This window comes from Oryctolagus cuniculus, chromosome 7, assembly GCF_964237555.1.
Source record: "Oryctolagus cuniculus chromosome 7, mOryCun1.1, whole genome shotgun sequence".
NCBI classification, from domain to species: domain Eukaryota; kingdom Metazoa; phylum Chordata; class Mammalia; order Lagomorpha; family Leporidae; genus Oryctolagus; species Oryctolagus cuniculus.
In genome coordinates, this window is record NC_091438.1 from 23,713,888 (window position 1) to 23,845,045 (window position 131,158).

The 131,158-nt window shown below is 54.8% G+C and overlaps 3 protein-coding genes across 8 annotated transcripts; 1 reads left to right on the forward strand and 2 right to left on the reverse strand.

The window, feature by feature from the left end:
• Window positions 1-879: 879 nt before the first annotated feature.
• ZNF862 (zinc finger protein 862) lies at window positions 880-34,023 on the reverse strand. Of its 4 annotated transcripts, XR_515406.4 has the most exons (9): window positions 33,780-34,023; window positions 28,551-28,662; window positions 26,285-26,389; window positions 23,370-24,067; window positions 20,038-20,215; window positions 9,576-9,680; window positions 6,298-8,382; window positions 3,655-3,954; window positions 880-1,563 (listed from the first exon to the last, which is right to left on the reverse strand). XR_515406.4 is itself a non-coding variant. In XM_008250091.4 (8 exons), exons 1-8 carry the CDS (start codon window positions 33,801-33,803, stop codon window positions 3,779-3,781), a joined length of 3,483 nt encoding a protein of 1,160 aa, XP_008248313.2. In that variant the 5' UTR covers window positions 33,804-34,023; the 3' UTR covers window positions 880-3,778. The 4 variants fall into 4 exon arrangements, 3 of the variants coding, with proteins under 3 accessions (XP_008248313.2, XP_051692937.2, XP_008248314.2); XM_008250091.4 differs by having other exon boundaries at window positions 880-3,954; XM_051836977.2 differs by lacking the exon at window positions 26,285-26,389 and having other exon boundaries at window positions 880-3,954.
• Window positions 34,024-43,767: 9,744 nt separating this feature from the next.
• SSPOP (SCO-spondin) lies at window positions 43,768-94,722 on the reverse strand. Its single transcript, XM_070076852.1, has 102 exons — window positions 94,173-94,722; window positions 93,675-93,757; window positions 93,307-93,486; window positions 92,879-93,123; window positions 92,691-92,790; window positions 91,955-92,113; window positions 91,785-91,864; window positions 91,224-91,376; window positions 90,764-90,935; window positions 90,399-90,639; window positions 89,977-90,121; window positions 89,143-89,260; window positions 88,449-88,624; window positions 88,137-88,364; window positions 87,775-87,940; window positions 87,360-87,594; window positions 86,610-86,799; window positions 86,371-86,465; window positions 85,865-86,121; window positions 85,466-85,600; window positions 84,433-84,629; window positions 84,198-84,325; window positions 84,005-84,114; window positions 83,568-83,717; window positions 83,342-83,435; window positions 83,101-83,270; window positions 82,638-82,871; window positions 82,242-82,463; window positions 81,588-81,824; window positions 80,764-80,855; window positions 80,438-80,669; window positions 80,173-80,325; window positions 79,916-80,056; window positions 79,663-79,845; window positions 79,419-79,569; window positions 78,751-78,904; window positions 78,618-78,672; window positions 77,665-77,769; window positions 76,897-77,070; window positions 76,646-76,773; window positions 75,874-76,030; window positions 75,638-75,788; window positions 75,190-75,262; window positions 74,428-74,485; window positions 72,886-73,044; window positions 72,493-72,636; window positions 71,492-71,662; window positions 71,240-71,404; window positions 70,392-70,571; window positions 70,177-70,299; window positions 69,914-70,043; window positions 69,691-69,816; window positions 69,469-69,560; window positions 68,664-68,837; window positions 68,194-68,358; window positions 67,374-67,647; window positions 66,274-66,320; window positions 65,941-66,111; window positions 65,421-65,552; window positions 65,103-65,248; window positions 64,005-64,099; window positions 63,514-63,566; window positions 63,125-63,331; window positions 62,880-63,050; window positions 62,700-62,779; window positions 61,463-61,632; window positions 61,010-61,056; window positions 60,724-60,906; window positions 60,459-60,629; window positions 60,050-60,250; window positions 59,695-59,791; window positions 59,416-59,615; window positions 58,950-59,116; window positions 58,102-58,262; window positions 57,702-57,925; window positions 57,062-57,103; window positions 56,758-56,913; window positions 56,176-56,388; window positions 55,795-55,962; window positions 54,630-54,761; window positions 54,293-54,539; window positions 53,874-54,026; window positions 53,747-53,796; window positions 53,222-53,566; window positions 52,701-52,868; window positions 52,013-52,143; window positions 51,641-51,765; window positions 50,961-51,007; window positions 50,488-50,766; window positions 49,751-49,909; window positions 49,496-49,612; window positions 48,958-49,096; window positions 48,624-48,826; window positions 48,369-48,496; window positions 48,134-48,276; window positions 47,965-48,011; window positions 46,945-47,162; window positions 46,502-46,597; window positions 46,318-46,378; window positions 45,946-46,064; window positions 44,230-44,380; window positions 43,768-43,932 (listed from the first exon to the last, which is right to left on the reverse strand). The coding sequence occupies exons 1-102, from the start codon at window positions 94,430-94,432 to the stop codon at window positions 43,910-43,912; spliced, it is 15,453 nt and encodes a 5,150-aa protein (XP_069932953.1). The 5' UTR covers window positions 94,433-94,722; the 3' UTR covers window positions 43,768-43,909.
• A 2,098-nt stretch (window positions 94,723-96,820) lies between these two features.
• On the forward strand, window positions 96,821-107,196 carry ZNF467 (zinc finger protein 467). Of its 3 annotated transcripts, none has more exons than XM_051836969.2 (5): window positions 96,821-97,427; window positions 99,281-99,356; window positions 99,821-99,937; window positions 100,701-100,814; window positions 102,997-107,196. In XM_051836969.2, the coding sequence occupies exons 2-5, from the start codon at window positions 99,323-99,325 to the stop codon at window positions 104,520-104,522; spliced, it is 1,791 nt and encodes a 596-aa protein (XP_051692929.2). In that variant the 5' UTR covers window positions 96,821-97,427; window positions 99,281-99,322; the 3' UTR covers window positions 104,523-107,196. The 3 variants fall into 3 exon arrangements, with proteins under 3 accessions (XP_051692929.2, XP_051692928.2, XP_051692926.2); XM_051836968.2 differs by having other exon boundaries at window positions 96,822-97,338; XM_051836966.2 differs by lacking the exon at window positions 96,821-97,427 and adding an exon at window positions 98,673-98,978.
• Window positions 107,197-131,158: the final 23,962 nt, after the last annotated feature.

Here is a 131,158-nt window from a genome sequence, read left to right on the forward strand (position 1 = left end):
AGGGCGATGGAAGAGGCTCCTTGCTGCCAGGAGCCGCCTTCCCTGGAAGCCTGTCCCGCTAAGAGAACTGCCCAACCTGAACGTGGAGCCTGCCCTGGCATCCCATGTCCCAGCAGGAGGTCTATGTGGCAAGGGGAAGCCCTGGGAAGCTGGTAAAGGAGACTGTCCCGCCCCACTCTGGGAGAACTTCTTGGCCGGGTGGGAGCCAGTTCAAGCAGTTCTGACTGCTGTGACTTGAGTCTAAGAGCATCCCTACCTATGCTTTGGCTTCAGTTGGTCATTTTAACGTCCTTTTGAAAACACACACACACACACACACACACACACAAATAACACTGGGTGTCTTCAGCCGCAAAGAGTTGACTGTACCCCAGCCTCTGTAAACCTTTGCTCAGGTCCCAGTGGCAAGGCCAGCCTGACGCTGGCTCCAGAAGGGATCCTGCGAGCCCTCTGTCACATGGCAGGTCTGGTAGAGCCGCTCTCACTACTGGTGGAAATAGAGGGGTTTTCCTTGGAAGTCTGGCTCTTTTATTCCTCGTAGACCCGAGGAGATTATGCGCGTGAAAGCACTGGGTAGACTACAAGGTGCTAAATAAATGTACGGCAGCAGCCCCGCACCTGCTTAAAACTGCCTCAGCATCTCATCTCTGCCTTGCAACTCTCGCTGGGCTCACTTGCAAGGGCAGCAGAGGAATGAAATCAAAACTCACTAGAAAAGTACGCATGCACACACACACACACACACACACACTCGCACTCGCACGCTTCCTCTGCCCATCTCTGCCCCTGGCCCTGTCCTCGCCTGGAAGGAGGAGATCCAGCTAGCTTTGATCAGCTTCTCTCTCCTTCTTGTTTAGGGACTTACCGGATAAACACGTGTCGAAATAAACTCTGCTTTATTCAGATAGCAAAGGGTTAAAAAAAATAAAACTTTTTTACTTTTTTTTTTTTTTTTGAAAACCTCATTTGCAAAACTAGAGGTGAGAATGCCCAAGGCCAGTCACTCTTGTTCTTGGTGTCCCTGGCAACACAGATGCTTACGTGAGGGAACTGGCCCACCTTCACCTTGTCTGTACTTAGCACCCCAGGTGCTTGCCCCATGCAGGACACAAAAGCAAGGGGCCAGGGAAGGTTAGGCTAATGCACCTGGCCAAGAAAAGGGCCCAGCTCCTCATTCCCACCTGGCGTCTCTGTGGCTATGAAATCAAAGTGTCAGGTATAAAGCTGGTTACTTGGAATGGCAGCCCCGGTGGGCATCGGTCTTCAGGGACAGGGAGGGAGAAAAGCCAGGACATATATGTGGAGGCACTGTCAGGATCATGGGTGGGAAGGAGGTGGGGTCGAGAGCCAAGGGAGAGGGCCTGCTCCTTCCACTCCTGGTGCCCTTCTGCTGGCTTTCTGGAGAAGCACAGACAGGAAGCTTCCGGAAGCAGGGTCAGCCTGGGCTGGACTTCAGTGAGGGCGCTCACCACACCCCTTCCCTGGGTAGAACATCGGTCCTCTTCTTTCTTCTTTGCCTGCAGCTGGCAAAGACACCCTGGGAACCTTGGGTTGTGCAAAGACCTAGGATAAATCACATTTTCAGTCGCCCTGCTCCAAGCAGACCGGCTTTCTCGCCATCCTCAGAGTCTGCTGGTGTAGAGGGGGTGGGGCCTTCCCCACCTGCTTCCCCATGTTCTAGAATTGCTCTCAAAGACACCCACACCTGCTGGCTCCCTGGAGCAGTCCCCTTTCTCAGAGGGACCCTTACAGGATGGAAGATGCAAAGGGAAGAGTGCTGCTTGCTGGAACAGCTCCTCAGTCTGAAATCCCTGTGGAAGGGGTGGGAACTACGACATGCTTGAAAAAGTCCCCCTTTCTTTTCCATCCCATCAGGTCCATAGCACTTGGCCCAGGCAAAAGCGTGAACTCCCATGGCAACTCACACAGAGGGAAGACTGTGCTCCATCTTGGCCACACAGGTAGTGGCGCCTGCCAGAGCTCTAGCTCCAAAGGCCTGTGGTACCCCTCAGAACTCAAGGCCCACAGGGCTGGAAGCAAGCCACCGCCACCAGTGCCATTGGTTAAAGGCAGAACATGAGAAAGGAATTCCTGACCTGAGCCCACAAAAACAGGGAAGCAATGGCCAAGTGCTAAGGGCAGGGTGATGGGAAGGGAGGGGATAACCAGCAGTGCTGTGACAGCGATGAGGTGCTTGGATGCCAGTATCTCAGGGGCTTCCAGCACCTTCTGGCAAAGGCCAGACTGCTGGCGAAGAGGCCCAACCAGAGGGCTTGGAGCACAGAGCAGGAACCCACTGGAGACAGGCGGCATGCATGGTGTGGAAAGAATACTACTTTCTGCCTATCTGAAACGAGCGTGCGGCAGGGCCAGAGACGCCCCTCCCTCAAACGTCCCGTATTACCCAACCACTGTTAAGGATGGTGGGACCCGGACAAAATCGTCCTCATCCAGGTGAGCAGCCGCCTGAGCCTGCCAAGACAAAGCTGCCCCGGAAGGGAAAGTGCTTTTCTTTGGGCTAAAAGGGAAGAGAAGGCACGGACGATTGGGGATCTGGAGTGCCGCAGGCCCTTCTGTGCCTTCAGGACACTGGTTCCTAAGCTGGAGCAAGCCCATGAAGCAAGTTACAAACCCCCAGCACTGAGCTCCACTTAGGGGGACTTGATTCTGCACATCTGGGTTGGGCATGTTCAACAGGCGGCCCTGGCGATTCTGCACAGTCCCCGGGGCAGCCTGTGGAAGAGTGGGGCAGGCTGTCCAGCCGCTGGTTCATCTGGAGGGTACCCCTCCCTACAAGAAAGGCTGGTGGCGAAATGCATACCTGTCCCACTAAGACGAGGGCAGCGGCTGAGGCATCTAAGTCTATACCGCAGGCCGGAGGTCTTTCTCTCAAGAAGCTCCAGGTTCTCTCACTCACTAACCCCATGGCAGATGGGAGCTAGCAGGCATTTGGATTTTCTGCTGCACTTCAAGGATAGGGAAACTGAGGCACAGAAAAGAAGGATGAGTCATGGCCAAACCACTGCCTGCAGCAGAGCCAGGGCTGGATTCCAAACTTTCCAGCTCCAAACTTGGCCCAGCCTGATACGGGTCAAGTCCAAGTGCTCAACTGGTGGGCACTCAGGCTCCCTTCCAGGGAAAGCACCTGTCCTCCCTGTCCAGGAGCTATGAGTGCTCTGTGCAAAGTTTTGTGTCATCCTAAAGGCAGGCCCCAGGAGGGCGAGACATTCTGTGATGCGTGTTTCCCACCTGATTCACCACAGAAGCCAGGGGGCCAGACCCCACCACAATGACACACACGAGTGCTTGAGGGCAGGCCAGCCGTCCCTAGAGCATGGTCCTCGTCACTCCCAACAGTGACCTTCTCCCTGTCACTAAGGCTGTGGCAGCCTCTCTGGAACGCTCCCTAGGAGTGTGTCTGGAGGGCTGGGGCACTTTGTTAGGCCCCTCCCTCCAACAGTCTCTCCCGCTTCAGGGAAGTCCACTTGCCACCAGAACATGAGGTGAAATCTTCCATGATTACTTCCTGGTGCACCTCAGAAAGGGACTTGAGATAAGAGCCTTTTAAGTATATTTGTGTGCTGAGGGCACTGCTGTGCTTGGTGGTGGGGGTGTGTGTGGCCTTGGGCAACAGGTGGTGTACCTCCTAATTACCTTGCCTTTCAGTGATGCAGGCTTCAGCCATCTTTAGAGAGCAACCCCACTGAAGGAAAACACTAGGGCAGTCTGGATTCTGCAGAGGGCCTCTCCTCGTTTGCACAGTTCTGATGCCCCTCCCTCAAGACAGCTCAGGGGCCCCCTGGCTGGCGTGGGGGTACAGAAGTCTCTCGGTAGGCTCTGTGATGCAGTCCTTCAGCACCTCCTCTGACTCCCCGGAGGGTGTGATGGGCTGCTTCTGGGTCAGAGACCCCCTTGTATGGAGTGCGCCCACCTCCTGTTTCCTGAGCCCTGCACCTGTGTAGGAGGAAAGAGCACGACAATGAGAAAAACACACAGCGATCCCTGCACACATCCAGGTTGGCCCCCATGGCTGCCTGGTGAAGAGAGCACCCAGGCCAGATGGAGGCCACGGCCAGGATTGGGCTTTGCGGCCCTCACCGATGCCCTGGTACAGGAGTCTCAGCCTCTGCCTCCTGCCCCAGGCATACTTGGCAATGTCTAAAGACACTTCTGATGGTCTAACTAGGCAGGGCAAGGAGCTGTTGCTGGCATCCTGTGTGTATCCAATGAGTAGGGGCCAGGAATGCTGCTAAAGCCCAGGAAGGGTCCCCACACCAAAGAATTATCCATCCACAAACATCCTCAGTGTCTGCCAGGGAAGGAGGTGTCAGCACACCCGGTCTGAGTGTTCTCTGTTTCCTTGGGTGTGCCTGGTCTGCCACCCTGTGGAAGAATAACTTGCTCAAGGGCACACCTGATATCGTCTTTTCCTCCTTCACCCCCACGGGATTGAACACTGCAAACAGCACACCCAACAGGTGCCTGAGGGATGGAGCCACTGAGGTGCATCCTCTAGTCTTCTTGTCTCATAGGGGGAGGGGTCTCTTTTCCATACTCCCCAGTAGCTGCTCCAGGGCCGCCCTGTTTCCAGCAGAGCCTCTGTCAACCCTGAGACCCAGTCCTACTGCTGATGACCACAGACTCAGAAGAGTGGAATCAGTAGGAAGACGACAGTTAGATGAAAGCAGAAACTACTACTGGGGCCAGCATCGTGATACAGCAGGTTAAGCTGTTGCTTGTGATACTAGCAGTAGATACTGGAGCACCGGTTCAAGTCTAGCTGCTTTGCTTCTGATCCAACTCCCTGCTAATGTGCCTGGGAAAACAGCATTAAACAGCCCCAGTGCTTGGGCCCCTGCCACCCATGTGGGAGACCAGGATGGAGTTCCTGGGTCCTGGCTTTGGTCTGATCCAGACCTGGCTGTTGTAGCCATTTGGGGAGTGACCCAGCAGATGGAAGATCTCGGACTCTCTCTATCTCTCCATCTCTCTCTGTTACTTTCCTTTCAAATAAATAAGTAGATAAATAAATCTGCCTGTCAAAAAAAAAATAAAAAATAAAAAAAATAAAAAAAAGGGTCTGGTGGTGTGTTGTAATGGGTAAAGCTGCTGCCTGCAGTGCCGGCATCCCATGTGGATGTGGATTCGAGTCCTGGCTGCTTCACTTCTGATCTGCTAATGGCCTTGGAAAGGCAGAAGTTGGCTCAAGTGCCTGGGCCCTGGCCACTCATGTGGGAGAACTTGATGAACCTCCTGGCTTTGGTCTGGCTCAGCCCTGACTGGTGTAGCCATCTGGGAATGAACCAGCAGGTGGAAGATCTCTGTCTTTTCTTCTCTCTGTAATGGACTTTCAAATAAATAAATCTTGGGCCGGCGCCACGGCTCACTAGGCTAATCCTCCGCCTTGCGGCGCCGGCACACCGGGTTCTAGTCCCGGTCGGGGCGCCGGATTCTGTCCCGCTTGCCCCTCTTCCAGGCCAGCTCTCTGCTGTGGCCTGGGAGTGCAGTGGAGGATGGCCCAAGTGCTTAGGCCCTGCACCCCATGGGAGACCAGGATAAGTACCTGGCTCCTGCCATTGGATCAGCATGGTGCGCCGGCCGCAGCGCGCAAGCCGCGGCGGCCATTGGAGGGTGAACCAACGGCAAAGGAAGACCTTTCTCTCTGTTTCTCTCTCTCACTGTCCACTCTGCCTGTCAAAAAAAAAACAAAAAAACAAAAAAAAAAAAACAAAAAAAAAAACACCATTGCCCTGTCCCTATTTAAGCAAACACAAATCACCTGCAGAGCCCCAGAAGTGAATGTGTTTTCTTTGGGATTGAGTGCCTGCGTGGGAAGAGGAGAATTTGGTGACTACTTTTAGTGGCTTGGCTTCCCTTCTACCCTAACCCCCTCAAGCCTGGTCCCTGCACAAGAACCACAGTCCAGCAAGGCTGCTTGGTGCTCCCCATGCTCCCTAACCAACAGACAGGTTAAAAAAAACAAAGCACAAAGAGACTGACTTGCTGCAAAACTAGTTAGACGGCAGCAGAGCAGGAACTGGAACCTGGGCAGACAACCTCCAGAAGTTCCTGCACACAGCACTGTGCCCTGTGTCTAGTCTTTCCAGATGGATCATAAGCTCCCTGAGGGTAGGTGTCACATCTCCAGTACCCATTGGCCTAGCATAAGGCTGGACACACTACAGAAACTTCACAACCCCTGTGGGCCTAGACGATCTTGTAGCTCAGGATAGGACTGGGCAAGGTACCATTCTCTGGCTGTTTCTGTCCACATACATGCATTCTGCCTGTACTTACTTGCATAGACGTGGCTGAAGCGCCGGCCCGAGGAAGTTAGGTACCAGTGTTGGATGGCGGGCTGGGGGTCGTACTCTGTGACTGCTACGCCATTCACTGCCGTCATCATGAGCGTGTTGAGCACCTCATTGGACAGCTTGGTCCTCTCATCAGTCCTGATCCGGTTCATGGCCTTGAACCCACGCGCACAGCAGGGGGTGGAGATGGGCACACAGACGACCACAGCCATGAGCTTGCTCAGCAAGGGGAAGCGGTGCTGCTGGGCCAGGGCATTCTTACATAGCATGGAGAACGGGAGGTTTTGGGCAATGGCTTTCAGGCCCAGCCACTCCTCCAGTAGTGCCTTCTCGCTGTACGCTGTGGGCAGGGAGAGCTCAAAATACCTGGCGAGGGTGAGAATATCGTCATTCCCAAAACTGGCCAGCTCGAGCCCAGTTGGCCAGGCCATGGTGTCAAACACCTCCATGTTCTTGAGCTGTGGGGGCCGGTCTGTGTCAAACCTTTGCTGCAGGTACTCAACCCCGGTCAGGATCATTCTCTCCCGGTCTGCCTGGAACCGCTGTTCTGCCATCTCCATTCTGTCCAGGAAGATGCCATGGAGCTGGCCATCCTTGAAACTGGCATTGAACTCTTCCTCTTTGGGCCCTGCCTGGTGACGGAGGGTCTCCAGCGCCACATAGGCCTGTCCCAGCGTGGAGTTCACCTCAGTAATTAGCACGACCTCTTTCTGGCACACCTCAGACAAAGGCCTGTAGATGCTCAGGAAGTCCAAAAGAAAGTGACAGAACTTGATGAAATGGAAGCCCTTCATCAGCTTCAGCATGCCCTTGGCCCTGTGTCCAATCTGGCCCCCCGCCTCTGCCACGCTCTGGAGGTGGCTTGCCAGGGCAGGCCAGCCGGAAATGAGCGCACTCAGCGTGCGCCTCTTGCTGGCCACCCACCTGATGGCGTTCAAGTCCTTCAGGCGGATGATTTCCCGCTCCAGGGGAGCCGCACCCGCCTGCAGCTCATTCAGCCTTTTGTTTGATGACTGATAAAACTTGAAGATAGTTCGGATATGCCGGTCACACTTCTTCACCAGATCGATGCTGCCACAAGCATCTACCACAGACAGGTGCAGCCGGTGGGCCACGCAATGCACAGGCAGCAGCTGGGGGATGATCTCCTGGAACTTTTCCACAAGGCCTCCTTTGCAGCTCAGCATGGTGGAGCCATCGGTTCCCAGACCCACCACCCAGCCAGGCTTCCGGAAAGGGATGTCCAGCTCATCCAGGGCAGAAACGATGGTCTCGAAGTATCCGTCCACCGTCTCGCTGTGCACAGGGGCCAGAGTGATGTAGGACTCTTTCACCTCCATCTGCTTAAAGTAGCGGAGGTAAATGCCGACGCAGGCCTGGTCGGAGGCGTCCGTGGAGCTGTCCAGCAGCATGCTCACACAGGGGGAGTTCCGGATGTCGTGGAGAATCTCCTTCTTCAGAGTCTCTGAGATGTATTTGATGAACTGAGTGCAGGCCGTGCGATTTCGGTACTTGCCTAAAATCACGGTCCCGGTGCTTTGGAGAAGTTGTAGAATCTTCTCAAAGTCATTCAGGGGCCGTGAGTGGTATGCAATGGAGTAGGCAGCGTGGAAAAAGTGCTCCATGTTGGCCATGAGGTCGCTGGAGATCTCTGGAACCAGGGTGGCCTGTGGGACGTCGTCTCTGATTTCAACAGTATTGATGCAGAGCTTGTGTGCTTTGCTGACTTCGTGGTATTTTAAAGTCTCCACTTTAAAAGGCCCGGTGTAACCTCTGACTAACCGAGATGATTTGTCATGGAGAGTGGGTTTTTCTCTGCAGGCTGAGCAGAAGAGCTTGGCCTCTTTGGGGTCAATTACTAACCAGGGGAACTGCCCAAACCATGACCTCTGAATGGAACGGGGTCGGTAAGTCCTCTTGATCTTCCTAGGTGCATCTCTGTCTCCTTCATGGATGCTGGAACTGCAGTAGGAGGGACACGTCTCCACAGAAGGAGCTGGAAGCGACACAGATTCTACACACGAGGCTTGTGTGTCTACCTCTCTTACTGCCACCATCTTCTTTTTCCCTTTGGAGAAAATGAAAATGCAGTTGATTTTGCTGCCTAGAACTCTGTGGTCTTCTATGAACTAAGACAACTCCAAATTTAGCAAGTGCCCCTCACACAAACCAGAAAAGATGCATGTGATCTAGCTCTCGAGTGGCTTCTGTTCATAGTTAAGCCTTTCCACACACCCACCTATGAAAGCCCACCTGGTAACCCCAAGAGTTGCTGCTAAGCCTTGTGAGTTCTTTTGCCAGCCTCCCAGTCTATCCAGACAGCCACCCCGGGATCATGGGACACCAGATGCTAATGAGCTTAATTTAAGTTTAACTTGGCTCTAGACACATTGGAGGAACAAGTGGCTCTAATCCTCTTGTGAGGATTTAGAAGAAATGAGGCTAAACATTTGTGGGTCTCCTCATGAGCCTTAGACAAAGGGCTGGTGCAGAAGTATACCAGTGCCAGCCAGTAAATAATTCTCACAGGCTCACAGTGCTGTCACAGAACACCCAGGGAGAATGGAGAAGGGAGGAGGAGAGGAGGGGAGGAGGGGAGGAGGGAAGGAGAGGCTCACAGACCTACAAGCCAACGGGTCCCTCATGCACGTCCCGTATGTGTCTCCTCCCATTAGCTCTGCCACAGCTCCAATCAGCATGTCTGCTCATGTCTTCTGCACTGTCTCAGTAAGTATCCCAAACTGTTCTACACTCTGAAGTCAGGGTGAAGCCCTTATTCTCTTTATCTACCCAGGGTCTGACACAGGGCCTGGTGCACAGCCAGTACAGGATAAGCATGGCAGAACTAACATCATGTGACTTGCTATAACTACATAGATCCCTCTACTTGCCCTTTGGAACCTGGTGGGTCTGGGGCTGGTGTTGTGGCATAGTGGATAAAGCTGGCAGTGCTGGCTTCACATATGGGCACCAGTTCAAGTCCTGGCTGCTCCACTTTCGATCAAGCTCTCTGCTATGGCCTGGGAAAGCAGTAGAAGATGGCCCAAGTCCTTGGGCCCCTACACATATGTGGGAGACCTGGAAGAAGCTTCTGGCTCCTGGCTTCGAATCAGCACAGTTCCGCCCATCGCAGCCATCTGGGGAGCAAACCATCAGATGGAAGACCTCTCTCTTTCTCTTTCTGCCTCTGCCTCTCTGTAACTCTGCCTTTCAAATAAATCTTTAGAAAAAAAAAAAAGAACCTGGTGGGTCTACACTCACCTGGAGGGCAGCCTTTCCCCAACTTTGGTCCATTCGGGTCCTTGATCCAGGGTGCAGTTCTCCGTTCCAGTTTGGAGATCAGGTCTGGTTTGGCAGCAGCAGGCCCTGTTGCAGGGATGAAGAGTGACAGCGCTGTCACCACTAGGGGCCATCGGGTGGAGTAGCCCACTCAAGCTAGATGTGGCCTGCGTGCTATGCTTCCCATAGCGCCTTTGCAGCAGGCTGTGTGCAAACCCATGCAGAGTAACCCTCAGCTAGCATGGATCACTTCTTCAGCTCCAGGGCCCAGCCAGGGAGCCATGAGCCAGCAAAAACGCATCCAGGTGCTGGGGGAGGGTGAAAACAGGAAGACATGAAGGACAGCCCAGAGGCAGAGAGGAGGCAGGGCCACACAAGAAGCGGAAGGTACCACCCACAACTGCCCCCTGCCAGTGCCCCTGAGCACACCCACAGCTAGCCAATGACACAGGTTATTTGAAGGAGCACTTGGATGGTCCCTTGAAAATATCTACTGGGGCTGGTGCTGTGGTGTAGCAGGTAAAGCTGCCGCCTGCAGTGCCGGCATCCCATATGGGCGCTGGTTCAAGTCCTGGCTGCTCTACTTCCGATCATGCTCTCTGCAATGGCCTGGGAAAGCAGTATAAGACAGTTCAAGTCCTTGGGCCCCTGCACTTGCGTGGGAGACTGGGAAGAAGCTCCTGGCTCCTGGCTTCGGATTGGTGCAGCTCTGGCCATTGCAGCCAATTGGGGAGTGAACCAGCAGATGGAAGACCTCTCTCTGCCTAATCTCTCTCTGTGGAACTCTGACTTTCAAATAAATAAATCTTTAAAAATATATCTACCACCATCAATAAAACCTGAAATCTGACTAAAGGAGACTGTGTCTTTTACTTAAAATATGAGTTTTACAGGGATAGGCAAAGACACTCCTTCCTTCATTTAAAATAAAACACATTACTCTCTATTTACAAGCCTTTGTATATGTCTAGGTGAACAAGTATTAAAGTTTGGAAGGACAGTGCAACTGGTAACTTGGGTGCTTCTGGGGAGGAAGTGAAGGCATGGTAAAAGGGAGACGTTTTTACCATTCATCTTTTGGATCACTTGAAAATATTTGTATTTATTATTGGCATATGCATCGGTCCACACACTACATACGTACATAAGTAAACTGTTAAAACGTAGTAGACTGAATATGTTTCTTTCTTAAAACATTTCTAAAATGACAGCAAAGGAGTAACAATAATGAAAGAAAGCACAAGTCCAAGAGAAATGCTGGACTAGAAACGCTAATACATTTTTGGAAGAAGAAAAGGAGATAAAAAGAGAACAGAGCTGAACATCAGATGCTGCTGCAGAGGTGGGGTCACAAGGAGAGGCAACTTGGTCTGCACCACAGAACCCCAGAACCATTCAGAAAGAGGAAGCCAAAACAGTGAAGGAAGGAGGTGGGTAAGGAATAGGTGGACAGGGCACAGGCTCAACTTTTGCAGAGACCTGCTCACCCCAGGCCCTCTTGCCCGCTGCAGGAAAGCAGGAAACATTGCCCCCATATCTGGGGAAGGGAACAGGGACTGTGTACACAGGAAAACCACCAGATAGACTCCAGACCTAGGATACTGCCTACAGGGAGAGGTGAAGGAGAAACGTGGTGTGAACACAGAGAACTGAAGCAAGTCTGCAGGTGGAAAGGCGCAGTGCCCGGCACCGAGAATGCTGGCTCAGTGCAGACCTTCCAGGCGGGGAGAGACTTCTCTGAAGAAGTGGACCTGCCCTTCACTGTAAACCCGGATGGCTCACGCAGAGCCTGCAGAGGGTTCATAGTGAGATACACCTTGTGAAAGCCTGGCCACGCACAGCTTCTGGTCGGTGTTTGGAGGTTTTACTCTTTACTGAGAATGAAAATAGAGATAATCATTTAAGAAGCACCTCTACCATGACAGGGAGTGACCAACACCAGTCGAAAAAAGGACTGGAAGAACAAGAGCGACAGCAGGGCCCAAAACAAAAAGAACTACTGGCCCCAGAGAAAAGGGTCATCATGATGGTCATTCAAGATGGGAGCAGTAAGAGTGCTTAGAAGCAGAAAAACTCAGTGAGATAAAAAGGAAATAGACAGATCATTAGAAAACAAAATTGAAGGGGCCAGCATTGTGGCACAGTAGGTTAAGCAGCCACTTGTAATGCCAGCATCCCACGATGGAGTGCTGGCTCAAGTCCTGGCTATTCTGCTTCCAGTCAGCTTCCTTCTAATGTGCTTGGCAAGCCAGCTTCTCCCAATCTCTCTGTCACTCTGCCTTTCAAATAAATACTTAGAGTGATAAATAAATAAAAATAAAATTGAGGAAATCTCTGGGAAAGTAGTATTAAGATGACAGAAGTTGAAAAGGAGAAAAACAAAACAAAAAACCAGAGGCTCAAAGGTCAGTAGCTAACTAATAGGAGTTTCTGGAAGAAAGAAAAGAGAAAATAGATAAGAAGAAATTATAGAAGAAATAACACAAGAAAATTTTCCTAAACTGAAAAGTAAGTTTCCACAGGAAAGCATCAAGTACTTAGAACAAAAGATCTTAAAAACACCCACATCAAGGCCTATCATTAAAAATTTCAGAAAACTAGAATAGATTTTAAGAGCTTCTGGCATAGGAAGAAATGGGTCATGTTCAACTATTTAGGGCTAAAAATGGCATTATTCTTCTTAAAGCATCAGTAAAACCTAGAGGAGCAACGCTTTCAAAATGCTGAGGAAAATTGTTTCCAACCTAGAACACTAGGCCTAACAAAGTTATCAGTTGTGAGATAGAGGAAGGGCATTTGCAGATATGCAGCCTTCAAAAAAAAAAAGAAAGAAAAGAAAAGAAAAAGAAAGAAAGAAAAAGCAAAGTCCTTTCCTACATTCTACATCCTTTTTTAAAGTGAGTTAATGGAAGATGTGCACCAACCAAATGAAGCTATAAATCATGAAGCCATGAAAGAAGAGCTAGATCAGGAAGCAGGGAAATCCAAGGCCCCCCTGCGCAGCAGGCCTGGAGAGGAACAGATTCAGATGGAGAAAGGGGAGAGAAGGCCTGATAAGGAGCTTCCAGAAAAACAATGAAATCCAGAGGTCACAGGATGTTAGACCATTCAGAAAAGACCCCCCGCAGAGTTTTATAATTCCCCTGGATAACGTGGGAAGAGCTGCTCAGAGGACAGAAAGTTGGCAAAAATGACATTTGAGAAAAAAAAATGCCAATCCCAAAGAAAGTATTCTTACAAAGAAGGAAATACCATAACATACCACTTTGTTCAGCTGTAAATAATACACAACAATTACGCAAATAATTTACATTGATTAAACCAAAAAGTGTGCTATACCTGTTCTGAGAGGATGGAAGGAAGAGAAGTGGGGCCAGGGGTGATGTAAGAGGTCATATCTTCATTTTCCACAGTAGGAATCAATAGATAATATCTAAAATCAATAAACCAGGAAGAGCAATGAGCGCATGCAGCAGGGTATTTAAGTGTGATGCTGTCTGCCTGTTTGGGCTGATGACCCCAAAAGTAGATGCCAACTACCCCTATTCCAAAGCTAGATCATGGAAAGAGGATGCCTGAAAACCTAGTGCTGTGACCCTGCCCCTACCTACAAAGAGGGACTCAAAGGGCTGAAACAGAAGAAGACAGGGAGCTGGGTGTTAGAGATGTTTCTGAGAGTTATCACCAGTGTTGGGAGCCCCTCCCCCTCCCCTGGGGGCAAGTGGGATGGGTTCTTTAGCCTTAAGCTTAATAAAGGAACTGCATCCTGAATGGCATCACTAGGATCTGTCATGATTCCAGGTCTGGACAAAACTAAAGGCAGAAACTGACCGATGGGTGCCTTTTGGGTGGCCATGTTGGAAATAGCCTCCATTTCTAGCAGTTTTCAGAGCAAAGGGCATGTACATGTTTTCCATGATGCAGATGTGGGCCTTGCAGGCACAGAGAAGAGGCCTGGACTCACCCTGAAGGAGCTCTCTCTGTGATAGCAGTCTACAGGTGTGACGCTGCCTTGTGAGGGAGCCCATAGGGGGCAGATTGCCTTGGGGCTGGCAAGTGAGACTCCCCAGTGACTAGGAGTGTGTGGCTCTGTAGAACCCACAAACACACCAGAAGAATCAGCCTTAAACTATGAGCACAGCTATGAGTAGCCAGTATCAGATAACACGGCTGCCAGGTAAAACCTTCCCTGTATGTCTCGTACGCCATCCACTCACCACCCTGTTCCCTCGGAGGATGCATCAGAAATCCTGAAACAAGCAATGGGTAGGAGGAGAAGAACCCCTTTCTTCCTACCACGTGACTCCCTATTCTAGATCTGAAGCAGGTTGATGTGGAAAAGGCAAGACACCTTTCTAGAGTTAAACGAAACCAAGATTGTTTTATTGCTACACAAGGACTGGCCTTTTGTCTTCTTTTTAATACATTTTACACAAGATAGGGCATCTAGGGTGGTATGATGGCTGACATCTTTTTGATATATTTCAAAAATATAATCTCAAGCCTACAGAATAGTTTCAACAGCACTACAAGGATGGCCAACCATTTACACTTGGTCCCCTTAGCCTTATCACACTTCAGAGCTCACATGCCAGCCTCCTTCTGTGTGTATGTATGAGATGCATACACATATACATTCCTGAACCACTTGAGAGTAAATTGTTTTCATACTCCTTTATCCGTGAAGATTCCCATGTGTATTACCCAAAAAGGGCATTCTTTTTTAAAAGATTTTTTAGAGATTTATTTTTTATTTACTTGAAAGAGTTACAGAGAGAGAGAGAGAGAGAGAGAGAGAGAGAGAGAGAAAGAAAGAAATCTTCCATCTGCTGGTTCGCTCCCCAAATGGTCACAACAGCTGGGGCTGGTCCAAGCCAAAGCCAGAAGCCAGGAGCTTCCTCCAGGTTTCCCACATGATTTCAGGGGTCCAAGCACTTGGGCCATCTTCTGCTGTTTTCCTAGGCCATTAGCAGGGAGCTGGACCAGCAGTGGAGCAATCAGGATAAGAATCAGTGCTCATAAGGAATGCCGTTGTCACAGGCGGAGGCTTAACCTGCTACACCACAAAGCCAGCCCTAAAAAGGACATTCTCATAGGTGGTGGGCAGAATTTCAACAAGGCCTCTAGTGGCACTCACCCTTGCCTAATCTCTCCCTTCTGAGTGAGGGTGGAATCTGTGAAAATGATGACACATCATTCCTGTGAGCATGTTGCATGCAATGGCAAGGGGAGATCATCTGGGTGGTGGACCTGCCCCAATCACACCACCCTTTAAAAGCAGAGTGCTCCTGGCTGGCAGGAGGCAGGGAAGTCAGGGCTTCAAAGCGTGAGATGACTCCATGCACTGCTGCTCACCTGAGGATGGACATGAGAACAGCGCCCAGGACCTGAGAGTGATCCATGGCCAACAGCCAGCAACAAACAGGGCTCTCAGTTCCACTTTCTATACCTTAGAAATGGGAAAAGTTCTGAAGGCACACACATACACAGTTCACAAAAGTCCATAAAACAGTTTAGGGCCCAGTGCTTGGCTCAGTGGATCAAAGCTGAGGCCTACAGTGCCAGCATCCTATGTGGGTTCAAGTGTCGGCTGCTCCACTTCTGATGCAGCTTCCTGCTAACGTGCCTGGTAAAACAGTGAAGGAGAGCCCAAGTACTTGGGTCCCTGTACCCACGCAGGAGACCCTGAAGAAGCTCCTGGCTCCAGGCTTCAGCCTGGCTCAAGTAGTGCCTTTTGCAGCCATTTGGGAAGTGAACCAGCAGATAGAAGATCTTTGTCTCTCCTTTACTCTGTGATTCTGCCTTTCAAATAAATAAATAAATAATTCTGAAAGAAAAAAGCACAGCCTGCGCTAACTTGATCCCCAGGCCTGCAGGTCCTATACCATCAATCAGTTCTAAAAACGCCACACTGGCCCCTGGCCTTGTTCATCTCTCTCTAGCACCTGGCTTCCCCTACTTGGAGGCTATTATCATGTGACCCACTGCTATGGTTTAGGTATAGCACGGTATCCCCCAAGGGTCTGTTGGGAGCTTGATACACAGGGTGGCATGTGGGAAGTACTGTGTTACCTTTAAGAAGTGGGGCCTAGTGGGAAGTCCTAAGGGACATGGAGGCTCTGCACTCCAAAGGATTAAGGTATTCTTTGTGTGACCCACTGATGGTTTTGGGAGAGGGCCATTATAAAATGAACAAGCCTGGGGCTCATGTTGTGGTGTAGCCTTTAAGCCTATTGAGTTCAGGCTGCTCTGGTTCCAATCTAGCTCCCTGTTAATGCACCTGAGAAGGCAGCAGAAGATGGTCCAAGTGCCTGGGCTCCTGCCATCCACATGGGAGACCTGGATGGAGTTCCAAGCTCCTGGCTTCATTCTGGCCCAGCCCTGGCTGTTGTGGCCATTTGGGGACTGAACCAGCAGACTGAAGACCTCTGTTACTCCAACTCTCAAATAAATAAATAAATAAATAAATAAATAAATAAATCTTTCAAAAGAAAAGAACAAGCCTGGCCCCTCCTTCCTCTCTCTGACTGTCTGGCAATGTGACCACTTGGTCACTTAACACATTTCCACTATGATGTGATACCATCAGCTGTCAGGTCCTGACCAGAGGCCAAATCAACAGGGCTGCCCAGAACTGTGAGCTAAATAAACCTTTTTACTTCACAAGTAGCCTGCGTCCGGTATTTCATTGTAATGTTAAGAAGTTGACTGCTACACTGGCCATGGAGAAGCTGGCCCCCTGGACATCATCTGAGAGATTCTAACTCTCCTCATCTCCTTAAAGGCTCTCCCACTCAGTTTTGGTTTCCATTTGGTGACACAACTTCTTGCCCCAGCTACATGAGGTCTGGCTGAAGTTAAGGACCTCCTCTTCCCACCTGAAATAAGTAACTTGGCCACTCAGCAGACAAGGACACCTTTACTAATGAAAACAAAAGCCACCCACACTGTCCCTTTGCTGACATGTCTGTTTCTGCTACTGGCAAATATTAGTGTCTCACAGTGGACTGTAACTGCAATTTCCAGATACTTTTTGGGGGGAGCAAAAGACTACATCGAATATGATCAAAGTCTGAAACCAGAATTTTGAAGTATGGAAATAAAAGTCAGAAATTCTACAGAGAGATAAATAAATAGTTTTAAATGAGCAAGTACACAAAAGGAAAGGCTGAAATAGGAAAAGATTAAAACTAAAACCAAGCCATCTTCCCTTTTGCATAATCAAAACTATCCTCTCTGATTTCAGCCCTGTTGGTAAGGCACCTGGCAAGGCCAAGGCAAATGTACTAGATAAGTGGATACAGCTCAGAAACACACATATGTTGAAAATATGTCTATGAAATGTAACTATCAGAAATTAATAGCAAATCTTTCTGCTTTTTAAAAATAAGTCTTTTTAAATATACTGTCTTTTAAAAAATAAGTCCAAGAACTATAAAGTCTAAAAGGACAGATTTTTTTTTTTTCAGATTGTAATTCTGTCTTTTCAGTTTTAAACTCTGATAAGAAGCAATGGCAGGATTAGTTGGATTTCTTCAAATGATCAGAGCAAAAGGAAATCTACTGCATGAACACATGAAATGCAGAACGGTGACCAGAGAACCACCAAGATCCACAGCCCACACTGAGCTTAAGTCGACAAAACCTGACCAGCCCTGGACAGTCAATCCCTGTTCTCCACCCAGCTCTTACTGAGATACAGAGCTAACAGTGACCTACATAACAGAGGAGGCCTGAAAGAGCCAGGCCAAACTACTAACCATCTTGAAGAGGGACTGCAGAGTAAGAGGGACATGAATTAAGACCCACTGCTTTTTTATTTGTATACTATTTGAACTTTCAAATAATCTTATACTTGATGCTATTATTATTTTAATATCAGCCACATGATCGGCACAAATCTTGAAACAAAAAGAAAGGGAGCCCAATTAGTAATTATCATTTAGAAAGCAAGAATTTTACCCAAGTCCAACACATAGAATAGTAAGAGTAAGTAATAGTAATAGTAAGAGTCGGTGTAGCCATTTACTAGCCAACTGGGACTTGGCAAGGAGGCACTATTTTTCTCATCTGAAAAACAATACTACTACCCACTTACAGGACAGTTTAAGAGATGGGACAGAAGACAGGTGAGGCGTTCAACACAGAACCAGTACTTGACAGATGCTCATCAACAGCCAACGCCACTGTGCCTTTTTCAAACAAAGGAACTTACCAAAAGGCAAACAGACAGGATTCCAATAACATCTCATATAGGCAGATTACAGCATTTCAAGACAAACTACAAGAAATATTTAAGAAATGGATGGAAAAAATTTTAAAGGCTTTTCTTGGATGTAAAAAAATTATAACTGAAGTTCTCTTTTTCACACATTGAGTACAGTCTAAGGAGTTCTATTTGTGTTCTACTGACAAAAATAAATAAAATACAGAATAATATTTGGTTTTCAACTCTTAAAACATTATCACAGGGGGTAGAAATGTGAGAGGTTAAAAAAACTTGCAAGAGCAAAAATAATGATTAGAGAATTTCTGCTGTTTTAACACCATTTTATAACCCAATTATGGACTTAATCCCTTTCAAAGGGTCACTTTTAAACACACATGTTTAACTGGTTATCACATTAACATGGTCACTTATGCCAGGCCCTGGTTAGTAGCCTCTAGGCTCCTTTAAATGATTTTATAACCCAAACCTGAAAAACAATTTAAACAGGAGGAAAATTAAAAGCCAACGGCTGGTAACCTAATCAAAGGATCTCAAAGCAATCACACACATGGAACTCAGTTGCCAGATTCCTGCACCCATTTTGATTCCACAGACAACTGACCAAGAAAAGCTCATCCTCTACAAAGCCTTCCTGATCCCTGCCTCTGATATGCAAACAATAGTAGCCCCCCTTCTTCTGATTCTATTATTTGTTCAACAACAACAAATTTAAAAAAAAACTTACCTAAGACTGGACTGTATCTTAATTTCCTCTAGTTGGCTAAGGTTTCTCATTGTTCCTCATGTATGTAAATTAAAATGATAAAATGCTTAGATCATTCTCTGTCAAACACAAATTCAGGTTGTGCAATTCCAGTCGGCTCCTGCTGCATGGCAGGAGCAGCCCGCTGGACTGACAATGTTCTTTTCACCACAATCGTCCACAATGGCTCCGGAGTGCAAACCACGCAGTACTGAGGATTACTTCAGCTTTCTGTAGCCAGGAGTGGACTTTCACAAATGAGTGTCCCCTGGTTTTTGCTGCCTTTCAGCACAACAGCGGCTGCAGTGCTCTGGGGAGATCCACTGTGTTCAAGGGTCCTGGACCCAGGGTGTGATTACAGAGCCTGTCACTGCAAATTTAATACTTAAGTCATTTCTGAATGGTTGGGAAGCCACTGAAGAATTATGAACAAGGAGAAAAACAAGTTTATAGACTGATAATGCTTAGGAAATAATCCTGACCTTATCTGCACCCAAAGGGGCAGTGTAAACAAGAAGATTATACATTGATGATGTCATCAATGATGTCATCAATACTCGTACTTCTAAGAAGTCATGATCCGGGTCGCTCCAGGGATCCTAAGGTAGGTAAGGCAGCTCGTTGCACAGCCTTCTGTCATAACACGTGTTTGTGAAATAAAGAGGAGAAACGTGAGCGTTAGAAGATGAAAAGTTGTGTTTCCATTTGGATGTTGCAGAGGAACTCATGTGTTGTCCAGAAAGCAGCAGAGAAGAAAAAGAACAGATGCAGAAAAGAACATATTTCTGAGAAAGTAATAACCACAACTACCTTCAAAATTCTCCAAGGTCCAAACCTAGGGACACTGACGCCAGCAGGGGCTGGCACCTGGGTGAGAGGGAGGGCCTCAGCGCTGAGCTACACGGACAGGGAGGGTGCAGTCCCCTGGGAAGCCCTCTGGTCTCTGGGCCTCTGCCCATGGTGTCCCATCCCTCCGTCATGTCTAGGTGCCCTTCCTCCATCTGGTCCACTTGGTTTGACTCTCATTCAAACAGCTCACACGCAGTACAGACAAGGAACTGATCCCTTCCTCCAACACTCAGCAAACTGAAATCACTCTTCTTCAGCAGCCCAGGGCACTCTCCCCGAAGCTCTTTCAGAGAGAGGTTGCATTATTTTCTACTTTTCATTCAAATACCTGTCTCTCCCACAAACCTGATGGCCCCTTAAAAGTAGAGACCTTAGTTCACTCATGTTCATCTGACATAAAGTAGGTACACAGTCAATGTTTGATAGAGGATGGGTGGATGGACAGGTGGGTGAAGATACTGAAAACGAAATCCCAGAACAGGGAGACCTCTGAGGTATCAAAGATCTGATCACGCTACCTATGCACAGGGAGAGGGCAGAACTGGAAAGAGCACCACAAGCCACAGCCGCTCTGTGGGTTTCCCAAGTGGCGGCAGCATGTAAAAGTCTACACGAATCTTTACCCAGGGATGCCAAGAGCTCATAATTCATCCGCATCACGTCTCTGTACAGCTCCTTCTGCCGCTTGTCTAGCATGCCCCACTCTTCCCGGGTGAAATACACTGCCACATCCTCAAACACCACCGGAAGTGCCTCAAAGACCACAGGAACCTCCTCCAACAGCCCCTCTTCCGGAGGATCCTGCAACAAAGAGCAGCAATCACTCAGCACGCCCTCGGAGATAGACGCTTGGGTGACATTTTGGGGGTCTTAAGACCCCTTTCTCATGGGAAACTCACCAAGAGGCCCAGATGCAGTCTGAGGAAGGAATGTATCCACGGAAAGTCAAACAATCAAATTCGCAAGGCCTAGAATTAGCAGATCAGAACCAAATGAGCCCCAGTCAGATCCCAGGCTCTCCTGGGAGGAAACACATGCACCTGGGAAGAACAGGTAGCACCTCTGACCACATCTGTCTTTCAGAGTCCTAAGTACGGTGCCATCCGCTCAGCTGCTTCAAGAAGGGCCTGCTGTTTTCCCAGTGGGATGGGAAGGAAGAAAAAGTAGCAAGAAAGATGCACAGATGCTCAAGAACTAGACTTCCACATGCTTTGCTGCTAGAGGAATTCAGATTATCAAAGGTTAGATCTGTTTAGTAGCTTCTAATACTAAAAAGTACTCGGAAGGGCCAGTGCTGTGCCATAGCAAGCAAAGCTGCCACCCGCACTGCTGGCAACCCATATGGGCGCCAGCTCAAGTTCCGACTCCACTTCTGATCTAGCTCTCTGCTGTGGCCTCGGAAAGCAGTAGATGATGGCCCAAGTCCTTGGGCCCCTGCACCCGCAAGGGAGACTCAGAAGGTCCTGGTTTCAGATTGGCCCAGCTCTGGCCATTGCAGCCATTTGGTGACTGAACCAGCAGATGGAAGACTCTCTCTCTCTCTCTACTATTCTGTAACTCTGCCTTTCAAATAAATCTCTTTTAAAGAAAGTATTTGGATGGCCCAGCACTGTGGCACAGTGTGTTAAGCCACTGTCTATCAATGCCAGCATCCCATTTGGGCACTTGTTCGAGTTCCAGATGCTCTACTCCCAGTTCAGCTCCCTGCTAATATGCCTGAGAAAGCAGAAGAAAATGGCCCAAGTACTTGGGCCCCTGTATCCACATGGCAGAAGCTCCTGACTCCTAGCTTCAGCCTGGCCCAGCCCTGGCCACTGCAACCATTTGGAGAATGAACCAATGGATAGAAGATCTCTCTGTCTCTCCTTCTCTCTCTCTCTTTAACTCTGCCTTTCAAATAAATAAATAAAAATATTTTTAAAAAAATGTATTTGGAATTAAGAATAGAAATGCGCTTTACTGTTTTTCTAGATTCTACAGCTTTGGTCAGATTCTTTAGCTATAAAGAACATCTAATCTATTCTCATCAGACTCCTGAAGGCAGTACTAAAAATGATTGGTAGTAAAATCCTACTTACATGCAGTATTTGAGAAATGGGTAAGACTTTATTTTTTTTAAAGATTTATTTATCTATTTTAAAGGCAGAATTAGAGAGGCAGAGGCAGAGGCAGAGAGAGAGAGAGAGAGAGAGAGGTCTTCCATCCACTGGTTCACTACCCAAATGGCCTCAATAGCCAGAACTAGCCAATCCAAAGCCAGAGCTTGAAGCTTCTTCCAGATCTCTCACGTGGGTGCAGGAGGAGCCCAAGGACTTGAACCATCTTCTATGGCTTTCCCAGGCCACAGCAGAGAGCTGGGTTGGAAGTGGAGTGGCCGGGACTTGAACCGGCACCCATATGTGATACTTGCACTGCAGGTTGCAATTTTACCTGCTAAGCCACAGCGCCAGCCCCAATACTTTTAACTCACGAAGATCCCAGTTAACTCAGTTTCCTTAGAGGCTGGTATGATTATGGTTTTTCCCTTGCAAAACTCAGGTTGAAATGAGACTGCCATTGTGGTGGTGTCAGGAGGTAGGGCCTTTGAGGCAATTAGGTTGTTAAGAGGCATTAATGATTTGGAAGGGAGTGGGTTAATTCTCATGGTACTGAGTGAGCTTCTGCACTGGTGAGTCATGCTTAGTTACTGCAGGAGTGAGTTGTTACGAAGCAGGGTCTCCCTTGGGTTTGCCTCTTCTACATACGTCTGCGTGCCCTTCCACTCCCCATTATGAGCTGAAGCAGCACGGGGCCCTCACTGGTGCCCTGCTCTTGGACTTCCCAGCCTCCAGAACCACCAGCCAGAAAAAAAAAAAAAAAAAAAAAAAAACAAAACAACTTCCTTCCTCATAAATTGCCCCCATCTCAAGTATTCAACAGAAAATGAACTAAGATAGAAACTGCACAACTTTCCAAAGATTTAGTTAATTATAAAATAAGCCTAAGGTGAGCAATTTAGGTTCCAGCAGGGCTACGGGGAGTAGGAGGAAAGCCCCAGCGAGCAGTCGAGGGCTGTGGGTGGAGTCGGCATTCACCGCAGTAGCTCTTAGATGCCACATGTGTGTCTCCCTCCCTGCTGTCTCCTCAAACAAGGTGAACCAGAGTCTGCCCAGCAGCCTCACAGCAACATTACAAACACTATTCCAGGCCAGCGCCGTGGCTCAATAGGCCAATCCTCCGCCTGCGGTGCCGGCACACCGGGTTCTAGTCCCGGTCAGGGCGCCAGATTCTGTCCCGGTTGCTCCTCTTCCAGGCCAGCTCTCTACTATGGCCTGGGAGTGCAGTGGAGGATGGCCCAAGTCCTTGGGCCCTGAACCCGCATGGGAGACCAGGGGAAGCACCTGGCTCCTGGCTTCAGATCAGTGCAGTGCGCTGGCCACAGCGGCTGTTGAGGGGTGAACCAACGGAAAAGGAAGACCTTTCTCTCTGTCTCTCTCTCTCTCACTGTCCACTCTGCCTGTCAAAAAAAAAAGGGGGGGGGGGGGAGAAACACTATTCCAAGCACAAGTGAGAAAATTTTTCACAGTTTAAAGTTGCCGTGTTACTCCAATGTTAAAGCTAAAATAAAATATAATAAAAACCCTTATCATTTAAGAGCTCTATAGTTGTTTTGTGTTTGTCAATTATTTCTTGAGTTTTCTAATTCTTTGGGGTTCTGGGTAAAGATTATTGTTCCCTTTATATCAGAAAGTAAATGTTCTTGTCCCACTAATTACACTTTGTTAATTGAAAGGAGATGATGATAATAATAGAGTTGTTGCCTGAATTAGGTGAGATGATACATGCAAAGCACTTAAAACAATGTCTAGTACATTAGAAGCATGTTAGCTTATGATTGCATTGTAATTATAGGAATGAGTAGCGCTACCATTCCTTTTTTCATCATCATCTTGCAAGACATGGAATCCTCTATTACCTGACTGCAGAGTTCAACAGCATCATTATATAAAATGTTAACGTTGGAGGAGTTGGTGGTATCATCGGTGCTTTCTTTTGGCCTCGAGTCTGCAATGCAGTTTAAATACAAAGCAGGAATTGCTCCATTCTCCCTGGGGTCCTCCAGTTCTGCTCTTGAGCTTGGCAGGAGCTCGGCCCCACTTTTGGACTCTCCCAGAGGCCCTGAGGGGCAGAACATGGGATAATCTGCACTGAACAGGTGCTCCGGGCTGTCCAGGACATCTCCAGATGAATCTCTGATGCTCCGGAAGCGGGCTGCCCAGATAGGGTCCTTGGCAGCCAAGGCATTGACACAGAACGTGTGAGCTTTGCTCTTGGCATGGTATTTGAGAGTCTCCACCTTAAATGGTCCTGTGTAACCTTCTATTAGCCTTGACCGTTTGTCCCTGACAGACGGGTATTCTCGGCAAGCAGAGCAATACAGAGCCGTCTGCTCCTCATTCATGATCAGCCATGGGAACTGTGCAAACCAGGACTTCTGGATAGATCGGGGCCTCGGGGATTTCTTGCCTCTTCCTGTCCAGTCCCCCTCAATGTTGCGGCTCTCTGGACTGAAGTGGGTAAGGCAGGCTCTCTCCTGGGAAGGCAGGAACTGTCCACTTTCCCTGGCAGGACCCTGCATGTCCATTTCTTCCAGGTAGCCCATCTGTTTTTTTCCTTCAAATAAAAGAAACAAATTGAACTTTCTTTTAAGTCCTATAGTCAGACACCCTGCAGATTCATCAAGTACAAAAGGTAGAAAGTACACATTCAGCCAAAAGGGGCCCCAGCCTCTCTCTGAACTCTTCTTGTAGTCCCCCTGACTCTCAAGGCCCATCTTATCTAATGCAGGAGGGAAAGCAAACAGATGGGCTTTAAATAAACTGTCTCTTTCTCTCTCTCTTTTTACTTTTCTTTCTTTCTTTCTTTCTTTATTTATTTATTTTTACAAATTTAAAGATACATCTGGCCAAAAGGAGCTCTTTGTAATTTGATCCACACAACCTAAGATCAATGTTAAAGGGTTCAAAACTTACTTATGGATAAGAACATGGACCACACAGAGCACAGGGCTGAAAAGATAATTAGAGCCATAGAACATCATCCTTGCTCAGCAGGAACCTTCTGGAGCCAGCCTGACAGAGAGGCATCTGTATTTGCTGAAGCACATCGACGGGAAGACAGCTACCTGTCTCCTGGGCAGTTTTGGTCCTCAGTTCCCTTAAGCTGCTTCCACCTTTCAGTACTTTTCCCCAGTGACCCCAAGCCAGTCTTCAACACAAAGCCAAGCTTAATTCTTCTCTTACACCAAAATCCAAACAGGTAAAATCTTGAGGCCGGCGCTCTGGCGTAGTAGGCTAAGCCTCCCTATGGCACCGGCATCCCATACGGGTGCCGGTTCGTGTCCCAGTTACTCTTCTTCTGATCCAGCTTTCTGCTCGTGGCCTGTGAAGGCAGTGGAAGATGGCCCGAGTGCTTGGGCCCCTGCACTCGTGTGGAAGACTCAGAAGAACCTCCTAGCTCCTGGCTTTGGATTGACTCAGCTCCAGCTGCTAGGGCCATTTGGGGGTGAAACAATAGATGGAAGACCTCTCTTCTTTGTCTCTCCCTCCCTCCATCTGTAAATCTACCTCTCAAATAAACTTTTTTTTAAAAAAGGTAAAAATTCTCATGACCTCACTAAGATTTTTCTTCTTTAAATCGAAGTAAAAATGCATTCATTCCTGAGATAAAATACAACTCATATGCTTTTTTTAAAAGATTTATTTATTTATTTGAAAGTCAGAGTTACACAGAGAGAAAAGGAGAGGCAGAGAGAGAGAGAGAGAGAGAGAGCGAGAGAGGTCTTCTATCCACTGGTTCACTCCCCAATTGGCTGCAACAGCCGAAGCTGTGCTGATCAGAAGCCAGGAGCCAGGAGTTTGTTCCGGGTCTCTCACACGGGTGCAGGGGTCCAAGGTCTTGAGCCATCTTCTACTGCTTTCCCAAGCCATAGCAGAGAGCTAGATTGGAAATGGAGCAGCCGGGACTTGGACTGGTGCCCATATGGGATGGCAGCACTACAGGCGGTGGTTTTACCTGCTACGCCACAGTGCCTGCTACGCCACAGTGCCGCCCCCAAACTCAAATGCTTTTAACTCTCCTGGAGCTATTTCTTGAGCAGTAACATAAGTCCATGTGCCCAGTAGCCAAGGCGTCTAATTTGCTCCAGGCCAGCAGACCGGCTACAAAACTGTAACTAAGTTTAGGAGCACAGGATTTAACACAGAGTTAGTAGGCTCAAAATTAAGTCAACCAAGGAGAAATGAAACAAAGAAATTGGTCTCTATGGTACTTTATTTCACAGAGCCACAGAGCAATCTGGGCTCTTTATAGTACAATCTGAGAAAAATCACAAGAGAGAGAAAACCTTCGTAATTCAATCTTGTTCTCCCCAACCCAAGCCACCCCCAACAGCAGGGGCTGCATTAACACAGTGGTATTATGCAATGAGATGCCATGTGGCCTGGCTCTAGCTCAGCTAGCACTGAGCAGGAAGGCTTACCAAAGGAGGGGACAAAGGATAATCCCTAGAACGAACTCAGCAGCTGTTCATTTGTTCATTGTCTACTGTGCAAATGCCATGTGCCAGGCATTGTTTTAGACACTGGGAATACAGTAGTAAAATAAGATACATGCTCCTAGGGAGAAATAGAGAAAGGGAGATGAGGGGTTGCAGAATGATATGGGGGCGGGGAGCAGGTATGTTCAGATAAGGCGACGCAGCAGAATCGCATCACTGACTGTGTAATTTGGCAGAAAATAGGGAAGGCAGAGGACAAAAATGAGATCTTGGTTCCCAGGTCCTGCTCCATCTCAGCTGAACACTTCCTCCAGGTATAGGGCCACACGCACCTGGGTGATGGTCCAGGAGACTCCTCTGGCCCTGGACATCTCCCAGCCATGGCTCTGGTCCTTGCCCAAACTTATAGAACAGCTCGGGGTTGGCAACAGTTGGTCCTGAGTCAGGAACAGAGAAAAGTTCAGTAAGGCTCGGCTTCAGGTCTGTTTCGAGAAGAGCACTGTCTGAGACCTCCTTTCAGCATTCTAAGATGACAGGTCAAGAAGAAAGCAGGAACCTTGGTAGTTCAGCTACTCAGTTACCCAGGAGACCCCTGGGAGAATGGGGGACAAGGTGAAAGCAATGAGGGGCACAAGCAAAGTTAGGAGGAATGAAAACTACTAGTTCAGACAGGGGACCACAAACTCAAATGCTGACAGAGGACAGCCCAGCAATGCAACTGAGGATACTCAGCCAGGCACAGAGGCTGTGGCAACCTAGAGGACTTAATCCTGTGTATGGGGGACAGCGGCTCCTCAGTTCTATAAAGCTGCCACGCGGAACAAGGGCTCATTGCTGCCACACTTTCCCGTTTGTCAGAAGAGGGAAGAAACCCCTAGTTTTATGAGAAAATTCCCAATGGTTAAATATCGGCACTTTACTTAAATATTTTTAAGAAGTCAAACAAAAAGAGCAAAAGTCAAAAAATAAAGCAAAGCAAAACAAACCAATCTCCAATCTGTGAGCCAAATCTGGCCCTTGAGCTGCTACCCTGCAACTTCTGGTTTAGAAGAACCGGTGATTTTCAAATATTTTATAGCCAGCACCGGAAGAAGCTCCACCCCAGCTGTAATTCCTCCACCCACAGAAATTGAGATTCCTCCACCTGTGCGGGGGTAGGGAACCTTTTTTCTGCTAAGGGCCATTTGGGATACTTATAACATTGTTCGCAGGCCATACAAAATTATCAACTTATAAATTAGCCTGCTATAAATTTATTGAATTTCCAGTCCAGCCTGTGGTTCCCTTGGCAGAGCCAGACCAAATGATTTTACAGGCCTTATATGGCCCGTGGACCACCCCTGCATGACCACAGTGAAATAAGTAAGGTTTGGTAGGTGGTTATCAAATTGCAATCAGCAGGAGCTGGTATTATGGCAAAGTGGGTGACATAGCTGTCTGCTACGCCCTCATCCCACATTGGAGTACAGCCCTGGCTACTCTTACTTAAGATCTATCTCCCTGATAATGCACCTGGGAAGGCAACAGAAGACAGTCTAAGGACTTGGACCCCTGCCACCCATACGGAAAACCTGGATAGAGTTCCTGACTCCTGGCTTCAGCCTGATCCAGACCCAAATGTGTGGCCTTCTTGGGAATGAACCAGCACATGGAAGATCTCTGTATCTCTCCTTGTCACTCTGCCTTTCAAATAAATACATAAATCTTTGAAAAAATGCAATCAGCAAACAGTATATCTGTGTACAGACACAGGCAAGATCCAGCCACCTCTCTCTGTGGTGTAGAAAGTCTACCCACAGAAGCTGAGAACGGGGATCCAGGAAACAAAAGAGATGAAAAAGACCTATTTTAAACAGTTTTATCTCATTAAGGAAACTGAGGCTTAAAAAGGCCACAGGTGGGGACCAATGCTATGCATAGCAGGTTAAACCGCCACCTGAAATGCCAGCATCCCAAATGGGCACCAGTTTGAGTCCTGGATACTCCACTTCCAATCCAGTTCTCTGCTATGGCCTGGGAAAGCAGAAGATGGCCCAAGTCCGTGGGCCCCTGCACCTGCGTAGGAGGAAGCTACTGTCTCCTGGCTTCAAATTGGCCCAGTTCCAGCCATTGTGACCATCTGGGGAATAAACCACCAGATGGAAGACTTCTCTCTGCCTCTGCCTCTCAAATAAATAAATCTTAAAAAAAAAAGAAAAAAGAAAAGAAAAGAAAGAAAGAAAGAAAAGGCCACAGGAACCACAGGAACTCAAGTCTTGAGTGTTAGGGCTGGGATTCAGAGCAGATTTCCACCCTCAAATCTGGTACTCTTACCACGACCCATTGCTGCCTTCAGCGTCCCATGGGCACCACAGACCCATGGACCACATTTCCCATGTAGCATCTTGGGATAATCTGAGGCCCTTAGGTCTGGCCTTGGCATGCCAGATTTCCCCCATTTCACTTGGGTTCAGAAGAGAAAGGGTGGTGTGTGACTTGGCATGCAGTGCTAGGCAAGAACAGTTGGACTACAGAAAACTCCCCAGTAGGTCCTGGTGCAGATAAGGTTGGGGGTACTTATCTAGACCACTGGTGGGGGGCGTGGACAAGAATCCATACCCAGCGGTGCCACCAGCTTGTCAGAACCACAGATCTCCTTCTGCTGCTGACTCAGCAGCATCCATTCCTCCTGGAGCAAGTACACTGTGATGTCATCGAAGGTCACAGGGGCCTGCAAGGGAAAATGACAGCAGCTAAGTACCAGCTTCTTCCTAAGACGCGTCTTCCACATTCATGACCACCTAAAGGCGCCCACTCTGGGAAGGTACCAGCATGGCCTATGCCCCATGTCTCTTACCACCAAGTGCAAATCATAGCAAGAGTGAGGCTCCTTCTTCTAGGAAGCACCATACTGAGACTGACTCAGGAATTGCATCCTTCTTGCCTGCCTTCCCATGTGACCCGAGACCTCCCTGCCAGTGGCTCAGCCACAACTCATGGCACAATCTTTTACAAAATCTTGAACACAGTAAATCTTCTCTTAGGAAGATGCATCTGATTTCTACAAAAGTCACATGCCTCTGAGCAAAACAACGATCAAGACAGACAAAGCTTTAGAGAGAAAAGGGCCCCTGGACAGGCTTTAAAGGAGCTTTGTGGGGTGGGTGAGTTCATAAAACACAGGCATGTCACTCTTACTCTTCCCTGCGAGTTTAAAGGAAGACACTTGCCCCCAAAACAAAACACACTAGGCTGGAGGGCACGATAAAGAAAGAGTAGCAGTACAATTTTGGAAACTGAAAAAGCAGAACAGAGCCAAGAAAGTTGAATTCTCACTGGCAGTGGGCAAAGGGGAGAAACAGCCCACTTTCCACGACTAACTCTTCAAAAGGCTCAGGGTCTGCAAGGACACAAAACCTAGGCCTCCGACTGAAGGCAGGCAGGCTACAGTAACACTCAGGGGAAAGCTGCTCCCTTTAGAAGCCCAACCAGATCCCCTCCAGCAGAGTTCCTTTGACAAGCCCCTCCCTTTCACCTGTGCAGAGGACTCACCTAGACTTCTGGTCTCCCACTGTGAAACATTAACCAGCTGGACTACCAGACACCTACCAAGAGGTTCTAACACAGTCAGTGGAGACCAAAACAGATGAGGGGTGTGGACCAAGGAAAGAGAGGTGAGGCATGGAGAAGAAAACTTAAAAACAAACAAACAAACAAACAAAAAAACCCTAACACCAGAGAGGTAAGATACTGCAGTCAGGAAATGAGGTTATGGAAGAAATAATCAAAAAAGAAAATAGGGTATATTGTTCTGTTTCTGTTTTAAATTTTATACCAAGAAAACTTGTTGCCTCCTTAGAAAAATCAAATATAAATAAGAAAAATTATCAATGCATCTCCACCCTAAAGAAAAATAACATTTTGGGAAACAATAGCATGCCATTTAAAATATGTGAAATAATTATTTTAACTTCAACAATAGACTTTTGAGAAAAACTGTATAGATTGTGTTGCTATTACAAACTCAGAAAAATAGTTCAAATATTTTTCTTATGCATCCATAGATGTTAACTGGAGATAACTTAGACAACAGAAGTAAGCAGAAAAAATGTTTTAAGATCACTCATTTTCCTGTCACTGAAAAAGATTTATAGCTAACATGTATAATTTGTGAACCTTCTAGTCTTTTGTCTGTGAATATGTACAAGTGAACAGTTTTAAAAGCAAAAATGGGAGGCCTGTGTTGTGGCACAGCAGGTAAAGCCACCACCTGCAGTGCTGGCATCCCATAGGAGCACCAGTTTGAGTCCCGGCTGCTCCACTTCTGATCCAGCTCCCTGTTAATAGCCTGGCAAAGCAGTGGAAGATGGCCCAAGTGCTTGGGCCCCTGCATTCATGTGGGAGACCAGGACCGGATCGGCCCGGCTACGACTGTTGCATACATTTGGGGAGTGAACAGGTGGATAGAGGACCTCTCTTCTCTGTGTCTCCCTTTGTCTGTCTGTAACTATGCCTTTCAAAAAATAAATAAATAAATCTTTTTAAAAAATAACTATTTTGCCCAGTCTTCCAAAGCACAATGTCACTATATTCCAAAAACCTACTTGAAAATGGGCTCCATCATAAGAAGCCAGTCAGTCAAACAGAACCAGTGGGTACACACAAGACGTAGCCTAAGCAGATCCAGTGTGGGGAACAAACCTTGACATTACGCTGACGGCAGATCCAAGCATGACTGTTGCTTGGACAGGACAAGGAAGCAACCTGTTCTGGTGGGAGCAAGTTAAAATACTTGTCAGCAAGAACAGGCAGGGCTCTCTTTTCATACCCACCTGTCACCCAGAGTGAACAGGTGAGTATATGAAGGCCAACGGGCCCATCACATAAGCTCCACACTGAGAATGCCTAGGACTGATAAGATAATAAACCAGTATCTTTCCAACATGAGTGATCACATTAACACATGGTAGGTACCTCTCTTTTAAACAATGCTATGGCAACAGCCTTTGGATTCCAGGTGACTGCAATGTAAAGAAAAGAAAAATATGCCTGAATAAGAGGAACTCACTAATGATGTATAATGCAAAGAGTATCTCCGTATATTCTATTTCAGTTGTTCCCATTGTCTACAGGGTAAAGCTCTGACTTCTCAGCCTAGCACCAAAGTCCCCTCACCCTGATCCTCACCTGCCTTAAGCTTACATACATCTTGTCCCTCCTGGAGTCCTTCCTCACTGCAGTCACTCAACCCTTCTTGTACCTTTCCTGTCTCCACACCGGATCCTGTCTGCCCATTTCTGCCCCCACACTGAGATCCTACCTACCCACCAAATTTCTGCTCACATTTCGCCTCTTCCAGGAGGGATTTGCTATCCACCCTCTCCTGGGCAAGGAAGGCTTTCGACCCCTCCTAGAGCCTGGCATCCATGCTGATTGGCTTATTTCATCACCCCCACCCTCCACCAGCACTACTCCTTCTCCCCCCACCACCTTATATAAAAAATATTTCATAGGCTCGTAATTTTTTTTTCATTCGACATTTATTCTTTGAGTGTTTCTACCAGCTGAAGGCATGGTGATCCAGAGATATAAAAGGAGATTAAAATCTATCAAGAGGTAACAAACAACAATACACATGCCAAAACAGAACTGTGTTCAAGAAAAAAATGAGAAGGGAGCAGCAGTTTCTATGGTGAAGGCAGAGAGGGCTAGGAACAAGAGTTGTAAAGGCTATAAACACACACAGAAAGAAGTACATGGACAGTCAGCTGTGCACGCAGAGACTCCCAGGAGGGTACATGAGGCACCAGACTCAGTGTTCTTCCCAGCACCCTACCTTGCACCAACAGCCACGCTATGCTCTGAGCCACTCTCTCAAAAAATACCTCCTGAGAACCTACTAGATACCAGGCACTTCATTGTCCCAGCTGGGGCTACAGGAGAAAGTCAAGTCCACAAACATATAAATGTTGCATCATGATAAAGACTGTGAATAAAATAGGATAGTGGGGTAGAACGTGATGGGGGAAGTCCTCCATGTATTATTCTGCCTAATCCTTACCTAATCCAATGGCTCCAGATTGCTTTTAGTTAATAAATAGCACAAAATAGTATCCAAGGAAGTTCTAGCAACAGACCAAGCCACTACTTCAAGAGGGTTCTGTCTTCCAGCTTTGAGCTAAAAAATGATTACTCGCTGATTCGCAATACAGCTTACACAGCGGTTTTGCAATCACTTATTTCATCTTTGGATAGCATCCTTACTTCCCAGATTAGAAAACAGATGTGCTCGGGAAGGGGATGTTTCTGAGACCCCTTGCAATCATTATAATCGAGAGTGAAATTTCTAGTTGTCAGGATTTTGAAATAGTGGCTGGACTTGAATAGGACATCACATTTGTCCTCTGCCTCCGAAATATTTGCATTTCTCTCTCCTCTCATGAAAAGCTAAGAAAGCCTACTACTGAACAAAATATCCTAGAAATCAACCATAAAGCACCAATGCCACTCTGGATAACAATTTGCTATAACCATTCTTCCTCTTACATTTTTATCTTCTTTACCCAAATTCAAATTCAATCTAAACTAAAGTAATCCAGGGATTTTACCCAGCGGTAAGTGTTATTTCTTTTATAGCTTTGTACGCCCCACAGTGCTTAACATAAAGCAGGCACATAATTCATCTCCGATCTTTCTTTCTACTGTTGAGCTTTATCATTACAGACCACGTATTCTGTGGGCTGTAGTGTCTGGAAAATGCATCACTGTAGCTTGTGGAGGCGAGAGTGAAAGAGACACAGACGCAATGAGTAACTTCATTTATAATTAAGAGTGCTTCCCAGGAGAAGAGAAACTACAGCATCAAAATAAATTCCTTATCCTTATCTTTTGTGTATGGGACCCCCCCCCCCCATCCCAGAAATGCTCCTTGAGAAAAGCGGTCATTTCCTGTTTATCCTTGTTCTTCCAGCATCAATCAATGCAAATCACCAAGCACAAATGTTTATTCAATAAGCAACCGAAGACAATTGTTAAGAGAATTACCTCTGTGTCAAAAAACAAACAACCCTTAAGAACTGTCAGCAAAGAACTTCTAAAAAGATCCGTCCCAGAGAGGCTGCCACGTCGCCAAGTCATCGTGCACACAACCCCGCTGGCTTTTGCTGACACTGCCTGGAGCTCTGGCAACCCTTCAAACCCACCGAACTCTCAACTGGCTTCCCACCTTTTCTTCCAACCCATAGGCATCTGGCCCGACGCCTGAAGCAAATTTATGGAGCGTACGCTTTAAGGCAAGGCTGTTTTACTCCACGAATTAGACAACCTAGGCACACGAAAGAGCCAGAACTACGCCAGATGCCCTCTTTCTTTTCAGCCCTTTTTGGGACGGAGGATCTAGGCCGGGCCAAGCCCCTCACCCCGCCTCTCCATTCCCACCCTTTTTGGCTCACACGGACGTCCAATCCAGCCTCAAGGCCTTCCAACTAGCTGGGCCTCCTCAAACTGCCACCGTAGTGAATGGAAATGAAAGGCACTTCCCCATCATCACGCTTAGCGGGTCGCCCAGCCCCGCTTCACAAAGCCTCCGCTCTGCGAAGAGGGCTTCAGGGTTGGCCGCCGAGGAGAGGAGCCGAGAGGATGCGCGAGACCCGGGGCGGGTGCATCTGCTCCCGCTGCACCAGGCGGCCGCCAAAGTGCAGCGGGAACAAAGCGAGCGGGCGGGCGAGTCCTTCCCTGCAAGCCTGGCTCATCTGTGGGGATTCCGCTGTCCCGCTCCCGCCCCGCCACAGCCCAGAGAAGGGATCCACGAAAGGGGAGTGGGCGACCTCGGGGCCCTTCCAATCCTACCTTCCCCGACTCCCTGCGCTCCATGGCCCCGCTTTCCTGGCCCGTGCTGACCCCGCCACTGCCTCCTGGCCGCCCCCTCCCCCCACAGCCGGGCTAGAGGAGGCAGCCGCGGAGACCGCTTTGAGGACCGGGACACCCGGAGCCAGCGCAGCCCGGGCGGGAACTTCGCTCTCCCACGTCGGGGGGAGGTGGCGCTCGCGGAGCGGGGAAGAATTGCTGAGTTGGGACCAGCGTCGTGGCAAGCGAACAGCTTTACGGCAGCCGGCGGGCTCGAGGCAGCGGGGCATCACGGGAAGCGTAGTCCGGCCTCTGCAAGTGGCTCGCCAAGTTGCTGTTGGCTCCTGGCATGCGGGGTGCTGATTGGACGCCGAATAGATCACTTCCTGCCCTTCCCTCCTCCCTGTGGAAATGGTTACTAGGCAGCGTTCCCTCAGGCACACTCTAGACCCTCCACAAAGGACAAAGCTGACTGGGCTGAGATTCTGCCCCCTTAACATTCCTGGGGCCAATGTCAACCTTGAAGGTGCCAGGTTTTGCTTAATCAAAGAGGGCAATACTTTCTCTTGCATTCGGTCAAAAAGCATGACTGATTGCCTACCCCGTACCAGCTACTGTGCTAGGTTTCAGGGTACACAGTAGAATGAAACAAAGCCTTTGCCTTCCAGGAACTTACAGTCTATTGAGGAAACAGCTAGAAACAGATAATTGCAAAATAAAGACATGAATGCAATTAAAGCGGTAAGCACCAGACACAATTAAAACACATTTTGTCACCTTAGAGAGAGAGAGATGGTGAGAGGATATGGGTTGCTAGTCCAAAATCTTTATTATCTCAGGTATTTTGTTATAGATCAAACTCCATAAATACACTTGTTCTCTTCTCTCATCTTCTTTAAAAGACAAAAATTATATAAAATAGTTGTGACAATACACTTAATTTGTATTGTGCATATATGTAACATCTATAATAATAGCACAAATAACCAAGAGTAAGTGTGTAACTCAATGTATCTTACATAGCAGTCTTACCATGTAACTATCACACAGACCAGATACATGCAGTCTTGTTTATCACTCCCTCTGGCTCTCCCAGTAGATATAACCATACCTTGGCCAGCGCCCTGGCTCACTTGGCTATTCTTCGGCCTGTGGCGCCGGCACACCAGGTTCTAGTCCTAATCGGGGCGCTGGATTCTGTCCTGGCCGCTCCTCTTCCAGTCCAGCTCTCTGCTGTGGCCCTGGAGTACAGTGGAGGATGGCCCAGGTCCTTGGGCCCTGCACCCGCATGGGAGACCAGGAGGAAGCACCCGGCTCCTGGCTTCGGATAGGAGCAGCACCAGCCAACGGAAGGAAGACCTTTCTCTCTGTCTCTCTCTCACTGTCTATAACTCTACCTGTCAAATAAAAATGAAAAAAAAAAAAAAAAAGATATAGCCATACCTCTAGATTTGGTGAAGCGTGGCTCCAGGAACACTCTCAGAAATTAAATTCTGAGGTCCTTTATGTAGAATGGCAGAATATCTGCAATCCTCCTGTACTCTTCAAAGAATCTCTGGATTATTTATCATCAATGTATACACCTCACTTCATTCATGTGGATTCAGTGTAGTAGTTGGCATGCAGCAAATTCAAGTTTTGCCTTTGGGACTTTTTTTTTTTCAAATATTTTTGATCTGCAATTAGTTGAAATTTATGGATTCCACCCATGAATATAGGGGGCTGACTGCACACATAGATGTAAAAGCTATAGAAAATGAGGAAGTGATTACTATGAAGGACTCGATAAAATTAACTTTAGGGTATTGTTAGGAAGAGACATATGGGAAGCTTCTGGGTTGAGAGGTGTTCTACTCCTAAGCCTGATGGTGGTTACCTGGATGATTGTTTTACAATTATTCCCGAAATGGTATGCTTATGTTTTGTGCACTTCCATGGATATTTATCTTTAGTCACAACTCAAAGTTTTAAATAAAAATAAAGGAAATAGTTTATATTTCAATAATTATTTATTTGAAAAATACCCACAACAGTTGAGGTTGGGCCAGGCCAAAGAGAGGAGCCTGAAACTTGTGGGGCTCCATGGGATGCGCAGCCATGGAGCTCCCATGTCAAGGTCAGTCTTATAGTTGTTGCTGTGTTTTATCACAAGGCGGATATTTCTAGTTTCAGTTAGGGCAATGCTTTCCAATGGTCGGGACTTTCCAGAGGAACTGAGCCTGTCTCGTAAACAACAAGATGGCGCTGAGGACTATGCAGTGAGCCTGCCTGCTGCGTGACACTTCATCTGATTGGCCCGAGGACGCGTGCACACTGCATGAACAAGCAGCTGATTGGAGTGTTCTGTGCATGGACTTGAGCTTGCTTGTAATTGGCTAGATTTTGTATATAAGCTGTGTGCTGAGGAAGGAGGGGGCTTTTTTTCCATCTCGTCTCTTCCTCCCTCTATTCTTTCTCTGTCGCTGTTATTTTCTCATTAAAAGTCTACTGAAGACCGATAAGCTGTGAGCAACGTTGTTCCTTTGCGGGCAAGGGAGCGACAAAACTGAGTCCAGGTCTCCATGTGGTCAGAGACCCAAATACTTTAGCTGTCACCTACTGCCTTCCAGGGTGTGCCTCAGCAGAAAGGTGCAATCAGCAATGGAGCCAGGTTACAGGGGCAGAGGGGAGGCAGCTGAGATAGCCAGTACAGAGAATTCATTAGGCAAGTTTCTCCCTGAAAGACTTCCCCTTTTTTCCAGAAAAACAGGGCAGTATGTAGAGAGAATTTGGGGTTCAAGGCAATGGGACTAGGATATTAGACACAGATCACGTTTCTATGCTGATAGAAAGGAAACTGATGATTCAGCAAAGATGGGATGATACAAGAACTTGAGTCCCTGAGAAGACAAAAGAGAATAGAACCAGAGTACAAAGGGGGTAGGAGCAGAGACACTTGTAGATTGTTAGAAGGAAAGAAAGAGGAGAGGAGCAGATGAAAGTTTGTTTGTATGTTTATTGAGAGAATTTCCATCTGATGACATCTCTGTGAGACAAGATCATCTCATGAAAATGATGAGGTAAAGAAGAAAAGGTATGCACAAATAACTCAGAGAATGGGAAATAGAACTTACTGGAGAAACATGAGAGAATGACCAAACTGAGTTGTGATTGATGATCACAAATTTAAGCTAAAAATAGGTTGGTTGCAAAATTCTGTTTAGAAGCACAAACTGGAGCAGATATTGGGGTTCATGCTGAACTGGAGAACTGATAGGTGGAGTTTTCTTTAAATCTGAGGAGGAGGTGGAAAGAGAGATAGATAGAGAGGGAGAGAGAGAGAGAGAACACTACCACTCACTGGGTCACTCTCCAAATATCCACAACAGCTGGTACTGGACTGGGGAGGAAGGTAGTACTAAATTAGGGTCTCCCACATGGGAAGCAGAAGATCAATTGGGCCATCCTCATTGCCTCCCAGGATCTGCATGAGCAGGAAGCAGGAATTAGGAGCTAGATCTGGGTGTTGAATCTAGGTACTCCAATGTGGGACAAAGATACTTAACCACTAGGCTAACTGCCCACCTAAGATGGGTGTGAATGAGGCAATATAAAATTGAGGGAATTGGCCGGCGCCGCGGCTCACTAGGCTAATCCTCCACCTAGCGGCGCCGGCACACCGGGTTCTAGTCCTGGTTGGGGCGCCGGATTCTGTCCCCATTGCCCCTCTTCCAGGCCAGCTCTCTGCTGTGGCCAGGGAGTGCAGTGGAGGATGGCCCAGGTGCTTGGGCCCTGCACCCCATGGGAGACCAGGAAAAGCACCTGGCTCCTGGCTCCTGCCATCAGATCAGCGCGGTGTGCCGGCCGCAACGCGCCGGCTGCGGCGGCCATTGGAGGGTGAACCAACGGCAAAAGGAAGACCTTTCTCTCTGTCTCTCTCTCTCACTGTCCACTCTGCCTGTCAAAAAAAAAAAAAATACAAAAAAGAAAATTGAGGGAATTAATGATATTTGCATTGGTGTGAATGTGTTGGTAGAAAAGTGATTCTTGATGCTGAATGCACATTAGAATCACTCTGGAGCTTCCAAAAACCCCAACTTAATAGGTCTGAAGGCATCTCAGTGCTTCTAATGTGCAACTGGCATTGAGAATCACTCTGTCAACCATGAATCTAAGTTGAGACATGAGGGAAAATAGGGGGAGGCTGGTGAAAGTAAGGAAGGGGTGGGGGTCAATGAATGTGAGATCACCACACCATCAATAAATGATAGGAGTGGAGTACTATTAGCAAGTATGCTAGAACGGTAGCAAGTCATGATTGGTAAGTTAATATTTAAAGATGGCCTAGGTGGGGCTGGCACTGTGGCATTTGCGGGTAAAGCCACCGCCTGCAGTGCCAGCATTCTATATGGGCACCGGTTCGGATCCCAGCTGCTCCACTTCCGATCCAGCTCTCTGTTATGGCTTGGGAAGGCACTGGAAGATGGCCCGTAGTCCTTGGGCCCCTGCACCCACATGGGAGACCCGGAAAAAGCCTCAGGCTCCTGGCTTCAGATAGGTCCAGCTCCAACTGTTGAGGCCATTTGGGGAGTGAACCAGCGAATGGAAGACCTTTCTCTCTCTTTCCTCTCTCTCTCTGCCTTTCAAATGAATGAATTTTTTTTTTTTTACAGGCAGAGTAAGACAGTGAGAGAGAGAGACAGAGAGAAAGGTCTTCCTTTTGCCGTTGGTTCACCCTCCAATGGCCGCCGCAGCTGGCGTGCTGGGGCCAGCGCACCATGCCGATTCGAAGGCAGGAGCCAGGTGCTTCTCCTGGTCTCCCATGGGGTGCAGGGCCCAAGCACCTGGGCCATCCTCCACTGCACTCCCTGGCCACAGCAGAGAGCTGGCCTGGAAGAGGGGCAATGGGGACAGAATCCGGCACCCCGACAGGGACTAGAACCCGTTGTGCCGGCGCCGCTAGGTGGAGGATTAGCCTATTGAGCCGCAGCGCTGCCCCCCACCCCCTTTTTAATAAAAAGATGGTCTAGTGTGGGAATAGACTCTCAAGGTGGAATGAAGGAGGTCATTTCATTGTAGGTGGGGAAGTAAAAAGTAGGAGACCAGTTTTGAATAGTTTATCTGCATGGACACTGGAAATATGTGGGAAAGAGTACTGAACATGAGCTGAATTCTACGGATGATGGGGAGTGACGGGGGCAGTTGGGAGGAGAGGAGGGCAGTGTAGCTATAGGGTAACACAGACGTCACTGGAAAAGGGACAACAGCCTTGAAGGAACAGTGACCATGAATATCAGAGAAGACACATGTCTCTCTCTCTGACCCTGAAGTGAGATGTGAAAGAAATAACAGAGTTGGGGTCATGACTTCAAGGTTTAGGCAATCTAGTGTCAGTCATGACATGGAAGAAACCGTGAGAGCTGTTGACAATACAGCAGAAGCTACCAAAGCCAAACCAGGAGTTTCAGAGGGCACAGCTGGGGGCTTGGGAGGAGAGGTGGTAAGGCGGATTGGGTCAGACCGGGGAGTGTTTAGTGCAGGCTGTTCATGGGATGTGATTCTGAGGGGTGAGCTGAGAGGCTTGGTCTTCTGGAGATACATGAAATCAACAGGCACGTGTGATGGGATGGACCTAGTTTCTCGGAGCACAGTGGCCCTCTTCTTTTGACTGTTGTCCCAAATACTTAGCTCAGAAGTTGACCTCTGGCCAGCTGCTTTCCACAGAGTGGAGCAGGACTGGGGTGGATCAAACAAGGAGCATGTTTGAGGGTTGGGCTGGAGTGGTGGGAAGAGGAGAAGTACAAGTGATACCCAGACTGGTAGTCCAGCCAGCTGTTGAATACACAAGCATGTACCAAGTGCCATTTGTCTGTGAGGACAGATGTCATGTGGCTAGTCAAATTACAATGGCTGCTGGCTCTCAAGGATGTCTGTTTTCTTGTCTGTTTTCCTCTAATAATCCACCCCCAGAGAGTCATATGTGAGCACTTGTTGGTCACTGTTGCCACCTGGCAGGAAGGAGGGACTCATGCCAGGACTTGGGGGCCTGAGACAGCTGACTTGCCATGCAGGCCTGCTGTGGAAGGAAGACCTATAATGGGCCCTAAGATGTCCCCAAACGATCCCCAGGACATGCAGATTTAATGACATTCCACACTCATGATCGTGTTGTATTACATGGCACAACTGCCCTTAAAATAGGGAAGTCATCCTTGCTATGTGCCCAGTGTAATCACACACGAGCCCTTCAAAACGCAGTGCTTTCTCTGTCGTGGAGCAGAAAAGAAGTCAGAGACTCAAGAAGATGCAAAGAGCTTTTGCTGGATTAAAGATGGGGGAAGAGGCAGCGGAAAATTATGCAAAGAACTGGGATGGTGGACAGTCAGCTAGGAAATGGAAACTCAGTGCTACAACTGCCAGGAGTCAAAGTCAGTTACAAACCCAAATGAGTCAGGAAGTGGATTCTTCTCCAGAGCCTCCAAATAAGAATCCAGTTAGGCTTAATCTTGTGAGACCTCAACTGAGCTAGCTATGTGGGACTCCTGACCTACAAAACTGTGAGATCATGAGTGGGGTTGATCTGAGCTCATTGGAACAACCACAGAAGCACTGCTTTGGCTAGGGCTCATCTCACTGTTGCCTTTCATTTTGTGTTAATGCTCTGTCACCATTTTTTTAAATCACAGTTGGCCTTGTGCACCCAGATACCTGCAGGGGTTATCACTGACATGGACAGAACACTGAATTCCCAGTATGCGAAGCCCTTTCCAACATCACATGCAGGTATAAGTAGAAAAGTTAGATGTCGGTATTGACTGAGGATTTAGACTCTCTAGGAGTTGGGAGAAGGAACTGAAGGTGCTCATCCTTTCTGGGAAGAAAAGAGAGGAGCAGATGAGAGGGAGGGAAGGAGGCAAGGGGGGAAGAAGGAAGGAAGGGAAGGGCATTTGCCACAGTGGTTAGGACACCACTTGGGACATATGCATCCCATATTGCAGTGCCTGATTTTTAATCCTAGCTGTGCTTCCAATTCTACCTTCCTGCTAATGCACACCCTGGAGAGTAGCTGGCAAAGGCTCAAGGACTTGGGTTTATTCCACCATATGGGAGATCTGGATTGAGACCTGACTTGTCATGACCTGGCCCAGCCTTGCCTGTTCCAGGCATTTGGAGAAGGAACCAGCAGATGGTCTCTTGGTCTCTCTCTTTCTTTCTTTGCTTTCTCTCTCTTTTAAATAAAATAAATAAATAGAAGGAGGAGGAGGATGAGAAGTAGAAGAAGGAGTTGACCGGTATAGAAAATGGAAGAACCCGGGTGCTTGAGGACCACAGTGAAGAGGCACAGGATGAGGGTGTTGGTGACCATATGGAAGCTGGAAGGGTAGGAAAATGAAGTCAGAGGATGAGAAAGGATTTGCAGGAAAGAACATTTTCTAGGAAGCACATAGAATGTGTGTATGCTCCATGGTAGCCCCTTGCAGAAATCCCATTGACTTGGCATAGCAGGGCCCCTGCTTCATAATCCAGGTTCTCACTGTTCACCCAAGAGTCTTTTGCATCACTCCCAGGCCCTCTCCCCTTTGCCAATTACTGTAGCTGGATAGGACTGTCATGTGTGCAGCTGTCTGAAGAGTGTTAGTAAGATAAGGCATCACCAAGTACTGGAGCAGGGCTCTCTAGCCTGATTTCCATCCTCTCGACCACATTCTGGACGTGTAGCCTGAGACAAGGATGTGGTCCTGGAAACAGATCCCACAAGGCAGGGCTGTGGGACTTGGGAAAGGAGAACAAGGAAGAGGAAAAACTGATGGGCTAAGCCTCCACTTGCAGCACCACCATCCCAGATGGGTGCCGGTTCCAGTCCTGGCTGCTCCACTTCCAATCCAGCTCTCTGCTATGGCCTGGGAAAGCAGTAGAAGATGGCCCAAGTCCTCAGGCCCCTGCACCCACATGGGAGACCTGGAAGAAGTTCCTGGATCCTGGCTTCAGAGCAGCCCAGCTCCCGCCGTTGCGTCCATTTGGGGAATGAACCAGGAGATGGAAGATCTTTCTCTCAGTCGATCCCTCTCTCTGTCTGTAATTCTACCTCTCAAATAAATAAAATCTTAAAAAAAGAAAAGATGATACAAATGTACATTGTAGTGATCACGTCCCTAGGCATTAAGGACTTGATGCTGCTTCTGAAATCGCCACATTCATCTGCCCCTCTCATCCTCAGCAGGAGGGATCGCTTTAACTACATCCTATCCCTGCGCTTGTGCTTCCAGCTGTTCTCATGTACAGGCCAAGTGTATAGAACAGAAGAAGCTTGAAAAGAAGATGTACTATGGCAAATAAGCCCACCGGAAAAAATGCTCAGCATCTTTAGTCATCAAGGAAATGCAATCCAAAGCTGCATCAAGATGCTACTTCACACCCACTGAATGTGTTTTTTATTTTTAAAAGACTGATACCAACAAGTGTTGGAGAGGATGTGGAGAAAAAAATTCTCATATATTGCCAGTGGGAATGCAAAATGCTACAGGTGCTTTGGAAAATAGTTTGCCAGTTTCTTTAAAAATTAAACATAAATGGGGAAGGCATTTGTATCCCACTTGGGACACTCACATTCCCTACAAGAGTGCCTGGGTTTCAGTGTTGATTCCAGCTTCCTGCTAATGTGCCTCCTGGCTCAAGAAATTGGGTTCCTGTTGCCCACATAAGACAGTTAGGTTGAGTTCCTGGCTCCTGACTTTGTGTGGTCCAGCCCTGGCCAGTGGAAGGGATCTCTCTCTCTCTCATTCTCTCTCTCTCTCTCTCTCTCTCTCTCTAATTAATTAACAGAAGAAAAACTACACCTAAATTTACCATATGACCCAGCAATTCCACTGGTAAGTATAGTATACCCAAGAGAACTTAAAACATATGTTCACAAAAAGACCTGTACAGGAATGTTAGTAACAACTTTATTCATAACAAAGAAAGGAGGGAAGAAAGGACTCAAGTGTCCATTGACTGAAAAAAACAGACCAAGTGTCACATGTCCATACAATGGAAAATTCAGCAATAAAATGGAATGAGCTATTGATACGTGCTGTATTATAATAGGGGCAGACCTTGAAATCATCATGCTAATTGGAAGAACTGCGACATTTATATGAAGTATCGGGAAAAGACAAATCTACTGGGAGAGAAAACAGTTTAATGGTTGCCTGTGCTGGAAGTGAGGTGGACTGACTGCAAATGAGTGTGAAATGATGGAAATGTTTAAAACTTAATGTAACTTAAAAGTCATTGACGTACACCTATAAACTTCACATTTGGGGCCAGCATTGTAGCATAGTGGGTAAAGCTGTCGCCTGCAACGCTAGCATCCTATATGGGTGCCAGTTCAAGTGCCAGCTGTTCCACTTCCGATCCAGCTCCCTACTAATGGCCTAGGAAAGTGGTGGAATATGGCCCAAGCACTTGGGCCCCTGCACCCACATTGGAGACCCGGAAGAAGCTCGTGGTTCCTGGCTTCAGATTGGCTCAGCTCTGGCCATTTGGTGAGTGAACCAGCAGATGGAAGACCTCTCTCTCTCTCTCTCTCTCTTTCTCTCTCTCTCTCTCTGCCTCTCTGTAACTCTGCCTTTCAAATAAATAAATCTGAAGAAGAAGAAGAGAGGAGGAGGAGGAGGAGGACACAGGGGAAGCACATGTCAGAGCCTGCGTGGAGCTCTGCCACACTGCAGCTGAAATCACATCAAGGTGAGGGATATGATCTAGGACACTGGCTACATCCAATGCGAGAGGTCTTCAGACTTTTATTCTACCCTGTCCTGCTGCAGATGAGGAAGCAGGCTCAGATACAGGAAGTGACTTGCCCAAGGTCACCAACCACTGTGAGTGCCATGGTGAATCTGTTCACAGAGGACCCCAGGAGACACCTCTTTGCCCAAGCCCAGGGCAGGTCTCAGAGCCCCTCTTCCACTTTCTCCCTGCTGGGCCCCAAGACAGAAACGCCACACACAGCCATGCTGTCAGTCAGCCATGCTGTCAGTGTCACTTTATTTAGGGTCTGCTAGTGCATGGATCCTTGGTCAGGGGTAGGTGGGCAGGCCGGGGAGGAGGTGGCCAGGGCATCAGAATCCAAAGAGGACAACAGCGGCAGTAGACTCATTGAGTGGGGCCTGTCAGCGCTTTGAGAAGTCACCTCCTGGGGACAAGCAAGGGAGAGAGGGGACAGCAACAGAGACAGAGTGGTCAGGGCAGGAGGGCGGGAGGCAGGTCAGGGGAGGGAAACAGCCCAGAGCAAACACCAGCCCTGGCACTGTGCTCCTCCCAGGATTGATTACTCCACACACGGACACTACTGTGTAATAGGAGAAGAAATGAACTGGAGTAAGGAGAAGAGGGGCAAGGGTCGGACTAGAAGCACTCAAGGAAGAACGAGGTGAGGGGCTGGCTCACAGCTCCCGGCTCCGCCCCCACCCGGAACCCCGCGCAGACCCACCCTGGCAGGCGCTGCACTGGCAGCCGTGGATGACTGGAAGCACCACCGGCTCAGAGCGGCCTCCGGGACAGTGCAGGTTCAGGATCCGCACCGGGCTCTCAGGGTCCAGGCGGTAGCTACAGCAGTCGCACTGGCTCTGCAGGTAGGGCTCCTGGGCGAGACAGGGGGCAGAATGGAGCTCCCTCCCTTTCCTGGCCCTGTCCCATCCAAGGGAGGTGGGGCAGTGTCACCCCCAAGTCTCCGTTCCCCAGGAAGCCCACCTCCTTCACGCCAACCTCCACTCCAATCTGAACCTCAACTTCTACAGGTTCAAAGACTGCCTTCTGACAGCAGGGGAAAGCCACAGCTTCTACCCCGAGGGGCTTACAGTGTAGTAGGAAAGACAGACCAATAAGATAAGGAACTGCAAACAATTAAGCCCTAACTGTTCAAGTCCTAAATGCAAGCTACCTCCAAAGCACACTCCTCTTGCTCCATGAGTATAGGGTTCCTCTGAGCATGTGATTTAATTGTGCCTATAATTGTATTTCTAACTGTGCTTTGAAATTGGTAATACATTCACACAATACCAAGTTCAAAAACTATAAAAGCTTGTTGGGTGAAAAAGAATCTACCTCCAATTTTTATCCCACGATCATTCAATTTCCTTTCCCAGGGGTGGAGGAGGGAAGGAATCTCTTAATGACTTTCTTTCTTTAAAAATCCCCAAAGTGAGGGCTGGCGTTGTGGCATAGCAAGTAAGGTTGTTGCCTGTGACACTGGCATCCCAAATGGGTGCTGGTTTGTGTCCCAGCTGCTCCACTTTTTATCCAGCTCCCTGTTAATGGCCTGAGAAAAGCAGCAGAAGATGGCCCAAGTGTTTGGGCCCCTGCCACCTACTTGGGAGACCTGGATGATGCTCCTGGTTCCTGGCTTTGGTCTGGCCCAGTACTGGCTATTACACCATCTGGGGAGTGAACCAGCGGGTAGAAGATCTCTCTCTCTCTCTCTCTCTCTCTTTCTCTCCTCTGTCTGTAACTCTGACTTTCAAAATAAATAAATCTTTAAAAACAAATTCCCAAGGTGACTAGGGAACGCATTCCCAGGACAGGGAGTGCCCCTAGCGGGCAGCTTTGTCTTTCTTCCAGGACGACATGACCCAGGTGGGCCCAGCAGGGAGGAAGGGCCACAGAGGAGGGGTCGGGCTGTTTCATTCAGAGATGGCCAGGCCCTGGCTGTGCGGATCTTGAGCAGCAGCTCCCCAGGCTCAGGGTTAGCGGGCTATGTGAAGGGGTGGGCACAGAGTCCCTAGGAAGATCCTAACAACAAGCAGGGCTGGGCTTCTGGGTCCAGGGAGAGCGAGTGCAGAGCAGAGCCACTGCAAGTCTCTCGGGACCTGCCCTATACAGCGCCCTGCTGGGAAATGAATATGGCAGCCGTCTCCTAGGAGCTCTTACTCTGTATGCTGGGCCCAGGTATTAGAGTCTATCTTGGCTCCTCGTGTCCCTGGAGGGGGCACCGTGGGGTGGGCAAAGGAGCCTGTGGGGGCTGCAGCAAGTGTAGAGCTCCCCGGGAAGAGGCAGATCGCTGGCGTAGACAGTGCCTCGGTGCAAGGCCCTGGCCATCTGTCTGTCCTGCCTGCCTATCAGAGCTGTGAGAATGGAGAATGCCCTTGGTGCCCTCCAGGCTGTGCCCAGTGACCAGGCCCCTGGGCCAGTACAGCAGTCCCTGGCTCACCTCAGGCATGACATTGGTGCTGGATGGGCAGTGCCCACTGCAGTAGCTCACTTCTACCTGATCCAGGTGGCAGGGGCCCTTGCTGAGGTTTCGAAGCTCCGTGAGGTGCCGGCAGGGTGCTGTAGGGGAGGAGCAGGCGAATATGGCAGGAGGAGGGGCAGGGGGAGGGGGACTCTGCAGTGCAGAGGGGCAGAGCCTGTGACTGAGGGGAGCCTGTGGGGCGGGGATGGCCAGGCATGGGAGTCGTCACTGCTCAGACCCCCTGGAGCAGGCACATGCTAGGCCGAAAATGCCAGTTGTAGGGGGTGGTTGGGAAGAAGGAACCAGGCCAGAGAGAGGCAGTGCAGGAGGTACCCCAGGTCCCCTCCATACCCAGAGCCTCCAGGCGGCACGTGGGACAACAGTTCCCCGGCTCCTGCACCTTCACCTCGCCCTGTAGAGGGAGCCGTCCCAGATCCACTCAGTAGGTGGTGCTGATAGCCCAAGCCCCTGGGACCAGCCTTGGACAAGGAGCCCAGGGAGCCACCTCCAGAGGGTAGTAGGGCTGCAGGGTTACCTGAGCACAGGTGAGGAGGGGACAGTGCCGGGCGCAGACACTCCTGCCATTAAGGCAGTGGCAGCTCTCACAGTCCTCCTGCCATTCAGATCCGGGCTGGGGAGAGGGAGGGCAGATTTTCCCTTTGGTCTCCCTGGCTGGTGCCCTTCTTTTTGATATCACCCCAGATCCCCAAACCCAGCCTGGGAGCGCACAGCCGGGCAGTGGACTTGGACCAGAGTAGGGGCAAGAAGAGTCTCAGGATGGAGATGGACCGCTGGGGCCAGAGCAAGAGGACCCAGTCCCAGAGAGAGCCAGCCAAGCCCTGTGTGCTGCTGCAGGGCTGCAGAGTGGCTGGGCGGGGCAGGGCTATGGCCAGAGTGGGGTAGGGCTACAGATCAAATTCACTGGGTGGGGAGGCTGGGTTCAGGATGGGGGCAGCGGCCGAAGGCATGGTGTCTCACCAAGTGGGGATGCCCATGGTGCCAGCACTCGCAGAGGTCTGCAGGGACGCAGGGGCCCGCCAGGCTGCGGAAGTGCCCTCGCTGGCACACGCAGCCGGGGTCCTGTGAGGCACTGCAGTTGCTCAGAGCCTCTGTGGTGTTTGTCTCCTGGCATGTCTGCTCGCAGGGCCCAAGCTCCCCGGTGGCCACCTGCTGCCATATTTCCCCTGGGGGGCACACTGCCCGGAAGACCATGCACCCCATCTCAGCCTGGATCCAGCCTGCATCTTCCCTCCACAACTCCTGCCCACACCACCACCTCGCTGGGCAGCCCTCCCGTCCCTCCTCCCTTCCCAGGGGCTCCTACCCACACCTCTTGCTCTAATCCACCCACCCAAACACTAGCTGGGCTCAGGTCAGGTCTCACCTCCTTCAGGAAGCCCCCCCAACCAATCTTGTCTACCCTGACCTCTGCATTCTCAACAATGACGTCACATCCTGTGGTGCTGCCTTCTTCTCAGAGACCCAGAGACTGTCTCCTGCTGCACCTGTTCTGCTGGGTCATCCACCCTTACCAGCCAGGCTGAGGCTGCACCCAGCCACACATTATTCTGAATCCAGAGCCCAGTAGGGCAGAGCTGGGCACACAGTGCTGGGCCCTTAGTCTTGATCAGCTGGGGCCATGCTGCACAGACCACACACACCTGGGCCTGGGGACTGCCAGGCCAGGCCCCTTGCTTCTGCTCAAGCCTCTGCACCTCTGCACCTCAGCTTTCTCATTGGCAAGAACCTTTACTCCCTGGCATCACCCACAGCCCTGACTTGGCGCACACAGTACATTGGTGATTGCTGCTGTGAGCAAGAGGCAACACGCTCAGTGCCCAGGGAGTGATGGGTCTCAGGTCAGGGAGGCATCAGTGGGGACAGATTGGAAGGGGCTTCCTGAAGGAGGTAGCTTGGCCTGGGCTTGGGGGCAGGGCACTCCTCTCCTCCTCAGCCTTGGCTTTGAGGGCCAGCAGGGCAGGGACAGCCACATCTCACCCTGACAGTCGGTGAGGGAGCAGCTGAAGGCGCCACCTTGGCAGACACTGGGAAGACAGAAGTACAGGCTCAGATGTCTCCCGCTCCCTTCTCCCCACCCCCACTTTTGCCCTGATCCCCCCAGACCCCTCCTCTACCCCCACCCACCACTGGGCTCGCATGTCCTCACCAGCGGGTGCAGTTCTGGGTGAGCATGGTCCCTGGGGGCAGCTCCTGGGCCTGCTCTTCAAGGGTCAAGTTGAGGCCCCAGGGCAGAGTGAGCTGAGGGCAGGGGCAGGCAGCGGGCGGCACACACGTGCCGTTGTGCAGCAGCTGAAGCGGGCAGGCTCAGTTACACTTGGACCACCTCCTCTTCCCTCCCCATAGCCTACTTCCCCCACGCAGGAGTCAGGACCCGTACCCACCTGCCCACTAGGGCAGCCACAGCCAGGCTGGCAGGGTTCCTGCACACAGACGGTGCCGGGCTGCAGGTGGGAGCAGAGGTGTGGACACAAGGTGGCACAGGACGTGAGCACCTGGCCAGGGGGGCACTCTGCGGAGGGTGCACAGGCAGTGAGGAGAGTGAACCTGGGGACAGGCTACCTCAGACATCCCTCCCCACAGCTGGGACAGGGCTGCGGCAGAGGGAAGAACAGGTACCCACCACCCAGGACACTCACCAGGGCAAGGCTGCAGGCTGCACGCCTGCCATTGCTCTGTGTCCTGGGCCTGGCATGGTGCCCCTCCAGGGTGCTCCTGGCAGCTCCGATGGCGCTTCATTGTACCCCCACCACAGGGAGCTGAGCACGTGCTCCAGGCTGACCAAGGCCCCAGCACTGGACACATTTGGTGTGGGCACACCAGGGACCCATTGACACAGGTGCTGTGGACAAAGTGTACGAAGCAGGCTTAAGCCTGAGTCAGAGTTAGTAGCACCCATAAGCCCTGACCTGTTGCGAGTCTCCACCTGAGCCCCCTGCCCCGGCTCTTGGCCTGGCCACCAAAGCGGCATACCAGTTCTGGCAGTCCAGCTGCACCACCTCGGCTGGGACCAGCTCCCTTGAGGCGTTGGCACTGGGAAGGCCACAGCGGCAAGAGGAGATGGGCACGCAGTGCCCATCCTGCACCAGCTGACCAGGGGGACAGCGGCAGCCTGGGGATGGGGGTGGGGAGGACAGACAGGATTCACTGGTCAGGCCAGGCTGTGCTGGTGGAGCCTCTGGCAGCCAGATGGAGTCCCAAGCTTGGTCTCCACAATCTCCCTGGCTCCCTGGGCACAGGAGGGGCTGCTATAGATCATCCCACAGGTGGCCACCACCTCACAGCCCTCAGGCCCCTGAGAGCACCCGCCTGGGCTCAGCTGAGCCTCACTTTATACAGGGCTTGCTGTCAGTTGCCGAAGGTGACTCCAAGATCCAGGGTCCTGCCCTATATAATTCATGATCCCCTAGTCTGAACCTCCCTCTGCCCTATCCCTCCCCAGACCACACACCCTTTGGGAGCAGGGGGCAGGCTCTGGCAGAACTCCCTGGCAGGGCCACGGCCAAGGTACCTGGGCGGCAGGGTCCCTGCAGGCACTGCACACGGTCCCACAGATCGATACAGCTGCGAGGGCACCGGTTGGCACAGTCAAGGGTGGCCACAGTGTTCCGGGCCTCACAGCTCTCCCCTGGGAACCGGGAGATTAGGCTGTGCTGGGGATGCTGCTGGATCCCAGGGCAGCACCCTCCTCTCCACTGCACTGACCTCCTCAGTTGCCATCTCTGATGTTCTAGCCTCGCCCCCTCCATGCTGGGATGGGAGTTACCTGGGCAAGACCCCACGTTGCAGCTCTCAGTCTGAGCCCATGGCCCCTGACAGCCTCCTCCAAGGGGGCCCCCTGCGTCTCTCCAGCGCAGTCGGAATCCCCCACTGCAGGGCACCTGGCAAGGGCTCCAGGGCCCCCACGGACCCCACTGGCAGGAATCTGGGAAGACAAAATAGAAGTTCCCAGGCACCACCTTTCTCCCTGCCTCCTGCTGCCACCTGAGGCCTTGGGCTCCACCCCAGCAAATACTGGGCCTGCTAGGCTCTCTTCTCAAAGCCTCTTTTTTTTTTTTTTTTTTTTTTTGACAGGCAGAGCGGACAGTGAGAGAGACAGAAAGGTCTTCCTTTTCTGTTGGTTCACCCCCCAATGGCCGCTGTGACCGGCGCACCCCGCTGATCCGAAGCCAGGAGCCAGGTGCTTCTCCTGGTCTCCCATGCGGGTACAGGGCCCAAGGACTTGGGCCATCCTCCACTGCACTCCCGGGCCACAGCAGAGAGCTGGACTGGAAGAGTAGCGACCGGGACTAGAACCCGGTGTACCGGCGACACAGGCGGAGGATTAGCCTAGTGAGCCACGGCGCTGGCCTCAAAGCCTCTTTCTTGCCACTGCTTGGCCCCCAGCCAGCTTCAAATCCACCAGGGTTAGCAGGTGGGCTAACTCTTGTCTACCGGAATGGACGCATGGCTGGGCCCCCTGTCCAGCTCACCCCACCTACATTCCAGACCCCTCCCCATTACCACGGCAGACCGCAGGGTCAGGGCAGAGGCGGTGCTGGCTGAGGGGGGCAGTGCAGAGGTCCGGGGCTCCAGCCCAGGGTCTCCCTGTCTCAGGGTCCAGACAGAGGCGGTGGCGGTGCTGCTCCGAAGCCAGCATGGGAGCCGAGGCTGGGGAGAGACTGGCTGGGTCCAGCGCCCAGTGCCCCTCCAGGGTGGTTCTAGAGGAGGGGGCCAGGATGCTGGAAGGCAGGCAGGGCCCACAGGGCGACCACTCCGACCAGCCGCTCAGAGGCAGAAGACCTAGAAAGGGCAGTACGTGGGTGCCTTTCCCAGAGGCCCCTTGGCCCAGCAGAGGCAAGAGAGGTGGGAAACAGGTAAGGTTGGGGGGTGTGGGGTGCAGGGAAGGCGACCCATCCTCCCGGTTCCTTGGGAACTGCCCCCGCCCTGCCCAGTCCTAGGCTACGTGGACCGCTGTCTCCCAAGGCCAGGGTTACCTTGACAGCCCTGGCTGCTGCACTGAAGCGCTCCATGCTGGCATTCACTGTGGGGGAGGGGTCAGTCAGGGTGAGCTGGGGGTGGGGTGGGACCCAGCCCAGAGCTGGGAGGGGAAAATGGAGGGGTGCATATGGGGCTGGATGAGGGAGCTGTAAGCTTGGGCATCTTAGAGCCTCCTGGCCAGAGGCTGGACTAGGCTCTCGGGCTCATCTTAGCTTTCTTTTTTTTCTTTTTCTTTTTTTTTTTTTTTTATTTTTTGACAGGCAGAGTGGACAGTGAGAGAGAGAAAGAGACAGAGAGAAAGGTCTTCCTTTTGCCGTTGGTTCACCCTCCAATGGCCGCTGCGCCGGCACGCTGCGGCCGGCACACCGTGCTGATCCGATGGCAGGAGCCAGGTACTTATCCTGGTCTCCCATGGGGTGCAGGGCCCAAGTACTTGGGCCATCCTCCACTGTACTCCCTGGCCACAGCAGAGAGCTGGCCTGGAAGAGGGGCAATCGGGACAGAATCTGGCGCCCCGACCGGGACTAGAACCCGGTGTGCCGGCGCTGCAAGGCAGAGGATTAGCCTAGTGAGCCGCGGCGCCGGCCTCATCTTGGCTTTCTTTGCCTGGGTCAGGCTGTCCGCCCACTCTCTGGCCCCAGGCCTCTCGTGCTCCCTGCCTTTCCTTGTCACTCACCACTCCTTACAGCCCAGTCGCAGGTGGTCCCCGGGGGCCAGGGTCAACCCGGCTCCCTCTTCTGAGGTGTGCTGGCAGTTACACTCCTCTGGGGGGATGCAGCCCCCCGCTTGCTCCAGCAGCCCCTGTGTGGCAGGAGGGACAGAGGAAGCAATGTTTGGTGATCACTTTGTCACCGGATACCAGCACAGGCCTGCAGCAGGTGCACATGAGCATTGTTGAGCACATGGGCAGGAAAATGAACACGAACTGGGAAGAGGCTCCAGGGACTGAGGTGTTTGGAGAGAGTGGGGTCACCACGGGCATCGCAGAGAAGAAGAGGGAGTGTGGGCCTCCTTCCACTCGGGAGTCTCCCCCAGTCCCAGCCCTCACCTTGGGGCAGTAGCAGCCAGGCTGGCAGGGCGGCAAGTCCTGGCAGAGATGATGGCTCAGGTGTGTGGCACAGAGCCCAGCACAGGGGGAGCCGCAGGGCTGGAACTCAAAGGGAGGTGTGCAGCTGTCCTCTGAGTGAGGGGGAGAGAGACCGATGGGAGAACAGCCCAGAGACACCCTCCCCAACTCTGGACGCCCAGAGCCGGATTGCAAGTTCCCACGGAGGCCCCTCGGGGTCACCTGGTGAGAGGACAAGACTGCGCCCTGCTGCATGTCACGACAGACCCATGTCCCCAGGGAAGGCTCATAGAGTCTGGGCCTCAGAGAGCCAGGAAGCTGCATGGAGGAGGGGGCTGCGGAGTTACAGGCCAGGCACATACTCCAGGGATTGGCACACGAGAAACAGGGGCAGAGATGAGGTGGACATGGTACACTCTCCTAGGGGCCACTTTAAGGGGCAACCGACAGTTGGGCCAGCAGCTGGTGGTGAGGGCTTGGGGAGAGCTGCTAGGAAGAGAGAGTAGCTGAGGCCAGGGGAGGAACCGGGGGCAGGGGCAGTGCAGGTGCAGGCAACCGCTCTGAAGTCCTGGGGCACTGGGTCTGCCCTGAGAAGAGCTGGGAGTGCAGGAGAGCGCTTGGAAGCTACTGCTCTGACTCAGCTGCCTGGCTTCCCGCCGATGGGCCTCACCTGAGCAGTTGCTGGTGAGACAAGGCCGGAAGTGGCCATCCAGACGTGTGCAGGTGGCCCCTGCCCCAGCATCTCCAGAGGTGGGGCTCTGGTGTCGGTAGCGCTGCTGCACCAGTACCTGGCATGAGCAGCGTGTCCAGCTGCTCCAGCTGCTCCACATGCACTGCTCTAGGGACCAGAGTGGGGGACATCAGGCTCGGGCCTCCTGGGGCCCTGCAGATTCTCCCGTGCCTGTCCTCCCCTCTCATCCAGCTCTAGCCAGGACCCTGGCACAGCAGAAGGCCAGGAGGGAACCAGAGGCCCCTCAGACTGGCCTCCCGCTCACCCAGCAGGGAGCTACATTACAGAAGGCTCTGAAGGGAAGCAATGGAAAAAAGGGGAAAAGAAGTGGGCAAAAGATTGGGGGGTAAACAAAGACATGTTTCTGGGTGATGGTCCGGGGGTTAGGAAACACGCATTAATCCCCGACTTCTCCAAGGCAGGAAAACAGGGCAGCAGGCCTGCCTCCCAAGCACACTCACCCAGGCAGGGCCCCAGGTAGCAGGCTCGGGTGTCCAGGTGGGCAAAGGTGCCATTGCAGGTGGGGTCTGCCTCAGCCAGCAGGCAGGGGCAGGACCCAGGGCGGGAGGCCAGGCCTGAGCCACAGCTTTGGGAACAGGGCCCCCACGGGCCCCAGGAGCAGGCCTCCAGCAGGTCCAGGCAAGGCTGCTGCCCGCAGTGTTGTGTCTGGGTGTTGGGGCCATGGCACGGGGTTCCCCCGGGGCTGGGGGTCGGGCCCGTACAAGATCGGCTGCGAACCTGGTTTCCACCTCCACAGGAGACGGGGCAGTCGGACCAGGGGGACCACATGGTCCAGGTCCCAGGCACTGCGGGAGGGCACAATGAGGTTGGGAGAGTAGAGGCTGAGGCAGGGGCAGGGGAGGGGACCTTTTGTGGCACAGGGGGTGGGCAGTTGGGTGGAGGGAAATAGGGGACACAGAGCAGACAGCAGGCAGGGCATGAGGGCAGTGGGGTGGGCTGAAGTGGCAGTGGGATGCAGCCCAGACCTGCACACTTGGTGTCTTCTTTGCAGACCACACCCTCCGGGGTGCAGGAGCTGGGGGAGAAACTCAGATTCAGGGGCCCTGCTGTGCAGCAGGAGGGTCCCAGGCAACCTTCCCCATCTGCACTCACCACTGCTGGCACTCGCCCTGCAGCCAGCTGTCCCCTAGGGCTCGGGGGCGGGTGCCATGCAGGCACAGAGGTGGGCATGGGGCCTGAGGGCAGGGCTGGCTCTGTGATTGCTCCTCCTGACACTCTGGGGCCCAGGAACCTGATGTGGAGGACCTGAGCAGGGCCCAGGCAGAGAAGGTGAGGAGACAGCTCAGGCCCTTACCACCCACCCTTCTGCTTCCTGGGGAGATACCCTCAGCAGAGACTCTAGGGTGGCACAGAAGACAGCTAAGGAGACCAGGGACAGAGCTGACCCAGCACAGGAGACATGCAGTTGGCAGAGACAGTAGGACCAAGGAACACCATGTCACCAAGTAGGAGCACCGGGAAGAGGGAAGCCCTGGTAGGACAGGGGACACTAGCGTCCCCTCACCCCATACCGGAAGCGGCTCTGCTGCCCGTGAGGCCCACAAGAGTGGCTGCAGGGACTCCAGGCTGACCAGCGGCTCCAGGCACAGTGAGTGGGAGGCGGGCAGGGCTGCGCCGTGCAGGAGAGGCGGCCGGCCCAGCAGGAGCAGTTGTTGCAGGCCTCCTGGTGCTGGCTCCCCGGGGCCCAGCTGTGGCCCTGTGCATCTGTGCACTCGCAGTGCCCGATTGGCACGCAGCCGCCATCCTGCTCCAGGGACCCTGCAGGGAGGCTGGTGCTGCCACCCTGGCCCCACCACCCCTTCCCACTGCGCCATCCCCAAATGCATCTGAAGAGACTTCAGCACCTACCCTCGGAGCAACGGCAGCCCGGCTGGCACGCCTGGTCTCCCTGACACACAACTCCATCCTGGAGGTCCGAGCAGCGGCGGGGACAGCGGTTGGCGCAGGTGACCAGCTCCATGCCCGCTGGGCAGCCTTCCTCTGAGTGGCGAGGAAGCCCAGAGTGAGGAAAGTGCTGAGCCCTAGGGCGCCAGCAGGGGCCTTTCCTCCTCCCTGGCTTCTCCCCTCCCATGCAGGTGCCCACGGAAATGAGAGGTACTTGTGGAGGCCCTGGGGTTGGGACAGTCTTCAGCAGAAAATGATTTGTTGTCATCCGCCATTAAGTTCTCCCACCTGGCGGAATAGGGCTGGATTTGTGTGCTCATCCCCAGGGGCCTGGGTGGGGGTGCAGTGTGGGTGCCGAGTGCCTCCCTGAGAGCCTGGCACCACAGAGGAGCCAGGGCTCACAGGGCTGGGAGAGTCAGTTAAAGAAGGAGTAGCCAGGGTGAGTGGCGTTGTGGCAGAATGGGTTAAGCCATTGCCTGTGAGGCTAGTGTCCCATATAGAGCAAGGTTCAAGTCCTCTCTGCTACGCTCCTGATGCAGCTCCCTGCTAATGTGCCTGGGGAAGCAGTGGAGGATGGCCTGAGTGCTTGGGCCCCTGCACCCAATGTGGGAGACCCAGATGAAGCTTCTGGCTCCTGGCTCCCAGCCCTGGCCATTGTGGCTGCTTGGGGAGTAAACCAGCAGATGGAAGCTCTCTCTCTCTCTGCACCTTTCAAATATATATATATATATATATATATATATATATATATATATATATATAAATAGGGGAGCGGAGGGTCCAGAGCTCAATTCCAGCCCAGCTGGCTCAGCCCATACCCCACAGGGACTAGGCACACTCCTGACTGTGTCACTGGCAAACCCCTCAAAATCTTGACAGGATCAGGTGGTTTTTCAGGAGCTGGAGATGGGGGAAGATGGCAGGAGGGTGTGGTGGGCAGGGGGTGGGCTCCTGCAGCTCATCTCTGGGCCAGGGTGCAGGTGACAGACACACCCCCCTGGAGGGTGGGGTGGCAGCCCATCTCCCTGTGTGTCACATGGGCACTGATGGGAAGCATTTGAGGTGGCAGGGGACAGAGTCGGCAGAGGAAGCCCGACAGGGTTGGGAGTGGCTGTCACCATTGCCATACCACAGGGCATGGGGTTGCAGAGCCGGACATGGTGCCTCTCCCCAGCACAGGGGGCACCCCCATTCTTGGGTGGGGGGCTCGAGCAGCTGCGGCTCCTCAGGGACTGGCCTCCTCCACAGCTCCGGTCACACCAGGACCAGGGGCTCCAGCGTGACCAGCCCCCGGGCACTGTGTGCACAAGAAGACAGCTTCATGAGGGGTCTGCTCCAGCAGTGAGGCCGCACACATCCCACAAACCTGGGCCAGGGTCAGGGTGAGGCAAGGACAAGGCTGGCTAAGGCCAGCTTGGGGCCTGGGAGGGACACTTGCACGGGGGCCTCCCTGGGGACAGCCACGGAGGGGCCTGGTGCAGGCCCTGGTCTCTCCCAGCCTGGCTCTCACCTGGGCAGGCACGCAGGTTGCAGAAGCGGCGCTCCTGGTAAGCGGTAAGGATGTCTGGGCACCAGTGGCCGCCAGGCCCAGGAGGATGGTACGCCCGCAGGCGGCGCTGCTGGCCCACCCCACAGCTGCGTGAGCAAGGTGCCCAGGGGCCCCAGGCCGCCCAGGAGCAGTTCCCAGGCACACAGCCAGGACCGGAGCACAGGGGCAGCAGCTCTGCAGGTCCAAGTGGAGCTGGAGTCAGCAGACCCTGCCTCGCCCTCTCCGCACCTGCCTCGCTCAGCTGGAGACCTCCTCTGTGAGGGAAGCCTCGACCTCTTCCAGAGTGCAAGGCTCCCATTCAGGATTGGACTCTCACTGGGCAATAAACCCAGACTGATGGGGCTGCTGTGGGATAGGACCAAGGAATCTCCTGGAAATTGGCAGGTTCCCCAACAGCTGGTGGGGTTGGCAAAGAGACCTAGGTCTGGAGTTGGACTGACTTGTGGCTGGATGTCAGCAGCACAAATGGGTCATTGCTCGGGCCATTAGGTGTGGGGGGTTGGGGGTCGTGCTGGGGTTGGAGATCACAGCCGGCGGGCGCACCTGTGCATGAAGGCATGTTGCAGGGGCGCTCCTGCGTGGGGTCCCCCACAGTGCAGTTAGCAAGGCAGAGGCGGCTGCGGCTGCGCCACGCAGGGTGAGTGGGGTCTGTGCAGCTGCGGGAGCATGGGGACCACGGGGACCACGGGCCCCAGCCACCTGCGAGGAGCGGGAGGGAGGGGCAGCTCCAGCTGAGTCAGCCTGGCCTCCAGCCCCTCCTGGAAGCAGGGCTGCAGAGGGAAAGGGGCCCGCATTTCTCTTCCCAAAGGGAGACCACGTGGGAGACGTGCAGGGAGTCTGGGGCTACCTGGAAGGCCCGTCACTGGCTCCACTGTGGACCCTTCAGCCCCTGTGTCAAAAGAAACCCTGCTCAGCACACCCTGTCCACACTGGCAGGGCGCCACCACCCCGAGCTGTCACAATTTGGCCCAGCCTTCCCTCTCCTGTGGACATTCCAGGCTCAGTGTTTTCTCACAGGATCCAGCCTTTGCTTAAACCTTTCCTGCTGCCTGGCATTCCTTCCCTTCTAATGCTTGTCAAGGTTCTCACCATTCCTCAAAACTCTCGGAAACTGCCTCCTCCAGGAAGCCCTCCTGGACTGCTCGTCTAGGGGAATCTTTTTCTCCCTGACTTTCCACAGCACTGTGCACCTTCAAATAGAGCTCACCACATGTTGAAATCGGGCACTGGACTCCACGGCCAGGGCCCATCCTCACCCCCACCCCCATCTACATACAGCATGGTGCCTCTGCCAAGAGCTCCGAAGTGCAAGCTGAATATGCCCCAGTGAACATCTAGAACCAGCAGGTGGGAGGAAGGAAGATCCAGACACAGCAACAGGGACACACACGCAGCAGAGGACGAGGGGCAGATGGAAGCGGATTCGGCCGCTACTCACCCAGCCCTAGCAGCCCTGGTGCTGCCCACCACTTTCCCCCTTCCCTTACCAGGGCAGTCCGGGCTGGGGCAGTACTCCAGGTCCTGATGGCGCCCAAGGCAGCCCTGGCCACCAGGAGGGTGCAGGGGGCGCACACACTGGCGGCTGCGTGTACGGGTGCCCAGCCCGCCACAGGAGCGCGAGCACGGGCCCCAGAGGCTCCAGGGGCCAAAACCACCATGGGCCTCAGGGCAGTCCTCCATGGAGCAGGACAGCTTCCCATGTGCACAGGAGCTGGGGAGAAAGCCAGGGGTGAGGCACAGGGAGGGTGGACGGGGAGAAGGGTGTGGGCCCCAAAGGACAAAGAGATGGAGCCAGGGTTAGCTCAGGACCAGAGAGCAGACCAGACCCCCTCCCTAGACCTCAAATCTCCCCCAGGCTGCCCAGTCCAGCCCCCACAGTCCCCTCACCAGTTGCCGCAGCCTATCCGAAGCATCTGGCCTGAGCCCAGCTCATCCCCAGGCCCAAGGGGCTGAGCCTCCTCTCCCAGAAAGGGCAGGTAGTCCCCAGGATGGGTGCTTGTGGCTCCCAGCTCCTGCAGCAGCCACGCTGTCAGCACGCAGGGGCACTCCTGAGTGGGCGGGCAGAAGATACAGTGCCTTTGCACATCCTCCAAGGAGACCGGGGAAGGGGGCAGTGTGAGCACCTGGAGGAGGCTCTGGGGGCAGGGGCACTGTTGCCTTGCGTCAGGGGTGTGAATGATTGTGAGAGGTGCGTGGCCCATGGGCTAAGCCCGAGGGATCAGCTGCTTCCCCACATGTGTGGAGCACTAAAGCAGGACACAGCAGGTATGAACAGAGGCCTTTAGAGGACAGGGCTTGGCAACAGGCAGAAAGAGCCCCATCCAGGAAACGGAGGAATTGGACGACTGAGTCAATTCTGCAGCTGACTGCACGGCTCTGATGTGCCCCTTTCCCTGGGCCCCCGTGTCATTTGTCTCTAAAGTCAGGCAGGTGGGACCGGCTGGCTGCTCAGGTCTGTGGCAATGGTTAAGGAACTGGGCTAGGAGAGGGGGCGGAGGCCACTGGAGAGCCAGTTTCAGGACTGGGAGAGGAATCCCGGTGTGCCAGCCGGGCTCCACAGAGCTGAAGCAGCACCGCTGAGCCCTGCACCTGCCTGCCAGAGTGAAGGGCGAGGAGGTAAAAGAGGGGCAGTGAGGACCCCCACCCCCTGCACAGGAGGGCAGGGATGAGGCTGGGCCAGTGGGGTATGGACGCACAGTGGCAGAGGCCCCCTTCCTGGCCAGCTGGGTGCTGACCTGCACGCAGGCCAGCTGGTGCTGGAAGGCACCCTGGGGGCAGTGGCAGCCTTCCTCGCAGCTGTCGGCGAAGCAGTCCACTTGCCCCGTGATGTGGGCACAGGAGAAGGGGCAGCCCTCACCGGGCTGGCACTCGCGGTACAGGCGGCCGGCCGGGCAGCCTGCCTCTGGAGAAACACCTGTGTCAGAGCCCAGCTCCTGTCCACTGCTCAGGCTGCTTCCCTCGGGGCTCGCCCTGTCTGCGGCCTACCTTTGGCCCTCCCCCCAGCACCCATGCCCCCGCCCTGGGCAGTGCCCCTTCCCACAGGCTCCCCTCACCTGGCTGCCTCCTCCTTCACTTGCAGGGGAAGGGACAGGCGAGGGGACAGGGAGGGGGAGCTCAAAAGGTGCCCGTGAGGTTAGCCAAGAGGCCAGATGAGACCCAGCTGGGTGGGAGTGTCCAGGGCGGAGGCTGGCTGGGGCTCACCTCTGCACACCTGGGTGTGGCAAGTACGGCTCTGGCGGGCGTTCCCCGGGCAGGGGGGTCGGGGACAGTGCCGGGAGCGCAGCTGCTCTCCTCCGCCGCAGGAGACACTGCAATCCTCCCAGGGACCCCAGGAGTCCCACACTCCCAGGCCAGGGCAGCTGGGCACCTCCTGGCACTGCAGGATGCCTGCCACGCAGGTGCTGCAGATACGAGAGGGCATCCAATGCGGGGCCTGGCCAGCTGCCCTGCTCCCTGGGGGCCCCCCTTCTCTGGGCTTACCAGTTGTCACATGGCCCGGTCACCACTTCTCCAGGCTCCAGGCTTTCCCAAGAACTGAGCCTGGACCCTGCTGAACGACTCCGGTTCTCAGGAATCCCTGAAGGGCATGAGAATGGGGTGGGACCCAAGCCTAGCACTCCCCTGTAACTCCCTCCTCCTGCCCCCTGCTTTTTACTCCCCTCCCTATCAGCCTCCACCTCATGGCACCCTGGGATATCCTGGGATGCGGGGTGGGGACGGGTCGGGGGAGATGCAGGGGACCATGTTGGGGGAGGGGAGAGGCACAGGGGCCAGGCAGGGTGGCCTTGCAGTACTCGAGGGCTCTGGGCCAGGCACGGGCAAGGGTGGCACTGACCCATGGCTCCAGGCTGGTACTGGCAGCGGCAGTGGGCTGGGTACACGCAGAGCCCATCCTGGAAGAGCTGGCCCGGGGGGCACCCGCAGTTGGGCTGGCAGCCGGTTGAGCCTGGCTGGCACACACTCCCAGGGGACAGGTCCTGGCAGGAGCGGGGGCAGGGCCGCCCACAGGGGAGCAGAGCCAGGCCACCCCCACAGTCTAGGGCAGGAGGGAAGCAGATAGGGTAGGTGCTGAGGGACTATTCTGACAGGTGAGACCCTGCCTGCCATGCCCACTACCTGCTGGGACTGGTCATCTTGCTCCAACCCACAGGTGAGTGACCTGAGGGCTGTCCCTGGCAGTGACATGGATATCGGGTCAGAGGTCAGAGGCAGCAGCAGCTCCCAGCCTGTGCCCGAGTCCTCACCTGTGCACTGTGTGGCATTGTCCTGACAAGGGCGACTCTGTATGTGGGCCCCCAGGCAGGGCCTGCCTCCCTCAGAGGTGGGTGGCCGGCTGCAGGCCCGGCTCCGGTGGGACAGTCCCAGGCATGTGTCGCAGGGAGACCACGGCTCCCACGGACTCCAGGCTCCATCCACTATGTGGGCAGACAGAAGCACCCACCTCAGGAGCGCCCAGGTTATCCTGGGTGCAGAGATGTTTTGCGGGCCTGGGGGAAGGGGGCATCGCACCTGGGCAGGTGGCAGGGCTGGGACAGGCCTCCCTCTGATGCTCAGCCTCAGCCTCCCCGGGGCACGAGGCGCCCCCGTGCTGAGGCGCAGGGCAGGTGCAGGCCCGGGAACGGGTTCTCTTCTCGCCCCTGCAGGGCTGGGAGCAGGCTGTCCACTCTGACCATGGGCACCAGGCTCCAGGCACTGCCAAAACAGAGGGCTCTGGGATGTAGTCCAGCTCTTCCTGCAGCTCAGGCCCCATGTGGCCCAGGGCCACTTGTCACCTCCCTGCAAGCTGGGCACGTACCTGGGCAAGGCAGGTCTGTGCAGTTCAGCCTCCCCTCCATGCAGGTGCTGGGCAGGGGGACACACACAGGGGAGGAAGAAGAAGCACCTCATCCCTTGCCTCCCTCGCATGCTCCCCAGTTCCTGCTGGGGCCTCAGCTCTGCTCTCCTCCCCTCTCCTGAGCCTCTTGAGCCTGTTTCCTGTCCCACTCAGTCCCCCAAGCGTGTCTCCAGCCAGGATGCCCTGCAGCAGACCATGTGGGCCCACAGCAGGTGCGAACACCATGTCTGCTGCTCCTCCTGCCCCCCTCCACTCCCCAGGAGCACAGGCTCAGCCCTCTGCAGACACACAGTGCTGGCTGCCTCAGTTCCCCTGTGGATAAGACAGGGGTCATGGTGGCCGCCCTGCACACTCTCGGGGACAGCGGAGACTCTGGAGAGCTCCGGAGCACAGCTCGGCGCATCCTTCTCTCACCAGTGGTTGCAGCCGTCTGGCCTCAGCAGCTGAGCGCCTGGACGGTGCCGCTGCCCGGTCAGCAGGTCCAGGCAGCTGCAGTGATCCGGATGCACACAGATGACACCGTCAGCACTCAGCACCTGGCCCGGTGGGCAGTAGCAGCCGGGCTGGCAGCGCCACACGCAGTGCTGGGGGATAGCAAGGGAGGGCTCAGATCAGTAGTTGGGGGTGGGGGGGATCTCAGACAATCAACCACAAAGCACTCTGGAGGGACAGCAAAGTGGCCAGCAGGGTTGGGGGAAGTGTGACCTCCAGTTCAGAGGCTGCACATTTTGCTAAGAAAGGCCAGGGACGGGGAAGGGTCGGGGGAGAGGGGGACAAGTCAGACTTGCGGTTTTCACTCTGGGGAAGAGAGGGGAGGGAGGAGCAGCCGTGAGGAGGGCCACTGCGGCTCCCCAGGGAATGGATCTGGACCGAGGTGTCTGAGAGAGTGAAGCCCCAGTTCCTAAGTGTCTCGGGCTCAGAGAGTGACTGGGGCTGATAGCCTGGGAGTTGAGGTTGTGCAGGCGCCCTGGGCAGCTGGCTGGGCAGGGGATGGGTTTGGGAAGGAGCTGGGAGCCAGCCAGATCACAGTCTTGGTGAGCCCTCCTCTGCCTCCTCCCTCACTGCTTGGGAGCCTTCCCAGGCTTCTCTTAGCCAGCTCCCCACGCCACGGCCTCAGGGCACTGTCCTACTCCTCAGAGATCTTACAGAGCCAGCCAGTCTAGGATTCCTATCTGCCTTTCCCAGCCCAGAACACAGGATTGGGTCAGGGAAGGGGCGGTGGGGACGGGGATCTGTGGCCCCCATGGGCACTCAGCGACTATTCACACCCGGGGCATTGGGAAAGTTATGGTGGAGCCAGCTCCCCTCCCGCAAGTTCATGGTATGTATACCATATAAATTCTAATCTGAGAGATGTTTGGTGTTCTGAAGCCAAGGGCTGCAGCAGGAGGCGGACTCCCTCTGGATAAAGGGAGCTGGCCTGGTGGGCGTGGTCACCTGAACCCACTTCCCAGCCTCATCCCCGCCCCCGTCGGTGCTGGGCTGCCCAGCACGGGGCAACAAGAGGCCATGACCCCAAAGCTACACCTTGCAAGTATAGAGACTTGCAAGCTACACCTTGCCCCGACTCAGTGACCCCCCTAAGCCAGCGGTCAGGGGTCAGGTGGGGTCAGGTGGGGTCAAATGAGATGCCGAGGGTGCCCAGACTCACCACTAGGTCATCGCAGGAGCGAGGGCAGGGAGGGCCACAGGTGCTGTACTCTGTCCCTTCAATGGTGGTGCAGTTGGTCACTGTGGCAGGGCAGGGTGAGGTGAGAGCCCTGTGGGGTCCTTGACACGCTGCCTCCAGCTTTTCCCTTGTCCCTCTGGGCCTCCAATCCCTGGCAGGTACCTGGGCATGGCCAAGCCTGGCAGGCTTCTCCCTGGGCCTGAGGCCCCTCACAATAGTCCCCCAGGCCCTGGGGTGCAGGCTGGTCACAGGCCCGGGTCCGGCTGCGCAGGCCTCCCCCACAGCTCCGGCTACAGCTGGACCAGGGCCCCCAAGGACCCCAGCCCCCGGCTCCTGGGGAGACAACAGAGGAATGAATGGGGAGGAGATGGCAGGCACAGTGGCCGCCACCCTGGACAAGCACTCACGGTCGCACGGGGGCAGCAGGCAAGGCTCTTCCTCAGCCTCTGGGCCTGGGCAGAAAGATGTGAGGGTGGCTGGTGGGGGCAGTGGGGCCATGGTGCTCGGCGTCACGGTGGGGGTCCTGGCACAGAAGCGGTGCCGATGGCGGCGGGCAGGGCCACAGGAGGCTGAGCACATGCTCCACGGGGTCCAGGGTGACCATGTGGGCTGACCTTGAGGGTGTGCGGGAAGGTGAGGGCAGAGAGAAGGTGAGCAGTGCTGGTTGGCCTGGGCCAGGGAGAGGCCATCCCAGCCCCATGTCCCCCACCTTTCCCAAGGGCTTCCATCCCCTGGCCCACTGCTGCTGCTGAGTGAGAAGGTGGGGTGCCTGCCAGAAATGGGGTCCCCTTCTCACCCTGTTCACAAGGCCAGGAGCTGCAGTTGGCGATGAGCCCAGCCACACAGGAGCTGTGAGGGGAGTGGGAGGGGTCTGGGTGGTCTTAAGGGCTGTACTGTGCCTCCCTGAATCCCTAAGTCCTAGTCCCCAGTACCTATAAATGTGTTCTGATTTGCAAACAGGGGTCACCAAATCAAAGGGAGGTTGTTAGGCTGGGCCCCCGTCCCACCAAGCCCTGTCTTTCTAAGAAGAAGAGATCTGGACACAGACACACAAGGCGGGCCAGATGAGGAGAGATGCAGGGAGTGGCCGACATCTATAAGCTATGGAACACCAGGAGTGGAGAGGGCCCTCGCCTCAGCAGGGAGCTGCCCGGTCTTGGCACAACCCGAGTCTGCTATTCAACCCCGCGGTGTGCATGCAGGAAGACAGGTGGGGCAAGGGGAGGGGAGAGGCAGGCAGGTGTGGCCTCGGGTGTACAGCTACTTGGAGTGGGGGTGGCGCCTCACCAGTTCTCACAGGGGCGGAGCACAACACTGCCGGGGGCGTGGAGGCGCCCCCCATGGGCGCAGGGGCAGTCCTGGGCCGGCACACACACATTATTCTGGAAAGAAATCCCAACCGTCAGCCTGCCCTACCCACAGTCAGCCCGACCCCCCCAAACACCACCTGGGCTTCCACCAGGAAGACGTAGACTCTGGGCTGCAGGGGTCAGGAGCCCCCAGTTTCTGGGAGAATAAGACCAAACCCCCTCGGCAGGACATAACAGCAGCTATGCAAATAGGCAATGTGCCACTTCCACAGCAATGGTGTGCAAATAAAACCCATGTTTCATCAGCAAAAGACAAATGGACAAACCCAGCGTGCACGGGGAAGTAGGTGGAGTCCCTAAGATCCAGAAGAAATCAGCCGAGTAGCAAAGTCAAACACACTGAAGTTCATGGGCCAGGCCCTGGGGAGCCCTGGGCCTGGCTCCCGTGACCAGGCACATGATTCCTCCAATTTTATGAAGAGGAGACTGAGGGATGAGGCTGCTACTACAGGAGAGCCTCATGGCACTGGACTGACAAAAATCTGTCCCATAACCACAGCAGCTCCGGAACCCTGCATCCTCACTCCACCCTTCCCAACAATGTTTCTGAGCCCTGGTTCTCAATATTCCAGTCTTGAGGTTCAGGTCAAGGAAGCCCTGGAAGGTTCCTCCAGGAAGCCCTTCACAACTGAGTCTCAACCTGCAAAGTTCACTTCCTGTCCATCTGATGGCTCTCCCTCCCCCGAGCCCAAGACTGAGCATACAGGAGGTGCTCAATAAATAACCGGTGATAATCTGAGAGGACACAGCTCTTGAGCAGGGAGATTCATTTGGACCTTCTAGATCTATCCCCATTTGCAAATGAGAAACCAGAGACTCGCTCAGGTCACCTGCTGGCTGGTGCTGAGCCATGACCCTGAGCTCAGAGCTTTCCTCAACGATGTAGGGTCTCCCTGACTCCAGCCCATAATCCTTAGCTCTGCCCCTGCTCAGGTCCCATCAGTCCCTCCCCTGCCACGCCCAGGTCCCCAGCAGCTGCGGGGGCCTCAGCAGTGGCTGTCAGGAGGACACTCACCAGCAGGAGCATCCCTGGTGGGCAGTAACAGCCGGGGTGGCAGGTCTGGTTGGTGCCTCTGGGGGCACTGAGCTCTGCACAGGAGGCAGGGCCCTGGGCACAGTCCAGCCACCGCTTGTCCCCGGGACACATGCCCGGCATTGGCCCTGGGGACATGGAAATTGACACCCTTGTCCTGGCCCACAGTTCTCCCCTGTGCTCCCAAACTGCTGGAGGCATCAGCCCTGGGTTTGGCTGCACAATGGCTGTGGTGAGGTGGCTGACTGCACCTTGGGTTGGTGGGGACAAGACCTGGAGGGTCCTCAGGGCGGCCCTCACCGGCACAGGGCTGCAGGCCACAGGTAGAGAACTCCATAGGGCTGTGCGGGCCACTGCCTTGGGTGCGGTTCCTGTAGCCACCTCCACAGGGCACGGAGCACGAGGTCCAAGGGCCCCACTCCCCACTGGGACCTGGAGGTGGTACTCAGGTCACTGCAGGCCATGCCTGCTGCACCCAGGACACCTTCTCATCCCGCCTAGACACCCTGGGCACCCCTGCTTGCTTCACCTCTCCCCTCACATCCCCCCTCAGGAGATCTCACACCTCAGACGCAGGGCAGGGGGCTCCAGGATTGGGCCTAGAACTGGTCTGGGCTCAGGCAAGGATTTGGGGGTCCTCTAGGGAGGATCTATGGGGAATGGATGCCCAGGGCTCTCTGGGGACTGTCTTTCAGTGATGTCTCCTAGGGAAGTCCCATGCACATTGGGGTGCTGGGGTGTGGACGATGGGAGCATTCCTGGGTTCTCTCTGAAAGGGTCTTTCAGGGGGAGGTCTCAGGACCTGGGTCCCTGCTCTCACCTCGGCATGGCTGCAGGCTACAGAATTCAGCCTCCATGTTGGGGCCCTGGCACTCAGCACCTCCAAAGGCTGCTGGGGGTGCAGTGCCCGCCCGGAAGCGGCGCCGAATGCCCACGTTGCAGCTGCGGCTACAGAGACTCCATGGGGTCCAGGGACTCCAGCCACAGTCCACTGCCAGGGTGTGTGTGTGGAGGGGTGGAGGGCAGTGTGTGAATCCAGGCCAAGCCCACAGGACCCTGATGTCCCTGGGGCACCACCAACACTCCCCACGTTTCATCTTGGAAGGGACCCAAATCCCCGACGACCCCTGAGGACCCACCACTGAGGAGGTACCTGGGCAGAGCTCCGAGGTGCATATCATCTTGCCAGAGATACAGGTACTGCAGAGAGAGTGGCCAGTGAGGCCCAACCCGGCCCACCCTGGCCACAGACATCTCTGCCCTTAGACCCCTGTGTATCTGTCCCCAGGGGGAAACAGCTGGGGGCTGGGGGCAGGGCAGGCCGCTGCACAGAATGGAAAGCCCAGATCTGGGGAGTGAGACAAGTTGCCCTGTGTCCCATGCAGAGTTCACCAGGAGACCCACACCCCCACCCCGGAGTACCACTGACTGGATCCTTCAGTCCCTGGTTTTATCAGGAGTCACCTCTCTATGCTTTTTATTCCACTTGAAACCACTAAACACACCACGTGGAAACGACCTGGAGTGACAGGACCAGGGGCAGCGACTTAGAAGGCGCTAGCATTCTCCTAGGAGGGAGAACGGGATGCCTTCCTTCCCAGTAAGTGTTCTCCAACACTTGCTCTAAAGCTTGTTTGACAGATACAGGAGGTTCCAGATAAAGAACCTAAGAAAGAGGGAGGAGAGAGAGAGAGAGAGAGAGAGAGAGAAAGAGGGAGAGAGAGAGAGAGAATATTAATATAAAGGAGGAAATTGAGGAAGTAGCCAGGGGATAGAAAGAAAAAGGGAAGAAGAAAATGAAAAATTAAGACAACAAAATGAAACAAAAAGGAAGAAAATGAGGGCAGAGGGTTAGAGCACCCTCTGCTGGAAGATCCTGGCATCAGCTTTGAGCAACCTCTGTGAGTTGAAATCCAGCTCAGCCCAGGCAGGCCATGATATTCAGGAAAGAAGCAGAGGAAACTGGGCGAAGCTAGAAGCCCCTCCCCCAAGTCTCTAGTTCCATCATGTCACTCCAGCTCCCTGAGACCATCTCCCACAAGTCACTGAGGCGGTCGTGTCTCATTCCTTCAGCATTCCCAGGGCCCGTGCATGGCACCTAGGACTGCTGATGTGCTTAGGGGACAGGGGTGTGATGTGTATGTGTGTGTGTGTGTGTGTGTGATGTATGTGAGAGAGAGGCCATCACACCTGCCCACCTCCAGGGCCATGCAGCCCCTCCCCCACCCGCTAGCCCGAGCACTGGGGACGTACCAGTTGTTGCAGGGGTCCAGGCGGGCCACTGCTCCCGGTGTGTAGAGCTGCCCGTGCAGCTGGCAGGGGCACTGGCCGCGAGGCAGGCAGCTAGCATTGTGCAAGAAGAGGCCAGGGGGGCAGGCGCAGCCAGGGACACAGGATCCCATGCACTCCACCCCGGGGCTCTGTGCCAGGCACAGCCGAGTGCATGGGCCGCCCTCTTGCTGACACTGCTCCTCCGAGCGGAACACCATGTCCCCTGGGCACTGGGCTGGATGGGAGATCAGCAGATCTGGGCAGGGGTGGGAGGAAGAGAAGGGAGAGCGAGGGGCAGCAAGCCTGCAGGCAGCTGGCTACCAGGGGCCTGCTGCCCAGGACCGAGGTGGAGGAAGCCCCTCCAGGTCCCACTGCAGGCTTGCTCCAGTGTCTGGAATGGCACCCGCAGAGGCACGCGTGAGGGCATAACTGGAGGACACCCCTTCTCTGGGCTAGGAAGAGTGGGTAGGGGACCAGGCCTTGCCAGGACTGCTTTGTGCATTGTGATTCTGGCCACGAGTGGGCTCTGCTCAAAGGCGGGAAGGAGCCAGCCCTCTGGGTCCCAGGTGTGGGACGGAGGCTGCTCCCTGGAGAGGTGAGGTGTCTGCCACGGCCGGGGCCTGGTCCCCAGTCGTGTGTGTGTATGTAGGGCTCTGAAGGAGACACAGGAGACCTCACAAGTCTCTCTCAGCTTGAGCCATGGCCTGTCCTGAAGGCAGAGGTCAGCCATGTGCCCAGGTGTGTGTGGGGGAAAGGTTGAGGTCCCCAGGAGCAGGTGGAGAATGGGGCGGGAGTCTGGTACCTGTGCAGGGCTGTGTGTTGCAATCCCTGGTCTGACTGTGGGGCCCCTGGCAGGCTGTGTCCCCAGGAGCTGAGCCAGAGCAGTTCCGTCCCCGTGTCTGGAAACCTCCATCACAGGGGGCTGAACAAGCTGACCAGGGAGTCCACAGACCCCAGCCGGCCGGCACTGCCAGGAGGAATGGAGTCCGTGGTCACAGTAACAGCAGGTAAGGCGTGCAGGAAGGTTCAGAGCTATGGGGTGGGCAGCCCCCACCAGGATCCACCCCCGGCCCCTGGCCCCAGGACAGTCCCAGGCCCACACTGCTAATCCCACACCTGCTTCCTGGGGCAGAGGCCGCAGGACAGTGGCCTGCTCTGCCCCCTCTGTGGCCTCCCCTCCCTAGGAGTCCAGAAGCTGCTCAAGGCGTCCTTCTTCCTGGCTCCTCATTGCATCCCAGCATGTAGGTCACTCCAGGGATGGGAGGGGTTTACCTGGGCACACAGGGGGGCTGCAGGGCTCCTCCTGGGTGGACTCTCCAGGGCAGGGTATGGCTCCAGAGCCGGGGCACAGCCGGGCACGGCGGCGCCAGCCTGGGCCCCCTCCAGGGACAAGGCAACTTTGAGAGCAGGTGGTCCAGGGCGTCCAGGCCGTCCAGCCCGGTGCCTCTGGAGGAGCATACAGGACAGGGGCAAGAGGATACAGGATGGATGCTCAGCCCCTCAGCTCACGGGGACCCCACACTCTCCAGTCCCACTTCTAAGGCTCAGGAGCCAGAAGCAGAGCCTCCCACTGCAAGTGGCCCCAGTTCCACCCCCCCAACACCTCCACCCATGGGTCCAGCTGGCAGCTGGCCATGGGCCCACCCATCCTCACATTTCCTGTGGACACCTGTCAGTGCACTGGCCGCCAGTCTCCATCAGCCCCTCCTCTCCTGAAGAGCTTGCCCCACCCACCCTCCTTCTCAGGTTCCTCCCCCTCTCTGTTTAACTCTCCCTGCCTTGAATTTGCAGGCTCTGCCTGCTCAGTGGAGACCTCAGGACACCACCGGGGACGTGGGAAGCAGGGAGCCATCTGGTACCTTCTGTTGTGCGACACACACAACCAGCCCAGGCGGCCACACCACTCGCCGGCCCTGCGGCCACTGGCTCCACCAGGCAAGCCATCTGCCCCTTACGTGTCAGAGCCCTGTCCCCCAACACCAGTTTAGGGGCTGCTTCTCAGCCTGTGAGGCTTCGCTGGCACTGGCTACCAAGTCAAAGGGCATGCAATGGGAGGAGGAAGGGGGCTCTGCCGTACCTGTACCACACTCCGTGTGGCAAACCTGCAGCTCCCGCGTGTCACCTTCACATGGGGCACCCCCATAGGCCGCTGGAGGGTTGGAGGGAGACCTGGGAGCAGAGGCAGCCTCTGGGTCCCCCACTTTCCTGTCCCTGCCCCCACTTCACCTTCTGGTTCCTGTCCTCCACCTCCCCCACCCCCATCCCACTTCTCTCATCTCCTCTCCCTCTTTGTACACACCTGAACCTGGCCCTCATTCCAGAGCCACAGGAGCGGTCACAGGGAGCCCAGGAGGACCAGGCTGACCAGCCACAGGGCTGGGGGCAGCCCCCTGGCTCACACAGCAGCGCCCCCTGCTCACACACGCTGCAGGGGGAGGGAGGCCACACGCCCGTCAGGTGTGGGGAGGCCCCGCCCAGGCTGCCTCCCCCCAGCCCCCAGCCCCCAGCACAGCTATCCTCACCAGCGGCTGCAGTTGTCCAGGAGGAAGGACACCCCCGGCTGCTTCAGCTCCTCGCCCACGAGGCAGGGGCACTCAGAAAGGGGCAGGCAGTGGCCGTCGAGGAGGAGGAGCCCAGGGGGGCAACGGCATCCTGGGGGCATGGGTTGGTGGGGAGAGCACTCAGCTCTGGGAAGGGGCACAGCAGGCAGGGGAGAATGGAGACGGAGGGCTGGTGGGCCTGGGAGGGTGCCCCTTGCTCCATCCGCATGCCAGGTTGGCCTCACCCTCCACACAGAGCCCGCTGCAGCTGCTGTTGGCCTCAGGATCCAGGCAGGTGGGTGGGCACGGGGGCACCAGGCCCTGCTGGCACAGCTCCGCACTCACATGCACATGGCCCAGCCCGCAGTCTGGGAGGAGGCAGGCAGCAGCTGGGGTGGGCACAGGGAGGCCCAGAGACCTGCCCATCGGGCCCACTGCAAGCCAGCCCAGCTCCCCCTACCTGTGCTGCCTGTGCAGGGCTGCAAGTGGCAAGGCACCCTCTGCTGGGAGGTCCCTGGGCAGGGGGCACCACCATTCTTGGGTGGGGGGTCCACACAGCTCCTCCGGCGACTCCGATGGCCACCCCCACAGGAGACGCTGCAGGGTCCCCAGGCCTCCCACTCAGCCCATGCCCCAGGCACTGTAGGGGAAGGAAGAAAGTGGGTCGCAGGGGGCGACATAGATGGGCAGAGCCAGAGCCCCCCCCCCCCCCCCCCCGGCACGAGAGCTGAGGGAAGTGCCCTGGTATCCTCCTCTTCTGTCCCAGGAAACCTCTCATGGGTGGGGGAACCTGGGCAAAAGATTTCTAGGTGCCTCCTAGGGATGAAAGCTGGGGCCTCTGGCAAAGGGCAGGGCTTGTGGGAACATGGAGTGGAGCTCCCCCTGGTGGTGGCAAATGAAAGTAGGCCCCAGGGTTAGGAGCTGCATGCTGGGGAGAGACCCCTGCGTGGGATGCCCCTCCCTGAGAAGCACAGGGGAGGGGTGGGGGACCAGCCCCTCAGATTCCTGGAGTGAAAGGGCTATAGGGACTTCAGTGTGGAGTCCAGGGACAAGGCAGAACAGCGCACGGACATCTGGCTCTGACCGATGTCCTCCAGGACACCCTCCGTCTTCCTTCAAGGCCACTCGGGCAGGGCAGAAGGGGCAGGGTCAGGGGTGCAAAGGCACCATGCTCCTCAAGTCCCAGGGTCAGAGACTGGGCCATGGGGACGGGGCGGGGGGTGCTGCCCTGGTGAGGGTCTTAGGTGGGCACTCCACAGGGCTTCCCACATGGGAAGGGCCATGAGGGGGCCCAGGGTTCCAGGCTACCTGGGCAGGCCTGCAGGAAGCAGGACTGGCTGCGGAGTCTCTCCAGCAGGCAGTTGCCCCCAGGCAGGGGAGGCCGCAGCAGATCTCGGCGCTGGAAGGTGAGGCCCAGGCCGCAGCTGTGGCTGCAGCTGCTCCAGCCAGACCAGGGAGCCAGCACGCAGTCCACTGCCAGCGACAGGGGACGCAGAGCTCAGAGCCGACTCAGGCAGGAGCAGGGCCCACAGGGCTGCCACCGCCCCAACCCTCACGTACCACAGCCATCCTCATCTGAGCCATCCTGGCAGTCGGGCTTCAGGTCACATTGCTGCTCAGCAGGCAGGCATTCCCCGCTGCCACAGCTCACTTGCCTTGGGGAGCAGAGGGCTTGGGAAGCCGGCAAGCCAGGCAGGGCCGTGGTGGGCACCGTGAAGGGCAGTGGGCTTGCTGCCCAGGAGGCAGGGGTGGGGACAAGGGAGCAACAGAAGTGACTTCTGGCTGAAAGATAAAACTGAGCCCCTTCAACCTCCAGCCAAGAGTGGAAAAATGCTGGCTGGCCAGGGGTGCTGGCCTCCCCTTCCTCCTGGTGCCACCCACAGCCCATGCCCAAAGCAGACCTGCCACGGTGCACGGCTGAGATCACAGGACCTTTGGTCTGCACAGGCTCTGACACAGGCTCTCTGTTCGACAGAGGCTCGCAGGGTGTCCACGGAGAGAGACCAGAGCATCCACAAGAGCAGTGCATGCCTGTGGGTACCCTGGCCCTGCATGGTACCCCCTGAGCGCCTTCCTGTGACTGGTTAACACTTGGTTTCTCCTCTCCCGATTGGAAGATGGGAGGACGGATAAGTGAGTTGCAGATGGGTGCATGTATGAATAGATGGATGCTTGGATAGTGGGTAGGTGGGTGGATAGGTGGATGTTTGGGTGTTTAGATGGGTGAATGAGTGGATGATGTGTATATGTATGGATGTATGGATGGATAGGTGGATAGATGGATGTATGTTTAGATGGGTGGATGGATGGATGGACAGACAATGGGTGAATGGATTAATGGGCAGGTGAGTTTCCTCAGGTCACACAGAAGACAGAAGACCTGTCCCATCCCCAAAGACACACATACTCATTTTTACCCTTTCAGTTTCTCTCCACTCCCTGCTGCCCCAAGCCCCTGCGAGATCCTTCCCTTATGAGCTAGAAACAGAGGACGGGGCTTCCCCAAACTGAACAGGATGGCACAGACTGACTGTCAGGGAGCCTGCGGGTCCCACACTCACCACAGCGCCTCTCGTCAGAGCCATCGAGGCAATCCTCCGTCCCATCACACAGCTGCTTGGGCTCCACACAGCCCAGGACCTCACAGGGCATCTGGCCAGGGCTGCACCGCACGAGTGGGAAGGGCGCCGGGGTGACGCTCTGGCCTGCGGGCACCATCAGAGCCAGCTGACCAGGGTCCCACCTGCCCCATCCCTCCTGTCATGTCCCAGAGGTCCTCAACCTCCCTGCTCTTGGCATCTAGAGAGCCCCCTCTCTGCCTCGAGGAGTAAATTGGATCAGGAGGCTGGGATCGAGGCTTGGTTCCACCAAAATGGCTTTGAGAAAAGCAGCCAACCCCCCAGGGAAGTCAGGCTCACCCAGGCTTTGGACACTGGCAGGGTACGCAATCTCACCAGCCAGGGTCCCTGGAGGCACCGGGCGTAGGGGGAGCATGGTCACAGCAGCCATTCTGGGTCGCGACTGGGATGTGGGGGCGGTGGTCACGGTTGGCTCAGATTCCCCAGAACCTGGATGAGGAGCCTCGGGGGCTGGGACCGGACTCACTGTCTTCTCTGTGGGTGGAGGAGAGAGGCGGGGGAGGTGTGCACAGCTCACCTTCCTGTGACAGGGAGTGACCCAGGCCCTCAGGGGGACCCCAGGATCCTGCAGGGGTGCAATGACAGCTACCACAGGCCACACCCCACCTTCTGAGAATCCTCAGCCCAAAAAGGGTAGCACCAGGAGGGTTCTAACTGAAGGCAGTGGAAAGCCCAGTTTTGATCTGAGGTTTATACTTAAGTCTCTAAAAGACATAAATGGCAAGGTCACTATAAAAGATGCTTACTGAGAAACAGAAAGATTAACCCCGCCAGAGATTTGCTGTATAATTGAAAAACCTAGTGTTGAGCTTCCTGGCAGCCACAGTGAAAAGGACATTGAAATCTCATTTTCTGGCAATCTCATTTCACCTTCAGAGGCAGCCTTCACGTTCAGAGCCAGAGCAGACTGTCCCGTGGGTCGACCTGCTATGGACCTGAGGATGGCTGCTTTCTCTGCTCCTCACCAAAGACACAGAAACATGGTCCAGCTCCTGAGTCTGGCTCAGGGGTCAGATGCTGCTGGGAACGCCCACATCCCACATCCAAGTGCCTGGACTCCAGTCTGGGTTCACTGCCGATTCCAGCTTCCCACTAACATGCACTGTGGGAGGCAGCGGGTAGTGCTTCAAGTACTTGGGTCCTTGCCACATACATGGAAGACCCGGATTGAGGTCCAGGCTCCTGGCTTGCTACCCTGGTTGTTGCAGGCATCTAGAGAGTGAAGCCACAGGTGGGAGATTTCTCCTGCCCGCTCCTACCTCCCCACTGACCTCTTTCAAATAAAATGAAAATAAATCAATTGAAATAAAAACAGTTGTTCAGCCAAGCTTCTGAACAACTTCCATTCAAACCCACAGGGAAGGCAGGTACAGGGTGCCTAGGACACTCCCTTGTCTCATGGATGGGGAAACTGAAGCCAGACACGTGTTGTGGGGCTGCCCAATGTCTCCCACAGCCCATGCCTCACTCTCCTCCCTGGCTGCCTTTCCCTGGGTTGCGGCACAGGTGAATAACAGGTAGTCTGGGGAGGCTGGCACATGGCCAGGTAGGGGACACCTTCCTTGTCCTGGTTGGGGACAGGCTAACTTGGTGATCTTGCCCACACCCATGCCCACTTGGAGACTCTGTGCCAGTAAGCACTTCAGAAAGGGGGACCCGGCCGGGTGAGTGGGCGAGCAGAGGGAGTCCATGCTAGGGGCCAGCCGCAGGAGCCTCCCTGTCACACCCTGGAATCCAGGAAGGTGCACACGGCAGGACCTAGCTGCGGCCAAGGTGCTCCGTGTTGGAAGCCTCTGAGAGATAACTACCGTTTGCTCTGGAAGGCTGTAAGAGGAGACCTGGAGTTTGTGCAGATACCTGTAGGAGGCATGAGTGACCCCTGCTGGGCAGGCCAGAGTCCAGTCTCTGCCAGTCTCTGCGGAGGGAGGGAGAGGGCTCAGGCACCCGGTGCACTGCAGGCCCATCCAGCACCACCCTCTCATTCCCACGGCGGATGCAGCTCAGTCACCCACAGTCCCACTGTGCCCCCTCCCCATTTTCTCTGTGTCTCCTCCGTGGCCCAGGGCAGCGCTGAGGATGGAGCTGATTCTCCTGCAAGTGAGGTGGGTTCTCATCTCTGCACTGGGCCCCCTCAGGGCCTGCCTACCACCCTCACGGGTTCTGGGGCACTAGTGTCACTGGCTCATCAGTGTAATCCACATTAGCTCTTGTTTCCCAGACATCTCTGTCCAAACACACACATACACACACACACACTCTGATCCTTTGTGGGAAAGGCCCTGCCCCCTCTTCTCCCTGGGACACCTCCCCCAACCTCTGGCATCCCCAGGCACAGTTCTTGTCCCAGTCTGAGAGCAGGTGCCCTGGAGCTGGCCTCTCTGGCCCCTAGGGCAGTGCTCTGCCCCACGCATCCCTGCACTTCTGTCCACCCCTCCACCCCTGCCCGCCACCCAGCTCTGGCTAGCCTGAGGCTCCCAGGCCTGACACAGAGCAGCACCAGGGAATACAGAGGGAGGAGACACCACTGAGGTTGGAGAAGACGACAGGGCAGGGCCAGGCCCTGAGAGCCAATGAGGTCCAGGCTGTGCCCTGGTGCCGGCCCCACAGCTTCCCACTCACCTCCCCGGGCTGGGGGTGTGACAGCTGTCCTGACTGCATGGAGAGGGCTGGGGTCTTGGCTGTGGAATGGACTCTGGGAAGACAAACCACCAGAGGGGCTCTCGCAGCCTCAGAGACACCCCCTACCCAATCGGGAGGTTGGGGGTCTCTGGGCCAGGGTGGAGCATTCAGGCAAGGCACAAAGCACAAAGGCAGGGCTCCCAACAGTGGCTCTTTACTCAAGCTCGTGTTAGAATCAGCAGGGGGGTTGCAAAACACATCCATGGGTTCCATCCTGCAGGGCTGTGTGGGGCCTAAGAACCTGCATTTCCAACCAGTTCCAGGTGATGGCTGCGGCTGCTGGTGCAGCAGCCATATTGAGACCACTGATGCCCAGGCAGCACAGGGCACCTCCCCCTGCTGGGTCCACGTCTAGGCAGGGTGCAACTGGGCAGGGGCCACACCATACCTGCCAGTGCCTGCAGGCAGAGGCCAGCAGCCTTCCTCATCAGAGCTGTCTGTGCAGTCTGCAACACCATCGCACACACCTCCCGTTGGGACACACTCACCATTCTCACAGCGGTGCCTGGCGCCTGGGCATGGGGACACTGGCGGGGACACTGCAGGGGTGGGGGTGGGGGTGGGGTGTTGCTGAAGGCTCCTGTTATCCCACTCCCGCTCCCTCCTCTGCAGCCCAGCCTGTACCTGTCTCACAGCCCAGCAGCTCAGCCCGCAGGAAGACGCTGTGCTGAACGTTGTTGCGGGGGACATCACCGGGCCACACGCGGATGTACCTCGCCTGCACCATCTGGCCAAATGTCCACACCTCGGGGGCCTCGCCACCCTGACTTCCAGGGACAAGCTGCAGCAGAGAGCACCTGCTGACCATGGCTCTGCTGGAGGCCCCTTCTCTCTGCCCTGTCCACGTCCCACAGCCTTCAAGGCAGGGTTCCATGAGTCTTCCTGCAGTTGCCACGTGGGTCCTGGCTGAAGCTCCTTCCACTGAGCAAGCAGGGCTCTAAGAGCAGAGGCCAGGGGGTGCTCACTGCTGTGGCACCACAGCTCGGCCTGGCACCTGGCACAGAGCAGGTGCTCCTGACAGTGAGGGTGACCAAGCACTTCACAGGCTTTGTCTCCCCAGGGAGGATGCACACCAGGAGGGCAGGGCATGGCCCAGGCTGCTCCACGGGGACCCAAGTGGGTCTGCACTCCCTGGAGTTGTCAGTGAATTTGACAGCTCCCTTCTACCCCCAGCTGTAGAATTTTGCATGCCTGCCCTGAGCCACTTCAGTGGTTTCTCAAGTCCACTTAACAGCGGCCCCGGGGTCCTCTGCTCCACAGAGCACAGTCCCTGCTACTTACAGGTGTCCGACAAGCAACAGGTGTAGGGCCTGCTCCTTGGGGAGACTGAAAGGAGCTTGGGGACAATGACAAAGTGGCATGGTGGGTTACTGGCACAAGGGCCCATGGGTGGTACCTTGGGTGGAGGCAGGGTGCCCGGCATGATGTCATGATAGTCATGCCAGTGCAGACCATCACTGCTGAACTGGAGGGAGAAGCTGGTGGCGTAAGCACTGGAGGGACGAGCGCCCTGCACGATGATGCCTGGGGAGAGGCCAGGGCCAGGGCAAGGACCAGAGCTGAGGGAGGCACCCCTGCCCCACCTCACCCCAGCCCCCATCACTGTCCTTTCACACCTCCTCTGTCCACCTCAGACTCCCTGCTCACCAGTTAGGTTTCGGGGCTGCAGCAGGTCCAGCTGCAGGTAGTGCTCTCCCGGGCTCCATGCCTGAGGGCGGGGAACCTTGGTGGGAGCCACCAGGAGGTGCTCCAGCTTCTGGGGCAATGCGTGTAGACCCTCCTCGGGCAGCTGGGGCAGGTGCAGGGGAGCGTAGCAGGGGTCTGGACACAGAAAGGACAGAGGCTGGGGATGGGAGGACGGAGCTGGGGAGGGGAGGACGGAGCTGGGGAGGAGAGGACGGAGCTGGGCAGGGAGAACTGAGCTGGGGAGGGGAGGACGGAGCTAGGGAGGGAGGACGGAGCTGGGCAGGGGAGGACGGAGCTGGGGAGGGGAGGACAGAGCTGGGCAGGGGAGGACGGAGCTGGGGAGGAGAGGACGGAGCTGGGGAGGGGAGGACGGAGCTGGGGAGGGGGAGGACGGAGCTGGGCAGGGAGGACGGAGCTGGGGAGGGGAGGACGGAGCTGGGGAGGGGAGGACGGAGCTGGGGAGGAAGGACAGGGGCTGGCAGGGGCTGTCCCGCATGTTAGGAAGCCAAGTAGAGCCAGCAAATCTGAAAGGCTCAGCCAGCTGAGCTTAGCCCAGGACCAGAGGTTGGTCCTAAGATGGCAGAATCAGGGGAGGCCACTTCAGATGGGGTGACTCCCACACTCTTAGGATGTCCTCCACTGCATGGGATGCCAGGGGTCCTGGGCCCCCTTCCAGGTTGGGCAACATGTCCCCTCTCGACACCCATCCTGAAGGCACGCAGCTCTTACCACCCAGTGAAGGCAGGATGTAGGTGGTCAGACGGGGTCCAATCTGGGGACTGGGCTCTGCAGCTTGGGCAGGAGTGGCCACTGGAGACACTGTGTGGTTTTCTCCTGTTGACAACACTCAAGGGTCAGGAGGCAGAGCCCAAGAGAGGCTCACACCAGTCCTCAGCCCAACACTCCAGGCTTCTCCCTGCTTTCTTGTTCCCTGCTTCCCGGGAACAACCTCCTAACTGGAAAAGCCCTACCTCCTCTCCTTGATGTGAATTGTAGGTTGTCACCTCTACTGAATAGAGAATGTGGAACAAAATTGCCAATCTTAAGCCATTTTTGGACCAAGACAGCCAGGCTGCTGTCATAAATGGGGCATATTTGTGTGTTTCTATTCAGGTCCAGTTTTGCAGGCTAGAGTCCAGTTACTCCTCGCCAGCTAACCTGTGCAGTGAACAACCTGTACAACTGTCCATGCCAACTCCATCCTAACCTCAGCAACCTGTGGGTGCACTTTTAGGATAAGGAAGTTGGACCCATAAGTTACACCCATTTTTGAACCTTCGCTCCTTTCCTATTTCATTTGCAACTCATTTCCAAGTAAAGATGCTCTTGAAAAAGCATCTTAGCAAGATAAAGCCCACCTGTATCTTGGCTGCTCTGCAGGAGACAGGGAAGCAAGCATGCCTGGCCTGGAGAGAGGGGGGCACCCTCAAGGGTGGAGAAGCAGAATGCCCCAATGGGACAGGGGAGGCAAGGAGAGAGAGAGAGAGAGCGCACAGGGACAAGCCCCAGAGGGCTCATTCCCTCTCCAGGGTCTAGCACCAGGTTTCCCATCATCCTGAGGCTGGGTGTCTGGCTGGCCCCCTGACCCCCTGCTCCATGCCACCATCCTCGGCTCTCTCCAAGAACCCCTGCCACATTCCCCTGCCCTTAGGGCTGCCCTGCCACACCCCAGACCCACTCACCAGGCAGGGCACAGTGACAACACGCTTCTCCCACACCTTCCACTAGGACCCAGCCCTGCAGGGCATGGAAGTCAGGCACCTGTCCACCTCCTCCGAGCCCAGCCTCTGCCCACCCCACTCCCAGACACCTCACCTCGGGGCAGCTGCCCAGTGGGCAGTAGGGGGAGCAGTGTGCAGTGTGGTTGTGTAGACACTGGCACACAAGGCAGGGGCCCCCACGCCAGCGCTCCCCAACACGGTGGGCCTGGCCCCTCTGCTCACAGCCCTCACACGGCTCCGTCTGGCACCTAGGGAGGGAGGGTTGGCACTGGCCTGTGAGGGGGCCCCAGGGTGACCAATCCTCTGGTTTACTGGGACTATGTATGGAGATTCCTGGGACTCAGGACGAGTGGGGATATCTGGTCACCCTATCCCCCACCCAACCCCTGCACCTGAAAACTGCAAGTGGCCTACAAAAGGAGGGAGACAATTTGTGCCAGCCCAGTGGGGACCCTGTGAGCCTCAGCCAGGCACCTCCAGAGGCCCAAGGTCCCACTCCTGCGCTGGATTTATCAAGCAGCATTTGTAGACTTTGTCTACCCTGCTTTTGGATCTAAGGGGAAGAAAACTGAAATAGGAGAGGACTGGGGATCCCCAAAGATGCTGGGAGTACTGGGGTTTAGACATGGGGGTCCACAGGGCCGGGGTCCTAACTGGGAGTCTGTGATGGATGCAGAGCTGCTGGCATGTGAAGGGCCACACAGGAAGCTGCCTGAGGAGGAGGTGGGGGTGAAGATGGGTCCCTGGGGTGGGGCACAGCACCTGCGGGCCTTGCGGTGGATGCCACGGCATTGGTGACCTTGGCCCACGAGGCGGGGGTTGTTGGGACTCCGGAAGGACCATTGGATGCTCTGGCTCCCGCAAGGGCCCAGGCACTCGGCCCAGGGGGACCAAGATGACCAGCCACAGCTCACTAGGGGTGCAGGGCAAGAGTCAGGCCAGGAAGAGGGGCTGGGTGGCCCAGGGATGGGACAGGGAGCCCAGGGAAGGCAAAGCAAGGCCCCACCTGCACAGTCTGGGTTGGGCCGGCAACGTCGCGGCCTCCCATCTTGGCAGACACAGAGTCGGCAGTTGGTCTTGATGTGCTGCCCCGGCCAGTAGCGGGCACCATCCACCAGGCAGGGACACTGCCGAGGCCACACACACCGTCCCTCGCTGCCCAGCACCTGCCCTTCTGGGCACCAGCAGCCTAGGAAGGCCCAGGGTGAGGCTTCCATTCACAGATACAGAGCCTGACCCTGGGCCTAGAGTTCCCGTACCTGGGCTGCTGCAGGAATGGTCAGGTGGGCACCTGGCCTGGACAGAGATGTCATCACAGGTCAGAGGGCAGGGGGCACAGGGCCAGAACACTAGCTCCCCCAAGCAGGTGGCATTGGGGCAGCCGTCCTGGGAGCAGGGCTCTGAGACGAAGCAGAGGTCAGAGGTCAGGGCGGGTGGGCCTGCAGCAGAGGCAAACCTCCCCCCTGCAGCAGGGCCCACCTGTGCCCCACCTGAGGCCCTCCTCCCTTCTACTCACTAGTTTGGCGGGTGCTGTGAGGGCCTCCAGGCAGCAAGGCACAGGCCTGGCCTCCATTCTGGGGCGGGTGGCACTGGCGCTGCCGTGTCACAGTCCCTTGGCATGGGTCAGAGCACACAGACCAGGGTGACCAGGAGCTCCACTCACCGTCCACTGGGAAGGGGAAGGGCAGGAAGCTTCGAGGCGGGCCCAGTGGCCTTCCTCACACCTCCACTGCACCGGCCCCACTGCCCTCTGCCCCTCCCTCATGGCCCAGGCCACTCACCTGGGCAGGCCACAGTGAAGCAGGCCTGAGACTGGTGCTCGGGGCCTGGGCAGTACTGCAGCACTGGAACACTGGGTGGGGAGCAGCGGCGGCTCCGGCCCTGCACCCCAGGCCCGCAGGTCTGGCTGCACGGGCTCCACGGGCTCCAGGGGCTCCAGGCCCCGCAACCCTGTTCTTCTGGGGAGGGCCCTGCCTCCCCTGCCAACGTGCAGTCGGGCTGCCCATCACACACCTGGGGAGCAGGGTGAGGGTCGCTCAGGGCTCCCGCTATACTGGGGCGGGGGGCACAATGTCTCTGCCTTCTCCACCCCGTTCCCCAACCTCACCAGCTGGAAACCAATGCAGACGCCATTTGGGCAGGTGTATTCTGGGCAGGGGTCCCCTGTCCTGTTGGGGCCTCCTGGGGCTGGAAGCCTCTCTGGGGAAGAAGAGTGAAAACAGTCATGGGGGGGGAGGGCTCTCTTCCTGGCCCACACAACCATACCCCCCCCACCCCCATCGTGGGAACAAAGTGTCCGTACCACAGCCCAGCTCGTCGTCACCCTGGGGACAGTCAGGGCTCCCGTCACAGAGCTGCTCTGGCTTCAGGCATAGCCAGGGAGCCAAGCCGCAGGGGAAGAGGCCGGGGCAGGGCGGCAGCTGGGTGGAGCCTGTGGATACCACTGGACTTGGCCTGCTGCCCCTCCTGGCCCCTTGGGGAAGAGGAGCTGGCACTGGGAAGGGGCAGGTAGGAGCAGAGCCAACAGGGGGCGGTATCAGGCTCACAGGACGCTGAAGGAGGGGCAGGCAGGCCTGGGGAGGGGTGGCCAGCACCTGTAGGACTGATTTGCAGGGGACACGGAGTGCTCCACTCAGGTGTGGCGGGGAGAAGCTTGGGACAGAGAAGCCCTCCACAGAGACCCACTCCATTTTGACCCTTCTTGCCTAGCTGTGGGCCAAGACTAAATTCTCTCCCCAGGGCTGGGTGAGGGGGCAGAAAAGTTTTAAATAGAAAGTTTCTTGCAAAAGAGCAGAGGAGTGAGGAAAGCGGCACGGATTATTCAGATGCCCCCGCACCTCCATCATTCTCTAGCTGCGCCCCCTGGGGGCGGCAGGGGGCGTTGGCGGGGGACCGTGCGCACGCGGGGAGAGGCGCGCGCAGGGCGCTCACCGCAGGCGTCGGGAGCCTCGTCGGAGCCGTCGGGGCACTGCCGCACGCCGTCGCAGAACTGCCCCGGGGCCACGCAGTGCGGGCCGCTGGCGCAGGGCACGTGGTGCGGCTCACAGGGCCGGCCGCAGCCGCGCTCGTCACTGCCGTCGGTGCAGTCCTCCTCGGCGTCGCAGCGCCAGCCCCGCGGTGTGCACTCGCCGCTGCCGCACAGGAACTCCCAGGGGCCGCAGGGAGGCGCTGCGGCGGGCACCCGGTGACACCCTGGGCGACGCACAACCGGCTCCACCGCCCTGGGCGTGTCTCGCGTTGCGACCGCCGCCGCAGGCCCCTCCTCCGCGCTGCAGGTCCGCCCTGGCCCCCGCCCCTTACTCCACCTCCAGCCCCTCCCCGAGGTCAGACCCCTCCTGCATTTTGCTACCTCCTTGGCCCAGGAACTTCCACTACACTCCCTTTTCGCTCAGGGAGGCCTTAACGGCTTGGAAGTAAGGGCTGGGCTCCTTCAATCCCCCTAAGAAGCCCTCTCCTCCCTTCCAGGTCTGGAAGTCTGCCGGCTGCGTCTCACCGCAGAGCGCCGCAGCCAAAGCCCTCTCCCACCCTCCCTCTCTTGGCCAGCCCCAGCCAACCTTCTCACACCAGTCCCCGCTGGAGACTCACCAGCGCCGCTGCTGGCGGAGGGACTTGGTGCAGTGTCCACAGAGCCAGTGGATGGGCCAGGCAAGGTGCCAGCGGGGGGCACCGGCAGAGAGGGCAGGGGGCAATGCCCAGGCCCCTCATCCGCGCCATCAGGGCAGTCCCAGGCTCCGTCACAGAGCTGGAAGGCCCGCACACAGGTACCATCAGCACAGAACACCTCCCCAGGCACGCAGTCCACCTGCCCTGCAACCAGAAGGGAGGAGCTGTTCCAACAACCACTGTCCTGACTCTCAGTGCTGGGAACACATAGGGGGAACCTGGCCAAACAAGGATGGGCTCATGTGGAGTTGGGCCGTGTGTGTGTATGTGTGTGTGAGGGGTGCCTGGTGGGCAGGAGTGCAGGGTGGGGCAACTCACCCAGACAGGACTGTTCATCAGCAGCATCTGGGCAGTCAGGGTGCCCATCGCACAGCAGGGCGGGGGGCAGGCAGTGCCCATCAGCACAGGCCAACGAGTCTGGTGGGCACGGGCAGCCTTGCTCATCCGTGCCATCTCCACAATCATCCTGCCCATCACAGAGCAGGGCCAGGGGCAGGCAGTGGCCAGAGCTGCAGGACATCTGCCCCTCACCACAGCCTGGGGTGGCACAGCCTGGCGTAGGGCAAGTGAACAGGCTCAAGACACTGTTGAAAGATCCTAGAGAAGCCCCAGCCCCAGCAGGAGCAAACACCCTACCCACACCTCAGCCCTTACAAGTCGTAGCTCCGGCAGTGGGAACAGTGGGGCAGCAGGGGGAAGCCACTCTGGGGGCACCTGCTGCAGCCCTAGTAAACCCAGTTTCCCGTCCCTGTCATTGCCACACACAGGCGAGGACACTCACCATCTTCGTCTGAACCATCGCCACAGTCATCCTGGTTGTCACAAAGCCACTCATGGGGCACACAGTGCCCGCTCTCCCGGCATGGGGCCTCTCCCTCTGCACAGCCAGGCACCAGCTCCTCACAGTGGGTACCATCACTGCCACAGTGCCACTGGCTTTCCTGGCACGTACTGAGCACACAGAGCCCCGGGATCAGCACCGGCAAGGCTCCTCTAAGCACCCCCCAGCCCACCACGCTCACCAGTTCCCGCAGTCCTTCTGCAGCACAGTCCCTGGTGGGAAGGAGCTGCCCCCCCACTCACAGGGGCAGGCAGCCGGCTCCACGCAGCTTCCTCCTGAGAGCACAGACAGCAGGGCTCCGGGAGAAAGTGGCACAGTGCTCCTGGCCCTGCCCTGCCCCCCATGGCCTCGTGGCCCTTTCCCAGTCCCAGTGCCCCCTCCCCTCCGCCCGTTCTGCCTCTACACACCATGCAGCAGGGTCCCCTCGGGGCAGAAGCAGCCCTCCACGCAGGCAACTGCCCGGCAGTGCCACTCAGGCACAGACTGGTGGTCATGGCAGGTTGGGGGACATGTGGGCCCACAGGCCTCATACACCTGTCCGCCTTCACACTGCAGGGCTGGGTAGAGAGGAGAGAGGCTTGGTTCGCCAAGCTGCAAAGGTACTAGTTTGCAATGGTACTGGATGAGCTAGCCGAATGTGACACCCATGGAGTACACAGGACACATGGAGACTTCCCTCAGGCACTTTGGAACATGTCGGCTCTGTGTGGCAGCCATGGGTATCTACTTTGTTCATCTAGAAAAGCACCTGGCCCACAGTGAGCACTCAAGCCGTGTTTGCCCTTGAGCACCTGAAAGGCTGGCTGGCTGAGCGTGGGGCGGGTGGGAGGGCAGGTACACTCACGGCACAGCTCCTGGCTGCGCCAGCGCACATGGTGGCCGTGCCGGGCACACTCGTCTGCGTAGGTGGCGATGGCAGAGCAGAGGCACTCACAGTCACCTCCCGAATCGCAGCTGTGGGAGGGAGCACTCAGCTCAGCACCCTCAGAACCTGGTCCCCCCAACCTTCACCCCTCAGCAGGCCGGCCGCTCCTCACCCGCAGGCATCGTAAACACACCACTCGTAGTGCTGCTGTGGGGCCACTGTGGAGTGGCACTGGGCAAAAAGTGGCTGCAGCATCACCCCGCAGCGGGCCCGAGCCCAGCCGGCCCGGTGGGCGTTCACCTGTAGGCACAGATGCACTTGTATACAGCGCCTGGCCAGCCGGAAGCCCTCCTTGGCCCCAGGCTCCGGAACCCCCACCTCCCTTCTCCCTTTCCTGCTGGGCTCACAGTGCAGGGGTGCGGCAGGTCTCCTGGCTCAGGACAGAGGGGACTGAGGCGCCAGGAGTGGGCAGCTAGCTCAGCTGTGGGCTCCAGGACTCCCTGGCGGCTCCGCAGGTCATTACTGGCATCTCCGTCAAAGTCTCCACACAACCCAGCCACTCGGCCACGGAACTGGGGAGAGAGCTGCACCAGGACCCGGGTGCCTGGCAGCAGCATCATGGACAAATGACCCTGGGGCCCTCACCAGGGCCTCGGTGGGGAGACAAGACCCAAGGTGTGTGGGTACCCTCCTGCATGGTCATGGTCCCCACCCCCACCAACAGGAGGTGCTGGTGCCCTCTTTCTTGGGGGAGTGATTGATGGTGATACATAAACAGACCTACATTTGGGGTGGGGGTGGGGGTGGGGGTGAGAAGTAGCAGTGCCATTTTCTTTTTCTAATTGGAGCCAGGCTGGGGAGTAAGTAGGAATATTCTCCATCTGGCCAGATTCTGGATGAAGAACTGGGCTCCAGGATGGACAGTGAGATCTCCCACTGCCGCAGCTCTCAGTGACTGCAAGCTTGGGGACAGCACCACTGTGCTGAGCCAAGTCCGTAGGAGGGTTATTTGGGCTTCCCTCAGTTTCCCAGTCACAGTTCTATTTCTAAACCGCCAACTGCCTGTGTCTGGGTGATGGGATGTTATGAGATTTATTTGCATTTCTTCTCTCTAAAACTTAGTGTTTTCTAAATGTTGCTTTGCCGAAGTGATATTGCTTTCAGGATAAAGAACAATAGAATTATGCAAACATCATTTGGAAACTGACCCGCTTGGTCTGAGAGTTAGGGGCGGCAGCTGGGCTAGGGGAATGGAGCAGAGGCTAGGAGAGGGGTGGTCAGTCTGGGAATCTGCCCTGGGTGGGCGAGGGGTGCTCAGCCTTGACTTTGGAGCTACGTGGGTCAGGAAGAGGGACCATCAGGCAGTGGGAGGGAGGGTTTGGCAGAGTCCAGCCCCTTGGTGCTAAGACCGAGTGCAGATCAGGTGGGCAGGGAGCTGACCTCCATCCCAGAGCAGGGTGAGGCCCAGGCGGGTTGTCAGCAGCAGGAAGAGGCCAGCTTGGCGCAGGCTCAGCCCAGGGCCTGTGTAGACCTTGGGGGGTGTAATGCTCACCCCATTCACCATCACCGCCCGGCCTGTGGAGGAACAGACACATTCAGGCCCAGCCTGGCGTAAATGGCCTTGCCATGCATGCTTCTTGTGTTCTCTACCTACATGTCCCTGGCAAGGCATTCAACTCCTCTGTGTCTTGAATTCAGGTACTCTCCCAGAGCTACAGGTCCCAACCATGAGGAGAAGCACCAGGCCCAGGGAGGTGGCTGTGAGGGGATTACAGGGAGCCCTGGGGAGCTGTGATGCCAGGCTAGTGCACCCCACCTCTCCACAGGCAGTGCACCCACCTCTGAGCAGGTGCACGACAGTGGTCTCCAGATGCACAGCCAGTGCCTTGGTGCAGGTGAGGCCACTGGCCCCGCAGGGAAGGTTCTGGGCAGAGACACTGAAGTGGCCGCGGGCCTCTCGCACCAGCAGGTACTCACAGGCCCCAGGGAAGGTGAGGGCCAGTCCATCAAAGGTCACATAGTGGGGGGCGCCGGATGCCTGGCACCAACCACTGCACTGATGCTTTGTGCAGTGCCACTGCCGGTCCAGGCACACACTGCAGACAGGGTTGGGGGTGGGATACAGAGTCACTGTGGGGGCCCTGGCAGCTGTGCATGGGGCATGCAGCTGGCCTGGGTTCCAAAGAACCCCAGTGGGGCCTTCAGTTGTGGAGGGAGCTTGGAGGGTTCCCATCATCCATGCCAGCCTGGACTTCCTATCCCACCTGCCACCACCACCCTCTTCTAGTGGAGGGAGCTTGGGGTCATGGAGTCAAAGAGTTCCAGGTCCTGGGGGCTGGACATACCAAACATTGCAGTCTTCCTGGATGGTGGCATTGGGTGGGTACCACCGCCCACTGTGACGGCAGGGACAGAGGTCAGGAGGCACACAGCGCTCCTCCTGGGCAGAGGGCAGGGACAAGGGGCACTGCAGAGAGCTGCCTAATGGCTCTGCCTACCCTTTGGGGCAGCTAGGGGGAACAGACAGTACCCTGGCTTTGGGAAGACCACCCCACTGCCCCATGTAGCCCCTTCCCAGCCTCACCAGCAGCACGGTGCCTGGGGGACAGACACAGCTGTCAGTGCCACCTGTGGGGCAGGAGAGGTTGGCGCTGGGGCTGTCGCAGGTGAGGAGGCAGGCACCAGGGGCGTAGACAAGCTCCCGGGGGCAGAATGTCTGCTGTGGGGGGCAGCGGTGAGCTGTGCAGTTCCAGAGACCCCTGTCCTGGCAGACACTGCCAGCGGATGGGAGGAAGGGAGTAAGAGCCATGCCCCGATCTGACCTGGTGAGAGTCTCAGGGCCCTGACACTGGGGACCCAGGTGTCTGTATCCTCCAATGTTGAGGGCAAAGTCCTGACACCAGAGACCTGAGCAGCTCACCTCCCAAAAGCCAAATGACCATGCTGGGGACAAACACTGGCGCCCCTGCTTCCCCAGCTGGGCCAGTCTCTGGGCCAAAACATTGAGCCCTATCTCTCAGCCTGGGTAGGAGACAGGTTCCACCAGAGCCTCACCCTCACCCACCAAGCCTTGGATACTGGCCCCAAACCCGCTTTTCTTTCTCATTAACAAGCTGTCAAACCCATCTGAGCCTGTTTTCTGATCTGCAAAGTGGGATCAATCCTTCTGCTTCCTACTTCACTAGATTATTCTGAGAAAGTATACATGAAAGAGCTTTCTGGACCCTAGTGCCCCAGCCCCCACCCCGTCCCAGACACAGCCCAGCCCACTCTCTCAGAAGCTCCTCTGTGTCACACTAGGTGCTGCCTTTGCCTCAGAGGCTGCCACCCTCACCAGTGGTTGCAGTCCTTTGTGATGGCACTGCCAGGTGCATAGCGGCGGGCTCCAAGCTGGCAGGAGCAAAGGCTGGGGGGCACACACTGGCCCTCGGGGTCCCACAGCAGCCCTGGGGGGCAGTTACAACCAGCCACACAGCCACCCAGCTCCCCGCAGTCTTCTGGCTGTCCACAGTGCAGACCACACACCGGAGCACACTCCTGGTACTCCTGGCCTCCAGGACACAGCACAGCTGGGCACAGGGATACATGCGGGTCAGGGGCACAGCCAATGCCAGCTCTGACTACACCTCCTGTGCCTCCCCCAGGGGAATAATAAGTCCAGCAAAACCCTCAAGTTCAGAGGTTCTCCCCAGCTACTCCTAAAAGGAGGCTGGGAAACGAGCTGGGTCTGGCTGGGCCCAGGGACTCACGGCAGAGGGTTTCATTCCTCCAGAGAGGCGGGGCCCCCTCCTGGGCACAGCGGCGCGCATAGGCAGAAAGCACTGGGCACAGGCAGTCCCTGCCGGCGGCACAGCCACACACGGCTGCCAGGCAGCGCAGCCGGAATGGCTCCCTGTCCACCAGCCTGTGGCACTCCTGGGAGGGAGACAGGAAGTGGGTCAGCTCCTCCCCCACGGATAGCCCCATCCCCTCAAGTCCCCACTGTGCCCTCCCTTTCAGCAGCTCTGTGGTTAAGGCCGTCTGTCTCCCTTAATCCTCCCCAAAGCCCAGAAGGAGGGTAGAGCAGGTGTTTTCCCATCTTACAGGAGAGGAAGGAGCCCAAGCTGGCTACCTGGAAGGTTGAGCCTTGCAGGATGGCACAGGCTGCCTCTGCAAAAGTGTGGTGCTGGGAGTGGATGCTGCAAGGAGAGAGGGGGGCATTGTCCCCTGGGGGGCAGCTTTCCTTGCCCAGCACCTGGAACTTGCTAGTGAAGGCAGCAACGCTGGTCTCCACGTCCCCTGCCGGTGTCAGGAAGTCATCCCACTGGTTCCAGGTGAAGGTGCCACACAGGCCCTGCACCTGGGCCACAGGAGTGCACAGGGGACAGTCACATCCAGTCCCACTGTGGCCTGGCCCATCCACTCACCCACCACCCTGGCACACCTGATGGGCAAGCCGAGGGTCCAAGGTGATGTAGGCTGCCGGGTCAGATAGCCCCCAGAGGAGTCGGGCCCCTGGCCAGCGCAGCAGCAGGAAGGTAGAGGAGGCGTGGAAGATGCTGAGCCCTCTAGCACCAGTCCAGGGCAAGTGCACATCCTCACCATCAACCAGGACAGCTCCTGGAACAAGGAGCCTGATGAGGGCAGTTGGGGCAGCAGGTGTGAGTAGGGGGCTGCAAGGAGGGAAGGACCTTGGGGGGAAGTGGGAGGGCCGGTGTCAGGGCCTCAAATAGAATGACCTCTGGACGTCACCTGTCCTACTTGAGCCCCCCCCCCCCCGCTTCCTCCAGCATCCATTTTTGCCTGTCCCTTTCTCTTTGAGGTCAGCATGTGAGAAAGCCATGAATAAACAGAGATGCAGAGAGAAAGGGGGAGGGGGAGGTATGGAGCACAGTGCTGAGAGGGCCTGCCAGGCCTAGTCACACCGCCAGGCCTCCCGGACTCTCCTCACCGTATGGCTTTCTTTTCCCCCCAAAGACAGGTCAGAAGATGCCTTAGAAAATTTTCCCAGGACAGTGTCTGCTTCAGATCTGGAAGACTGGCGGAAGTTGAGGCAGGGGACAGTCTTGGCCTCCAAGTGGTGGGAGGAGAGGGGACAAAGCCTGGTGAGTGGCCTGAGGAGGCGGGGCTGAGGCTACCTGAATCCCTGAGCTGGACGTGGGTATCTCCCAGAGAGACAGAGAGGGCGTGGAGGCAGCTGCCAGAGTCGCAGGCCCCGTGCTCCAGCGTGATCCGCAGCTGCCCCTTCGTGTAGTCCTGGGGGGCAGGGGCAGAGCCTCAGGTTCTCTGGGGAGGCCTCTGTGAACCTTCTCTACAGAATACCTTCAGTACAGCCGGGGGTAGGTGAGGCCCGGCCCCGGCCAAGGGCTGGGGTGTGTGTGTGTGTGTGTGTGTGTGTGCATATATATGCATGTGCATCCTTGGCTGTGTGTGCTGTGTCAGGAGGGTGGCCACCAGTCACCTGAGGACACCATGCTGCTTGTAAAGCAGCGGGAATGACCCAGTAGTTAGGTGGAGAGATGACTGATGAGACTCCAATGGGCTGAACAGAACAGGGCCTGCACCTGAGCCCGGGAAGTGACCTGACTTTTTTGGGAGTGGGCTGGAGTGGGAAGGAGCACTTCACATTCCCTGTGGCTGTCTTGCCTGAAGTGGCCCGTGATGAACCCAGCCTGTCCCATGTGTGAGAGGGGACTATGGGGACAGTTTGCTTTTGAGGCCCTGGGCTGGGGTAGTGAGGACAGGGAGACTCTCCTGGGGCGCCTAAGGAGCAGGTGGGAAACCGAATGTAGGCCCTGGGACTGCAGAGCCATCTCCCCACAACAGTGGGTCTCACTCAGCTTTTCCTTGCATGGCTGTGAGCTTTGTTGATTTCTTTAATGCTTTCCTTGCAGTCACCAGGATACCCCCTAGGCAGGCCCCAGCTCTAGCAAGACCCCCCTACCCCTTCCGGGAGCTTGTCCTCTGCCCACCTGCACCAAGTTGTAGCGGCAACCCTGGCTGCCTCGGAAGGAGAAGCTCCGCCCATCAAACGTGAGGTAGTGGCCGTCCCCGCCCACTGCACACTCAGCAGGGCACCGGGCCTGGGCACAGTGCCAGAGGCCATCCCGGCACACGCTGTGGGCACAGAGTCATGTGGCATCAGCTGAGCTGGAGAGGACTTCCTTCCCCAGCATCCCAGTACCTTTTCTCCCCCCACCATTCCTAGAAGGGGTAGAGGGCACTAGCCAGGTGTCAGCAGGACCACCCATCATGCCAGGAGAGGTGGCAAATCTGTGCGGGAGGCCCGGGAGCAGGCTCGCTATTTGGGGGAGGCAGGCTGCAGATACAGCATAAAAGTGGGAATCAGAGAGAACCACACAGCCACCACCCTCAGCAAGGCCTGGAGACCCACCATGGGTTACACAGCTGGTGCACAGTGTCACCAGGGGCATAGCGCTGGCGCCGGTGGTAGCAGGGGCATCGGGCAACGGGCACACAGAGGGCGCCATCCCAGAAGAGGCCGGCCGGGCACTCACAGCCGCTCACACACTCTTCTCGGCAGGACGGCTCCTCGGCCTCACCCACTGCTGAGCAGCTGCGTGGGCAGGAGGAGACGCAGTCCGAGTAGAGCTGGCCCCCAGGGCACAGGCGCTCTGTGGGCACAGAAGAGGGGCTGTAGTCCTCTGCCAGACCTGGCCCCGAGGAGGTGGGAGGCCCTGGGAGGTGGCAGAGGAAGGCCATTGGTCAGTTCTGCAGGGCAGGAGGCCCAGTCAGTACCACAGAAGCCAGGCTTCCGCCAGTGCACGTGGACACGCTGCTTGGCACAGGTCTGGGCGTAGATGGTGAAGGTGGTGCACACGGTCTGCCGTAGCTCCTCCCGACTGCTGCCTGCCATCGCCCCTGCACAGTAGGCAACGAGGCAGGCCTCGTGGTATTCATCTGGGGGAACCTGCCAAGAATGGACAGCCCCTCAGCCCATAAGTGCCTTCTTGCCAGTACCTGCCACCTCTGCTTCTGTTATCCCCAGATTGATAAACAAACAGAACGAGTACTGGAAAATTGCTCTGAGATCCTGTATATGAGACATTGCATACCCCAGAGACAGAGCTGAGGGCAGAGAGGGACCTGGCTAGAATAATGGCCCAAAGCAATCTAGTGGCAGGACCAGTTTACCTAACTGGCACCTCTGTAGCACTAACCCCTCGGAGCCAGATACCATCCCTATCACTACCCATACCTGGGCATGGCACTGCCGGAATGGACTGTCCAGCAGTTGGTGGCACACGTCCTGGGCTTCTGCTCGCAGTCGGCCTGGTTCAACTCCTGCCCCTGTGTCCCCCAGGAGGCCCTCACAGCCCTGGGCCACCTCCACTGCATCCAGACACCCAGGCTGGTGACAAACAGAGGCAAGCCAGATGGCAGTGGTGAGGGACATTAACCAGGACACCCAGAAGGTGACCACTGCCCTTGTATCCAGTTCAAGGTCCTACTGCAGTGCCCATCCTGGGGCTATGGACAGCGGCAGGGTGGCAAGCCCCAGTGGGGAGAGGAAAGAGGTTCCATGAGCAGCTACTGGGCCAGGGGGGCAGATGCATGCCCCCACAGTCAGCTTACAGCAGGTAGCTGGGCTCCCTGTGGGACTCCAGGGCCCAGCTCTGGGAGACAGCCCATCCCATCCTGGGAACAGACCAGAGATGAAGACAGAACAAAGGCTGGGAGGAGTAGGAGCAGTGGCCGGGGCTGAGAAGCCAGGAGAGGGCAGGCAGGTGGGGACAGGGCCCCAGGAGGGCAGTCTCACCTCAGAGTCAGGGAGCCTCCAGGAATTCCCAAAGGTGGCAGCTAACATGGCCAGTTCCCCGCCCGGTTCCACAAAGTCATCTGAGGACAGGTGAGGTAGGGGTGTGGGACCTGAGGTCTCCTGTGTCTCCCTCCCTCCTGTACCCACTACCCAGCTGCATCTCCACTTACCCTCAGGCCGGCCATTATAGAGACCACAGAGGCCCTGTGTCAGTCCCCAGAGCTCATGGTCCACCGAGATGGAGACTGCACTGGACCTGTCCAGCCGCACAACGACTCCCAGGCCCCCTGACAGCACCAGCCAGTCCCCCTGCCACTGCAGGCTCAACCCTGGGCAGGGGGAGGGGGTCACTTGGTTTCCTGTGGCCACTCTCCTCACCCCTCCCACCTCTACAGCAGGGCTCGAGCAGCTCAGAGAAGGACAGGAGCAGGGAAGAAATCTCACAACTCCAGAGAGCTCTGCACTTTATCTCCCATACACCCACACACATACATGCGTGTGCACATACACACAGGACATGGAAGCCCACCCCCACCTCGCCCCTGGGATCCCAGCCAGGACAAAGCTTCCAGCAGGAGAGCCTCCCCTCGATTAGCCCCAGAGTGCTTCCTCATCATACACTTCCAAGGCCCATGGGGAAACTGAGGCTTGATGCTCCCCTGATGTTGGGGCAGTTAAGCTGAGGGACTTGCCCAAGGCTGCACTCTGAGGGAGTTAATGGGGCAGGGAAGGCGGTTTCTCATTTCCAGACCCCTTCCACCAGCAGTGTTGGGGGAGAGGAGGCAGAGGCTGGGTTGTAAGCTGACTTCAGCTGCTCTTCTGAACCTGCCCAGAAGGTGGGCAGCCTGACGAAGAGGGGCCAGTAAGACCCTGGGCAGTCAGTCTCTTGCCCCACCATGCCCTCACCGTGGAGCAGCCGAGACTCCCCCTTGGGGACCAGCTGCCCATTCACAGAGACGTGGCCAGCCTGGACCAGCACCTCCTCAGGGCCCATTGCCACACGAACCTGGGAGGACGCAGAGTGCAAAGGGATCAGTGGCTCACCTCTCCTGTGCTGCCCTTCCCTGGGGCCATCCCCGGCTCCTGCACCTCACCGACTGACAGTTCCTAGGCTGGGGACAGTGGCCCCCAGGCCGCAGGTGGACAGCCCAGGTGGAATCAGCCACGCCTGCCAGCAGGTAGGTGCAGCGGCCCAGGAAGTGGTAGTGGCGCCCATCAAAGGTACGGTAGTGGAAGCCAGACCAGGTGGCACAGGTGGCTGAGGGACGCTGGCGCTGGCTCCAGAGCTGGCCCACGGCCCCTGCCAGGGGCTGCAGGAGGGCCGGGGAAGAGGTGTTGCCTGGCAAGACACACCACTAGTAAGCCTCTGCTCAGGCACAGGACACAGGGCTCCCAGCAGAGCAGGAGGCAGGAGGGCAGGGCACAGTCACTGTGGCGGGAAGAGGAGCAGCCAGGGCCCTGAACAAGACCCAGAGCTCAACACCTCCATGGGGGTGGTGAATGCCAGGGTCTGTGGACCCACCTGGGAGGCGCTGGCTGGAACAGCTGAGGCAGGCCTGGGAGCTGCCGTTCCACCAGCTGTGTCCCCAGGGCTGGGAGCAGCACTCCTCCAGGCTGCCTGCTGAAGCATTAACTGAGCCTGCCAGCAGCTGGCAATGCCAGGTGGCAAAGCAGTGGCTGGCAGGGCCGGCTTTGGCGAGAGCTGTGGTGGGCAGAAGAGAGAATGGAGAGGAATCAGACAGTATGTATGGGGGCAGCTGGGACTTTCAGCCTGGCCTGCTCCCTTCCTCAGGCAGCCTGCACCGCTCCTAAACTATAGATGTGGGTTTCCCTCTCCTGCCCAGGAGCCCCCAGAAGGTACCGCTCACCCCAACCTGCTCAGGCACTTACCCTCAGTGCAGTGGGTGCCGCCCCAGCCTGGGCAGCATGCCCTCACTGTCCGGTTCCACGTGGCAGGCCGGGTTTCTGGGGGCCTGCACCCACGGAGAAGGAGGACACGGGGAGAAGTGTTAGTGCCCAGTCCAGCCTCACCACAGGAAAGGGCCTGGGACATTTAGTCTGGCCATCTATTCTGTGAGGAGCCTTATCTCGCAATTTTCCCCTCTTGGCCTTAATGTTCTCACATGCAAATTGAGAAGGACATTGGGAAGATGTCTAGGGGGCTGGCAGAGGGAGCAGACCCGGTGCCACTTGCGGCTTAGCCTGCTGTTGGTGCTCACTCATCCACCCACTCCAAGCTTGCACTCTCCACCCTTCTCTGGGCCCACCCACGACCTGCTTCCCAAATGCCTGCTTCTGCCAGGGCCTCCCCAGCCCTCCCCGTCTCAGGATGTCCGGCTGTCATCCCTTCCTTCCTGGTAGACAGTGCAGGCTCTGACCCTCACTCACTTGTAGATGGGACAGAGTCCAGGCACTGGTGGCCCCGTGAGCCCTGCACGGCCACTCCAGGGCAGGGCCGGCCGCCAGCCCAGGCGATTGTAATGGTAGAGACTGGTGCAGGGCACCAGGTCCTCCTGGCGAGGGGCTACTTCCTCTTCCACATGGATTGTCTCTGTCCACTCACACCACCGCCTGGCCAAGAAGGGGGAACCACAGCTGTCCCTTGGCCTCCCAGAAGCCCTGTCACTTGGGACCCCACTCCCATCCATAAGAATGAACTTCCAGGAGTTACTGAAACCACAAGGTGGAGAGAGCAGCCCAGGGCGGGGGCTGGGGGTGGGGTGGGGAGGGGGCTGGTGCCCTGAGGGTCTCCGGGCAGAGGGCAGCAGCAGGAAGATCTTAATGGGAGGGATACAGGGTGGGCTGCTTACCCATAAGCCAGTGCCCACAACACCCCATAGAGGAGGGCAGGCAGCAGCATGGTGTCCCTGCCTGGCCTCCTCTGGGGGGAGTGAGGCCTGGCTTGAGGGATGTGATGCTGCGGAAGGGTTGCAGGGGAGCAGTGCTGGTCTCTGCGCCACACTGCTAACTCTTGCAGCCAGGTGGGCAGCCTGTTCAAGGCAGCCAGGAGAGCCAGGCTCTTGGGGCTGGGGAGGCTTTATCCCAGCCTCATCCCCCCAACCCCCACCCTGGGGCACCAGCTGACAAGAACCGGATTGGACTTGCCCACACCACCCCCTCAAGGCCAACTCTCCCAGGAAACAATCCCCCAGCTGTGTGTGTAAAGGGGGGGGTGCCACCAGACTCTGAGCCTCTGACATGTCCATACCCTCAAGCACTGTTGCAGATTAACCCAGGGGACTCAGGACAAGTGCCACACTCCCTCCCTGGGCTTCAGTGTCCCTCCTAGCAAAAACTTAGGGACTTCCCACCTGTGCATGGTGGGACCTAGGGACTCTGTGACTTTGAAATTGCACATGTGCGTGTTTTTGTGAGGACAGTTCCATCCATACCTTTTAGTAGATTCTCAGGGCAGGCTTCAACACACAAAAAAAGGTTATGAGGCTCAATGACCCCTATGATCTTCCATTACTAAAATCCTGGCTGTGTGGTTCTCTCCCTGTTGTTTTCTTACCCCCTCTCCCACCAGGCACACAGGAGGTGAGAGCTATTGAGCAGGAGTTTCCAGGGTAGCTGGAGCTCCCCTGGAGACACTGTAGCCTTTCCTTTGTGTGGCATGACTTCTTACAGGAGGTGATTATATGTGGCTGGTTGGACCCATTCTGTCTTCTTCTGTGAGTCTCTGTGGGTCCCTGGGGTGGAGAACCATGGAGCCTGGCCTGAGGACTGAGAGGAGCTTCAGGAAGGATGCCTGGGTGGGAAGTGGCAGGGAGGCTGAGCCGGATGGACTAATTCCAGTGTCCTGTTGGGAGGGGACAGCCACAGAGCGATCCTGGTTACATCCTGGTTACCAGCACAGCTCCTAGGCTGGTATATGGTCTGAACCTCAAATTCCTACCTCTCCATCTCCTCAACCCCACATCCCACTGAGCCTCCTGCTTAGGAGTCCCAGCTGGAGTGAGGGAGGAGCCTGCTGGGCACCACAGCCAGGCTAGGCATGTTTTTCTGGGCCCACCATTGGTCCCAGGGCCATAACAGCATGAGCCAAAACAGGTCACTAGGATTGGCTCCCCACCCTAGGGTCTGGCCCTGGCCACACTTGTTCTCAGCCTCCCTCTCTCTCACTCACTAGCACCTGCACACTCCCCAGGTGACCCAAACTCAGGCCCATGTGCCCACAGCCCTCCCCACCACACCAGTGACACATTCTGCTCCCAGAGCCTCCTGTGTTCTGCTGAGCTATGGCCCAGCTCCTGCAGGTTCTCACTGCAACTGTCAACACCTGCTGAGGCTGGCCCTGGGATCTTGACTCCACATGTATCTGCATCCCTGCGATGGGACCCAGAGCCAGGGGCACTTGATCTTTTTCCTGCCCTTCTCAGACTCCCAGCTCTGCATCCCCACCGTCCTCTTTTCTCCCTAAAGGAACAGGAGGGAGGCAGCCCCAGTTCAGGACCCAGGAGAGTTTGGAGAAAGTTCTCAGAAAGGAGGCCTGGAATGATGACCCCTGGTTTCAGCTGGAGACACTTCTAAAATGGACAGGGTGAGCAGGTCTGGTTCCCCAGAAGCCCATTCCGAGGGCCCAGGGAAGCCCTCCATACCTAACTCAAAGTGATTTCCAGGCCGGGGTGCGTGGTGGGGTGGGAGGTGGCAGGGAGAACCCTCCCCTCCCCGCAGCCCCCTCTCTGCCCCTCCCACGGCCCCGCCCTAAGTCTCCGCCCAGCCCTGGGCCAGCCTCACCCCCTGGTGTCTCTTCTCCAGCCTTCTCTCTAGGGACCTAGCTCCAACCCCCCCCCCCCCCCCCGTCTGCTTCGAAGGCCCATTCTCCGCAGGCCCCGGGGCACAGCCCTCTCCCTCACTGGCTTCCTCGCAGGGCTGTCGAGTCGAATCCTCGGGGCTGGAGTGTGTGGGGTTGGGTGGATCCGAGTGTTACCCGGGTGGGAGCCGGGATCCGGCGTTTCCCAGGCTGAGCTGGGACGTGGTCTGGGACTGCTCCCGCGGGCCCTGGGGACCCCTTCCTGAACACGCCCCCTCCTCTGCCCCCCCAACTCCTCGCCGCCCCCAGCCCGCGCTCCACCTATCCCCGGCTCCTCCCTCGGAGGCGCCGAGCACCCTCCCTCACAGCCTCAGCGCCCTTCCTCCCGAGCCTCCTCTCCCTCCCCCTCCCCACCCTGCTGTCTCTCCCCCTCCTCCAGGCCCCGGTCCTAAGCTCCCACTTTCCGTCACCTACTCTGGGCATCATGCCTCCAAACCGTCACCTGCACACCTAGCCCCGCGGTGCACCCTCCCGCGACCCCGCTCCTAAGGACTCCCACCTCTACCGCCCCCAGCCTGCTGCCTCGGGGCTCCCCTCCCGCTTCCTCCCCGCTCCCTCTCCCTCCGGTCTTTTCCTCTCCCCTCCCCGCGAAGTTTCGGGGCTGTCAGTCTGTCCGTCTTTCGGGCAGTAGGCACCCGAGCTGCAGGCAGCGGGCGCCATTGTGAGCTGAACCAGCCAGGGCAGGAGGCCCGGGCGCCTGGGTCCCCGCCGCAAGCGGGTGAAGCAGCCGGCCGCCAGGTAAGGGCCGGGGAGGCTCCCGGCTGCAGGCGGCTCCGCCCGCTTCCCCTTCTTCGGGAACACTCACAGGCACTGCCTGCTCCGCGCAGGTGACAGCCCGGGGGCAGGGGCTCGGGGAGCGCGGGGGGCGGAGGAGGGGAGGGGGTCGGAGACCAGACTGGCCGGGAGGACGGGGAGGGGCGTATGGGGAAGGGAGAGGGGACCAGGAGCTGGAGGGCAGGGCGGGGGGGGGGTGGATCGGGTGGGAGAGGGTTGGGAGGGTCCCGGGGGGAGGGAGTCGGAGTCTCGGCAAAGGGGAGAGGGAGTGTGGGAGGGGGTCGCCGGAGAGGGGAAGGAAAAGCGGGGCGCGGAGCTCCGGGCCGCTTGGGAGGGGCTGGAGAAGAGGGCGCTTGACAGGTGAGCCCGCCGCGGGGGAAGGCGCCGGGACCCGGAGTGACTGGAGAGGAGGAACAGAGGCCGCCGGCCAACGGGAGGGTCTGGTCGCGAGGGAAACTTGGGAGGGGGATGAGAAGTCGGCGGGGGGGCAGAAATGGGGACGAGGGCCACTGAGAGGGAGGGAAGGTCTTGGGGAGAAAAGGGGTCCAGAAGAGGCGGGCTGGGGAAGAGCAGGGCTGGGGTCGGTGTGACCGGTGCCAATCCTAGACCCCCCCCTTGGCGTGGGGGGCCAGAGGAGAGAGCCCGGGAGCGGACTGGAAGGGGGAGGGGAAGAGCGGCACTGAGGCCCGGGAGTGGAGGGGAGGGGAGGGAAGCGAGGCGAGAGCCTGCTGGGGAGGCAGGGGGAAGGGAGGCGGGGGCCGCGGAGGGGAAGGAGAGCTGCGGGAGGGAGGGAGGAGACGGGGAGTAGGGCTGGGGAGGGGGAGGAGAGGAGAAGGAAGAGAAACCCGAGTGGGGGAGGAGAGGGGAAGGGGAGGGGACAGCGAGGTGGGGGAGAGGAGCCGAGAGGGGGAGGGCGGGTGTTGGGGAGGAAGGAAAAGAGGAGGGGGGAAGGAAGGGAGAGGGTGCGCAGCCGGGAGGGGGGATGGAGCAAGGAGAGGCAGGAGGGCAAGAGAGGCGGCCCTGAGCCTGGGCAGGGGGAGGGGAGCGCTGCTTCGGAGACTGCCCGGAGTGGAGGGTCAGGGGAGGCAGCGGCTGGAGAGGGCCAACCGGAGGGGGCCGGAGGGGCTGGTCCGGTGTGGGCAAGCGGGAGGGCGGGGCGGGGGCGGGGCAGGGGCGGAGCTCCAGAAGCCAGCCCCATTCGGTGGGGAGAAAGGGCGGAAGGCAGAGGGAGAGGGAAGGGGGCAGGGAAGGCTGCCTGGGAGAGGGGGACGGGGAGTCTGCTGGGGGAGGGGAAGCAGGGAAGGGGGCCCAGGAATAAGTGTCCTGATGTGGGGAGTCCCAGAGGGGGTGGGGGATGGTTTTGAAGTAGGAGCTTAGGGGGAAGCAAGAGTCCTTTCCTAGCTTTAACAAGGACCCTTCTCTGAGGGGCTCCCCCAGCGGTGGCCCTAAAGTGACACTCATCTCCGCCCAGGGCTGGCTTCTATTTCACCTGCTCAGGCAGTGACAGCTGGAGGGCCTAGGAGATGAAGTTTCCCACTACCCACCCTGTCCTCCCACCTTCCACTTCCTCCCCAGAGAATCCAGTGGTTCCTGCACTTCCCCAGGCAAGGACCTTGAGGTGCAGGGTGGAGGTGCAGATGGGCTGGGACTGGCTCTGAGACCTGCCTGGCGAGGGTGGCTGGGGGCAGCTGATTGCTGGAGCTGAACAGAGCTTGCAGAGGTGGCTCCTAGGCCTTCTTCTGGGGGTGCCCCTTACCCCCTTCTTTCTGAAATCCTTTCCCTCAGTTATACTTGGGGACATCACCTTTAGAGCTCCTGGGAGAGCTCCTAGGGAGGGGTGGGGCAGAGCCAGGGACCAGGTGGAAGCTGTCTGAAGACTCTAAAGATGCCTGTCTTTTTTCCTTAGGGTCTGTGGCCTGATTCCCAAGAGGAGCTACTCCAGGTTGCCATGAGGGAGACCTTGGAGGCCCTCAGCTCCCTGGGTGAGCAGGCAGAACTGAAGGAGCTTGGAGGGGAGAAGTGGGAAGCAGGGCTCAGGGGCATCTACAACTCAGGGAGTGGAGCCACCCTCAGGGGCTTGAAACCCTGAGACCCCCCACAGAGGTCTGGGGGGGCATGTGGGACAGCAAGCACCCTTCCCCACTCCATCAGGGCACTTGAAAGCCTTGTGCGTGGTGGAGGCTGTGCCAGACTGTATGTGCACCCAGTGGCCACGGTGGCATTTACATCGGTTCCACCTCTTGCTTCTGCCCTGCTCCAAGGAGTTGAGGGTGATGCCTGGCCAGCCTGCTAGGGATCCTGGGCTGACTTTGTCCATGGTAGCCAGAGACCGTGTCCTTCCTGAGCAGGTTGGGAAAAGCCCCTCAGACTGGCTGGGAAGGCAGGGTCCCCACCTCTGATTTCATGCCAACTTCTTTATGTGGCTCCATCCTTCTGTCTGCTACAGGATTCTCTGTGGGACAGCCAGAGATGGCCCCCCAAAATGAGCCCAGGGAGGGTTCCCATAATGCCCAGGAGCAGACGTCCTCTTCTAGGGAAGAGCGAGCACTGGGCTTGTGCTCAGGTGAGTAAGTGGGAACCAGCGAGGGTGGCTCAGGGAGGAGCCTGCCTGCCTCCCTGCCTTTCCACATTCACTAAACACAACAGAGGAAAAATCCCTACCATCAGGGAGCTGAATTCTAGTGACTATAGAGAGTCACTAAACAATAAAAATAAGTACATTTGTAAACTATGTGAGAACCTGGCGTGTCCTGTGAGGGGAGCAGATGAAGCAAGGTGAACATGGACCATGTTGCAGGAGTAAATAAACCTCAATGAGAAGGGAAGCTTTGAGCAAGAGTTAAGAGGGCTCAGGGAGGCAGCGAAGGGGAGGATCTCCTGGCTGGAGAGCTTTCAGGCAGGGGGGAGCAGCCAGAACAGAGTGCCTAAGGCAGAAGTTTGCCTGGCCTTTTGACCCTCAGATCCCCATAGTAGTATGCCCTGGAACTAACTGGGGACCCTCTGAAGAGGAAGCCCCCAGCCCTGTTCCTTGGGGCCTCAAGCAAGGCTCAGGGCAGGGGCCTTTGCTGGCTCCCACTACATGACATCCACATATTCCAGAAACTCCTCCAAGTGGCTCCTGCACCTGTACACCCATAGCAGCTACCCTGCTTGAAGGAGCCTGAGGCTTCCCTGGGGCAGTTGGGAATTCAGCCTCTGCAGGTATGCCTGCAGTGTAACCCTGTGGGCTGGGGCAGGGACTGGGGTTGTCATGTCCCAGCACCAGTAGGGCCCTTCACCCATCTGTGATGCTTCTAGAGTCCTTGAGGTACCCTATTCTCTGCCAGGGCCCGAAGTTCCCAGGCGCCAGGAAGGTGCCCACCCTGAACAAGCTGAGACTCCCTGCAGAGGAGGCCAGGTGTGTACACCACAGAAGGCTGAGCCCATGGGCTCCTGCCCAGGTGAGTCATCCCATTGATCTATTCCGCCTTAGGGTCCTGGCATCCTTCTGCTGGACCCAAATGGGATTTCCTGTTCGTGGATGGTGGGAATCAGAGAGGCAGGCCACCAAAAGAAACACACTTTCACTTCAGACTCACTCTGAGTCCTGGCCTCCTGGCCTCATCTCTTTCCATCTAAATTCATGCTTGTTCATCACCTGGATGACAGTCCTCATGAAGATGTACGGTATTGATAGCCTTCCCCCATCTGTCCCCTCCCACCAGCATCCACTGATCTCAGATGTTCCAAATCTGTTGTCTCTAACTCATCTCTCCATGTCCAGGGTGGGGCTTCCCAGTCATTGTTTCTCACTCCACAACCCCACGCATCACTTCCTTCCACCACCACACTCCACAGTTCTTGTCCTCTCACCTGCGTGACATCACATATTCAACAAGGGTTTGGTTTGATGCCTGCCGTGCACAGGTGGCTGGGAAGTGTGGAAAGAGGTGTGCTATAGTTGCACAGACCCAGTTTGAGTTCTTATTCCACATTTCCTATCAGAGTGCTCTCTGGCAGGCTGTCTCACCTCCAGGTGGTTGTAAATGTTTGCAGCAGAGTGTATCCAGGGTGTATCAATAAATGGTGGTAATTATCATTCTGATGAGCTACATAAAGACAGGTGTTAATAGAATACAGGAAGCTAAGGTTTAGTTGAGCTAACATTAGTAGGAATTAGTACAAGGAAAGGAGCAATGCAAAGGCAAGTGACAGTAAGTATAAAAGTGTTACCAGTAAATGCTACAAGTTTACAGTAAGAGATCCTTACGCACTGGGCTTGTCAAAAATGTTGATTTTGTATAGCATTTTGAAAAAGGCATGAACTTCAGCTCTGAGGAGGGATGGGTGGGAGCTGGGATGATAATCTAGGCTGAGAAAGACTTTTAAGCAGGAAAGTTGACATGTGACAGGATTGGAAGAGAGGAGCTTGGTTACAGTGAAGGGTTCCTGCCTGGGGCAAGTAAGAAAGTTGGACTAGGTTGAGGGTGAGCCTTGGGTGCAGCAACAATCCACTTTATTATGTAGGTACTAGGGATCTACGGATGGTTCCAGTGTAGGAGAGTAGCACAAAGGAACTGCAAATAATATTATGGTTCAGTAAGTAGACAGTTGTTGGGAACCAGTGGATTGGCAGAAGCAAGGTGGGTGTAGATATAATTGTGGCTGTCCGTGTGTGATGAAATCAAGGCTGAAGCTATGGTGGACGTCAGGGCCAGACAGGAACTTGGATCATTACATTGGGAGCTTTAAAGAAAGGGAGCAGATTCTTGGGTCCTGCCCCTGCGTGTGTTCGAGTTACCCAGGAATTCAAACCTGCCTTTGGGCCAGGACTCCTCTAGAGGGCTGGCTGCGATCCTCCAGGGGCTGGCAACAGTGACTAATTCCCCAAGTCCTGTGAAATGCAGCCTTGCTAGTTCCCAAAGTCCTGTCTTCCCTAACTGGGATTTCCCATTGGACTGCACCAGCAGGAAGGAAGGGAGCAGCAGCAGGGGCAGCTTTGGAGAGACAACGGCAAGGAATACAAGGGTGCCCTGGGACTCTGTGGCGGCTGGAGGGGAGGTGGAGGTGAGAGGTCACGGTTCCGGGGACATCCCACTGGGAGAAGGACATAGGTCTCCTGTTCACAGCAGCCAGAGGTAGGCTTGGGAAGGTTACGATTTTAGCAGCTTAAGCACAGGACATCCCCAGGGAGCTGCTCAACTAGAGATGGGAGACTCTGGTTTCAGAAAGGAGCCTCTGGACAGGAAGATTTGGGGTGGCCTCTCATAGTGATATGAACCAGAGTGCAGCATGAGGAGCAGGGTGGGCAGCATTCCTGTTCAAGGGGTGCAGGAGGAAGCAGTGGCTGCCAAGGAGGCTGGGGAAGGCCTTTGGTGACAGTGCAAGCCTGGGAGTAAAGCAGGTGTGTGTGTGTGTGTGTGTGTGTGTGTGCATGGGAAGTGGCTTCAGCAATTCTGGCTGCAGAGACAGTGGGAGGGGCACTAAGAGAAGAGCTTGGAATCCTGCTCGTTCCCAGGAGTCTCTGGGTAAAGGGGAGAGAGCAGGAGGCAGACTGCTGGGCTCCAGGAAGTGGCTGTCTGTTGGCAAATCCAAGTTGCGGTGCATGGGGCTCACTAGACAGTTCCGGTTTTGGCTTTTCAGGGGATGAGTGGATGATTCGAAAGGTCAAAGTGGAGGATGAGGATCAGGAGGCCGAAGAGGAAGTGGAATGGCCCCAACATCTAGCGTTACTGCCCAGCCCTTTTCCTACGCCTGAACTGGGTCACTTGGCTGCTGCCTACAAACTGGAGCCAGGCACGCCAGGGACGTTGGGTGGGCTCGCGCTGTCCGGGTGGGCTCCGGTCCCGGAGAAGCCCTATGGCTGTGGAGAGTGCGAACGGCGCTTCCGGGACCAGCTGACCTTGCGACTGCACCAGAGGCTGCATCGTGGCGAGGGCCCCTGCGCCTGCCCGGACTGCGGCCGCAGCTTCACGCAGCGCACGCACATGCTGCTGCACCAGCGCAGCCACCGCGGCGAGCGGCCCTTCCCGTGTTCTGAGTGCGACAAGCGCTTCAGCAAGAAGGCGCATCTGACCCGCCACCTGCGCACGCACACGGGCGAGCGGCCCTACCCGTGCGCAGAGTGCGGCAAGCGCTTCAGCCAGAAGATACACCTGGGCTCGCACCAGAAGACCCACACTGGTGAGCGGCCCTTCCCTTGTACCGAGTGCGAGAAGCGCTTTCGAAAGAAGACCCATTTGATTCGGCATCAGCGCATCCACACCGGCGAGAGACCCTACCAGTGCGCACAGTGCTCACGCAGCTTCACCCACAAGCAGCACTTGGTGCGGCACCAGAGGGTGCATGAGGCGGCCAGCAGGGCCCAGCCTTCTCCCGAGGCGTCTGCCTCACCTGGTTCTCCCGCCGCGTTCCCCGCTCCCTCCCCTCAAGGGCCGAAGCCTTTCGCCTGCTCTGACTGCGGCCTGAGCTTCGGCTGGAAGAAGAATCTCGCCACGCATCAGTGTCTGCAGCGCAGCGAGGGGCGTCCTTTTGGGTGTGACGAGTGCGCACTGGGCACCACCGTGGACCCCACTGCGGCCGAGCCCCTGGCCTGTGCTACCCGTGGGCCAGACTGCGGTCCAGGGTCGGGCCCCATAGCTCCCCAGAGCGCCCCAGCAGGTGATCGGTCCTTCTTCTGCCCAGACTGTGGGCGCGGCTTTGCCCACGGGCAGCACCTGGCGCGGCACCGGCGCGTGCACACTGGAGAACGGCCCTTTGCCTGCGCTCAGTGTGGCCGTCGCTTCGGCTCGCGGCCCAACCTGGTTGCCCATTCCAGGGCCCACAGCGGAGCCAGGCCCTTCGCCTGCGCTCAGTGCGGCCGCCGCTTCAGCCGCAAGTCACACCTGGGCCGCCACCAGGCGGTGCACACGGGCAGTCGCCCCCACGCCTGCGCCGTCTGTGCCCGCAGCTTCAGCTCCAAAACCAACCTGGTCCGCCACCAGGCGATCCATACGGGCTCCCGCCCCTTCTCCTGCCCGCAGTGCGGCAAGAGCTTCAGCCGCAAGACCCACCTGGTGCGGCACCAGCGCATCCACGGCGAAGCCACCCACTCGACCTCAGACACAGACCTCTCGTCGCCGGCCTGGCCCACTGCTGCCCAGGTGGCGCCACCCCCAATCTTCTTCTGAGCCCCTGCCCTGGTGGGGAGCCTGGGCTGCTGCCAGGCGGCTTAGAGCCCTGTGGGCCGGTTCCTTTCCCTGCGTGTCAAGGGGAGCAGTCCTCGAAGACTGGTGCGCAGCGAGCCCCTGCGGGAAGCTGTTGAGGCCTTAGTCCTTGGGAGACTACCACCCCGACACCTTGCTCAGAAAAGCCTGGGCTGTGTACTGGGGAGGGAGAGAATAGTTATCTATAAGCAGAAAGTGTGTGAGAGTTCAAAACCGCAAGTTCTGGGCAGTTAGTGGTTAGGGGAGGAGACCCCTGACTCCTTCCCCTGCCCCTGCTCTGCCTGCCCATCAACAAACCCCGATGACCTTTCTGTTCTGGAGAAGTTCAATGTGGCCAGCTGCTGTTCCCTCGCTCTTGCAAATCAAAATGTGAAACACCCCATGGCCCAACCTCTCCCCTGCCCCCTGCTTCTGAGGCGTTGTACGAGGAAGAAGCACTGGTGTGCTCTCCCTGCAGACCGGAACTGAAGCGAATGCCGGCAGGCAGGCCGCCCTTTGGCCATTCCCATGGAGACCGCGGCCAGCCTGGGCCCTGAGCCCTGGGAGCAGCTCTGCGAAGGGCTCTGGAGCAGCCGGCCTCACCTGCCGCCAGCCTGGCTGCTGGCAGCCAAGAGCAGATGGAGGTGGCTTTCCCAGCACACTTTGGAGTGCACTCTCTCTTGGTGAGAGTTGCTGTGACTGCACTCTCCCAGCCCGGGGAAGGCCCGAGGACATCAGGAGAGCTCGCAGAGGTCAAGGGAGGTTGCCAAGGTTGCAGACTACAGTGAGGCCTGAAAAAGGTGTGAAGGGGCAGAGGTGGAGATGCAGGAGGAGGAGCACTGGGGATGGCAGTAAAGGGCAGAAGGGTGGTGGGGAGAATGCCGGCCTTGGAGTTCCTGTGGAGCACAGCATTCATTTTCCCTGGGCCTCCACTTTCTCATTAAAACACAGAGTTGATGTGGACGAGGGCTGAGGCTTTTTCCTTGTTAATGCTGCTAGCACCAAAGATAATCCTAGGAAGTATTTGTTGGTGGCCTGCTCTGTGCTGGCACAGTGCTAGTGAGCATGAGTGAGGGAAGAGCCCTCACTGCGCTCCCAGTTGACGTGAGAAGTGCTGTCGTGGGGGGAGTCCCAAGGGTCCCTGGGCTGTGTGGTAAGAACATCCCCAGACCTGTACCAGGTTGAGCGAGGTTCGCAGGATGTAGCCACGTCTCAGGTGAGTGGAGCAAAGGTCATGATTGGAGAGGGTGGTGTGGATGAAGGCCCAAAGGGCAGTGAGGCTGAAGCGGCCACCAAGCGGGCTGAGAAGCCTGGGAAGTAGCCTGAGGGCCAGTGAGGCCTCTCCCATGTTCAGGAGCTTGGACTGTACCCGAGGGAGTGAGGGACCACAGCAGGGTTTAGGAGCAGGAGGAACTTGGCACATTCACGTTTGTGCACATTACAAAGATGTCAGACATGAGGGAGGGAGACTGGACACAGTGACCTGGGGCCATGGTCGTGCAGAGGAGAGGGGGAAGTGATACACTCAAGAGACCCTTAAGGCAGATGGGGCAGGACTTGCTGATGAATGAGGGATGGAGAGGGAGTGGGGGGCTTAGGCAGGGTTAGTCTGGTTTCTGCTTGACTAACTGCGCAGGTGATCGTGGCATTCCATCAGCAGGTTACCCAGGAAGGAGAGTTTCATGCTAAGGGAGGATGCTTGGACCTGACAGGTTAGTGTGGCCTGCGTATGACCAGTGGGAAGTAGGGTGTACAGATGCAGAGCTAAGAGGGCTGGGCTGGAGACAAGTGGATTTGAGAACTACCCCTGTAAGTGTCTGAAGCTATGGGGTAGTGGGTGAACTTCCCAAAGAAGTGCGTGTTGAGTGAGAAGAGAGGCAGCCTGGGTCAGGACCCTTTGGGCCAGCACCACTAGGGAATGGCCTCGAGAGAAGCCTGTAGACCAGGAGAGTAAGGGTGCTGGAGAATGGACAGGAAAACCTCTTGAGTGGTAATGAAAAAGGAGCTAGGCAAAGACACTGTACCTGGACAGAGGGAGCAATTGCAGGTTGTAGGGAGATCACATAAACTAAGGACCTCCATATGCGGCTGTATCTGCAGCAGCCATTCATTGGCAGTCCTGGAGAGAGCAGTGCTGATGGTTGCTGGGGTAGAATTTAGGTTGCAGAGGTGAATCACACAAGTGAGGTCCTAAAGCAGGTAGAAGACAGTGACACCTGGACACAGGTGAGGGGTAGCTGTTGGGTAGGAAGCCTCTTTCACTGTTGGGCCTGGGGAGGCATGAATGCAGGTAAGTTTTTAGGCTTCATGGTCGAGAATGAGTAGGTGACTCCAGGTTAAGGTAGTAGGTGTGATTGGAAAACAGGAATGGACCCTTCTCCATGCCAGTATTTTAAATATCTGGAAATTTCACAGAAAAGTCAGCGCTTCTAGCTCCTCTTGTCAAAACTCAGAAGATTTGACAACCAATGGCTGGATGCGAGCAGAAGTTCACCTCTTTAGACTAAGGGACCAGGGTCCTCACTAGTCCCCATTGTCCTAAACCCCTGCTCGGTGTCTCTCTCTGAAGTCACCTACCTGCCCTCTCAGGCACCGAGCTTGTAATTCTAGCTAGAAAAGTAAATCTCCTCAACTTCTACAATTAAACACATGAAAACGATGTTTGTGTTGGTTATACCAATGCTTTGCTTTCTGTAAACATTCTGGGATTCTTGTGTAGGAACAGCTTTTCGATCCTGCAACATATTTGCTGAACCCTGCTGTGTGCCAGACTCTGTTTTCTAAGAATTCACATTCTCTTGGAAGAGTCCCTACAAGGCATATCCTTGTCCTCTGAGCTTGTTTGCAAATAGTCTAAAGTCATTTAGTATCAAGCCCGGTGGTAATCAAAACAGAAAACATGGGCTCAAAAAATGCAGTCTCTCTGCCATGAAAGTCTGGAGCTTCCAAAGGCTGTCCCCAAGGAGGGGTTCTGGGCTCAGACAGCCGTGGTTTCACAGAGATCAACATGTAAGCCCCACGCGTTGCTCCAGGGGTAGGTGCCCAGGCACGACTCTTAGCAAAACATTAAACTTTTTAACATGCCTGTATATGAAAGTACTCCCAGAAGTTTCACACAAATTGGCTATTATATATAGAGAGAGGAAAGAAAGGTTTTAACAATTAGCTGACATGTACTTTTCACCACCCTTGTTTTGGCAAAAAGGCTTATTGTGGCTAATGGGTATGGAGTACCCAGTGTGGGTAACATGGTTCTGAAGGCTTGGGTGGCTCCATCTGGGGAGGGCTTCATGCTGCTTCATCACGTGGTGGAATCCAGAAGGGTAAGTAGACAATGTACAAAAATAGTCAGGCTTGAGGGGGACCTTGTCTGTGACAACTGCTCTTGGCATAACTAATCTAGACTCTGGAGAGTCTGGCAACTGACAGGTGAGAAAACTTCATTCCTTCCCACAAACTCCAGCTCTCACATGTGAGGGAGATGGGGGTCAGGTCCGTCCAACACCAGAATGATAGAATTGGACCCATTGCTCTGGACTGTGATAGTTTAATAGAGACAAGAGGGGCAGGCATTTGGCCTGGGGCTTAAGATGCTGGTTAAAGTGTCTGCATCCCACATCCCAGTGTCTGAGTTTGATACTCACCCCTGGCTCCAGCTTCTTGCACCATATTTCAAAAAAGGTGAGCTGCGGGACAGCTATCTCACTGCTATCATATCCCAGAATTTTCAAAGGTCATAGACTCGGGCGCTCTTTATGTAAAAGCAAAGGACTCACTCATGTCTGCCATGCACTACGTCTTTCTGGTAGCCCTGGGTTTCCACCTCCTCCCTACACTGCTAACTCCCTACACTGCTAACCTCCTCTAAGCTCTAAGCTCTGATCTAGACACCTGATACCTGGGAAGTCTTCACTGGAATCCAGCTCACAGCCAGTGTGGTCATCCCCTCGCATTCAGAAGAGGATATCATCCCTGGGTGCATCCACCCCCACCTGCTGGCAGAGATGGAGAGAGACACAGACCAGTGCTGCCCTCCTGTGTGACAGGCTGGGAGCCCAAGTGTTGGAGCAAACCCCAGTAAGCAGAGAGGACAGTGGCTCTTGCTTGCTTCAGATTTGAAGCCCATCCCCAAGCTGGGCTGGCTCTTAGAAGTGTGAACAACTAATGGGCACCCCGTGAATCCAAGTACTCCCCTCCCAAGTTAATGTTGCTGCCTTTTCCCTTGGGGGAGGCAGGAAGATGGCCAGTGAACAAGCCAGTGTGGTGTGTGTGTTTTTTTTTTAATTAAGATTTATTTATTCATTTGAAAGTTGGAGTTACAGACAGAGAGAGGAGAGGCAGAGAGAGAGGGAGAGAGAGGTCTTCCATCCCCTGACTCACTCCCCAGTTGGCCTTGATGGCCAGAGCTGCGCTGATCCGAAGCCAGGAGCCAGGAGCTTCTTCCGGGTCTCCCACATGGGTGCAGGGGCCCAAGGATCTGGGCCATCTTCCACTGCTTTCCCAGGCCACAGCAGAGAGCTGGATTGGAAGTGGAGCAGCCGGGACTTGAACCAGTGCCCGTATAGGATGAGGGTACTCTAGGCGGTGGCTTTACCTGCTATGCCACAGTGCACGCCCCAAGTGTGGTGTGTTTTAAAGAAACCACATGGACGGCTGGTGCCGCGGCTCACTAGGCTAATCCTCTGCCTTGTGGCGCTGGCACACCGGGTTCTAGTCCCGGTCCGGGTGCCGGATTCTATCCCGGTTGCCCCTCTTCCAGGCCAGCTCTCTGCTGTGGCCAGGGAGTGCAGTGGAGGATGGCCCAAGTGTTTGAGCCCTGCACCCCATGGGAGACCAGGATAAGTACCTGGCTCCTGCCATCGGATCAGCGTGGTGCGCCGGCCGCGGCGGCCATTGTAGGGTGAACCAACGGCAAAAGGAAGACCTTTCTCTCTGTCTCTCTCTCTCTCTCACTGTCCACTCTGCCTGTCAAAAAATAAAAAAGAAAAAAAAAAAGAAAAAGAAACCACATGGCCAGTATCTTGCTTCCTACTGGAAGATGCCTGAAATGTTCCTCGGACCCATGCTTGGGGAACCAGATTCATAATCTAGAGGTTGTTTGGCAAGGGTAAGATTTGAGGGAAGTGAGGTAGTAAACTTTGGTGATGCTAAATCTAGGCTTTTGTGAAAATCTGCCCGTGTCATGATTAGGAACACACAAGAATCTCGGTGTGGCTCCACCCCCTGCACCTGCTCCCTCTCCATCTGCAGGGTTAGGACATTGCAGACTGCCAGAGTCTCAAGTTGGATTTGATCCACTGCCCATAGACACCGGCTGAGCTTTCAGCCTGTACCAACACTGTAGGGAACAGTGCAAAGCACTTGTCCCCCTGGAGTTGTCAGCTCAGACGTGAGATAAGCTGTGAGTCCCTCATGGAGCAGGATTGTTGGGTGCTTTGGCAGACTCCGGAGAAGTAACAAGGCCCCTGACTCACAGGAGTAGACCTCAACTGGGAGAGAAGTTACAGTTTTGTGCTATGCCTACACCATCAGGTGTGGGTGGATGCACTCAGGATGGTATCCCCTTCTGAGTGCTGGAGGAGGGTAGAGAAGGGGCAGGGCTTGGGCTGTGGCAGTCAGGGCTGGCCAAGAGTCCTGGGCGATTGTTTAAGGGCACCAGCACTGGAACTGACAGAGAGGGGGCAGAGAGACCAGGGTTCAGTGAAAGTCCTGTGCAATTCATGCTAAAGCAAGAATAAGTTAGGGAGGAGAGACTCCCCCTCTGCAGCGCCCCCTACCCCAGGGCCTCTGCCACTGCGGCAGGAAATAATGGGAGTTCTTCCCTCTTGGCCTCTTCATAGAGCAGGTCCCCGTGCTACATCTCCCTCTGCCGGCTGCTCCCTGGAACTACCGAGGGGCAGGGCAAAGCTTTTGCCGTTATACCCCGATAATAATGGTAGCTATTATTTATTTAACAATTGCTGTGCCAAAGGCTGATCTGAGGTCTTTACACACACATCCACACACATCCACATGAGCTTCACAATAACGACCATTATCACCCCCATTACATAGATGAAGAAGCTGAAGCACAGAGCAATTAAGTAACTGGAATAGTCATTCATTCATTCACTTATTCAACAAGTATGCCCTGAGTGACTGGGATTGTTAGATGCTGGGAGTAGTAATGGTAGCAATAGTAATAATCTAAAATAAATCCAATGCCTACTTTGGCGGTGGGCATCGTGGTCCTTGGTCCATTTTCTCTGATTGAGGTGAAGGGGGCTCAGAGGGTCTCAACAACACAGACACAGGCTGTGTGTGATGAAAGCTACACAGTCATCAGGTCACGGAGCCTGTGCTATTTAAAAGAATTATTTTTAATTGTGGCAAAAATACACATCATGTCTCAACCATGCTGAAGTGTACAGTTCAGGGGTGTTAAGTACATTCACGTAATGCAGCCATCACTACCAAACCTCCCCAGAACTGGCTGCGTCTGTGTAGTGGCTAATGCTGTGTGTTCACGTGGCTGGGCCTTGTGTCCGCATGGACGGTCACACATTATCCTGGAGGTTTGTGTGAGGGTAGTTGAGCCAGTGCACTTTGAGGAAAACAGATCGCCTTCCTAGGTGTTGGTGGGCCTCGCCCAATCAGGTGAAGACTTGCGCAGACGAAGGCTGCACCCAGCGCCACTGTGGGGAGCAACTGGGACTAGACTGTTACTCGAATTAAGACTTATTCTATGCATCTGCTCTCCCACAATATGGCGCTGGGAGAGGAGGAAACAGCTTCTGCACAGCTGCCTCCAGTTCAACCAATAAACAGCAGGACCTCCTCCTGATTGGAGGAGAGCAGCGTACTCGGCGTGTGGGTAGCAGAGTTGGGATTGGTGGAAGAGGACTATAAAGGAGGAGAGAGACAACATGCACCAGGAACATCTGAGGAACATCTGAGCAGCCCCCGAGAGAGCCGGCCGGCGGTGTGCCGCTCCCCTGCGGAAGTGGGGAAAGTGGCAGGGGGAACCGCCCTTCCACGGAGGTGGAAGGGTCGGTAGCCAACCCGGGAAGAACCAGCAGCAAACCCGGGAAGGGCCGAGCAGACAAAAGAACAGCACAGGGTCCAGTGTCACTCCTCCACGAAGAGGGGGAGCGACACTCCACCACTGAGCAGGAAGGAGCTCAGCCAGCACTGGCTCTTCCCAGGCCTCTGCTTGACCTATGGATTTTGGACTTGTCCTCCTCTGTAGTGGAACAAGCCAATTCCTTAAAACATCTCTATACCCATCCTATTGCTTTAGTTTCTCTGGAGAACCCCATGTAATGCATCTTACAATACTGCAACTGTAGGGGCCCAGCGCAGTGGTGCAGTGGGTTAATCCTCCACCTGCGACACAGGCACCACATATGGGTGCCAGTTCTAGTCCTGGCTGCTCCTCTTTCTACCCAGCTCTCTGTTGTGGCCTGGGAAAGCAGTAGAAGATGGCCCAAGTTCTTGGACCCCTGCATTCACGTGGGAGACACGGAAGAGGCTCCTGGCTTTGGATCGGCACAGCTCTGGACATTGCGGCCATTTAGGGAGTGAACCAATGGAAGGAAGACCCTTCTCTCTGTCTCTCTCACTGTCTAATTCTCACTGTCAAATAAATTAAAAAAAAAAGAATAAATACTGCAACTGTACTCACCAAAAATAACTCCCATAACTCCCATTCCCCCCCACCCCCGCCCTGGCCAATCCCATTTTGCTTTCTTTCTATGTCTATGAATTTGACTAACATTCGTGTTATCTTTGTATCTGGCTTGTGTCATTTGGCAAAACGCCCTCGGTTTCATCCAAGTTGCAGCCGAGGCTATGTGTCTGTCCTCCATTCTGTTGCTCCATTAGTCTCCTGCCTGACACTCAGTAGCTTCCAGCTTATGGCTGCTGTGGATCATGCTGCTGGGAACAGGGGTGGGCACGCCCCTGCAGAGTCCCTGCTGTCAGTTCTCTGGGGGACATATACAGAAGTGGAGTTGCTGGATCATATAGGAGCCCTGCCGTTACATTTCTGAGGACTGTTGCACTGTCTTCCACAGTGGGCGCATCATTGTGCACTCCCATCGACAGTGTGCAAGGGTTCCAATTACTCCACATCCTCATTGGCGTTTGCTATTTCCTGTTTTTTTAATTTTTTTTTCTTATAGTGGCTATCCTGATGAGTGTGGGCTGGTATCTTATAGTGGTTTGGAGTTATATTTCCCTGGGGCCTAGACTTTAAAAAAAATCTGCATTGTTTTTAATTTATTTTATTTGAAAGAGAGAGATGTTGAGATTTCCCATCTGCTAGTCCTCTCCCTAAACGTCCACAATAGCCCGGGCTGGGCCAGGCTGAAGCCAGGAGCCAAGAAGTAAATCCAGGTCTCCCATGTGGGAGGCAGGTATCCAAGCACTTGAGCCATCACCTGCTGTTTCCTAGGGTGTGCATTAGCTGGTAGTGGGAATTGGAAGCAGAACTGGGACTTAAACCCAGGTGCACCAATAAGGGATGTGGGCAGTCCAAGCAGCATCTTAACTACTGCACTAAATGGCTGCCCCAGGGTCTGGGCTTCTAAACACCAGGCTCTGCTGCCCCCTTGCAAAAAGGACCCTCGAAATCTGGTCTTCAGTGAGCTCACAGACTCACAGGTGGGATGTGGCAGAGCAACATGTAAAGAGAGCTATGTGCAAAGGATCATGGGCCAAAGAGCAAGAGAACTGGACTGCACCTGCCATGAAGCTCCTTGGGAAGAGGCCTCCCAGCTGGCTAGGAAATCTGATTCCATTCACCCCGCATTTCACTCCCTCTGGGAGAGGAAAGGGGCATGCTCACTGCCAAGCGCAAGGCAAGGAGCCACAATGCTGAGTGCAGAGACCTAAGAGAGGTCCATGAAGGTGGGTGTGGGTATCTGCGGCAGAATGCTCCTTGCCGGGAGTTTCTGTCTGTAAGCTGTGGAGTCCCCCTAAGGTGCAGTGCCGGAGTCTGTGCTGAGGGATGAGTGTCAGTGTGACTTCAAATATTTAGGGATTGTCAGGCAGGATGAAGCTCAGTTTCCATGCAAAATGACATCTAGAACAGAGGCACTGGGGCAGGTGATGCACCCGGGAGATCTTGAGACAGCACAAGGCAGGAAAGGGAGGGGTGGTAGGTGGAGGAAGGAATCTGAGTGTTTGTTCATGGGTTAGATGGGTAGGAACCTGGGAAGACAGTGTGGGTATCACAGACTTGTGACACCACCAACCGGAACCAACTGCAGGCCCCAGATTCAGGACTTCCTGGAAATTGTCCCGCCTGCCTCGTGTCCCACGCTCGCTGCCCTGCTTGCACACACACACAGAGGGGAGGCTGTGTCATGTGGCTCCCGCTGTTTCACCACAGGTGCTATATCAGCTTCCTGGGGCCTGCTCAACATAGTGACACAAACTGTGGAGCTGAAAGCAATAGAAATCTATTGTCTCTCTGTGCTGAGGCTGGGCCACGCTCCCTGAAGGCTCTGGGGAGGCTATGCTCCAGGCCTTTCTGCTGGCATGCCTTGACCTAAAGAAGCATCACTCCAGTCCCTGCCTGTGCTGCTGTGACAGTCTCCTTGTGCCTTCCCTCTGTGCGGCTCTGTCTTTATGTCTCTTCTCTTCTAAGGACATTGGTCACACTGGATTGGGGCCCACCATCTGGACCCCATCTTGACTCCTTCTGCAGAGACTCTAAATAGGTTCTAAATAGGTCACCTTTGCAGGCAGGGGCTGTGTGGGGGACACAGGTCAATCCACAGCAGAGGGCTTGCCTGAGCTACTGCGGCAAAGCTGGAGAGAGACAGAGAGACTGACATGAGCTCCCTGGGGCTGGGAGGGGCTGGGGCAGCTGGACTGTGATCAGCAGGGGTGCACCAGGAACCTGTAGGCAGCTCACCCCCACCGCCAGACCTATTACACCTGCCTCGAGCTGAGCTGTTATCCCTGCAGAGGCATCATCACTCAAAACATTTGCCTTGTATTACTTTACTCTGCAAGTGACTTTTCATGCAACCAAGCCCGGTGTACTTTCCACCAAACATCGCTGCTGCGTGTGTGTGTGTGTGTATGTGTGTATGCCTGTGAATGTGTGTGCTAGGGTTTGTTCATGAAGAGACATCGGACCAAGGGCAGGACAGCTGCACAGGCTGAGGTCACTGCTGAGGGGGTGACAGGGCCTGAAGAGGGCTGGTGGTGGGTTTGGGGCTCTCAGGTCACACCCCACCCCTGCTGTAATGGAGAGGCCTCCTGTCCTTGCCTGGCAGCAGAGATCTGGGGCCCACTGAGCACCATGCTGGGGCTTCACAGAGTCCAAAAGCAGCAGCGAGGAAGAAGGCAGAGGTGGCAGGGAGCCCACCGGCAGCGATGCTGGGCTCAGACGGACTATCCGAAGCAGATTTATCCAACTGTCCCCACAAAGGACAGAGCCTACGGGTGTTGGACTGGGTCAGCCTCTGGCCATGGGACATCTTGGTCACTAGCAGGGCTATGATTTATGTAATGGGCTTATGTAATGTCATTATGTAACATCATCAGGGGCATTGCAATTCGATTCTATTTCAGGCTCTCTGGGAGCCAGACCGGGGGGCTCCCCTCCAGCACAGCCAGACAGAATTCCCGTGGGCTGCAGGAGAAACCTTGCTGGGATTTCTCCCCTCCAAGTTCACTGGAGACTCAGGAGTCCCTCAGGGACGTCCCCTTCCGCCCCTCAGCTCCTTCCCAGACAGGCTGGATTTGAGGGGATGAGGGTGGCTCTCTCTAGAGCAGGCTGGATTTTCCAGAGCCCTCCTCCCTGAAACAGTGGACCTCACTCTGTAAGCTGCCTGTCCTTTTCGGATGCTGGTCCTCACCCTGCACCAAGTCCAGGCTCATGGATGACCTGAACTGCTTGTCCCCTCTGCCACCCAGCCTCTGCCTCCCGCTTCTCCCCAGCGCTTGACTCCCAGCTTCTGCAGGTGTCAGGCTGGCTTTCCTCGGTGGTTATTCCCCGGCTTGGAAACTCTGCTCCTCTGACCATCCAGGTGCTAGGGTGGTCGACATGTTACCGGAGGGAAGGCCATGGAAGCCGTGAGGTTCTTGTCTTCACACAAGAAAGAATTCAGGCGTGAGACAGAGAGCAAAGTGATAAGGCTTTATTAGGGATAGGGCATCCATCAGAACGGAAGGGACAGAGAGTGCCCAGTCGCTAGGACTGGGGAAGAGTGAAGTTACATGGTTGAGTGGAGAGAATACACCTGGGCAGGCCAGGCGGGCGGCTCAGCAGAGAGGCAGAGGGCTGAGCGCGCAGTCTGTTTGGACTCCCTAGGTTTTTAAGGGAGTCTGTTTACCCACCTCTCCCTCTCCTCCAGGACAAAGATGGGAGTTCTGGTGGAAGGGCATTTGCTGGCACGTGGGGAAGAGTAAGGAGGCTTCCCTTAGGGAGTCTGAGAGGATTTTATTGCCCCATGTTATCAGGTAACCCCTTTGGTCCTGAGGAGAGAGAATTCTCCTGGGAGCTTTCCTTAGAGGAAGGGCCCACTAGGAGGTTATCAGGGTCTGGGCAGGACTTTGAAGTACAAGATGCTGGGCTTCTGGAGCTTCCGCAGTAGGTGCTGGTCTTCAGGCCCTTCTCTCACACACATAAGCTCAATTTCTGACTTCCTACTTAACAGACACACCGGGTGCTGTTATGCTGCGGTTGTGTCTGTCTGCCTCTGGGGATGACAAGCTTCCTTACATGGAGCACGCAGCCATTGCCTTGCCAGCTCTGTGCAATTGGCTCCCACAAGCTTTTCCAGCCTGTTTTCCTTACCTCTTGTATACAAACTCCTGCTGTCATTGAGGGGTCTTTCTCTCCTAAGCATGCTGCAGTCCCACCTCCACCTGTGGCTTGCCTTGGCTTCCTCAGTAACTGCCCACTTTAGCTTCTGTTTAACTCTTCTTCAAGCCCAGATGGAGGCTACCTCCTCCATGGTGGCCTTTCCTAACAACCCCAGGCACCAGGATCTCCTTCTATTTTTTTTGAGGGGGGGAGATTTATCTTTATTTATTTGAAAGGCAAGGTTATACACACACACACATGCACACACACACACACAGGTCTGAATCTGCTGGTTCACTTCCCTAATGGCCACAACAGCTGGGGCTGAAGCCAGAAGCCTAGAACTCTCTTAGTGGAAATGAGTGGTGGGGTTCTTGTCTTCATGCAAGAAAGAACTCAGGCATGAGACAGTGAGCAAAGTAGCTAGATTTATTGGGGACAGGGCATCCGTCAGAATGAAAGGCACATAGAGGGAGAGTGCCCAGTCACTCAGACTGGGGGAAAGCAAGGTTACATGGTTAAATGGAGAGAATACACCTGGCAGGCCAGGCAGGCAGCTCATCGAGAGCTGAGAGCTGAGTGTGCAGCCTTTGTTCAGACTGCTGGTTTTTTAAAGGAATAGGTCTAATTCTTCCCCTTTCTCCTCCAGGACAAAAAGTTTGCTTAGTGTAAATTAGGAAAATTCCTCCCCAGGTTTACTATTCAGTATTATCAGACTAGGGAGAGCTTCCCCTAGGGTGCTTGCCTGGAAGGAAGGAGGAAAGCTGAGAAGGTTTTATTGCTCAGTGTTATCAGGCCAGGTAACCCATTTCCACCTGGAAAGTTATCAGGGTCTGGGCAGGCCTTTGTAGTGTAAATACAGGGCTGCTTCTGAGGCTGTTGCATTCTTTTCCCAAGAAACTTTGTTCTCCTGGGGCCCTCACACACATAGGCTAATTTCTAACTTTCTACCTAACACATCTGAGCTTCTCACATGGGGTGTGGGGGCCAAAGCACTCTGGCTAGCTTCTGCTGCCCTCCTGGGCACATTAGCAGGAAGGTGGATCGGAAGTGGAGCAGCTGGGACTTGAACTGGTGCTCATTTGGGATGCCGGCATGGCAGGCAGCTTAACCTGCTTCACTACAACGTTGGCCTTGTATCTCCTTTTTAAGCTCTCCTGGGCCCACTCTTTGCCACAATGTCAGACAGTCCCTCCAGCTGTTGGTCTACGTAGACCTAAACCTTGCTGAGTGCCCGCTGTGAACAAGGTTCCCACTCTATTCTCCCAAGTCCCCATGAGAATGAGGATGCTCTGCTCATTTTACAGATAAGGAAACCGGGGCTTAGAAAGGTCAAATCCTTGTAGGAGTGACAGCCGCATCTCTCAGGCCCACTGGGAGCATTCTCAGGGCAGAAGTTGTGTCTTCCTGCTTTGCATTCTCAGGATCTGACACAATGGAGGGCTCGCCACAGGCTGTGGGATTGTGTAGTGGGAAGAAGAGCCTGTAGAAGGCCTACCCATCTCAAAACCTTACTCCATGAGGCAACCTTAGTGCCTGAAATACACTTTCCAGAGTTGCAGCCTTGGGCTAAGCCACGATGACAGCAAAGCACAAATCCTGCAGTTAATCAATTCAGCAAGTCATTCCCCACCCCCCCCCCCCAACTTGACTCCGGGCCTACAGCTAAGTGTCCTGCCCAAAGCAATGATATGAAGTAGATGTGAGGTGTGATTTCACAAACATATCCCAGCCACAAACTCTTTGTACAAGCGCACTTCAGAAGTTCATGGGAGAGGTGGTGCAGGCATCCCATATGAGCGCTGGTTCATGCCCCAGCTGCTCCACTTCTAATCCAGCTCTCTGCTGTGGCCTGGGAAAGCAGTGGAAGATGGTCCAAGTCCTTGGGTCCATGCACCTGTGTGGGAGACCCAAATGAAACTCCTAGTTCCTGGCTTCAGATTGGCTCAGCTCTCGTGACTGCAGTCATTTGGGGAGTGAACCAACAAATGGAAGATCTCTCTCTGTCTCTACCTTTCTCTGATTGTAACTCTGCCTCTCAAAAAATTAATAAATCTTTAAAGAAAGTTCATGGGAAAATAAATGAAAAGATGTTTATTCTGGTGCGAAAAGTTTTTAAAGTCCATGCATAATTTTTTCATAATAGGCATTTTCACATACTTTTTAAAACTCCTGGTATGCATGGGTTTCAAAGTTTTTTTTGCATAAAATAAATGTATCTTTTGATTCTACTTTCCCACAAACTTTTAAAAGTTATTTGAGAGGCAGAGTGAAAAAAGAGAGAGAGCAAGTGGGTATTCCTGGTTTGCTCAGCATGCAAAGGCTGGGACTGGGCCAGCTCAAAGCTGGCAACTCAATCCAGGTCTCACATGTGGCTGGCATTGCCTCGCAGGGTGTGCAATAGCAGAAAGCTGAGTCAGGAGCCAGAGGTGGGTATGAAACTTAGGTTCTCTGATTTAGGATGTGGATGTCTTGCCTAGTACCTTAACTGCTAGGCTAAATGCCCAGCCCTAGTGTCATGTAGGAAGTCAGAAATTTAGCCTATGTGTATGTGAGAAGGGCCTGAAGACCAGCACCCACTGTGGAAGCTCCAGAAGCCCAGCATTTTGCACTTCAAAGTCTTGCCCAGACCCTGATAACCTTTCAGGTGGTCCTAGCCCTTCCCCCAAGGAAAGCTCCCAGGAGAATTCTCTCTCCTCAGGACCAAATGGGTTACCTGGCCTGATAACATGAAGCCTTCTCAGACACCCTAAGGGGAGCCCTCCTACTCTGCACAGGTGCCAGCAAATCTGGGGAGGAATTTGCTATTTTTCTCCCAACAAACCCTCCTGCTAGGACTCCCATCCTTTGTCCTGGAGGAGAGGGGGAGGTGGGTAAACAGACTCCCTTAAAAACCTAGGGAGCCCAAACAGACTGCACTCAGTCTCTGCCTCTCTGCTGAGCCGCATTCTCTCCACTCAACCGTGTAACCTCGCTCTCCCCCAGTCCTAGCGACTGGGCTCTCTCTATCTGCCCCTTCCATTCTGACAGATGCCCTATCCCTAATAAAGCCTTATCACTTTGCAGAAGGAAAGAGGCTCCCATGGGAACCAAAGGGTGGGAGGGGAAGAAGAGTGGGCTCCATGTTTTGCTGGGCCAGCAGGCTAGCAGGCTACTGTTCTCCTTGTGACTTTGCACACCTGGGGGCTGCCCCTTCCACAGGAAGAGCCTAAATGCAACTGGGGAGCAGCTGTGGAGCCAGAGGGAACCCCTCCTCCACCCCAATATCGCTCTTCTTGTTCATCAGGCTTTGGGAGATGGAGTATTAAAAGCCATAGCCAAGGTAGGCTTAGGGTCTGGGACTGGATCAGGACACACAGTTGGCCCAAAGGAGTCCTCCTGCCTTGTTCCCTAGCTCAGACTCAGGCACCCCTGCCTGGCTGAGCCCAGACGCTGGGAGATACATCTATAAGTGTTTGCAGGCAGAAGCCACACAGCCCCGCCCCGCTCTCAGCACCCTCAGTGTGCTGGGGAGTTATCTCCCTGCCTCCTCTGCCCCCACCTGTGTCGCACATTCTAACTAGAAGCTGTTTATCCTGGAGCTGCAGCAGCACAGCCTCCTGTCCCTCATCTCGCTTCAGAATGTCTTGCTTTGTTTCAGGAAGGAAGGAAGCAGAGCAGGAAGCGCTCACCCCTGTCTCCTGTCTCTGTTCCCATCAGAGTCATAGCTTCTCTTCTGCTTTGAGTGGCAGCAGTCTCCTGGAGGGCCAGGCTTAGAGAGAAGTCTCTGAGCTTCCTGCAGCTCTGTGATGGGATATCCTAAGGACAAGAATGCCATGGACAAGGGAAGAGTCCCAGGAGCACAAGTTACCTATTTGAAATCCCGTAGGTATTCACGCACTAGGAGGAGTCCTAGTATTTACCTAGTATCGCTGAAAGGGATTGGCCTTTTGCAGATGGAGTTGCAAATCTGAGTGGCTTTTGGCTGGTTTTTGTCTGTGGTCAAGTTCATCCTCCAAAGCTCTCCTTGCAGAACCCATCCTCCAAGCCAAACCAGCAGAGATGTCACAGAGGCAGAAGTGATCAGTGGGACCCTGGGGTCAAAGCCTGTAACAAGGGATCTGGCTCTTCTTGGGTCACCTGAAGCCATTTACAGACAGGCATGGGAGAGCTGTGCTGGTGGTGAGGCAGGCTTCCCTCCTCACTTGGAAAGACAAGTTCTGGTGGGCTGAGCTCCAGACTCAACAAGCAAGATGTGGAGAAGGAGACTCCCTGGGATTGCAACCCCTGAAGGGTGTGGTGCCTCCTGGGGTGACTGTCCCAGGGGATTTCTACATGGATGGCATTCAAGACGAACACGTGACAGGAAGACATCTGTTCATGGATGGAGACACACTTCTCCTATTGCAGCTCATGCACAAACCAAGCTGGAAGCAGCCCATCTGCCCAGCCTGCCACCAAGACCCTGCTGGAAGTCGCTCCCCAGGAAAACGATGGTCAGGACAGCACTGGTTTCTGCACCTTTCTGATCTTCCCATACTTTTAATGATGCTTGATATTCAGAGGCAGCTGTGCAGTCCCTGGTGCAGTGCCTTCTGCCAGAACAGCAGCCAGGAGCCAGCCTGCTCCTCCTAGTGTGCCTGTGCCAAGGCAGGAAGTCACACCAAATTGCCCCTGGGCTTTGGCAAGCAGCAGACCGGTGGTGGGTCTCTACCTCACCCAGAGCTCCCCAAGAGCTTCTGGGTCCTCGATCCTCCCTGTCAGGGACCCAAGGAGGGAAAGAACACAGCACCAGTGCAGAGGGCCAGAAACCAGCCATCTCTCACCCACTCTGCTTTCTGCCTAGTGCCCCTGGTAAACCGTGGGTTTTATCTAAATCATCCTTTAGTGCAAAGTTACTTTCTTATATCATCATCTAGGGACCAGCACAGGTGGATGAGGGACAGAGGGTGTCAGGTGCTTCTGCATGTTGCTTGTAGATCCTGGAAGAGGGGAGGACAGCAGGCCATGCTGCTTCTGGGCTGAGGGGCCCAACTTGAGGTGTCTTCACTATAGGCACCCAGATGGGGACGGGGCTCCCTCTGACCTGTGTCCCACTTACTGTTCCCTACCCCTGATTCCCATGCTTTCACATCAGATTTTGTGTCAGAAGAAATCCTGGTCAGATGGGCAACACGGTTAAGAGGTGAATTCAAGCAGGGAGCAGGAGGTGGAAGCATCTGCAGACAAGAATGTGAGTTCTCCTGTGTGCCTGGTTCCATGGCTCTCTCAGTTACACCAAGGAGATTAGCAGTGACAGAGAATGTGGCTAGAGACTGGAGGAGGCTGAGAAGGCCCTGGACCTGCCCCCTGCTGGCCCCCAGCTCTGCAAAGGGCTACTGAGGTCCCAGCTGAGTGCCTGCATACAAGCCAGCCCAGGAACTCCACCATAACTCTCCGCCCAATAAAATCCATGATGTGTTGCTGAAAAACAATGAGATAGAAAAGTCTTAATGATGGAAAGTATTGGGTCAGTGAGAAATATTTTTACTGCTCTAACTCAGGAGTTTATTCTTACATGCAAAGTGTACCAGTCCAGACAGTGCAAGAATGTCTGAGACGCTAAGGAAAACAAACACGTATCACAGCTAAGAGTCTGGCAGGAGGGATGAATACACTCAGGGGTGAGGTCTCTGTCACTTCTTCTAGTTACCAGGCTGAGCAACTGACTTATGATCTTAGCTTCACTTTCCTCTTCTGAGAAATGGGTAAAATACTTCCTAGCCCCAGCATTGTGGTGCAGTGGGTAAAGCCGCTGCCTACAACACTGGCATCCCATATGAGCACCGGTTTGAGTTCTAGCTGCCCAGCTTCTGATCCAGTTCCTTGTTAATATGCCTGAAAAAGCAGCAGAAGATAATCCAAGTGCTTGGGCCTCTGCACCCACATAGGAGAGCTGGATGAAGCTCCTGGCTTCTGCCTGACCCAGACCTGGCCATTGCGGCTATTTGAGGAGTGAACCAGCAGATAGAAGACCTCTCTTTGGCTCTCCCCCTCTTTCTGTCACTCTGCTTTTCAAACAAATAACATAAATATTTGAAAAGAAAAAGATAATTCTGGGGCTGGCTCTGTGGCGTAGTGGGTAAAGCCACCGCCTGCAGTGCTGGAGTCCCATATGGGCACCAATTCGAGTCCTGGCTGCTCCACTTCTGATCCAGCTCTCTTCTATGACCTGGGAAAGCAGTACAAGATGGCCCAAGTCCTTAGGTCCCTGCACCCATGTGGGAGACCAGGAAGAAGCTCCTGGCTCCTGGCTTCAGATCAGCGCAGCTCCAGTCATTGCGGCCATCTGGGGAGTGACCAGCGAATGGAAGACCTCTCTCTCTCTCTCTCTCTGCCTCTGCCTCTGCTTCTCTGTAACTCTTCCTTTCAAATAAATAAATAAATAAATCTTTTTTAAAAATGATAATTCCTCCTGGGGTTGGTGCTAGGATGAAATAAAATAATGCCAATAACAAAATAATATAGCACAGGGCTTGACATATTCTGGGTGCAAATCTTAGCCAGAGTTAACTGAAGGCAGCAACAACAAAACTCCCATTGAATCTTATCTTATTAAACTGATCAAGGACAGGATTGTTCTCAAGTGTTTCCAACAAACACAGGTCCTCCTGATCCAGTATTTATTTATTGGAAAGTCAGAGTTACACAGAGAGAGGAGAGGCGGGAGTGGGGGTGTGGGGAGAGAGGTCTCTCCACTGGTTCACTCCCCAGCTGGCCACAATGGCTGGAGCTGCACCGATCCGACGCCAGGAGCCAGAGCTTCATCTAGGCCTCCCACGTGGGTACAAGGGCCCAAGCACTTGGACCATATTGTACTACTTTCCCAGGCCATAGCAGAGAGCTGGATTGGAAGTGGAGCAGCCGGGACTCGAACCAGTGCCCATATGGGATACCAGCACTGCAGGCGGGCAGCATTACCAGCTATGCCACAGTGCCAGCCCTGACCCAGTATGATTGATACTAGTGTATAGTAGTTGCTCAGTGTCAGCTGGTGTTGTCGTTGGAAGACAGAGAAGGCTGTACCACAGTGAGTCAGCAGGGGACCATTCTCTGCAAACTGAGAATAGATAATATGGCAAACTTGCAAGCCAATGCCAAATATTCCTGGAAAATACATGAAGTTAGCTGCAAGAATCTAAAATAGAACATGCTATTAGCTCAAAATCATTCCATATAAACAGCAACAGAGAAGGAAAAGGCCACCAAATAAATAGCCAGGTATCTTCAGAAATGCTCCAGAAACATTGTTAACATATAATCTTCACTACAGTTTTTTTTAAGACTCAAAGTAACAGTGTTTCAGATTAATAACTCTTACAGTGCTATCAAAATCCTGTCTGTCATCAGACCTTAAATACAAAAAAACCTGAAAATCCCTGACATTGTGTCAACAGTTCTGGCTGTAAAATCAAGCAGGCATTGGTTTGTACCCCATATCTGCCACTTTTCCAAGGGTGTTATAGCTTGGATATGAGTTTGGAGGTTGAATGTCCTCTGGAGGTCCCCACAATAAAAGTTTTGTCTCCCAAGTCTTAAGTTAATGGTACTAAGATGCTAGAAACTTAATCTACCTCTGCTGTTTAGGAAGTGCACCTGGAAGGAGGCCTGTGCACCTGTGGGTGCACCTCGAAAGGTTGGTTGTAAATGCCTGAGTTGGGCCCAGCAGCCCTCTCTGATTCCTGGCTCTCCATGTGATCCTCCTCCACGAGTGCTCCACTGGCACCCTTGGCAGGGGCCAAACCCACAGAGTCACCTGCTCTTGGAGCTGAATCTTCAGATCTGTGAGCCAAATAAACCTCTTTCCTGCAAACACAGCTTCCACGGGTGTTTCCTTGCAGTAACGGAAGGCTAACATGCAGGGTGTGCCCCCAGTCAGCCTTCGTCTCCCCATCGCGTGGTTACAGACTTAAGCTCTAGAAAGAGCAGCGAACAGGGCTCGGCACACAGCAGACACTCAGCTGCTGCGAGATTGTATGGGCACTTGTTACCCTCTTTGTACTTTCCCGTGTTTTCTATAATGATGTGTTTCTTCTCACATCAAAATGAACATAAATAAAATGAAGATGAAAGAAGGGGAAGCCAGCTTATGTGAGTGCGTTAGTTCCCCACTGTTGTGAAATGGCCACAGGCTGAGCCGTGTTAAACAACACCTGCTTATTTCTGACATTTCCATGGGTCAGGAGACCAGGCACGGCTGAGATGGGCCCCCCACCAAGGGTCCCAAGGCTGTAATTAAAGTGTCAGCCAAGACCCATGGTCAACTGATGGCTCGACTGGGAGCAATCTATTAGGAACTCACTCGCGTTAGCAGAAGCCTATTTCCTTACTCCAGCTGGCAGCAAGACCAAGGGTTCTGGCTTTTAAAAATGTTTTCTTTCTTTCTTTCTTTCTTTCTTTCTTTCTTTCTTTCTTTCTTTCTTTCTTTCTTTCTTTCTTTCTTTCTTTCTTTCTTTCCTTCCTTCCTTCTTTCCTTCCTTCCTTCCTTCCTTCCTTCCTTCCTTCCTTCCTCCTGCCTGCCTTCTCTCTTCTCTCTTCTCCCTTTCCCCCTTTCCCCCTTTCCCCCTTCCTCCCTTCCTCCCTTCCCTCCTTTCCCCTCCCTTCTCTTCCTCCTTCCTTCCTTCCTCCTTCCTCTCTTTTTCTCTCCCTTCTCCCTTCTCCCTCTCCCTCTCCCTCTCTCTAGTAGATGGGGTGATGTTGTGATCTAGCAGGTAAAGCCACTGCCTGCAATGCCACTATCCCATATGGATGCTGGTTCAAGGCCTTGCTATTCCACTTCGGATCCAGCTCCCTGCTAATGCCTTGGGAAACCAGTGGAAGATGATCTAAGTCCTTGGGCCTTTGGGAGATCTCTCTGTTTCTCCCTCTTTCAAAATAAATAATTAAATCTTTATTTTTTAAATAATTGCATTTATTTATTTGAGAGGTGGAGTTACAGACAGAGAGGGAGAGACAGAGAAAATGGTCTTCCTTGTGCTGGTTCACTCCCCAAATGGCTGCAATGGCTGGAGCTGGGCTGATCCAAAGCCAGGAGGCAAGAGTTTCTTCTGGAGCTCTCAAGAGGGTGCAGGGTCCCATGGACTTGAGCCATCTTCCACTCTTTTCCAGGCCATAAGCAGAGAGCTGGATTGGAGAGGAGCAGCCAGGACACAAACTGGCATCCATATGGAATGCCTGAGCTGCAGGTGGAGGCTTAGGCCACTATGCCCTAGCACCAGCTTCTACAATTAAAATTTTTTTAAAAAAGAAAGGTAGAGTGACGTAAAGAATATGTGTGTATGTGTGTGTGTATTTGTGTGTGCACATATATATATATATATATATATAGAGAGAGAGAGAGAGAGAGAGAGAGAAAGATCTTCTATCCATTGGTTTACTTCCCAAATACCTGCAACAGCTGGGACTGGGCCAGGCTGAAGCCAGGAGCCAGTAACTAAAACTGAGTCTCCCCTATGGGTGGCAATGACCTAAGTGCTTAAGCCATCACCTGCTGCCTCCCAGGGTGTGTATTAGCAGAAAGCTGGATTAGAAATGGAGCCAAACATCCTGAGTAGTGTCTTAACCACTGTGCCACAATACTCCTCCCATCTCTGGCTTTTTACAGCTGTCCACTGGGGGTCACCCTTAGGTCCTAGAGGTTGTCTACATGAACTTTGCCATGTGGGCTTCACCAACATGGTGCTATTTCCTCAGTGCAGCCAAGAGAACCCCTGCTGGAAAACAGGTCTTATCATCACTGGGACATGATGATGACAGTGACCTCCCAATGCGGGTAAGTCACAGATGCTGGTCAACTCACCAGAAGGAGCTTATCAAAGGAGGAAACACCAAGACGTAGGCTTATCGGATTGAGTCTACTCCCCATGGTAGGTATGGTTTTATTGAAACAAATGCCAGAGTTCTAAAATCACAATTTCTAAATCTGAAATGGAATCCTCTAATGCTGCAGTCCTGTGTTTTACAGGGACTTACGTAGGGGAGTAGCTGCTGGGTGCAGCAGATGGAGCTGAACATATGGAGCACAGTGACCCCTCAGGAGCTCACTCCCTGTGGGCACCTGTGTCTCCAGGGAGCAAGTGGAAATGCCCCTGAGAGGTTGCCTTGGAAAGAAGACGTGGTTAGACCATAAGGGCTGGCCTAGGGCTGAGACGGTGGATGGATCACAAACATGGTTCTCTCTCTCTCTCTCCTTCCTTTTTTCTTTCTTCCTTCCCCCCTTCCTCCCTCCCTCTCTTCCTCCCTCCCTCCCTTCCTTCCTTTCTTCCTTTTTCTCTTTTTCCTCCCATCCCCTTCCCTTTCCCCCTTCCTTCTTTTTCTTTCTGTCTTCCTTCTTCTTTCTCTGTCTCTCTTCCTTTCTTTCTTCTGTTGTACATGAACTTTTGCACTGGGTCTTTTTGCTTGTCTTAAGCAATAGTTTACAGGCATTGCTATCACTGTTGCTGAGCAGAGTGGGGGGGGCAGCTGCCTTCATCAGGGTTCTAGATCATTCTCTCTCCATTCCTGGGCTGGCTCCATAAACAGAAATCACAGCACAGGTGGAAAGGCCCAAAGTAAGGAACTGTGGTGTTAGGAATAAGGAAGCAGGACCAAAGAGGGTTGAGGTATTTCAGAGGAGTTGCCCAGTGAGGGAGATGGACGAAGGCTTGGGGGAGCCTCTGAAAGTAGATCACAGCCCAGTTTTGCAGGACTTCTGAGGAGCTCTGGCATGGAATCTTCTATACAGGCCCCCATCTCTGTTCACAGTTAGAAGTGACATGACTCCAAGTCTGAGTCCCAAAGGGCACCTACTTGTAAATGAGTTGGATTCAAATGTAACATTTGGAAAACTTTTAGTCTGGTTAGTCAAGCTACCTCAGAGGCCCTGGACACTGGGGAGCAGAGGAGCTGACCCCTCTGTGTGTGAAGAGTTCCAGCAATGGGGGAATGAAATGACGGGGAGCAACCTGCACAGGGAAGTGCCACAGGAAACCCCCATCTGGGGGTCCTGCTAGATGTGTAGGTTCCTGGCACCTTCTCCAGAACCAGAAGCCAGCTTGGCATCAGCAGACTAAGTGGTCGCTAAGATCCTGTAGAGCACAGAGTCTAAGTCCCTGCTTCCACGGCAGAAGGATTCCTTTCCATTCGTCCAAGATGGATACTTTCCAGAACCAAGGTCGGAACAAGAGTGGGAGAGAAGGAGCTTTCTTTTAAATAATAATCCCTGGGTGTGGGTGTTTAGTGCAGGCCTGAAGCTGCTACTTGAGCCACCCACATCCCATATTGGAGTGTTAACACACACACACCCACCCACACACCATAGAAGAAAGCAGGTGATGACCCAAATCCTTAGGTTCATGCCACCCATGTGGGAGACCCAGATTGACTTCCTAGCTCCTGGCTTCAACCTGGCCTAGTCCCAGCTGTGGCTTGCATCTGGGGAGTAAACTTGTCCCTGTCTCTGTCCCTCTGTCCTTCAAATGAAACGAAAATAAATAATTTTTTTAAAAATCAACTCTTTAAAAATAATTAAAAGGTAATTTGTAATATTCATGGAGCAATAAGCATATATCAGACAACATGTGGAACTCTCAGTGTCTTACCTCATGAAAGCAAAATCTTTGGGTTGGAAATCACTGTGCTTGCAGAAGGAGAAACTGAGACTCAGAAAGTCTGGACAGCTGGCTGCCTCAGTTTACATCCTGCTCTAGTGTGTGATGGTCATATAACCCTGAGCTGGGCCGGCGCCGCGGCTCACTAGGCTAATCCTCTGCCTTGCGGCGCCGGCACACCGGGTTCTAGTCCCGGTTGGGGCACCGGATTCTGTCCGGGTTGCCCCTCTTCCAGGCCAGCTCTCTGCTGTGGCCCGGGAGTGCAGTGGAGGATGGCCCAGGTGCTTGGGCCCTGCACCCCATGGGAGACCAGGAAAAGCACCTGGCTCCTGGCTCCTGCCATCGGATCAGCGCAGTGTGCTGGCCGCAGCGCGCCGGCCACGGCGGCCATTGGAGGGTGAACCAATGGCAAAGGAAGACCTTTCTCTCTGCCTCTCTCTCTCACTGTCCACTCTGCCTGTCAAAAACAAAAAACAAAAAAAACAAAAAACAAAAAACAAAACAAAAACAAAAAACAAAAAACAAAACAAAAAAAAACCCTGAGCAGAGGGCTTTCCTCCATCTGTAGAATGAAGATCATCACCAATGCACCTGCCCCATAGGATGGTCGTGAGGACTTCCGCTGAATCAACATGAGTACAATGCTTAGTATAGTGCCCAGCACCTGGTCTGTCCTCTGTACACAGAAGGCATTACTGTAGCTAAGTCTATTGCCTCTTAATATTTGAGGATGGCAAATAAGGCTGCATTCATATTTTCTATTTTCTAGAAAGTTTAGGAATGAGCATTTAGCCCAAAGGTTAAGATGTCTGCATCTCACATTGGAATGCCTGAATCTGATTCCTGACTCCAGCTTCCCATCAATGCCGACGCCAGGAGGCAGCAATGATGGCTCAAACCGTTGGGTTCTTGACATCCAGTTAAGAGACCTGAATTGCATTCCTGGTTCCTAGCTTTCTTCCTAGCCCAGCCTTGGGCTAGGTATGAAACAACAGGTGGGAACTCTGTCTGTCTCTTGAATAAATAAAAACTATTTAAAATAATTTAAATTGAGACCTTGTCTTAAGTGTGCTTGGGTTGTGCTATGGATTGAAAGCAGGAGTCACAGTGCACTTACTCCCCATGTAGGACCTCTGTCCTTAATGAGTCGTACTATGAGAATTAACAGTAAAACTAGTATTCAAACAGTACTTTATACTTTGTGTGTCTGTGTGTGTGCAAACTGTTGAAATCTTTACTTAATATAGAGTTGATCTTCTGTAGATAAAGATAATTAAAAATAAATCTTAACAAAGAATGGGATGGGAGAGGGAGTATGAGGTGGGACAAGAGTGTGGGTGGGAAGGTATATATGGAGGGAAGAACCACTATATTCCTAAAGCTATACCTATGAAATTTATATTTATTAAATAAAAGTTTTCTAAAGAAATAAGTGAATCAGCCCTGGTGTCACCTCTTACAAGGGCACACGTCTCATCCTAAGTCCCCCACCCCATGACCTCATCTAACTCTACTTCCTCAGTCACAAGGGCATTAGAACCTCATATGAATTTGGTGGTGACTGTGGGGGAACAAGCAGGCTGCTATAGGCCTTTCATAAATTAATTTTTTACTTGCTTATTTTTATTTATTTGAAGTACAGAGAGACATAAACTAACAAATAGAGTTCTTCCATCTCCTGGTTCACTTCCCAAATGGCCACAACAGCCAGGGCTGGGCCAGGCCAAAACCAGGAATCTGGAACTCCATCAGGCTGATCAGTTCCACCTGGGTGGCAGGGACCTGCAGTCTCCTGGGGTGTGCATTAATAGGAAGCTGGGTATGAACTAGAAGAGCTAGGATCTGAATCCAAGCACTCCAATACAGGATGTGGGCCTCCCAAGTGGTGTCTTAAACCATGCATCAAATACCTGGTCCAGGCCTTTTTACACTTTGACCAGCAGAATATCTGACAATCTCTTTGTAAACCTGGCTCCTCACTTCCTGGGTGGCAGACCACCCTCCTCCCTCCAATGCCTCAGGTGTAAGAGCGCTCAAGGTGGTAGGCGAGGCTCTCCTGCCTCCCTTACCTGTTGGCTTTGGGCATAGTGGCTGGCGTATGCCCAGTTCTGAGGGGGACTGGTGGGGGCAGGTAGGGCCCTCTGAGAAGACAGTGATTCTCCTAAGTGGCACCATAAAGCATAATAAAGGACAGTAGCATGAGTCCCAGTTGACAGGCCACAGCCAACTCAGACAGTGACCCATGGCCTCCTCAGCTGCAGGGTCCATCTCAGCAGTGGGCTGTGCCCCAGGTGGCAGCTTGGGCTCTGGTCAAAGGGTCAGGGTGCCTCACTGGCCTCTCTGCTTGTCTCCCCTGTGCCTTTCTCCTGGAGTCAGGGAGGAGGGTCAGCGTCCTTTTTTATGGAGGGCTCCTCTGCAGGTGCGTTCGCCAGCATGGATGGAGGAGCACCTTGCAAGCTGGGAGTTGTAGTTCCTGGTGTATATCTCTTCTTGCCCTCAGCTTCTATGACTTTGAGATGCCAAGTGAGCTGTGGCATGGTTGGTTCAGTAGAGGCTGAATGAAGTAATGAAAGAAGGGGCCAGCAGGAAGTCCCGCCTGCAGGAGCTGGGGTGGAAGGGTACTGTGGGCCTGCCATGCCACTTCTCTGTCTTTCCCTCCAAATATTTACATAAGCTTGAACATTTTGCAATTATCTTTTCATGATACTATTTGGGCCCCCTGCTAATAGTAAGATATTTTCAAGGTACAAATTCATCTCACATCAGAGGCGAGAGGTACATAGCATCCTATGTGGGGTATGATTTTAAAGTTTGCTTAGCTCTCGTCACTGACTCACTCAGAGCAGGGGTTTCCTCCAAAGCACAGATAGCTGGATGTTCTCACCCAAGCCCTGCACTGCTGTCTCGTGACCGCCCCCTTCCAGGGGAGTCTCTCAGAGGGACTGTGTCTGACCCCAGCCCCATCTCCCTCAATGCAGAGTCCTAGAAAGAAGGCCTTTGGCTCTGCTGTTGTGGAGCAGAGGAAACCACAGAACATTGTGTGGTGAAGAAGTATGTGGAACAGACAAGATGTGAGGTCAGAGTAGGGGAGAGGAGAGCATCAGGGTCCCTGGGCAGGGGGATGCTCACTGTCTGTGATGGCTGAGGCTCCTGAGGATTTCAGTTCCCTAAGAACTACAGAAAGAGGTTGGTGTTATAGCACAGAGGATTAA

Excerpts from the sequence above, each read along its gene's own strand:
- ZNF862 (XM_008250091.4), bottom strand. The coding sequence starts at position 33,803 with ATGGAGCGCAGGGAGTCGGGGAAG. Across the intron at positions 20,216-23,369 it reads CTGTTGAACTCTGCAGTCAG|GATCCTCCGGAAGAGGGGCT; the intron begins GTAATAGAGGAT and ends TCTTTGTTGCAG. Across the intron at positions 9,681-20,037 it reads TGAGCTCTTGGCATCCCTGG|GGCCTGCTGCTGCCAAACCA; the intron begins GTAAAGATTCGT and ends TCCCTGCAACAG.
- SSPOP (XM_070076852.1), bottom strand. The coding sequence starts at position 94,432 with ATGGATGGGAGTGGGGTCCCAAGTGACAGGGCTTCTGGGAGGCCAAGG. Across the intron at positions 87,595-87,774 it reads GAGGAATGAAACCCTCTGCC|CTGTGCTGTGTCCTGGAGGC; the intron begins GTGAGTCCCTGG and ends CCCTGTGCCCAG. Across the intron at positions 84,630-85,465 it reads CACCCTGCTCTGGGATGGAG|GCACCCGGGTCCTGGTGCAG; the intron begins GTCAGCTCCCTG and ends TGCTGCTGCCAG.
- ZNF467 (XM_051836966.2), top strand. The coding sequence starts at position 98,898 with ATGAAGTTTCCCACTACCCACCCTGTCCTCCCACCTTCCACTTCCTCC. Across the intron at positions 99,357-99,820 it reads GGAGGCCCTCAGCTCCCTGG|GATTCTCTGTGGGACAGCCA; the intron begins GTGAGCAGGCAG and ends TGTCTGCTACAG. Across the intron at positions 100,815-102,996 it reads GCCCATGGGCTCCTGCCCAG|GGGATGAGTGGATGATTCGA; the intron begins GTGAGTCATCCC and ends TTGGCTTTTCAG.